The 127,819-nt window shown below is 37.0% G+C and overlaps 6 protein-coding genes, 1 long non-coding RNA gene and 1 pseudogene across 10 annotated transcripts; 2 read left to right on the top strand and 6 right to left on the bottom strand.

The window, feature by feature from the left end:
- Positions 1–1,063: 1,063 nt before the first annotated feature.
- Positions 1,064–19,969, bottom strand: adgrg11 (adhesion G protein-coupled receptor G11). Its single transcript, XM_051644316.1, has 18 exons — positions 19,846–19,969; positions 16,993–17,249; positions 16,564–16,632; positions 16,117–16,221; positions 13,749–13,883; positions 13,434–13,466; positions 12,996–13,064; positions 12,693–12,858; positions 11,516–11,675; positions 10,988–11,122; positions 9,547–9,654; positions 9,400–9,442; positions 8,682–8,782; positions 7,989–8,107; positions 5,358–5,623; positions 5,050–5,140; positions 3,713–4,008; positions 1,064–3,362 (listed from the first exon to the last, which is right to left on the bottom strand). Exons 2-18 carry the CDS (start codon positions 17,234–17,236, stop codon positions 3,214–3,216), a joined length of 2,289 nt encoding a protein of 762 aa, XP_051500276.1. The 5' UTR covers positions 17,237–17,249; positions 19,846–19,969; the 3' UTR covers positions 1,064–3,213.
- A 7,079-nt stretch (positions 19,970–27,048) lies between these two features.
- LOC127409761 (uncharacterized) lies at positions 27,049–28,453 on the top strand. Its single transcript, XR_007892036.1, has 3 exons — positions 27,049–27,130; positions 27,398–27,558; positions 27,661–28,453. It is a non-coding gene; the product is annotated as an uncharacterized LOC127409761 (long non-coding RNA).
- Positions 28,454–37,394: 8,941 nt separating this feature from the next.
- Positions 37,395–46,033, top strand: LOC127409736 (uncharacterized). Of its 2 annotated transcripts, XM_051644498.1 has the most exons (5): positions 37,395–37,530; positions 38,993–39,107; positions 39,177–39,354; positions 39,907–40,109; positions 42,720–46,033. In XM_051644498.1, exons 2-5 carry the CDS (start codon positions 39,015–39,017, stop codon positions 42,825–42,827), a joined length of 582 nt encoding a protein of 193 aa, XP_051500458.1. In that variant the 5' UTR covers positions 37,395–37,530; positions 38,993–39,014; the 3' UTR covers positions 42,828–46,033. The 2 variants fall into 2 exon arrangements, with proteins under 2 accessions (XP_051500458.1, XP_051500457.1); XM_051644497.1 differs by having other exon boundaries at positions 38,993–39,354.
- Positions 46,034–48,018: 1,985 nt separating this feature from the next.
- Positions 48,019–73,295, bottom strand: LOC127409663 (feline leukemia virus subgroup C receptor-related protein 2-like). Of its 3 annotated transcripts, XM_051644390.1 has the most exons (11): positions 72,361–73,294; positions 67,028–67,169; positions 63,262–63,402; positions 61,451–61,518; positions 57,763–57,866; positions 57,375–57,485; positions 57,108–57,213; positions 53,843–53,954; positions 52,135–52,190; positions 49,509–49,620; positions 48,019–48,755 (listed from the first exon to the last, which is right to left on the bottom strand). In XM_051644390.1, the coding sequence occupies exons 1-10, from the start codon at positions 72,910–72,912 to the stop codon at positions 49,552–49,554; spliced, it is 1,461 nt and encodes a 486-aa protein (XP_051500350.1). In that variant the 5' UTR covers positions 72,913–73,294; the 3' UTR covers positions 48,019–48,755; positions 49,509–49,551. The 3 variants fall into 3 exon arrangements, with proteins under 3 accessions (XP_051500350.1, XP_051500349.1, XP_051500351.1); XM_051644389.1 differs by having other exon boundaries at positions 48,019–49,620; positions 72,361–73,295; XM_051644391.1 differs by lacking the exon at positions 49,509–49,620 and having other exon boundaries at positions 72,361–73,295.
- A 2,953-nt stretch (positions 73,296–76,248) lies between these two features.
- On the bottom strand, positions 76,249–100,411 carry LOC127409985 (trace amine-associated receptor 8a-like; annotated as a pseudogene).
- A 918-nt stretch (positions 100,412–101,329) lies between these two features.
- LOC127409714 (trace amine-associated receptor 13c-like) lies at positions 101,330–102,325 on the bottom strand. Its single transcript, XM_051644467.1, has one exon. The coding sequence runs from the start codon at positions 102,323–102,325 to the stop codon at positions 101,330–101,332; it is 996 nt and encodes a 331-aa protein (XP_051500427.1).
- Positions 102,326–106,470: 4,145 nt separating this feature from the next.
- Positions 106,471–107,496, bottom strand: LOC127409703 (trace amine-associated receptor 13c-like). Its single transcript, XM_051644451.1, has one exon. The coding sequence runs from the start codon at positions 107,494–107,496 to the stop codon at positions 106,471–106,473; it is 1,026 nt and encodes a 341-aa protein (XP_051500411.1).
- Positions 107,497–115,783: 8,287 nt separating this feature from the next.
- Positions 115,784–116,809, bottom strand: LOC127409702 (trace amine-associated receptor 13c-like). The gene has a single exon (XM_051644450.1). The coding sequence runs from the start codon at positions 116,807–116,809 to the stop codon at positions 115,784–115,786; it is 1,026 nt and encodes a 341-aa protein (XP_051500410.1).
- Positions 116,810–127,819: the final 11,010 nt, after the last annotated feature.

The following is a 127,819-nucleotide window of genomic DNA, read 5'->3' as shown; positions in this document are numbered from 1 at the left end:
ATTTCTACTATCCAAAAGAAGATGAAGAATTTTTTATAAGTTTTATTTAATTATTCTTATTAAATTTCTGACTGAATTTCAAATCCATAAATGCAAATTCACTAATAAAAAAACCCAAATGTATGTATATTGACGATATAAGAGACTCTCTGAATTAAGAGCTAAACAGTCTTAAATATTTGTGAGCTTTAAAAAGTTTTTATTTTAATTAAATTTGTATTTTATTACCTTGATTTTGTTTTATATATTATTACCTTCCCCTGGTATTTTTCTTCTTTTCTTTTTAGTTTTTTTTTTTATAGTAATTTTATACATATCCTGCTGTATAATCTGTACTATATGCAATTATATATATATATATATATATATATATATAGATAGATAGATAGATAGATAGATAGATAGATACAGTGGGTTGGGGAGTAACGGAATACATGTAACAGGATTACGTATTTAAAATACAAAATATTAGTAACTGTATTCCACTTCAGTTTTAATCATTGGTAATTAGAATACAGTTACATTCAAAAAGAATTTTGATTACTGAAGAGATTACTTTGCATTCTATTGTCATTTGTTTCATTTAATATTTAGTCCTTTCAGATGGAAAACATTTATACATATAAATGATGTGATCCAAAGTGCATTTGAACAGCGGTGAAACACTTTCTTATGATGTGTTACATTCATATGAGCAGACAGAGAAGCAAGTTTGAAGTAAGTTTGGAGCAGAAGAAATAGAAATAAACCTTGTGTAAATTGTCAGCTTTACGCTAAGTTAAAATGCTATTTCTAGCCATTTTACATGCACATGTTACCAGACACGATCATATTTATTTATCAAGAAAATTCACATTGGATCATAATTTCTTTTTTCTAGTAAGACCTTTAATATTAGGGCAAAAATCATATTCTTGATAATATTTTTTGTATTGATTTCCTGTAAAAAGATCTAAAAATCCTTAAAACAAGATCAATTTGATTGATCTTGTTTTAGAAACAACACTGCATAAGATATTTAGGTTTTTCAGAGAATGTGTTTTAATATGTGTATTTTGTTTTACTGTACTGGCAGAGTTTTTATAGTCAAAACAAGTGAAAAAATCTACCAGTGCTGAAGAAGTAATCCAAAGTATTTAGAATATGTTACTGACCTTGAGTAATCTAACAGAATACGTTACAAATTACATTTTACAGCATGTATTCTGTAATCTGTAGTGGAATACATTTCAAAAGTAACCCTCCCAACCCTGTATATATATATATATATATGTTGTTTATTGAATTAAAAAAAAAACCTTGTTTTATTACTAGCAATATTTGTTTTTTGTTTTATGCATATTAATAAAAAACACAAAGACAAAAGTTCCAGACTTCGAGTGCTATGAACAAAATTTTATCAGATTTTAAGTTTAAAATTGTGTAAAATATGAAAAGGTGCCACTTATACAAAAATATCATATTTAGTACAGACCCTAATAGACTTTTGCTTTTACATTACAATTAACAGTGTTCTTGTGTGAGGCAGATGTTTGATTAATTTTACGCAAAGACAAACCAGCAGGACTGTGTAAAATCAGTAGCCTCAAACTAATATGAAAGGTAAAAGATCCATCAACATTTATGTACAATAATAGACTGGCAGGAGGGAAACAGCCTCCTGAACACCGAAAGCATACACGCAATACATAAAAAAACATATAAAACACACACACAAACACACACACACACACACAAAATAAAAGACTAAGGTAATATGTACTTATAAGCAAAACTATTATCTAGGCAAGCTGATTAAAAAGATCCTAACACCACTTTGACCAACATTCCTGTCCAATTATTATAATTGTGGGAATTGTGTGTTGCAGAAGTAAAAAATTTAATACATAAAATAGTTTATAATGTACAGAAAAATACATCAGTAGGACAGTATTATGCTATGTTTAATATGAAGCAGCCTTTTACATTTAACTGCAGTCAAGAATAAAAAATATATAGGTCTATACTACACAAAAGTAGATTCTGAAACGCTGTTATACAGAAGAGTTGTGTGGTATTCATAACTGAATTGAGAATTACTTTTAAACTTTATTTCAATTATTAAAACTGAACTGAATTTAAACAGGATGCACAGTTTTTAACATATGGAGTATTTCCAGATTCTTTAGATGATTTTAATAATCAATGTTTGAAATATAGAAATGTGTATTTACTTTACAGTATATCTATAATTCATTCTATTTCAAAAAATTGTCTTTTAATATATGGAAATTTCCAACTCATGAACTGAAATGGAGCCAAAAGTCTGAATTTTGTCCAACCCTCTAATACAGCACTTACTAATTTTCCTAAGTTTAGAGATAGTTACATATGCTTTAGGAAAGATTTGCATTGCCTAAAAACATTAAAGATAAAGTTATTAATTCCATAAAGTTGTTCACTGGGGGCATTAAAAAATTAAAGGTGCTGTAAACAATTTTTGTAAATGGAAAGTATGAAAAAACTCCCTGAAATATATTAATTAAATAAGTGTCGTGAGATATCTCACCTGTCTCTGTGACAGCTCTAGACTCTGTAAACAGCAAACAAATATGTGTTTGCGGGCTGCGGTCTCTGGCACTTTCTGCTTGTTAATCATTTTGCGTGTTCTAATAGTATTGTAGTTGCAGCACATTATTGAGACTTAATGCCATATTAATGCCATGCTGTTTTTAACAGTTGTCAGTGGAGGGCGCTATTTTGCTGCTGTTGTTGTTTTTGACAACTGTTTCTGCTTGATATCATTCTCATTTGTTATCTTTGGAGTGCAAGGTTTTTGCAAAAAAGGGGGTGTGGCTAATCCAAAGGCTCAGCTTGTGGAAATTCTAAAAGGGCTGACCTTATATTGACTCACAGTAATAATATAAATGAATATCAATAGTGTAAACAGATATCTACACCGTAAAATAGTGGTGAAGTGCAATTAAAAATGTCACTTTATTCTATTTCTATTTCTATTTCATCCAACAATTGCATTGCTTTGGTGTAACCTAATGTATTCAGTTGATTTTGACTTGAAAGAAACAAGTTAATTTAAATATTACCACGTGAAACAAATTTTTTTGGGTTACCTGAAAAAACATGTTTTAGTAGTGTATATTCCTATCATATAAGTAAATATCAATAGACAGATATGACATTTCAAATTTGCAGATAAAATATAAAGGTGTCTAATTAGTCACAGGACTTTGTGCTGGTTGTTGACAGTTGTTTGTCATATGGATTTTCTGTGTTGGTCTCCCCAGACATGCTGCTCTGTTCTGAAGGTTCAGCTTCTCCAATTAAGGTGCTTGATTTCAGGTAATATATGAACAAGAAGAATCCTATAAAACACACATGTGGAATCAGAAAAGACATATAGTTCTACTCAGTGATGACAAGATTTTTTAATTCTGACGTTAGATGTATATGTACAGCAGATTCTTTCCTAACTTGTTGGTTGTGACCCCGCCCAAAAAATCACTTTCATTTACTTGCATTTTTTTTCACTAATCGCATCTTTTGTCCATACAATGAAAGTGAATGGTGACTGAGATTGTCAACCCCTAACATTGTGCCTAACATCACCGACTGTGTTACATGGAAGAAAGAAAGTCATACATGAAACAACATCTGTATGTAAATGATGACAGAATTGCCCTTTAATGTTTTTGAGATGATATGATGCTCTCACCTTGAAAGGAGTTCAGAATGGTAGAGATGTAGTATGAGGGTATTTGCAGAGCTCCATAGCTGAAAAATGTGAAGCTCCAGGTGAGTCCCAGCAGACAGCAGAGCCCCATGACGGTGGTGATGTCAGAGGTGGCCGTTCCTGAGTGCTTCACTTTGTCAGTCTTGCTCCACTTGTTTACCCTCAGCATACAGAGCCACCGCAGCACCACAATGAAGATGCTGAAGGTGAAGATAAAGATGAAGCTGTAGTAACCGATGTTCACGATGTAGTGGACATTGATGTCTAAAATCCAGCACCTGCAGCGAGAACAGGGGGAACATTTTTGATAGTCTTAATCATTTACTTACACTAATGTTGTTCCAAACCCATATGTTTCTTTTTTATGGAATAGTAGATATTAGGCAGAAAGTTAGCCTTGGTCACTAGGGCTAATCATTACTAAATATTCTTGCCATTTCCTTACATTAAAGGGATAAGATTTTTAAAACAATATCTCAGCTCTGTAGGTCCATACAATGCAAGTGAATGGTGGCCAGAACTTTGAAGCCAAAAACAAACAAACACATAAACGCAGCATAAAAGTAATTCATACGACTCCAGTGGTTTAATCCATGTCTTCTGAACTGATGCAGTTTTGGGTGAGAACAGACCAAAAGGTACACATTTTTTACTGTACCTCTTGCCTTTGCAGTCTCTACGCACGATCATGATTTCAAGCTCGATTACACTTCCTAGTGCCTGACGCATACGCAGAGAGCTAGATGGCACTATAGAAAGTGTAATCGAGCTTGATATCATGATCACCAAGGAGACTGCTGATGTCAAGATTTATAGTGAAAAAGGAGTTATAGTTTGGTCTGTTCTCACCCAAAACCAACTGGACCACTTCAGAAGACATGGATTAAACCACGTGACTCTATGCTGCCTTTATGTGCTTTTTGGAGTGTCAAAGTTTTGATCATCATTCACTTGCATTGCATGGACTTACAGAGCTGAGATATTCTTCTTGAAATCTTTGTTTGTGTTCTGCAGAAGAAAGAAAGTCACATATCTGGGATGGCATGAAGGTGAATAAATGATGAGAGAATTTTCATTTTTGGGTGAACTATCCCTTTAAGCACTTATGTGACATCAGCCCGAAAAGTAAAGGTGCTTCAGAGACAGAGCTTTTGATAAAAGATTACGTTCACTGATAAATCATGCATAAAAGACTGGGAGGTGTGTATTATGAAAGTAAATCAGCTCAAATATTTTTATTTTACATTACTTTAATAGCAATGATTAGTGCTAGCACACCATAATGAAAGTTGAAGGGTAACTATAAAGGTCACACTCACATGGTTACATTATTGCCTGTGTCCGTATGTATGGTCTGTTCACCGTATTTGCCAAAGAAGAAAATGATGGTCACAACAAGACCAGGAGGAACTGAAAAATGCAAATAAAGTATGCAAAGAGTCTGAAAGACCACAACAAATATTGGTGTTTCACTTTTACATATGAAATGAATGCTCAGTTTATGGTATGTGTATGTATGAGCAATAGTAATGGTTATGTCTGCCTAAGCAAACACCACTAATGATAACACAGTAACAGTCCACATCCTTCTCTGTAAACATTTTAGGCATTTTATAACTGAACTCACCCCACCCAGCCACGGTCATCTTGATGATGTAATGTTTGATGGTGACCGAGTATTTGGACATTTGCATGCAGAGGTGAAAAGCCTCCAGACCAAACCAGGTGAAACTGGCCAGTAGGCTGTAATGCATGAATCCAGCCATGATCCGGCAGGCGGTGAGGTCCTTTGCACGTGCTACATACTCATTGGACAGGAAGGCCACGTTAAGCAGGAACAGTGCCACAAAGACATTAATCAACACGTGGACTGAGTTACTGGCTTTAGCTCTCCTGCAATTTAAAGTGCAAAATTGAAATCAATATTTTGGATCCACTGCCCAAATAAAATAAAACATCATAAAATGGAATATTCTGGGTTCAATACAAGTTAAGGTCAATCGACAGCATTTGTGGCAAATATTGATTACCACAAAAAATAACTTTGAATTGTCTGTCCTCTTCTTTAAAATAAGCAAAAACCGAAGTAACAGTGAGGCACTAGCAATGGAAGTGAATGGAGACAATTTAAAAAACAACAAATTCAAGGCAGAAATTTGAAGCTTATAATTTTATAAATGCACTTACATTAATAATTTGTAAAACAAATAATTAATTTGTTAAAACTTGTGTATTATTTGAGCAGTAAAGTTGTTTAAATCGTCGATTTAGGGTTTACAGCGTTAAGTCGTCATGTTAACACGCATATTGTTTATGTCTTGTGGCTGAGTCTTTTGACATTTAGGGACCTTTTGCTTTTATTAAAGAAGACAAAATATTTTTTTTGTATTTATAAACATTATGCCAAAAAAGCTATCGATTGAGCTTAATTTATATTTAACCCAGAATATTCCTTTAAGTGTGGATTGTAGCAATTAGGACTAAAATTAAAGGGACAGTTTGCAAAACATTTTACAATGATTTCATCATTTTATTCCCTCATTATGTTCCAAATTACTTACTTTCTTTTGTGGAAAACAAAAGAAAGTGTTAGGCAGCAAATTAGTCTCAGTCACCAATTTTTTATTGCATCTTTTCTCCATACACTCGTGTACACATGTGTGGACATTGTATTTTGGCTTCGCTACACACAACACATAATTTAAATTCATTTCAACGGACTGATCTCAGTTCAGAAGACTATGTGCTGTCAGTAAAGGGTTAAACTTCAACGAATGGAGTCATGTGACAAAACAACATGGTGCCGATCACAGTGGAGTTTGTCTTTGGGAGAAAAAACGCCAACAAAACTACATCTGGAAACAAGAAATCTCATTAAGTTTTTACATTACCTGTTTGAGTCAAAAGATTTGAGTCTCTAGTTTCATCCAATATGCCATTTTTAAATTTGACTGATTTATCGAGAAACACCATGCTGCTAAACACAATGGACACTAATATGTACTTTAGCTCATTTTTTCCTTAGAAATCCTATATTTACTGGGCATGATCACATTGAGAATCAATAGGTTCATCCAAAAGCTGAAAATTGTTGCTCTCAGGGGCTTTATATTGAGTTAGGGTGAAAATAAGGTGCATTTTAAGCTGTTCTGAGACCAGTGCAGACAGACAGCACACTGGAGGTTAAGTCAGTCACTAAATAGGGAGCAAGTGAGCATCCTATATCTCTCTATGCAGCTAAGTGCATTCACTCCTAAAATCCGACCAAAGGTTCAGTTTCAGGCTGCAGATGATGTTTGGATCACTCAACATGTTTGACAGAAATGGAACAATGATAATCAGTACATAGATTCAGAATTTATAATGTATCATTTTATTTTAACATGGTTGGCAGTGATTGGATGATGGTGGAAATTACTTCGAATCAGAATTAATTATGCTAATTTCTGATGTAACGTCTGTAACATCTCAAAAACATGACTTACCAGCACTCCTGGAAACATAATAAACAACTTGATGAAAAAAATCTGACTTTCTATAGCTTGATATTATTTCAAATTTCACAACCAAGTCCTGCTGTCCACATATGTGGACATAAATTTTTAGGAAAACTATTTGCTCTAGATTTTTTTTTCTTTTCTGCATGTTTATTAGGTGCTACTAGTTACAAATCAAAAAGGAAATGGAAAGTGCTCACAGCAGTCACGCTCGGCTTTATGAGGATACAATGCGCGTGAATGGTGACTCCAGCTGCCTAAAATCTCTTTTTGTTTTTGATGAAATAATGTTCATTTAAACATCCAAACCATTATTTTAATATTGGTTTTAATAAACATACAGTTAAATTTTAATTAGGGCTTAAAGGTGGTGTGTAATTTTTTTGGTTAAAATAGTTCCTCCTATCCCAGCAGAAACAACTATATGTAAGCAATTCGCAGACTGATTTCCCCAAAAAAGTGTAAACATTGTGAATCAGCTACATTGGCTCAACCAGTGATGTGAGTTTGGGGCGTGACTGTTTGTTTGTTTGACCAATGGAGGATGTAGGGAGTGTTTGGGAAACCTGTTTGAAAACAATCATTATTTTTGCAGTTCTGTTTGTTGATGCTATTGGTGTAGAAGTCACACACCACACCTTTAATCCTTATTGGTTCAACCCACAGTAGACAAGATTTACCACAGTGAAACCGCTATTAGTAACTCTTGTTGGTCCTTTTAAAATCATTTATAAGTTGTTGTACAGAGAATCGTGTCTCACCTCAAGAGAAAGTGCATGAAGAGCCCGATGCCCAGGAAGAACATGGACAGGCCGCAGCCGATGTAGGTGATGTATGTGAGACTGATGAGATCTTGCTGAGAAATGTCTTTAACAGGAGCCTGTATTAAAACAATGTCCATTTATACAGATCTTTCTAGATATTGGTCATCTTAATGGAATAGTTCACCGATAAACATTTATGCACACTCATGTTGTTCCAAATCTGAATGATATTCTTTATTCTGTGGAATACAAAAGGAGATGTTAGGATGAATGTAAGTCTCAGTCACCATTTACTTTAATAGTATGGTGGGGGTGGGGGGGGGATCAATAAAAAGTGAATGGTGACTGAGACTAACATTTTGCCAAATATCTCCTTTTGTGTTCCACGAAAGAAAGACAACAGAAGATGACAAATGTTTTTTATTTGGGTGAACTATCCCTTTACGTTAGGAATCAAAGCTCAGCATATTTTGTAATCAGTAAATTTCAGAGAAATGTAATTTTATCATCTGCTAGTCAAAAGTTTGGACACACTTGATTGAATTTAATGTATCCTGACCTTAAAAACCTTTTCATGTAAAGGCTTCTGCTTATTTGCTTAAAATTAGTTTTGTAGGCAAATGTAAATTGTTCATACATTTTTTATTTTATTTTATTTTATTCACATTAAGTCCGAAATAGGAAACCTACCATAAGCACAGCGAAGAAAGTCAAGTGTTCACATTTACAAGTGACCTTGTTTTTTTCAATAGTAGTATTACACCCATCAGTATTCCAGTTAGGCTTATTTCCTGATGAGAAGGAGGTACTGGTTAGTGATGAGTAAGCATATTGAGAAAATATTAACTAAAGCTGATGTAATTTCTGCAACACTTGCACCACCGAACGGCATTGCAAAAATAAAAAATGTTTCAGTACAACTTTCTGAATACACCCATTGCCTGCAGTTGTTCAAACAGTCACATAGCCCCGCCCCCAACTCACGCCATTGGTTGAGTTATGTTGCTGGGGCGGGTCTAAGCGGGTAGCTCAAAACAATCACAAGAATTCTTATAGCGCCACTGAGACACAGTGTTCCAACACATTTGTTATTCAAATACATTATGTTCACAGTTTCGATAAAACTAACTTACGAATAGCATACATATAGTTGTACCTATATATTAAGCTGGGATAGAAGAAAGTATTTTAACACAGAAAAAGTTACATACTTCAGCTTTAATGAAAATTGATTAATGAGAAATCAAAATTCTCTCAGCTTAGAATCATAAGATAAATGTATCACTGAGGAGATGATTTAGGGTCTTCATATTTTCCATATTCTTTTTAATTGTTTAAAAAACACAGACTATGACTCAGCTTTTGATAAGAAATGTAACATGTACAAAACACAAGAGTATAAACAGACCACTTCCATCCCATGCATGACAAGTAGGAGTCAATTTCTTATCCTAAAGAAGAAAATAAATCAGAAGTTCAGAAAATCAGTTTTATGTATTGTTAGAAATTTTAGAAATATACTTTCTTATGTTTCTTAATGAATACATTTGCTTACCTGTATTATTTGGAAGCTTAACTCAATGTTGTTTCTTAAATTGGAAATCTTTGTCCCCATTTCAATCGCATAAACTTGATCATTCAAAATCACACTGTTGTTTTCATCCTTTAAAAAGAGAGATTGTATAATTTGGATTCTTGAGAAACATAATCAGGTTTCTATGGAGTAACATTTGCTTTTATCAGATAATCTGGTACAAATAAGATAAATGTGATTCTAGCTATTTGGAACCACTGACATGCCCTGAACTCTATTTAAAGGGACAGTTCACCCGAAAATGAAAATTCTCTCATCATTTTCTCAACCTCATGCCATCCCAGATGTATAAGACTTTCTTTCTTCAGCTGAATACAAACAAAGATTTTTAGAAGAATATCACAGCTCTGTTGGTCCATTCAATGCAAGTGAACAGTGGCCAGAAATCACAAAAAGCACATTAAAGCAGCATAAAAGTAATCAATAAAACTCCAGTGGCTTAATCCATGTCTTTAGAAGGGATATTATAGGTGTGGATGAGAAAGAGATCAACATTTAAGCCCTTTTTTTTTTTTACTACAAATCCCCACTTTCACATTCTTCTTTTGTTTTAATTGTGCATATTGCCACCTACTGGGCAGGGAGGAGAATTTATAATAAATCTGTTTGTCACCCACACCCATCATTTCACTTCTGAAGACATGGATTTAAACAACTGGAATCATATGGATTACTTTTATGCTGTCTTTATGTGTTTTATTTTGGAGCTTCAATGTTTTGGTACCCTTTCACTTGCATTAAAAGGACCTATAGAGCTGAAGTATTCTTCTAAAAATCTTTATGTTCAGCAGAAGAAAGAAATACACATATAGAATGGCATGAGGGTGAGTAAATGATGATAGTTTAGATGAACTATTCCTTTAAGAAGAAGTCACATGTTTACATTCTGTAGTGACAAGAGCATAAATAATAATAATCAGAATTTGTTTGCCTACAAAGATGGATTATTTAAATTCATAGCCACACATTATTTTGTATTAATACATTATTATTTGTAATATTCATATTGATTATCTGTTTACATTCATGCATTTGGCAGACACATTTATCCAAAGCAGTTTACAGTGCAACTAGTAAGTGTTCCCTGGGAATCAGACCCATGACCATGGCGTTGCTAGTGCCATGTGCTACCAGTTACAGGTATTCACTATATGAGTTAGAATCTCAAAAGCATGTTAAAACCCATTATAAAAAGCTCATAGCAGATTTGCACCATAATTTCAAGATACATTTTAAAATATCTAATTCATAATTATTCACATTGAGAGTTATTAATTTGTGATAAATGCACACAAATCATAATGTTTGACACAAAATACCTGATGGAAATATTTTGTAGCACAGTTCTTACTTTAATTGTCCTGCATTACAGAAGGTAAGAAGTTCAGAAGTTTCTTTATACCTTTGTCATGTTGGGAAATTGGAACAGACCCAGAAAAGCTTTTCCTGAGCTTTGGTTGAATGCTTTCAGAGTGGCTTCTTTCGGAACAATAAATGCATTGGGATAATTTTGCAGTGCTGCAAAATCATCTATAGCCTGTAAACAGTGATGATTTCTGTGTTTCAGTTCATCATAAAGTAATAATTTTTTTGGGGTGACAAACATTTTGTTACAACATTAAACTACTGCAGACAGTCATACAAATTTAAAGCTGAAGTGCGTAACAACTGTTCCAAAACATTTTCCCGCACGCCTTCCACCGGTCAGACATAGTCCCGGCCAAACTCTAAACTGATGTTACAGTGACAGGCTGGTCGAGATGTTGAAACAAACAGCAATGTTCAAAACGCCACAGAGCCACTTTACGGAGAAATCACACACCTACACAGCGCTTAATTAAAGTTTTTCTGCATATTAATGTTGGATGTATTTTGACATAAAAATTACACACTTCAGCTTTAAATAAGACGAGTTCATCTAGTCACTCACTCTGATGCCGGTGTCTGAAGAGTAGATGAAAGCAGATGTTCTGATATCAGACTCAGCTTCAATTTTCTTTACAACTCCTTGAATGTTACCCATGGACACAGTTGCTATGGTTAAATTCCCCATCAGGAACAGCATGTTGGAGAGATTTTTCATGACCCCACTGTAGGTGATCAAATATTTGTGGTGCATACATATCATTAATGTGAAGTAATAAGAGTAAACTTATAATAAAGAAAATGGGGGTAGGAGAGCACTCAAAAAAGATGTTATCCTATTAAGATTTAAGTATTTTAATTTCATAACAAAATTAGATCAAATTGTGTGTAATGTTTAAAAAATTTAAATTAATAAAACTGAAATTATTTCGGGTTTAAAAAAAATATATATTACTCAATTCAATTTGATGGAATTTTGTTATGAAATTGAAATGCATAAATCTTAAAATTATTATTTTTTTGAGAGAGAGTTTGTTGATATATGCCATCCTCTCTAGGCAAGGATAAATCCTATTACAATATGTCATTATAAATATTTATAACTTAGGAACTTAGGGAGGAAGTTGAGCCATGTCTGGGGGTAAGTTGAACCGTTTGGGGTAAAATAAGTTTAAATTGAGTTTAAATTGAGTTTTGAGTCTTGAGTTTTTATTTATTTATTTTTGTCTCAATTGGCCTTTTCCAAGAAAAAAAAAAAAAAGAACATAATTACAAATAAATTAAATCTAGGAATAGATGAAAAATTATTTAACAATTCATATATACATACTGTGTGGTATGGACAATTCTCTTAAAAAATTTATTAACAGGGAGCCAATTCTTAAATTTTGAATTTTGCCCTATCCTGTCATGTACATGCTTTTATTGGTTGATATGATAGATCTTTTTTAATAAAAATGGCTTTGACATAAAACTCATTATACTGGTCTTAGCACAATGTTGAAAATGTTCTTTCTCCTCTCAGTTACAGACAATGTTATAAGATGGGAACTTCTTGAAATTGTATAACAAAAAATGTAGCACTTTATAAGATACAGGGTGTGGCTCAACTTACCCACTGGCACATTTTATCCCACCATCCTCATGTATTCTGGATTTATCCACTACAGTTATCTGTATAATTTATACAAGCCCTTATAAACCTTTAGAAAAAGTTATAACATGTTTGAAATTGTACTTACGCAGCTGCCACAGCATTTGTCTCTGTTTTATTAAACTGACTTGCTATTTCTGCTGGTACCGACACTGATTCCAAAACTTGAAAAGGACTTCCACACTTGAAACAAGTTCCATTTTGATTTTTGATCTTAATGGTGTTCACCTTACTCTCATCACTTGCATTAGCATCTGCATAAAATAGATTACAGAAGGAATCTAAGATGAATCAAATGATACCATGATTATAACAATAGACTATTGACAGTATGGTGGTTGAATGCGATATTGAGTCTGCTCTGAAAGTGATTACAGCAGAACTTTATTACCGCTACAGTTGTGTTCATAGTGTGCACTCTGGCATGCCTCTGTGGGATCCAGGCAGGTCATATTACATGCTAACATACACAACACACACAACAGAACAAAAGAATATTACACACAACTACATACATGCCATCTACAGTATTATAGCACATCTCAATTTAATACTTGATTCTGATTAGTCAATCACCAGCAAACACTTTTTAATAAAGAACGCTAAATTTCACAAATGTACATGGAACTTTGCGCTCTCTCTTTTCATACCATCTTTAGAATAGCTAGTTGGCAGTCAGTGTTTATTTTACAATATTGACCGACTGAATATACTGTACGTTCTGCCATACGTATGACAAGAGTGTTTGGACAGACCAATCAAGCCTTTTTCACTCTAGAATTATAGTATGTACTTAGGAATCAGGGTCGGTAATCCAGATAATACTCACTGCTGCTGGGAGTTAAGTTGGTCCAATTGCAACCTTTCACAAACAGAACAACAGAGAAATAAGTCAATTATCAATGCCTGACCTGCTAAATCTCATCAACACTGGTGTAAAATATCTTGTTTAGTGTTGCGTTTAAAACTGCACTTTCGAGTAATTGATGAATTTATCACCCCTAAGACACATTTTTGTTCTTTGTACTAGCCTACAAATGATAAACCAAAACTAGGCACATCATATTAAAAGACATAAAATAACAGTCTGTTATGTTAAAACTCATAACGTGAATATAAGTACTAAAAATGGAAAGTCTTTCACCTCTTTTAATCCAGTTTGACCAGTTGTAATATAAGCAGTTCCCAGCAAATAAACAGACAAATGTGGGTATGCTGTTTCTGTTAATGCTGATCTGATAATCACCTGATGTATTTTTTGACAAATACACACCATAGTCTGGAAAACAGTGGGTTAGAAAATAAAGTTACTCTATAGGCTAAAAACTAGGCCTATATTGTCAATGAAAAAGTAAATATAAGTTAATTAATCTCATATGTAGGCCTATGACAAATAGTCCCCAAAATATTTGCAAATAAAATAATTGAACATAATTCAAAGACATTAGGGTACAAATTCAAAACATCAACATTTCAAGGTACAGCGCATCCAGAAAGTATTCACAGCTCTTCACTTTTTCTACATTTTGTTATGTTACAGCCTTATTCCACAATGGATTAAATTCATTATTTTCCTCAATTCTACAAACAATACCCCATAATGACAACGTGAAAGAAGTCTGTTTGAGATCTTTGCAAATTTATTAAAAAAAAAAAAAAACGAAAAAAAAAAACAATATGTACATAAGTATTCACAGCCTTTGCTCAATACTTTGTTGAAGCACCTTTGGCACCAATTACAGCCTCAAGTCTTTTTGAGTATGATGTTACAAGCTTGGCACACCTATTTTTGGGCAGTTTCTCCCATTCTTCTTTGCAGGACCTCTCAAGCTCCATCAGGTTGGATGGGGAGCGTCGGTGCACAGCCATTTTCAGATCTCTCCAGAGATGTTCAATCGGGTTCAAGTCTGGGCTCTGGCTGGGCCACTCAAGGACATTCACAGAGTTGTCCCGGAGCCACTCCTTTGTTATCTTGGCTGTGTGCTTAGAGTCGCTGTCCTGTTGGAAGATGAACCTTCACCCCAGTCTGAGGTCCAGAGCACTCTGGAGCAGGTTTTCATCAAGGATGTCTCTGTACATTGCTGCATTCATCTTTCCCTTGATCCTGACTAGTCTCCCAGTTCCTGCTGCTGAAAAACATCCCCACAGCATGATGCTGCCACCACCACCATGCTTCACTGTAGGGATGGTATTGGCCAGGTGATGAGCAGTGCCTGGTTTCCTTCAGACATGATGCTTGCCATTCAGGCCAAAGAGTTCAATCTTTGTTTCTCATGGTATGAGAGTCCTTCAGGTGCCTTTTGGCAAACTCCAGGCGAGCTGTCATGTGCCTTTTACTGAGGAGTGGCTTCCGTCTGGCCACTCTACCATACAGGCCTGATTGGTGGAGTGCTGCAGAGATGGTTGTTCTTCTGGAAGGTTCTCCTCTCTCCTCAGAGAAACGCTGGAGCTCTGTCAGAGTGATCATCGGGTTCTTGGTCACCTCCCTGACTAAGGCCCTTCTCCCCCAATCGCTCAGTTTGGCCAGGCGGCCAGCTCTAGGAAGAGTCCTGGTGGTTCCAAACTTCTTCCATTTACGGATGATGGAGGCCACTGTGCTCATTGGGACCTTCAATGCTGCAGAAATTTTTCTGTACCTTCCCCAGATCTGTGCCTCGATACAATCCTGTCTCGGAGGTCTACGGACAATTCCTTGGACTTCATGGCTTGATTTGTGCTCCGACATACACTGTTAACTGTAGGACCTTATATAGACAGGTGTTTGCCTTTCCAAATCATGTCCAATCAACTGAATTTACCACAGGTGGACTCCAAGTTGTAGAAACATCTCAAGGATGATCAGTGGAAACAGGATGCACCTGAGCTCAATTTTGAGTGTCATGGCAAAGGCTGTGAATACTTATGTATGTGATTTTTTTCCCCATTTTTTTATTTTTAATAAATTTGCAACGATTTCAAACAAACTTCTTTCACGTTGTCATTATGGGGTATTGTTTGTAGAATTTTGAGGAAAATAATGAATTTAATCCATTTTGGAATAAGGCTGTAACATAACAAAATGTGGAAAAAGTGAAGCGCTGTGAATACTTTCTGGATGCACTGTATCTTCAGACCACTAAAAGCTGTTTTTGAATACAGGAACGTGTCCTGAACATCTCTTTCATCATTCTGTGCTGTCTACTCTGTGTGATTTGGTGATTTGTCAAAAACATGAAGGTGGTACTGCAAACTTGATTTGTTCTAATAGTAAATGTCCTTATTAGGCCAGGGTACATGAAATTATCATTATCATCCATTGTATTATCTTTTAAATGCAGTTTTTACATAACTCATCCCACTAGATCAACATGTGAAATTGACGGCACTAATTTTAAATAAGAATAAGTCATACATTTCTAAACTTAAATGAAATCCACAGGTTTTCATTATTGATAGTGCTGAGCTGCTCACACAAAAGCTTAGGTCTGGACAGGAATTAAAATAACCTCTCAGTCCAATACTCCAAAACTCACCACTGCAGTATGTTTTACATGATGAACTTGTACATGAAGAGATGTTAGCTGTACAGTTTTCACCGTCATCGAATGAAAAAACCGTGATATTTAATAATGTTTTGTCTATGGAAAGAGAAAAATCATTTTAAATGAATGCAGCCAACAGTAAGCAACGCTTGTTTAAAACTCAAAACAAACTGTAATGTAAAATTACACTTGTGAAACTGTATATTTCTGTTGCAATGATCTAGTAAGTGTCATTGTGCAGCTTCTGTGAAGTTTCTTTTTTATAACATTGAGAATAAAAATATTAGAAATGGGTCTAAACCTATTCTGTATTTATTTTGAGTGGAAGAAATCCCAAACAAAAACATATTTTCGAGGAACATATATAAGTAGAAATTATTTTCAAGGGCTCCAAACATTTTTTAAATAATGTTTAGGCTGAATTTGGTTTCTCCTTACCTGGTAATTCTGTAGAATCACAACCAAGTATCACATCTGATAAGTTCCAAGAACCATTAATGCAATCAACTATTAAAAAAAGAGACAAATTATAAACAATTCAACCACAAAAAAGCAGCATAATCTCATTAATTTTATTGTACATTTACATATTTCTTTCTTTCATCGGAGTAACTAAATATAGTCAGGATCGTGTCTTATTATATAATCTATTTGGCAAAATTAGTTCATTTAGATATGCAACATGAAGCACACACATTTAAGTTAAGTGAAAAACGTTTTGTACTTAGTTTAGTAAAGTCGCAAAAGACATAAAATAACAGATGTCATCCTAGTGTCAACCTAAACCAATTTATTTACCCTCTAGATTGAGAATTTAAATTAAGACATACATTCTCCCTTTCAAAGATCTTCTTTGATTTGAATCACCTGTTTTCATATATCCCATGAAACCATCTGCACCCAGTAAGAACATATCGTTGACCACAACTTCAGGATTAGAGGATCCTTGGACACCGGTAGTTAAAGGACAATCATTTTTTGTTTTTTTTCCATAATTATGTTTACATTTAGGTTTATTGGCATTATTAGAGTTAGCAGTTTTGCAGATCTCTGGTAAAATGAGCAGGAGGCCACAAATGTACCACTTCATCCCTGACAGCATTTCCAACATGAGTTTACTCGACCTGCACGGCAGTAAAGAAAAAAGTGTAAAACATTAAATACTGTGCATGTTAAAAACTTTAACAGGCTATGAGAAATTATCATCAACAGTTATTTGCATGATACAGACTGTCAATAACCAGAGGACAAAATAATATACAAGTCTCGAAAATAAGGATCTCCCGATGGCCTGTCGCCAGTGTGAGAGAATTTCGGGCCAGTTAATAAAACTGTCACTTGCCCTGTCGGGTCAATACTGCGTTGTCACAAAATCTTACATTCATTCATATACTAAAAGTGTTGTAAATGTGTCCTGGTGAGATTATTAAACTGCAAAAGCCTGCGATTTAATTAAATAAACATCCTGGGGGGAATTCACTAAGAATGAACTGCACCCGGTAAATGTGCTATTTATTAGCACATGCTCTATGCACTGGTTAAGCACCCTATTCACTAAAATAATTAAGCAGATCAGTCAACAGCGCAAGCGCACCCACAAAATGTGTGCAGAATTTCTGAGCACTATATAGTCGATGATGCAGCAGACCATTTGTCACAATGTCAATTGTGCCGGACAATTATTGTGAATGAAGCGCAATCTACAAGAAGCCTAATTTACATAGAAAGGAGGCATGTTTGCATGGAAAGGAACAACAATGACTTGTTTAAGTACTCAAGATGAGGATAATTTCATCACTGATTGCGCCTGCTAAAATAGATCGTTGGTGTTTAGTGAATAAGATGCAGGAATTTGCGCTGAAATAAAAAGGCGCAAAAGTGCCACAACTGTTTCACGTATTCACCCCCAGACTGCATGTGCTGGGTGCTTCAAACTGAATGATTAAAGTCATTAATACACCAAAAACATCATGACCATAATGCGTGCTGTTTGTTGTAGTAGATAACAGAGAGCAGAGCACTTATTCACTTTAAAGCATGCAGTACATGCAGACTTTTGTCTACATATTGTATATATATATTATATATATAATTAAATCACAGCCTTTTGTGGTCATGTAGTGAACTGCACAAACAGACACACAAATAGAAAGGGCTTCACTAACTGAATAAAATGACTATATATTATATATATATATATATATATATATATATATATATATATATATATATATATATATATATATATACAGAAATATATTACTGATGTATAGTAAAAATGCTATATTTAATGTAATAATAAGAATGATATTTATGATTATTATTATTATCATTATCATCATAATCTATCAGTAATAATTATATTTAAGGAATATCTTACAAGCAAGAGAGCAGTTTTCATCGGTATCTTTATTTACTGTATACTGTGATGATCTGGTTTTGTGCAACACATTATTTATAAAAATAATAATAATCATAAATAACTCCAATGTTGTATTTTAGATTAAACTTTGAATATATGATCAAAGTAAAACTTCTTTTGATAAAAAATAATGCAATGTTGTGTTGAAAAATAATTGTTCTATTTTCATTAGATGAATGTTTTGAGTTCATTTGATTGGTCACCTTTTTGATGATAATACTGAAAAGAAAAAGAAAACTATGGAATTAAGAAAAAATGTATTTCTGAATTTTTATATACTGTGTATACAAAATTCAGTATATATATATTGAATTTTGCTGATTTAAACTTGTCAACAAACCAACATTACCTAGCTGGCTAGCACAGATGAGTTTTTTGGAAATGGCAACAATGTTTTAGTCTTAAAAGCATCAGTAAGAATGGGTTGAAATTTACAAACCAGTCAGTAACATTTTGTATTGTTTTCCAGCAACAGTGCATGTATGAGTTTATAGATGTCATGGAGTTACATTATAACTGCATAATTTGCAGCTATTATTGCAAATTAAAAAACTATTTTTTAAATTTTTGTAAAGAAAACTTAACACAATAAAACATTTAAGTACAATTCCTGGCACATATACATACAAAATCCATTGCTAAAAATAAAATGCAGAATTTTTTGTGTTAGGGCCAGCAAAAAATTTGGCAAGGCAAGTAATAATCTGAGCTACTGGCCCAACCGGGCCAGCAGAATTTTTTTTTATTTGAATTAAAATGTATTAATATGCCCATTGAAAAACTAAATTGCAAAGGAGTATTTATAAAAAATATATATTTTAGCTGTTTCTCCTAGACAGCAATAAGATTAAAAGGAGAGCAAATGGAGACAAATGGACCCCTCTGTGTAACAGACCCCGATAATCTCACACGAGTCTCAGAAGAGATCTCAACAGTCTCAAACTGTGCTCAGATTTTCTCAAGACACCAAAGTCTGTGAAATTTCAATATGAACTAAAACATTTCTCACCAATATCTACCAAGTCCAAATTATCTGAGCTATGTAATCCGCATTCATTTCATTGCTCTATACTCTTGCTTTATGTCTTATTTGTGTCTATTCTTATTTTTCCTATGGAATTTTGAGGAACATCTGAGATAAAGCTGACACTTAAATTAAGTCTCCTGAGCTACGAAAGAGTAACCTCTGAGCATTCGAATATGTTCCTACAAGAGGTGTAAAATTCAGTCTATTGAATCTCATTGTGTTATTTTCCCAATATTCTTCCTACTGAGATCACTAAAACAAAACTTCCTACCTGGTGAAGAGATGATGACTCTATAGTCCAAATACTTGTATATGTCTTTTTCCCTCAGAAGTATACGGTACTTAATTTTGCATGTAACCTTTCTGCCATTCCTCTGTGGTTTTCTGTTTTGCTAACCACATCTCAGATGCAAACCAGCTGTCCAGAGAACAGAGGGCTATACATCAGACATTAACAATCTGAACAGTGATGTTCTTTACTGTTATAATACTCTGTCCAATAGTATTCTGCAAGAAGAGGTGTTTGTGGTCAGTGTCAAAGTCAAAAATGTTTTGAGCTGATAAACATGAGAATAAATATAATAGTAATATTCATAATACTATTATAATTATTGGGGGTGGGGGGGTCTGTAACCTTCAGACTGTCACCTGCAAACTTCAAACTTTTTAAACTTTTTAAGCTTTCAGGCAAGGCTTTGTGAAGCCAACATCAAAGTTTGTCTTGACAAACTTTACCAATCTAGTTTCACGTTTTTCACATTTTTTCAAACGGTTCTTATACTCCATAATGTTGTGGAAAAAAAAAGAAAAGAAATGGAAATTCATTAAGATTTAGTTTCATTTTCTATATGTTTGCTTTTATTGTTGCGGGATCCTATGCGCTTAATAACAATGATTAAGTATTCACAAAGTATCATATTTGTTTGTACTATTTGCAGTAATTATATGTGGATTTTCTGGCTTCAGGGAGACAGCTATGCAACTAAACAAACTAAGTTTCCATATTATGATCACAGTACAGTAAATAATATCACATCATCTGTAAAAAACAAATTAGGTGTTTTGCATCATCTGAGCAAACAAAACTTTTACAGTGATATGGACGTAAACATTCAAAAGGCTTTTAAGCTAATGCACAACACACAGTACATACATAAAATATGGTAATAATCATGTGCACTATGATCATTTGACCACTAATGGAGGCATTCAATTGACAGAGACATGCACCTTTTTTTCAAACATATTCCTTAAGCATTACTTTATTGTTGAGTCTTGTACTCTCTAGTCTGACCATTATCAGTATCAATTAAGTTTGGACAAACATGCACTGCATCAGTCAGTAATTGAAATCTGCATTATTAAAATTACAATTTTCTCATGAAATAAACATTTATTGTCTTGCTTTGTGGCATAAGGGTGTAATATGATCCCAGGGTCTCTATAGTTCACTTTTACCAGGGAAATAACCTGCAGTTCAATGGTTAAAAGTTTAAAAAGGGTGATATGGGTTTACACACAAACAGTTAAAACAGTTTGAAGTGAATTAATTGTCTTTTCACTTTGCTTTGAATGCCTTTTGTTACTTTGTGCAAAATAAACATTCAGATAATATTGTGTGATCTGTGCTAGGTGTTTTGCACATATAATTGTACAGTAACTAACCTGTCAACCTATATTGTACATGCTTGTCACTGTTCTGTTGTTCTGAACCTTGCCTGACTTTATTTTTTCATTGAGCAGAATAACAGGGGTCTATGAAACAGGTGCATTTTCCACTTTGAAAAGTGCTAATAAATTGCATTTTTCTCATTAAAGGTGCACTCAGTAACTTTTGTCTTTGTGTCATCTTGGACTTACACTGACACCTAGCGGCTTGGATGCAGCATCATTTAAAATCAATAGTTTTCAGTTTCAGATGCCATTGTAGAAATGTAGTATTCACAGTCAGCCATGATTACTTTAATCAATTAACGAAAGTGTCAAATAACAGGACGGTTACTGAGATTAAGCGAGTAGTATTCGGCTGGTCATGTGATTCTAACATGTCATAATATTGCAAAAATACAATTAATTTTTTTTTTAATGTTTTGATTTTTTTTTATTTGATCCCCTTTTCTCCGCAATTTTCTTACTAGGTCCTCGTGGTGGCGCGGTTACTCACCTCAATCCGGGTGTCGGAGGACAAGTCTCAGTTGCCTCCGCTTCTGAGATCGTCAATCCGCGCATATTATCACATGGCTCGCTGTGCATGACACCGCTGAGACTCACAGCATGTGGAGGCTCATGCTTCTCTCCGCGATCCACGCACAACTTACCACACGCCCCATTGAGAGCGAGAACCCCTAATCGCGACCACGAGGAGGTAACCCCATGTGACTTTACCGTCCCTAGTAACCAGGCCAATTTGGTTGCTTAGGAGACCTGGCTGGAGTCACTCAGCACACCCTGTATTCAAACTCATGACTACAGGGGTGGTAGTCAGCGTCGATACTCGCCCCCAGGAGCTAAACTTTTTTAATGAGGAAAAAATTACTGAGTGCACTTTTATGCACTGACAAACATGATATTACTTGTCCTTCACATTTACTTGTCCCAGTTCACATGCTGAAAGAATGACATTATGAAAAAAAAATGTTTTATGTAAGGACATCACTGGACCCTTTCTAGATCTCCTTCAATTTGTTTATCGAGCAAACAAGTCTATGGAGGATGCAGTCAACATGGGAAAGCATCATATCCTGCAACATCTGGACAGACCAGGGACATATGCAAGGATCCTTTTTGTGGAATTCAGTTCGGCTTTCAACACAATTATCCCAGCAATACTCCAGAATAAATCTGTTTTAAAAAAATCTGTTTTCTCTGTTCCCATGTCTATCTGTCAGTGGATTACCAGCTTTCTGACGGACAGGCAGAGACAAGGGAAATTCAATTCTAGCACCTGTACAATCAGCACAGGTGCCCCCCAGGGATGTGTGCTCTCCTCATTACTCTTCTCCCTCTACACAAATGACTGCACTGCCAAGGGCCTTCTGGCTGATGCTTCAGAGCTCTGAGCACCAGAACCGTCAGGCACAAGAACAGTTTTTTCCCTCAGGCTATACACCTCATGAACAGTTAAAACTGCCCCTTTGAGCAACAATTATGTGCAATTCACAGTTTAGTCTTTTTATATCTATCCAACACATCCTACCTCTTCTGCAATTACATTCCTTTGTACTGTATATAACAGAGTTGTATTTGTACTACTTATATATGTATGTGTGTGTGTATATATATATATATATATATATATACAGGTGCATCTCAATAAATTAGAATGTCGTGGAAAAGTTCATTTATTTCAGTAATTCAACTCAAATTGTGAAACTCGTGTTTTAAATAAATTCAATGCACACAGACTGAAGTAGTTTAAGTCTTTGGTTCTTTTAATTGTGATGATTTTGGCTCACATTTAACAAAAACCCACCAATTCACTATCTCAAAAAATTAGAATATTTTGACATGCCAATCAGCTAATCAACTCAAAACACCTGCAAAGGTTTCCTGAGCCTTCAAAATGGTCTCTCAGTTTGGTTCACTAGGCTACACAATCATGGGGAAGACTGCTGATCTGACAGTTGTCCAGAAGACAATCATTGACACCCTTCACAAGAAGGGTAAGCCACAAACATTCATTGCCAAAGAAGCTGGCTGTTCACAGAGTGCTGTATCCAAGCATGTTAACAGAAAGTTGAGTGGAAGGAAAAAGTGTGGAAGAAAAAGATGCACAACCAACCGAGAGAACCGCAGCCTTATGATTGTCCAGCAAAATCGATTCAAGAATTTGGGTGAACTTCACAAGGAATGGACTGAGGCTGGGGTCAAGGCATCAAGAGCCACCACACACAGATGTGTCAAGGAATTTGGCTACAGTTGTCGTATTCCTCTTGTTAAGCCACTCCTGAACCACAGACAACGTCAGAGGCGTCTTACCTGGGCTAAGGAGAAGAAGAACTGGACTGTTGCCCAGTGTTCCAAAGTCCTCTTTTCAGATGAGAGCAAGTTTTGTATTTCATTTGGAAACCAAGGTCCTAGAGTCTGGAGAAGCTCATAGCCCAAGTTGCTTGAAGTCCAGTGTTAAGTTTCCACAGTCTGTGATGATTTGGGGTGCAATGTCATCTGCTGGTGTTGGTCCATTGTGTTTTTTGAAAAGCAAAGTCACTGCACCCGTTTACCAAGACATTTTGGAGCACTTCATGCTTCCTTCTGCTGACCAGCTTTTTAAAGATGCTGATTTCATTTTCCAGCAGGATTTGGCACCTGCCCACACTGCCAAAAGCACCAAAAGTTGGTTAAATGACCATGGTGTTGGTGTGCTTGACTGGCCAGCAAACTCACCAGACCTGAACCCCATAGAGAATCTATGGGGTATTGTCAAGAGGAAAATGAGAAACAAGAGACCAAAAAATGCAGATGAGCTGAAGGCCACTGTCAAAGAAACCTGGGCTTCCATACCACCTCAGCAGTGCCACAAACTGATCACCTCCATGCCATGCCGAATTGAGGCAGTAATTAAAGCAAAAGGAGCCCCTACCAAGTATTGAGTACATATACAGTAAATGAACATACTTTCCAGAAGGCCAACAAATCACTAAAAATGTTTTTTTTATTGGTCTTATGATGTATTCTAATTTGTTGAGATAGTGAATTGGTGGGTTTTTGTTAAATGTGAGCCAAAATCATCACAATTAAAAGAACCAAAGACTTAAACTACTTCAGTCTGTGTGCATTGAATTTATTTAAAACACGAGTTTCACAATTTGAGTTGAATTACTGAAATAAATGAACTTTTCCACGACATTCTAATTTATTGAGATGCACCTGTATATATATATATTATATATATATATATATATATATATATATAGTCTTCTTGTGCATTCTATATATACTTTATTTTCTATCCAATTTGTATTCTTATTCTATTTCTATTTCTTTCTTTTTTCTTATTTTTTCTTATTATATCTCTGTCTTGTTGCTGTATTGTATTGTTGTGCACTGGAAGCTCCTATTACCAAGACAAATTCCTCGTATGTGTATGCATACCTGGCAATAAAGCTGATTTAATAATGGATAGTTATGATGTAACAGCGCTGATGCATAAACTGGGGACATAATTTCCCTAAAAGTTTTTTCAAAAATATATATTATTTCAGCCTAAATATAAAATATGTAGACCTATATACACTATATTGCCAAAAGTATTCGCTCACCTGCCTTTAGACGCATATGAACTTAAGTGACATCCCATTCTTAATCCATAGGGTTTAATATGACGTCGGCCCACCCTTTGCAGCTATAACAGCTTCAACTATTCTGGGAAGGCTTTCCACAAGGTTTAGGAGTGTGTTTATGGGAATTTTTGACCATTCTTCCAGAAGCGCATTTGTGAGGTCAGACACTGATGTTGGACGAGAAGGCCTGGCTCACAGTCTTCGCGCAAATTCATCCCAAAGGTGCTCTATCGGGTTGATGTCAGGACTCTGTGCAGGCCAGTCAAGTTCTTCCACACCAAACTCGCTTATCCATGTCTTTATGGACCTTGCTTTGTGCACTGGTGTGCAGTCATGTTGGAACAGGAAGGGGCCATCCCCAAACTGTTCCCACAAAGTTGGGAGCATGGAATTGTCCAAAATCTCTTGGTATGCTGAAGCATTCAGAGTTCCTTTCACTGGAACTAAGGGGCCAAGCCCAGCTCCTGAAAAACAACCCCACACCATAATCCCTCCTCCACCAAACTTCACAGTTGGCACAATGCAGTCAGACAAGTACCGTTCTCCTGGCAACCGCCAAACCCAGACTCGTCCATCAGATTGCCAGATGGAGAAGCGTGATTCGTCACTCCAGAGAACGCGTCTCCACTGCTCTAGAGTCCAGTGGCGGCGTGCTTTACACCACTGCATCTGACGCTTTGCATTGCACTTGGTGATGTATGGCTTGGATGCAGCTGCTCGGCCATGGAAACCCATTCCATGAAGCTCTCTACGCACTGTTCTTGAGCTAATCTGAAGGCCACATGAACTTTGGAGGTCTGTAGCGATTGACTCTGCAGAAAGTTGGTGACCTCTGCGCACTATGCGCCTCAGCATCCGCTGACCCCGCTCTGTCATTTTACGTGGCCTACCACTTCGTGGCTGAGTTTCTGTCATTCCTAATCGCTTCCACTTTGTTATAATACCACTGACAGTTGACTGTGGAATATTTAGTAGCGAGGAAATTTCACGACTGGACTTGTTGCACAGGTGGCATCAGTACCACGCTGGAATTCACTGAGCTCCTGAGAGCGGCCCATTCTTTCACAAATGTTTGTAGAAGCAGTCTGCATGCCTAGGTGCTTCATTTTATACACCTGTGGCCATGGAAGTGATTGGAACACCTGAATTCAATTATTTGGATGGGTGAGCGAATACTTTTGGCAATATAGTGTATATATATATATATATATATATATATATATATATATATATATATATATATATATTACACACACACACACACACACACACACACACAGAGCCTACTTGCTTTAATTTCTTTTTTTTTTTTTATGTTTGTTTTCAACCAAAACATGGCATTTGCTAATACAGCAAACAAAAGTTAGAAACAGAACTGGGGAAAATTTGTATTGTATTTGCTTGTTCCCCATCCCCCTTGGAATCTACACCCCTGACTGTCCTACTTTTTGTCCATATTTATTGTGTTCTGTAGCACTCAAGTGTTTACTTGCTTAATGTTTACCTAATGTCTATTATATGTCTGCACTGTAGTTACCAGAAGGAACAATATTTTGTATTTATTTTTTTTATTCACTGCCCTGCAATGTTACAAAAAAATTACAATAAACCACATTGATTCTGTACCTTGAACCAAGGAGCTCTTAAAGACTTGAACACAACATGAGCAGTGTCTCAGTATCACCAGTAGAGGGCAGCGGTGCGCATAAAATGACCTTCCGTCCAGAATTTAGCGGCCAGTCAGCAACGAATAGAGCTGTTCAGCTGTGACGTCAATTTGTAGGAGAACCAGGAAGTCTAATTCGCCATTGGATCCCTCGGGATTTTTTTAAAATGAGGTTTTTGAACTTATGAGTAAAATAAGGTCTGTGGTAAACATTACTTGACGATACTTGGACGTTTTGTTCAACAACATAAATTACACACTGTCATACCTCAAACGTAAATTTTGAAGTCGTATTGAATTGAATACTTTTTTTTTTTTTTTTTTTTTTTTAAAGCACGGCAGCTTCAAAATTCACGTTTGAGGTATGACTGTGTGTAATTTATGCTATAGAACAAAACGTCCAAGGATCGTCTAGTAATGTTTACCACATACCTTATTTTACTCACAAGTTTACTTATAAGAAAATCCCGAGGGAACCAATGGCGAATTAGACTTCCGGGTTCGCCTACAAATTGACGTCACGGCTGAACAGCTCTATTCTGTTCGAATGTAACAAAAATTATTTAACCCACACAAGAAATATATTTGAGAAGTTTGTTTAAGTTGTTCAGGTAATACTTTAATAATACTGTTCAATTGTTGCTCGATAGCCGATATAAAAATATTAGTTCGGTGTTGATTATTGCTTACTATTCGCTCAACTTGTTTTGAAATGATTGCACTTAAAATGATTTAATTAGATCTTAAATGACTTTATGGTTATAGTTTTGGCAGTAAATATGGCTGACATACCTGTAGAAAGGTGATGATAACAAAAAGTATTAGGCTACTAAATTTTATGATTTTAATGTAATACCATACATGTGTTAATCAACCAGTAGCATGGTACCAAAGTACAAGGTTTACTAGGTGGAATGTTGGTGGTACGTACTAGTACTAGTACATGCTAGAAGGGAACACTACTGTCTTGACACTGGTATGGACGCCTATGACACAACACAGGAGGAGATGAAAACAGCTTATCTCACACCTCAGGAATGTATGGGACTTTCTGTTCTATTTTTAGAGCGAAGTTAACTTTGTGGTAATAAGGTGGTGGGACTTCTGTTCTTTCAATGAACACATACATGCTGGTTTACAGGCTGCAGGTGGCTCAGCACAGGAGATCCCCGGAGACCCTATTGGATGCCAGGCTACAGTTTGCTGACATCATCTGTCACCGTCTTTCCTATGGGCCTTGGCTAAGGATGGAAGAGTTTTCTTTGATCTGGTGTGGTTGACATCATCTGTGGGATTTCCACAGTGTTGTCACATACACACACATTAGAATTTGTGCAATACAAATCATTGTATGTTGTACATAAAATGCCAGATTAGTGCAGAAAATGCAATGTCTGCTGATTCTATTTTTCCATTGCACAATGGAAAAAGATGAATGGATGACACTTGTCTTTTTTATTTTTTAAGTTGCATCAGAAACTGAGGAAATTGAGGCTTAAGTTGCTACAGCGTTTTTAATTGTATGAGAAAAGTAGAAATGAAGGAATAATAAATGGTAAGGTAATTAATTTAGCTAGATGCTAATGCTTCAAAACGGAAACAGTATGCAACAAGAACATCTGTAGTATCAAAACGCAACTTTATGTTGTGTTATCAGTAACACTTCACAATAAGTTTCTATTCATTAACATTACTTAATTAGCCATCATGAACTAACAATGAATAATACTTTTCTGCAGCATTTATTCATCTTTGTTCATGTTAACTTATGTAAATACAATTGTAAGTTGTTAGTTCATAATACATTTACTAATGTTCAGATACTTTAATTTTAAAAATGCATCTGTATATGTTGAAATTATCATTAACTAAGATTAATAAGCACTGTAAAAGTACTGTTCATTGTTTGTTCATGTAAACTATTGACTCTCTAAACTGAAGATTTTTTTGAAAGATTAAGTACTTTCTACATTGATTAAGTTAAAGCATTAACTTGAAAATATTAAGTAAATTCTACATTTGTACTTCAATTTAAACATGTAAAAATGTATGCTCTAGATTATAAGTAAATATTATTTATCATTGTTTGTAATCTTTACAATGCGTCATCATCTATCAATCCTAAAGTAGAAAACCTTGTCATATTTATTTGCTAATTTGAGTACAGTTCCTAGAGAAATAAAATAAGTAATTTCTACTTAACTGTTTGAAGCTGCAACGTGCTTGAATAATTAATGAGCCTGCACATTACGTTTGGTAACTTCTTGCATTGTGAAGTCTGAAGTTCGTTTTCTACACAAAATTACTTGTTCATGATAAAAAACAACAACTAAGTTTTGATTTTTTACCTTCATCGTGTTTTGTGCACCAAGTGTTGAGGTCTACGTGCACAGTCCTGTGTTTCATATCTGTTACCAGTAATGCAAGGTGATGTTGTCCAGTAGACTACAAAGCATGCATAAACCTTCCCCGTGGAAGTCTTCAACGTGTCATGGTTAATGATGAAACGTGTTTCTAAGGAAAGTAAAAATATTTGAAGTGTTCAGTAAATGTTATTTAATTACTGTATTAACTGAAATGTTTAAGTTAAATTTACTCACACTAGAAAAACAGTGTGCAAAAATCTTACTAGTCATTGTTTTCCATGTAGTAGGCTAATTAGTGAGTTTTAGACTCATTCTCAAATCATCTTGAAGGTGCACAGATGTCTAAAATGATCCAAACACACACTCTTTGCCTGCTATTCAACAACTTTAGCATTCCTAATATCATAATTATCCATCTGAAAATGACTTTAGCACATAAATGGTATATTCTAAATAACAGTTTGACAAATTATTCTTTGAGTTTATAAGTACTGTTTTCACAGATGCACTGCACACCTGAAGCTAACTTTAAAAATGCAGCACATGTTTCTAAGAATATGCCAAGCAGAGATTTTCTCACAATATCTTCCAAATATACAGTCTCAAATATCTGACTGAATATTTGTAGCCACAACCAATTAAAGCCAATGTGGTTTATGGATTAAAAGATTTTAAAGCAGCCTGTTGTATCAACACATTTGAAAATAATCCAGTATTTTACTCCTCATATTACTTCATCCCGTTCCCTGAAGCAGTCAGATCAGTTTCTTTGGCAGTGCCTTGGGATTCAAATTTGACACATTAACCCTTAAATGCATTGGTGTTTCGCCAAACATTATTACATACTCGGGTCTTTAGTGACACGGCACGTACACATCAGCCACAACATTAAAACCGCCTGCCTTATATTGTGTCGGTCACCCTCGTGCCGCCAAAACAGCGCTAATCCTTCTTCTCACCACAATTGTACAGAGTGGTTATCTAAGTTACCGTAGACTTTGTCAGTTCAAACCACTCTGGCCATTCTCTGTTGACCTCTCTTATCAACAAGGCGTTTCCATCTGCAGAACTGCCACTCACTGGATGTTTTTGGTTTTTGGCACCATTCGGATTAACTCTAGAGGCTGTTGTGTGTGAAAATCCCAGAAGATCAGCAGTTACAGAAATACTCAAACCTGCCTGTCTGGTACCAACAATCATGCCATGATCCAAATCACTGAGACTGAGAATTTTCCCATTCTGATGGTTGATGTGAACATTAACTGAAGCTCCTGACCTGTATCTGCATGATTTAATGCACTGCACTGCTGCCACACAAGTGGCTGATTAGATACTCTTATGGATGATTGTTGGTCCCAGATTGGCTGGTTTGAGTATTTCTGTAACTGCTGATCTCCTGGGATTTTCACACACAACAGTCTCTAGAATTTACTCCGAATGGCACCTACTGAAGGGTGCACTTCTGAATAATTTCAGTAGTACACCCAAACGACAATAGCCAAATCATACTGTTTATGTGTTACACTTGCTATAGTTTACGTCCACGTTGATTCCTCTCAAATAGAAATGGCAAATGTAAATAAAGTCAATCACCGAAACATCAGCGCCACCTTAGTAAGAAATGGCATGTATAATGATAATTCACTACTGTCACACGGAAAATCAATGTTATACGGTAGTCATCAGTATAAATATAGTACTCATTTGTCTTGTAATAAACAAAGAAATAAATATACTGTGATGGTAAACTTATATAGATATGAAATAACCAAAAAATATTATTTATTGAAGCGCAAAAAATAAAAAGCGTAATTATTACATAACTCGGGTCTTTAATGACCCTGTAAGCAGTTATAAAAACGATATATAAAGTGTAAAAAAAAAAAAGAAAAAAGAAATGTATATATATATATATATATATACTTGGAGTCAAAATGGTTGAGAACCACTGCTTTAAATTGTTGTCTTGGTCTTCTCTGAAGCATGATGTCATGCAATCTTAAAGCTACAATGTCACATCTAATTTTTCTTTGGTTGCATTCGTGTTCATCTGGGGACTTATTCTTCTTGCTAGATGAATCATTTGCACAAAACTTCATTGCTTTGATCAAAGTTTAAACATCTTATAATACAAGAGAATGACAAGTGAACATAATGCCTGAGGGATCAACTGCACCTCCTAATATATCTATATATCTATCTATATATATATATATATATATATACTATTTATTCTTAAAACTTTCAGACAGTTTCTTACTGGGATTTCAGACACAAACAAAATCCTAAGTTTATAGGTTTAATATATATATCTGGGGAAGACCAATGTGAACCACCAAATGTACATTTGGAATAAAGATGCCCAACAGAAGCACAAATTATCAGCATTGAATCTTAGTCAATACTGTTGTGTTCATATAAATATGTGAGAACAAACATTTAAAAGAACTCATGAACTTACACTTACAATACTACTCACATAAGAAGTACAAATTTACTCACATAAGAAGAGTAATTTTATAGAGGGATATTACAAGTGGAAAAAGTGTGTAATCATTAGTTAATTAATGCTTGTTTGTCATACAAAATACTTCTTACTAAGAGGGGAATGGCAGCAACAACATCATGTTTGGCCAGCATTTGGATGATTGACACAAGTCTAACCACACCCTGTTTTAGCAATTGTGGTTTGTTACTAGGAGTCCACGTTGTTGCTCAGCCAATCAGAATGAAGAGAACTTGACCTTCTGTTGTGGGTGTACCCTCCAGGGCAAGAGAGAGCAGCCACAAAACATATGAATGACTGGGTGATCGTAATGAGTAGCCAATTGGCACTGAGCAGCAGGTCTGACCAATCAGAGTAGGTTTCTGTTCTGCCAGACAGTTACCAAGTCACTGTTACTGCCAGAGTTAGCTTAGGGCTGTCTGCCATTGGCTGAAAGTGGAGAAAACTCAACGCCTCACTGGCTGAATAACCGCACACCGTTGCCAGGGGACAGCACCAATCACAGTGAGGCAGCAGTCAGCTGTTTGGTTTCTAGGCAGGATTTACATTCTGAGATGTTTTGGCGGGAGAATGGGAAGGAGGGGAGAGGGAAGGGGGGCTCTAGATTGAAGTGGAGCATGTGATGTGTTTATGTCTGTGTGTTTAGCTCTTCCTCTTGTAGGATCTTTCTGATGCAACATGCAGTTGTGAGGGAGGTGTCTCCTGGGCATGTTATGTTTTTATTTATTTTTACGGGTCTTTACAATGAAACAAGAACCAATGATGTAGCTGTTGCCACGGAGGGAGTGCCAGCATTTGTTTTGCCTGCTCTCTCATCTCCTGTACCTCCCCATCCACAGTTACCGTAGAAACAGAGTCACTTCAAGTCTATTTCCATCCTCTTCCTCTAGTCGGTGATTTGTCTGTCCCTCATCTGCTTCTGAAACCATCCCAACTCTACACTATCCAGCAAACTGAAATCCCTGCCAACACAGTGTTGGCATTAACTGACTAATGAAGTTAGGATACAGCCTGTACAGAATCAGACAGGCACATTTTTCTCGAACAAAATCAATTCTCCCTGACAACCGTCTTTGCTGCCAAAAAATAAAAAATTCCTTACTCAGTATATTTTTTCTTGTTCCTAAAGAACATTATCGAAACATCCTTGTAACAAGTTGTATTTATTTGAGAAACAAAATGACGGTAATAAGCAAGACATTAAGTCTTATTTGAGACATGTATGTTACAACAAGAAAAAAACAAAAAACAAATATATATATTTGCCAATGGGGTAAGAAAAATAACCTTAATTTAAAGGAAAAACATTTATTTTTCTTATCTCATTGGCATTTTTCTTTTCTAGTTTTTAAGCATAAACCTCACTAAATTTTGTTAGATTTCTTTGAAAACGAGACTTAATATCTTATTTCATTTTGATTCTCAATAAAAAATGTTACTGGAAAAACAAGACATGAAACGGTTTTTGCAGTACATGTGGCAATTAATTAATTGCAGTACTAGTGCACTAATTAAACTTTAAATTGGTCATTGCAATCTCACAGTTGAGAACCGCAGCAAAAGTGTTCAGGAATGCTGAGCCCAACGGCAGTCAGAAACGATGATGTCATCGTAAGCCAGTGAGAAGAGGAAGATTGTCATATTCAGTAGAATCACTGCCCATTTATAACAAGTGCACTAGAATTCTGCCTTATGCAAACACACACACACACACACAAATAAAAAATGGGTTTTTGTACATTTATCACAACAGCCCCACATATTCCCCTGTCCAGTCAATGTAACTAATAACTGTAACTGGCCAATCTTCATCATTGTATTTGTCCATTATCAAACAACAAGCTTTCCCTAGAAAGGAGTTATCGATTACTTGAAAGTTAGAATTTTGTTTAAACTTCACCCTTTGAACATGTTTTTCTTATGAAAAAATTAACACTAACATAAACAACAACATCTAGATCCAAAAATGACAAAAACCAATTGCACTTGCACATAGAAACATATTTTCCAAGTCTTCTGAAGTGATACAATCACTTTAAATAATGACAGAACGTTCTTTTTGGGGGATCTATAACAACGTCATCAAAGTCTTTCTAGCAGGTCTGTCCACTGGTGCCATTTTGGAATGCTCCTGGGAAGCAGTGCAGCTCCCATCTACATGAATGGGGAAAGACTGAAATCTCCAAAATGGTTGGTCACGATCAAAGAACATATTTTCTTTACCTCAGATTAAGCTAAAAAACTCAATTTGACCAGCTTGTATATCTAATGTGCATTCTCGAGATGACTGACGACTGGTGATGTCTGTATCTAAAAGGTAATTGGCTCTTTTAACTGTAAGGCAGGACTTCCATCTTACATTTGTTGACCGTTGGGCGCTTAGAGCTCCTTGGTTGGGCATTCCAATTTCTCCCATTAATTTTACCAGAAGTGACCCGTCTCTGCTAAATAGTCTCACAGTGCCAACCAATGCATTGAGTTGTAATGGCAAGAAGCAGATTGGCACAGCAGGCAAAGTCAAATAAAAATCAAATTGTAATATTCGAGTAGTGTTTTTACTAGTCAAATATTTAAAGCTGAACGAACGATTAATGGATTACTCATGCACATCCCTATATCAAAGTAATTAACATTTGGCTCAGGTTACCTGTTCCCTAAACAAACATCAATTTCTTTACTGTTTAGATCTACACTAAACCATTATTATCAACATTCTTTATATAAATGCTGCTATACTGAACGCATGAAGGGAGTTGTCTGATGTCTGGCTGAATGCATATATTTTTCAATACACCAATAAATCATGGAGAAATCATACTGAAATAGTATTAGCTTTTTACCAAGTAGACAGTTTGCCCGGAAAAGATCAGAGTGAAACATTAATATAGGATCCATGTAATTTCTTTGAGGATGTGTAGTTTATACATTAGGGACATGTATATTTAGTTCTTCATTTCCCAATAGAGGCTTTAGATCTAGATCTCTAATCAAACTCTGCAGTCTCTGACACAGTGGGCAGTATTGGGTCTCATTAATAGACTGTTGCACAAACTGCCTAAGAAAAGCAGAATGTGCATTTCTAGGGGAAGATGCCCACTGTTTATTTATTTATTCTTCCAGAGGGAAAGGGGCAGACCACTCTTCCTTGACTAACCTTGTGCAAGGGTTTTGCCTTGGAGTTAGAGGTCTGCAACCCGACCCCGGCCTGACGGGACCTGAGAATCCGAATGGGTTTCGGGCCAGGTTCAGGCTAGTTTTCAAATAGGACATGGGGTTCTGGTCAGGTTTGTAATTAATGGAGAAAAAAAAATAATAAAAATAAATAAAAATAAATGTTTTTTTAGCGCAGTTGTCACAAAGATTCAACATTCTGAACAAGTTCAGGCTATAAAGAGGGGACTGTTGCATTGCTTAATATTATTCCAGATTGTTCTGCACTAAGCAAATTTTCAGAGCATAAACGGTAAGTCAATGCTTTTTTCCGTTCTGCTCTAGTGTACTGAGGGGCTGTCGTGCCTTGTTAAAACTGTATGTATACTGTTTCAATACTGTTATGAATGTTGCCTATGTGCTGACATAAAATATAGCCTATTGCAACAGTACTTGATAGAAGAAGAAATTCTAAAGATAGTGACTGATTTCGGGTTCAGGCTTATAATCTGATGGTATCGTTCGGGCTGGGTAGGGTCGGGCCAAACGGTCTCGGGCACGGGTCGGGTTTCATTTTAAGGCCTGTGCAGACCTCTACTTGGATTGAGGTTCTTTCCATGTCTACCAAGACGTTGCCTCTTGACTTTGCTCACGTCTATGGCTCAGAGTCTCCGTAAAGCACCTTTGTAATAACTAAATCCTACAGAAATACAACATAACAACATTTTTTAAATTAGAAATCAAATTGGATGAGCAGTAGACTTCAACTGTGTTTTGGTCTGCTTTAATGAGGCTTCTAAGATAAATAATGACTTTGCAATTTTAAACAGATAACATCTAGTTTAGTTGCATAATGTGGCCAAAATGTGGGCAATCAGCCTTTTTAACAACATATTCAACATGTAACAGCAAAATAAAAAGTTTGAGGAAACAAATACAGTGCTGCTGCGCATGCAGTATAATAAGTTCCTCATAACATTATTGTAAATAGATGCAAGGAAATAATATACTTCACAATGTAAGTATTAAAATGATGGCACTGTTGGTTACATTCTGAATGCTGTGTACAGGTCTACTATCAATGTTATTCAAAGGGAGATTTTCAAACTTTAATCTTACATTTCTTAAAAGTATAACATTCACAGAAAACAAAAGTAGACATCACAGCAAAGGTTGAAAATGAAAGAAAGTTGGAATGGAATCTGTAAAGTAGCCAGACCGGGTTAAATTAAAAGGGCTGTATGTTTCGCTAACGGCTAACGGGATATCTCCAAATCCCGCGCTCGTGAGACATCAGCCAATACGATATCAAATGACCTACATGTGAAAGACAATGAGCGTTTCTGATTGGCTAAAATAATGAGGGGCTGCTCCCCTGCCTATTTTTGTTGTTTACATCTAAGAGCTAACAAGACAGGTTTCATCTCTTACCACACCCATTTCAGTCATATCTGAACTGTAGTTGGTACCTTTTATGCATGGCATTCAAACAAGCAACAGCAACTTTAATTGCAAAAGTTTAATAATTATGGTTAGGGATTTAGAACAGACCACAAAACAAGAATGTTCGAGGAAAATAAACTGTGCTGCGTTGCAAACACTGCCATAGAGTTCTCATAACTAATGCTAATCTACCAGACATCAAAATATGCATTCAAATCTGTTTATTTCTTTCCGATAATACGGGAAACTGCAAACAGAGCTGTTTCAATGCTTGCCTGTAATTTATTACCAAGAAAATGTTAAAATGCTCCATTCTTTAACAGAGATTGACGGGCTCAAAGCACAAACCCTAAAGTAGGGCCCGAAACTAGGGCCCGATGACCTTTGATTTGGCCCACCTTGCAATGATGCAGCTCTTTTTTTTTTTTTTGCATTACAAAAACTATAGCTTATTTGAAAAGCAGAGAATATAAGTGATTTAATTTGTAAAAATGTATATGTACGCCCCCCATCTCCCCCCCCCCCCCCCCATTTTGCCCAAGCCTAAATCAACCACTGAATTTGGCAGTCCCAATAAATGATAATACTGAGTGAAATCCAGGACAATGTGTAGCCTATGTCTATGATAAGAAATATCTTTAATATCTTCTTTGTCATAAAACAAAACAATATACTTGATAGTATTACATCATGCCATTGTATCTTCATCTCTCCAAAACTCTGCAAAACTGTACAGAACTACCATGTGCTCAGTGTGAGGAAATGCGCTGTTGCGCCGACAGTAACCATGTTTTAAGAGACGCTTACATTTAGTCGTTTAGCAGACATTTTATCCAAAGTGACTCACAAATGAGAAAGCGACACAACATATGTAAACGGTCCTACTCGATCTGCACTGAGCGGGATTTAAACCGGCATCTCCAGCATGGGAGACAGGCACGCTAACGAGGAGTTTAAAGGCAATAGCTCCTAGCATCAGTCGCTAGTGCGCCTCTTGAGGCCAGGGGAGTGAGGTTTACACACTGCACAGCTATCATGTACCAGCTGACTCTCATTACACATACATTAAATTATATTGAAATCAATTATGTGCACTGTGCAAGTATAGGGCACTTGATGATTTTAATTTTAGAGTTCTGTGTGTTTTGCAGTATTAATATTTAATTTTAAAATTATACAGTTTGATATATGCAACGTTTACTTTTGGCCCACTGCCCTCAATCAAGTTTGACTTTTGGCCCCTCATAGGAAAAAGTTTGGGCACCTCTGCCCTAAACTGAACTTTTCCCTCGGGCATCAACAACACACACAGATACCCCGCCCCTTTTGAATAAATTACCATCTCATATGATGTCACCACAGATGGGCGTGCCTATCACCGGGCTCGTGTCCAATACGAACAACTCGAGCTAAGGCGCAGAATGAAAGCGGATCGAGTCTGTGTTAGTAAATACGAGCGTGTTCAAGCGTGAAGACGGAATAAAACAACACTGACACAATAAACGGAATAAAAACAGCACTCGGCAGACACATTCGCGCGCTGGCGGTGAGTGTCTACAGTTTCTGTGACTCATTTGCGTCTTTAATTTTTTATTGTCTCTCAGTTGGGATTGATTTGTGCTTTTATACAGTAGAAATAACAAGAATCGAAATGACACTATTTCTCTGTCAGCATAGTATTAAGTTTGCTGATGATCTATCAAAGAAAGAATAAAGATTATCATCATGCACAGAAACATTCTCAGTGTCAGTTTCATCACAAACTTCAAATAAGCTATTCTGATTCACATATTTATTAAGTCTGTCTGAACTTTATGGAACTGTAATCGTAACGTACATATAAGTTGCATTCAAATGATGTATGTGTTTTTAGTGGTAGTATTACTTTATGGTATATTTTATTTAGATTTTTCTTAACATTTGCCTATATTATAATAATCAAACCCTCTTGACAGATTTACACTCCAAAAAAAAAAAAAAAAAAAAAAAAGATATATATATATATATATATATATATATATATATATATATATATATATATATATATATATAGTCATAAACTGTTAAATAGTTTTTTTTAAGTGTTAAACTGTTCATAAATAATGTTGCATATCTCAAGCACTATAAACATGTTACACGTCTATGCATGCCTGAAAAATCTTGTTCATACAATCTCTCAGTTTCACTAAATTCACCATCCTCTGTAACTGCACCATCATATGAAACCATTCTCATTGTAAAGCATCTGTGCTACTTTACATTGCAACTCTCATCAGACCAGATTATTCATAGACAGACATTGGTTTGTTTATTTTGATGGGGCTGATTTAAATTGTACCATATTTCTGGGAAATATCAGCCACCGCAGACAGAATACTTGAGCACAGGCCAGAAACTTCCCCTTATTTGTACGTGACTCCTTTGAAACATTGTCCTTTCGGTGTTGGTGGTTTAGTTTGCAACCTGCATGTTTTAGTCATCTCACCGTACTTTGATTCCAGAAGTTGCACTTTCATGCTGATCTACTGTCACATCTTACTGTAAATAGTCCCATGACACAAACAAAAATATATATAATGATTACATTTTTTTTAGATCAGCCACATTATTCATTGTTCATGTGAATGTGGGTACACTCACAAAGATACAGTGCTTGTATCAGGTCAAGTGTTCCAGGACTGAACTGATACGATGTTATGTTTTTAAGCGGGTTTGGGGCAATTTATTGTCGACATTCTGGGAATATTTTAGAACTGTGTAGAGTGAGCATAACTAGAAAAATATAGATTCACTAAGGAAACTTCCATGACTTTTTAAGATTTAATTAATTTCCATGACTTTTCCACACCTGGAAACAATTATTATTATTTTTTTTAACATTTTTTTTTTGTTGTTGGACCAAATCTAGAAAATCTGAATCTAGAAAAAAAATCATCCTAATTTTGCATCCTAATGTTTCATAATCCAGACTGATAGGACACCGCATGATGATCTGTGCTGTATTTTAGGGCTGTTTCGGTGACTCCTCTGATGGAGGATGAGGAGGACGAACACCTTCCTCACTGCTGTGAAACGCCATTAAGAAACAAGAGCCCAGAGAACAGAGACGCCTCGCGTCGAGAGGTAGGACAGTCAACTAACCGACACGGACATTTTGAAGACAGATCAACTCAAACTGCGACCTCTGTCCAGAACTCAGGGAGAGCTGGAGATATGGCACCATTCCAGAGGTCTGTAGCGGAGACATCATCAACTCCCTGTGGAAATGTGAATGCCAGGACTGCATTCAGGGCTAATTGTGGAATTGGGGGCCTTGCGTCAATTACTGCAGCCCCAGGGGCTCCGGAAGAGCCAAGAGCACTTTTTCATGGTAGGGAAATACAATGTGCATCAAATCCATGCTTGTGAGATTATAATATGGTTTCTTTGGACTGCTAAACTAAATTTAAAGGTGAAGTGCATAATTCGTGCGCCCCTAGTGTCAACAAACGGAATTGCAAAAACAATTGCTGTTTTCAAACAGGTTTCCCGAACACTCTTCCCATCTGCTATTGGTCAGACAAACAGATAGTCCCGCCCAAAACTCGTGCCATTGGTTGAGCCAATGTTGCTCTGTCGGGCTAGTCGGAATGCTCTAAAAAACAGAGCAATGTTTTGAAAGTGCCACAGGGGCAAAGTGTTTACACTTATCAAGGCAATCAACCTACGACTGGTTTATTTATAGTTGTCTGTGCATATTAAGTATTTTAACATCCCCAAAATTTTACACTTCACCTTTAAATTTGTTGCGCAACTAAATAAAAAAAACTTAACTATCACACAGGCAAACTGCCTTTAGCAATATTAGACAAATTGTTGCTTGTTGTCTAAGCAATTACAAAGTTCAAACGTTAATCATTTATAAATGTTTTCAATCTATAAGGAAATGCTGGTTTTCGCGCCCACTTCCCTGCCCTGTTCGAAACCGACCCGGATGGCGCACCAAACACAGAACGCAGAGCGGCGGACGAAATGAGGCAAGAAGAAAAAGAAGATGAAAGCGTGGAGGGAATTAGCGTGGAAATTCAGATTGGACGTAAATTACGAGAAATGGGTGATCAGTTTCAGCAGGAACATCTTCAGCTGGTAAGAGTTATTTCAGATTAGTTTACTTCCCTAATTCAAAACCAAACTCTTGGCAAGTGAATCAGATGGGGTAAAGAGGTTGGTTTACACTGCAGTGGTTATTGTCACGAAGTGAAATGACATCATCGTGTGCTGTTATTTCAACTGCACATGCAAATGCTCAGAGGGACCGATGACATCATTATTGGTTTACTCTTCTCAATGCTCTGTTTACTCACATGTTCTTTTAGATTTGTTAAGATAACTTAGCAAAAGGTAGGTGAAAATACATACGGCAGTATCTATTACAGTATATTAGACAGTTTGTTTATCCGTATAAATGATTTTACTCGCTAGATGTGTTTATAAAGCAACATGATTTATAACTAGTTTGAAACTGAAGTCACATGACTTATGAAAGCATCAGTATCTAGTTTTAATTAACGTTTGTGGACAAATTTATTTCTTTTTAAAGTGTTTATCAAGAAAATAACAAGAGTGTTTAAATAAACAATTCTGAAAAGTGGCACAATTTATTATGTAAATATGACCAGTAAAGTGATAGTTTCAGTGGGTAAAACATTTATTCATGTATCTCACCAACCTCTGCATTATTAATGGGATGGTTCACCTAAAAATTAAAGTTCTGGTATTATTTTCACACCTCTGTGTTGTTCCAAAACCATATGACTTTTTTCTTCAGTGGAACACTGGAAATATTAGGCATTTTTGGCCTCAGTCACCATTCACTTTCATTTTATGGAAAAATATATAAATAGTCACAATGAACGTGAATGGTGACTGATGCTAACATTCTGCCTAACATCTTTGGTGTTCCATGAAATAAAATAAAAAAGTCCTACTGTTTTAGAACAACATGAGGATGAGAAAATAATGACAGAATTTTCATTTTTAGGTTAACTGTCCCTTTAATTACCATAGGATTAATGTAGATCTGTCAAGGCTTTTCAAACTATGCAAGTTGAATTTCGTGTCAGCCCTGGCCGGCTGAAGTTTGTGTGTGAGAGCTGATAGAGGATGTGAAGTGTATGTTTATACTCCAGGCTAAATTTAGAGGCTGACTCAAACTCCACGTCAGCTGGCATGTGACCATGATTTCAAAGGTAGGCCAAAATAACACCGTTTGTTTCAGTAGTAGTGTAATATATGCTGAGCACGTGTAACTGCGATGGTTTCATTGATGTGCACACTTTTATAGTTTATGGAAAGTCTGCTGTCACAAGTTCAGATACAATAAAAAAATGTAAACTTCTGCTCAAGAATGAAACTGAATACTTACTTGAATAATTAAAAAACTTAGAGGATAACAATCTATTTAAGAATTGTACTGTGTTTTGGAACTGCAAGTTAATCTAAATGAATGCTTTGATGACTAATTTAAACCTCGTGTCATAAATGCCACGCTGCTAAAAGAGCAGTCGCTGATGCAATACTCTGCTATACTGAACTACAACACCTGCCCACAACCCAGCTGTCTTGACTATTGATTGGACACTTTAGCTGCCATCAGGAAGAGTTACAGGGAAGGGGAGGGGTTTTGAAGTGAAACTTGAGTGCACAGCACTATCTAGTGGCAGATACTCGCTACTAAAATAAAAGGGTTGCAAAACTGTCAACATGAAAAAACAACATAAAATGACTTTATCAATACATGTTCTTGGTCTTATTGTGCACAAATCATCAGTGCATGTTATTCCAAAGGAAAAAAAAAGTTTGTCTTCGTAATGTTTTGTCGAAATGTAATAACTTACTCGGTTTAAACAGAGACTGTTTAGCAGAAATGGGCCACTACTGTTAAAATGAATGGGAGAAATTGGAATGGCCAACGGATGTAGAAAGAAAGTCCCGCCTTACAAGTAAAATAACTAATAATCTTTTAGATACAGACATCGCCTGTCAATCAACTCGAGAATGCGCATGCGCATTAGCTCTACAAGCCGGTAAAATTTTGTTTTTGTTTAATGTAATCTGAGGGAAAGAAGCACATTTTGCGATCCCAGTGTTATCAAATTTTACTGCTGATTTGAAATATGTTCTTTGATCGTAATCTTGACTAACCGTTTTGGAGATTTCTGACTTTCCCCATTCAAGTAAATAGGATTTGCTCTTGCATGCCACTTGTTTAGCATTCCAAAGATGGCCACCAGTGGACTGACTTGCTAGAAAGACTTTAGCTTAAACGACTTTTCTTTTCAGTTGACGTCCCTTAGGCCGCACGAGCAGGGAGTAAAAGTATTGCAAAATATATATTTAGGCATTGTTTTAGGCAACTGTTGTAGGTAATACAGCCTTTTCATCCTTCCAACAGTTAATGCAGCAATTTAGTGCCTGTTATCATTAAAGTAATAAAGGCTACAGAAATAAATTCTGGTCTGTCTAAGTTCTGGTACAAAATGCCTACTTTTAATAAACTAATCAATTCCCAACAGAGAAAATCAAGTCAATCCCTACATTTTTTTTCTTGTTGCACATTTTGTCACCTTACAGAAGTAAAATGAGTTTCAAATGCTTTTAACATTGACCTTAATCTCCAAAATAAATCTAACAAGGGAGTTTTGATCAATTTGGAAATTTCACTTTATATTTACATATCTGTTTCTTTTCCTACAGTTTACTCAACACCACAGGGGCCAGTTAGGTTGGTTCCACCTAGTGACTTCACTGTACAACTTCCTATTTCCACAAGGAGGGCCCCAAAATGCAAGAGCCCAGAGATGAGGGGGCCACAGCACCGGTTCAGGACACAAATGAGTTTCACGCAGCATTGCCAGATCTAGACTTTGCACAGATATGGATTATATGGCTCAAAAACAATATAAAAAAGAAGCGAGTTGCCGCTGGCCGGAGACTTCCCGACTTTTTCAAAGAAGCCATTCTCAAAATGGAGCGTTGGAGAAAATTTGATAGATTCTGCAGGTTGCATATCAATGTTAAGATATTCAGATTTCTGCCTTATATTTCCCCAGCACATCTTCACGTATGAGCAAATCTCAGTGCAGTGGATGCCTTAATGAAACTCTCAGAAGAAAGAAGATCTGCTTTAACAGGCAATGAGCTGTGAGAATACCGAAGAGGTCCACAGTAATGTGTGTGTTTGAGTATTTGTGCTGAAATAACTACATATAATGCATTCTTGAGTTTTTTCTGCTGGTTTAGCAGGGCTCATGTTTGATTCCTGTCAACATGACGGTTATCAGTGTTATAGGGACAGAGTTGAAGCACTTTTCTCATTATCAACGGAGGCCTGTTGTCGTTACCAAGGCGTTTGTTCATCCATACGCATGCTTCGTAAAGGACTGATGCACAGAACTTAAAACAATGAAATATTTGTTGAAATAAAGATAAAAACTTGAAGATCGGGTTTTACTATATCAATATTGAGCCATTTCTTAAAGTGTTTGCATTCAAGAGAAATATGAATTTTCTGATAAAAACATGTTGGATTTGCTGCAGAAGATAATGTTTTCTTGTTAAGAAAGATTGTTCCACAAATTAGTGAATTCACAGGTGAAAAACTTTTGAAATATCAATTTGCCCTAATGAATTTCTTGTTCTCTTAAAGACCCCATGAAATCACTTGACGAGAATTTCATTCTAAGACACAGAGTCCATGAGTGCAAGATGAGTCATCAATATTTTCGCTCCATTTCCCCAGAAAAGAAATACTGTAATTTTTACGTTTAATGTGTACACCTACTGAAAGTTTATTATAAGTCAACTTTTAGGAGCACACTAGCTTATAAATGGTTTCGAAGCCATAAAATTCCAATTTCATGGGGTCTTTACTGTATTTACTGTCTCATATTACAAACCTTTGATATCAATATAAATTACATAATGAAAATTGCAAAAATGATTTCTCTCAGGCACTGAGATAATAGTTTAATCTTTTACAGTTTAACCCAAGCGATAAATGCAATCACTAATATCTGTCAAATCTGCAAATATTAAAAAGTTACTTTTTTCCTTTAATGACAACCTAAAGTTGTATATGTTTGTATATAGCAATCACTGATTATTACAAAGAGGATTTTATAACTGTAAAGGTCTTAGAGGGAAAGTGTCCTCGTACAGATGGCATAAATATGCTTATATGATGAGGATGATAATCAACTCTGATGTAGATTTCAGAGCACTCAGTGAGATGGCCCAGTGACTGGCACATGATCTGGTGTTGATGTTAATATTTTAGTTTGTATATGATTAATGATAAACTGGGAGACGATTTATTTTCCATATATATCTTTGTTAACTCATATTGTAAAGGGAACTTATTATAAATATGAGATTAATAACACTTTAAGTTATTAAAATATATATTCAATTCCTAGTTTCTTAAAGGTGAAGCGTGTAATTTCTGGGCCTCTATAGCCACCCCAAACGGAATGGCCAAAATAAGTAGATAGGTAAAATTTGTCAGACAAACGTTGATGTTTGCTTGACAAAGCCCTATCTGAAAGTTTGAAACTAGTTTTGAAATACTGAAGCTTGATGGTTATACAGACATTGCAATAGGTGAAATGGCCAGCTAGCTAGCTAGATAAGTTATCAGACAGACTGTCAACATAGATTATCAGATAAACCAATAGATAGATAGGGAACAACTTAAAGCAGATCAAAGGCCTTTTGTTACATTTGAATATTTTGACATTCCGTTGGTCTGTTTGAACATTCCGTCAATGTAAGTCTTTGGGATTTTTCCGATTTTTGATTGTCCGCTGTTTGACAGCCGTAAGTCCAATCAGTTAGAAAACACAAAGCACACTAAGTCAGAACAGTCTGAAGGTATGTACCAAGATTTGTGGATGTAGCTTGAAAGCTCTAGTTGGAGTTAGTGTTAGAAATTTTGGTTTCAGTTTAGGGATTTAAAAAAATAAAAAATAAATGCTAAACCAATTTGATAGAATAACAGTATGTTGGCTTTGTCAAGCCAACATAATGATCGACACTTCCCCTGTCTAACATTGATCAGATAAACAGATAGCCGTGCCCTAAACACACCACTGGTTGAGCCCATGTTACTTTGTCAGGCTGGTTGGGTAGATCCAGTGTTTACGCACTTCACCTTTAAATGCTTTCTTTGTGGTACAATCAAATGAGGTGCCTGTACTTTGCAGTTTACAACTTTATATAGTTTGCTTGTGCATTATCTACAAAAAGAGAAGTTTATGACATTTTAATGTTGTCTATGATTCCAGCATAAGGCGAAACCTTCAAATCATGTCTTAATTTCCTCTGCAACTATTTCAAGATCATGTTGTTTCCTGAAAACACATTCCACAGAGGTGAATTCCAGTGCTGTGACATTATTGTCCTGTTGTTCTTTTGACGGGTGTGCCTGTTATGCTTGTGTATTGGTGACATTGACACTTGCAGACAATCAAACAGCTGAAGGTGCCTTAGAACAGCAGGCCAACAAAGATTTCATATCACCATTACGCTGGGCTTCGGTCATCATGAGTACTCAAATAGATCCAAATGCTGTTAACAGTTCATAAGTCGAGGCAGACATGTATTGCAGCTGGTGTGTTAACAAATTTTGCAAATACAAAAATACCTCCAGCTAAAAAACAGGGAGCTTGAACAGACTATCAAAGATTTACGTGCCAACAGAACAGATCTATTGCAGGAAAAAAGCTGCTGCTGCCTCTTTATCTGAAATGCCCTTTCAAATGCACTTGTCTCATAAAAATGTGTCAAAGGAGTATAAACACTGAGCTGTTTTTATTTTTATTTGGAATGTGTACGGGACATTCCTGCTGGTTCTTTTTTAATCTTGCTACTTAAAATAATTTGATAAATGCACAATTCTCATAGTAAATGCTGTTAGAGAAATTAGATTTTTTTTCTTCCATAAATGCTGTTATACAAGTGCTGACACTTTTCTGCAATGTTCACTGCATTAAAATATTTATGGATACTCATTTGAGAGCTTGTCTTGATTTTTTATTTCTGATTGTTTTTTATTATTATAATAAAAATTAAATATGCAATATTTATTACTGAGAGCCATGTCTACACACACAAAAAAAGGATTTTTGCTGCTTGTTCAATTTACTTAATTAAAATGAGCTAAAGCGACACAATTCTACAACATTTTTGTCACAACTTAATTGTATTGCATATTATCCATTTAAATGTGTAAAATTGAAGTTTACTTAATCCATTGAGTTGGGACTACATGAATACTTTTTGTGGTGTTAATGTAGCATTAATGAAACTGGGCAGGGGATTCTAATTCCCAGCTTGCTTTGCACAGGACACGATAGGAAGAGTAAATGTTAAAAATAAAAGTTATTTTATGTGTTTTTGCTTTTGGGATTTTTGTGGTGAAGAGTGGAACTTGAGCTAACGATGAGGACAGGTAGATGTTACACATTAAATTGATTGCTCACTTCGTTGAGCAAATTCTGTGCTAACCATTAAATAAATACTAAACTACACTCTGTAGTGCTTCCAACCAGCATGTATTTAGCATGCTAATATTCACTTTCACTAGTTAGTACATAAAGAAATGTATTTGAGTCACATTGACACTTGTCTAATTTTGTTGGGTTTACCCAATTCAACTAGGTTCGTTCTACATAAAGTGTTTGTGTTGAGATTACTTAGTAATTTTAAGTTAGGAAAACTCATTTCAAACAAATGGAACCACTGCCCACGATTGAATCATGTTCAGCCAAAGAGCTGAACACAATTATAGAACAATTTGTCACAATTTGATTTCATTGCATTCTATCCAATTGAATTTGTAAAACTGTACGTTTACTTAATCCATTTGAGTTGGGACTACATAACTTCTTTTAGTAGCACTGATGAAACTGGGCAGGGGATTTTCATTTCCCACCATGCTTTGCTTGGGACTGGATGAGGTGAACAAATGTTGAAATTAAGTGTTATTTTATGCATTTTTGAGAAAAAGTAGAATAGGAGATTTGTTCATGTTTAATGTTCTGCTCTACTGGTATTTAAAAAGAGTGTCTGTTAGGCAGGAGCTTTGGGGGTTACCATTGTGGTGAAGATAAGCACTTGCGCTTAGGTTGAGGATGAACTTTCACGTTCAAGTGATGATTTAAGTGCTATTTAGCTCTGTAAGCAGTTGCTATCAAAGTAACAGTGCAACAGTTTCACTGTCCTAACAATTGCTCACCTAGCTTATCCAGTACTTTAAAAATCTGAGTTTTCACAATCTGCTAGTTATCTCACACACCTGTCCTACGTTTACATGATTACTTACTGAGCCTATACAAGTTCAGTCTGCTTGATCCCTTCTTTGCGAAGTATTATTTGTTGTAGACTACAGTTCTGAGCGTAGTCTTGTTCCTGCCATTGTGGATTTCTTTCTTTCTTTCTTTCTTTTTTTTTTTAACCTTTTGCATGTTTACCTCTTTTGTGCTCTTTGGATACTGTTTATTGGATTTGTTCGTCAGTTCCCTGGATACCCTGTGTATTTGATCTTCTTGCCTGTTTATTGGATTTCAATTTTGGAATTGTGCTTCATTAAAGACTTTATGCTCATGCATCTAAACCAACCTCATTTGTCCCCTTCATCACAATACTAATTATTAATAAAATAAAGTTGGACCAACAAAAAAAAAAAAAAAAATAATAATAAAATGAAACATTATTATATTGAGTTTGACAAACATAATAAAGCTGAGTTAAAACTACTATAGTGCATTGATTTGACCTAATTTAAGAAAATTATTCTGGCTCAATGAAAATGACAATCTGAATGAACGAAATAAAATTGCTTGTAAAAACTCTCAAATTCAGTTAAGTAAGTGTAACGACTATTGAGTGTACAATCATTCAGTGTTAGGCATAAGCAGGGCAGTAATCTTATACAGGGAAAGCTCTAAACATTTTACTAAAGAAAAAAAATCTCAATAAGTGAAAAGTGCTAAAATGTGTTAAAGTTTTTTTTATTTTTTTTTATTATTATTCATTCCAAATCATATCTTTAGACTTTTAAGTTGGGTCGAAGTACAAAATGAGAATAGAAAAATTTTCATGAATAGTTTCATGAATTTATATTACTGCATAGATGGAAACCAACACAGCATAATCAACTGTGTAGCTCTTGTTTCTATTCTGTTTCTATTCAGTCACAATTTCTCTTAAATATGCACAATACTGATACACATTATGTGTGGTTCTTATAGGTTTCATCAGAGGATTTGGTTTTGAAACTCTGTAAAAACTTTGTAATAAAAAAAAGAACGTTACCATAATTAATTTAAATCATCAGTTGATAGTTAAAAATGAGATGTATCCTGAGAAGATTAGTCAAGATCAGATTAATTTACAAAAATTACCATATTGTACAAACACTTAATTTTCAAAGAAACAAGTTCTGTTTACATTAAGGAGGCAATCCCTGGCTTTTATGAATGTTCAACACAGTAACAATTAACACACACACACACACACACACACACACACACACACACACACACACACACACACACACACAAACAAACAAACACAAAAGGCCAGTTACAAACTATAGAAATAAAAACTGTAAAACGAAATGCTAAATACAATCCATTCGGTATTCATATTATCTGCAAGAAAGATGTGCGTGTGTTAGAGTTTGGCTTCAGCTATAACAGAAGGTTGTGCAGTTGATCTCTCCAAAGAGTCCTAAAAACACAAAACACATAATAAATATAAAAGTGAAACAGCGTCCCCTGTCTGTCACATATTTCACACATGCACATATCAGCTGGAGGGCAGTTAGTGAGTCAAATGGATTAAAAAAAATGATGACTATGACGATAAAACTGACAATGCAGAAGTGCTACTATTGTTAATGAAAATTAAACCCAAATTAAACGTTTCATTAAATTAAATAAAAAGGCAACAGTTGGAAAAACTGATACTGAAATAAAACACTAACTAATAATGTACAAAAAATATAAATGACTAAAAATACATTTTGGTTTTTGATAAAGAGTTTTATGAAATCTAAAATGTTTACACCTTGCCTTCATTGCTTATAAAAATGCCACTATTTCGTAATAACACTGACAGACTAGAGAAAATTAACAGTGTTAAACATTTTCAAATGATATCAGTTAACACAATAACTTAGGCAGCTTTAAAATACTAAAAATAAAAATAAAAATAAATTAAAACTAACAGTCAAAGAGAAGACCCATTAAAAAGACAAATTAAAAATAACACTGCTAAGCTGAAAGCAACATGCTGTATTCAAATTGCAAAGAGCTCAAGGGTTTAGCATTTGGATAAAGAAGAAATGTCAACAAAAATCAAGTAGAACATCTTGTTTTTATCATAAAAATCAAGAAAAATACATCAAAGCATGCTTGAATCAGTTTATAAGATTAAAATGTGTCACTGAGTGTGAATCAGATTGGTGTGTGCCACCTGTACCTGAACCACCAGTAAGTGATAAAATCAAGTAGTGATTGATTGATCATATGTATGTGGGCGAGAGGAGAGACGTGTCACTGTGATCCTGAACGTCTGACCTGCCCACTGTTGCCTGCAGACACACACACACACACACAGGTCTGATCTGTGAAAATGAGCAATGTTGAACTGAGAGGAAACTAGAACAGAGATGAAAGAGGGAAAGGGAAGAGTGGAGTGAGAAAAGATGAGTGGAAAGGGGGAACGGGATGAGAAAAAAATGGAATGGGATGAGTCGAAAGGAGGGAACAGAAAATGAGATGCATGTAAAGAGGGAACAGGGTGTGGGGAAAGAGGAATTGTGATGAGTAGAAAGAAGAAATGGGCCACACGGAAAGAGGAAACGGGATGTGTGGAAAGAGGAAATGGGATTAGCAGAAAGAGGGAACGGATGAGTAGAAAGAGGAAAAGGGATGTGTGGAAAGAGGAAATGGGATGCGTGGAAAGAGGAAACGGGATGCGAGGAAAGAGGAAATGGGATTAGCAGAAAGAGGGAACGGGATGAGTAGAAAGAGGAAACAAGATGAGTGGAGACAAGAAACAGGATAAGAGGAAAGAGGAAATGGGGATGCATGAAAAGAGGAAACAATGCATGGAAAGAGAAAACAGAAAACATGGAAAGAGGAAACGGGATGCATTGAAAGGAAACGGGATGAGTGGAAAGAGGAAACGGGATGAGTGGAAAGAGGAAACGGGATGAGTGGAAAGAGGAAACGGGATGCGAGGAAAGAGGAAATGGGATGAGTGGAAAGAGGAAACAGAATGCATGGAAAGAGGAAATGGGACACGTGGAATGAGGAAACGGGACGCATGGAAAGAGGAAACGGGATGCGAGGAAAGAGGAAACGGGATGCGAGGAAAGAGGAAACGGGATGCGTGGAAAGAGGAAACAGCATTGAGTGGAAAGGGGAAATGGGATGCATGGAAAGAGGAAATGGGGTAGAATGAAATAAGGAAACGGGATGAGTGGAAAGAGGAATGTAATGCATAGAAAGAGGAAACGGGATGCGTGGAAAGAGGAAACGGGATGCGTGGAAAGAGGAAATGAAAAATATGGAAAGAGGAAACGGAAAGCATGGAAAGAGGAAACAGGATGCGTGGAAAGAGGAAATGTAAAATATGGAAAGAGGAAAAGAAAGCATGGAAAGAGGAAACAGGATACATGAAAAGAGGAAAAGGAATGCGTGGAAAGAGGAAACGGGATGTGTGGAAAGAGGAAACAGGATGCGTGGAAAGAAGAAATGGCATTGAGTGAAAAGAGGAAACGGAATGTGCAGAAAGAGGAAACGGAATGCGTGAAAAGATGAAAAGGAATGCATGGAAAGAGGAAACAGAATATATGGAAAGAGGAAACAGGGATGCGTGGAAATGGGATGCATGGAAAGAGGAAACGGGATATGTGGAAAGATTAAATGGGATGAGTGGAAAGAGAAAATGGGATGAGTGGAAACAGGATTTGGAGAGTAAGGTTGAGCACAAGTAACAGTGGAGAACAGGGTGAAGAGTGTTTATAGTGACAGTATGAATCTCTAAGCACTTCCTGTATCATCCAAATCACAGTTCTGGAATCTCAACACAATAATAGGAGCTCAGTGTCCACAAGAGATGCTGGAGACAATTAAAACATCAAAAATGCATGATGTTGAAGACCCACAAGAATCTGCAGGAACACGGTCATACTTCTGCAGTAGAATTTTTAAACGACAGCTAACAAACCAAAATTACCTGTAATCAACACATTTAATACTTTTCTGCTCTAAATGACTGGCATTTCGGTTAACACACACTGAGCCAAATAACAGAACACAGAAGCATGTGGAAGAAATGTCAGGAGACCGTTAGTCATTTTATCTAGTATCTGCAGACGTGGTAACAGCCATAACATAATAAAAACACAGTATTATTTTTGCTGCATGAAACAGACCTCTACCAAACAACAGACACACAACTGCAGACCACATGCACAACATAAACTTATTATTGTAAGATAAGTTCTGTATGACATATAGAGTGGCCCCAAAATGTATTTGGACACTTAAGCCACACTTAAAATGTATGAATGTTTTTTTATTATCAACAAAATATCAAATCAACTGGAATTTATTGTCAAGAAATATAGCACAAAATTTTTAAGCAAACACTTAAGGAAAAAAATTATGTTAGGTTTGACCACCTGTGATTGGTGCGGCCCTAGAGACATGAGTATAAAAGAGACTGCTGCAGCTCTAGAGGGAGCTCTGCTGATTTCACAAATTCCTGTTGATCCTATTGCTGTTTAAACGTTTGTGCTAAGAGTGTTAGTGTAATAAAAGTGTGAAAAATGAACATTGTAAAAATATATTTATTCAGTGTTTCAGTTTTATGTTGCGGCCTCACCCTAGATGGGGTTGTAACAATATCATGAGTACATCTCATATTTGTACTGAATATGTCTGATGCATTTTATACAGTATGAATATGCATTTTTGATCTTCTACTTGTCCATTAATATACAGAGAGTTCAGGTGTAATTCCAGGCTAATACATGCAAGTGCAGGTGCAACCGTTCTATTGGTTGCTTTGCAAGCGTGTTAGGTTTGCTACTTACAGCTGTCAGTGCTTGCTGGTTTGCCAACTGTCTGCGCAGATCTGACTTAATACAGCCTGAGATAAAAAACACAAACTCAATGAGACAAATTCACAACATTCCCAGTCACTTTTTCAGCGTTTATTTTTTAAAACTAAGATTTGATGTTATTTTCATGACAATTAAGCCAACCACCCCCTCCATTATAATACCATAATAAATAAAAACTATTAAAAAAAATTGTTGGTAACACTTTACGGTTGCATCTAAGGTTGTATATGTTAACATTTGTTAACTACAGTAGTTAACATGAACCAACAATTTACAATATTTTTGATAATTCCTAATGGATTTATTAAAGGGGTCATGACATGAGGAATCAAATTATCCTTGATCTTTTGATATATAAGAGGTCATTGTACAATAAAAACATACTATAAAAGTTTCAGAACTCAAAACCCTCCTCACTGTAAAAAGAGCATTTGCTGAAACCAAGATGCCAAAATGACTCGCTCTCTACTTCCTCCATATTGTGATGTCACACTGTGGTAGACATTTGCATCTGACCACCTCCACAACACATCAACACCTACTTTACCTTATCACTTCTGTAGCCCGCCTTGTAGTGGTGAACAGTGAGATGGCAATTAGAGAGAGTAGGTCAGTCGAGAGCAGAGGGCCAATCGTAACAGTGGGCGTTTACTGTCAAGTCTTAAAGGAGAAGCAGCACCAAAACCGAGTGTTTCTGACACAGGGTCAGACTGAGCATTGAAATTATCATGTTTTACAAATATATTACTGTTTTTTGTGCAAAAAACGTTACTTATAATATAACTGAACCTCAAGTAACATATTAAAATAATCAAAAAGGCATGTCATATCCCCTTTTACAAATACAACCTTATTGTAAAGTGTTCGCTTTTTTCCACATTACAGTAAAGAGAATGTGATTTTTAACGCATTAAAAAACTATACACTTCAGCTTTAAATGATCAATTACAAAAGTGAAATAACTGTGTGATCCATGTCATTTAAACCAACTCAGAGAGAGAACGTCTCTGTGACTTTTATTCTTCATTCAGTCACTTGCATGTCACTAACTGGAGGTCACAGCAGAGTTCTTGAGAACAAATCTTGCTCTGTGTTTGTACCCTGAAGGGAACATTGTCTTTAACCGCTCCTAAATAATGCTGCTTTCTCCATTTCAACAATCCAGTGTTTTTCCATGCATTTAATAGCTCATACACTAACTGAAACACTGGAAAACAGAGCAGCTTTCAAAATGTCGTTCATGCAGCATGAATTTTAATATAGTTTGTTTAATTTAATTTGTTTATAGTCAGTTCAGTTCACATCTATTAATAATTCACCCATGAGTTTGAATTCTGTCATCATTTACTCACTTTCATGTCCCATATGACCCATATGACTTCTTAAGTGGAACACAGAAAGAGATATTTTTTTTTTTCATACAATGAAAGCATATTTTGACCAGTGGCTGACCAAAAGTACAAAAGGATAATTTTTCATTGAATGGAAAATAGCAGCATCAACATTCTCTTTTTGTGTTTTATGGAAAAAATAAAGGTCACACAGGTTTGGAATAAAATGAGTTTGAGTAAATGATTTTTTTATTAAGAGGGAAATTTCATCAGAATTTTCATTTTTGGGTGAACTACCCCTTTAAGAGCCAGTGATGCAAATAAAGGGACACACAAGTTGTCCTTACCTGTTATGATGGTTCCTATCAAAAGGAAGACACACAGGAAGAGATTTCCAGCCAGAGTGTTAAACGAGTCCATAATTTTCCCCTGACAGATGGTGAATATGATCCCAAATACCTGCAGTAAGAAAGAAAGACAGACAGACAGACAGAGTGACACAATGAATACAAAATCTACAGATCTGAAGAGGTTTTAGTTGCAGTGATGTGTCATGTTCATTAGGTGCTGCATTTTTAGTATTTCGGAATTGTTTGCTATCTCCATAAAAGTGATCTAATGAGATTCTGAACAAAAGACACAATTGGAGCCTCTAAAAAATAATAATAATGTTGTCCACATAGATGCTTATCTTTGGCATGTCTATATATCATCAACATACACTATATTGCCAAAAGTATTCGCTCACCCATCCAAATAATTGAATTCAGGTGTTCCAATCACTTCCATGGCCACAGGTGTATAAAATGAAGCACCTAGGCATGCAGACTGCTTCTACAAACATTTGTGAAAGAATGGGCCGCTCTCAGGAGCTCAGTGAATTCCAGCGTGGTACTGTGATAGGATGCCACCTGTGCAACAAGTCCAGTCATGAATTTTCCTCGCTACTAAATATTCCACACTCAACTGTCAGTGGTATTATAACAAAGTGGAAGCGATTGGGAATGACAGCAACTCAGCCACGAAGTGGTAGGCCACGTAAAATGACAGAGCGGGGTCAGCGGATGCTGAGGCGCATAGTGCGCAGAGGTCGCCAACTTTCTGCAGAGTCAATCGCTACAGACCTCCAAAGTTCATGTGGCCTTCAGATTAGCTCAAGAACACTGCGTAGAGAGCTTCATGGAATGGGTTTCCTTAGCAGAGCAGCTGCATCCAAGCCATACATCACCAAGTGGAATGCAAAGCGTCGGATGCAGTGGTGTAAAGCATGCCGCCACTGGACTCTAGAGCAGTGGAGATGCGTTCTCTGGAGTGACGAATCACACTTCTCCATCTGGCAATCTGATGGACGAGTCTGGGTTTGGCGGTTGCCAGGAGAACGGTACTTGTCTGACTGCATTGTGCCAACTGTGAAGTTTGGTGGAGGGGGGATTATGGTAGAGGTTGTTTTTCAGGAGCTGGGCGTGGCCGCTTAGTTCCAGTGAAAGGAACTCTGAATGCTTCAGCATACCAAGAGATTTTGGACAATTCCATGCTCCCAACTTTGTGGGAACAGTTTGGGGATGGCCCCTTCCTGTTCCAACATGACTGCGCACCAGTGCACAAAGCAAGGTCCATAAAGACATGGATGAGCGAGTTTGGTGTGGAAGAACTTGACTGGCCTGCACAGAGTCCTAACCTCAATCCGATAGAGCACCTTTGGGATGAATTAGAGCGAAGACTGCGAGCCAGGCCTTCTCGTCCAACATCAGTGTCTGACCTCACAAATGCGCTTCTGGAAGAATGGTCAAAAATTCCCATAAACACACTCCTAAACCTTGTGGAAAGCCTTCCCAGAAGAGTTGAAGCTGTTATAGCTGCAAAGGGTGGGCCGACGTCATATTAAACCCTATGGATTAAGAATGGGATGTCACTTAAGTTCATATGCGTCTAAAGGCAGATGAGCGAATACTTTTGGCAATATAGTGTATCTAGCAAATTAAACATTTCAGAGCAGAGGAAAAAGAATAATATATACAATATATTATTTTTATTCAGCTTTTATTCAGGTTTGCAAGTGTGAATAGTTCTGATTAGGGATGCACCAATATGAAAATTTTTGGCCGATAAAGATTTTAACAAAAGCTTATAGGCCGATATTTTGCCACTTACCTTATTTTGTCATAAGATCACTGTTTACTTAGGAATTATGCTTAAAAAATGTACAAAGAGCTATAAAAGCTTTTTTTTACTGTTCTAATAATAAATAATTTTCATTGAACATAGACTGGATCTGTTCAACACATGGCCAAAATTAGAAAGAATGCCACAATGAATTATACATAAAAAATAAAAATAAAAGATCCAAAGAAATATCTACATTTGATAACATGATGATTGATATGAAAAAAGGTTATTATGTACTTCTAAAACATTTATGCACTCTTGTTTTTGCAGTTCATAACAACAGATCTCACAATTTACATATCTGTACTGTATATGATTGAACATCACAAATTCATACTATGCATATTTTGGGCAATTCCACGGAAATGTCAGTCACATCAAGGACAAATAAAAAGTTTTAACCAAAGGAAAATAAAACCTTTTAAATTCTGTATTATAGTAGTAAAATGGATACTGCCATCCAGACCGCTAGAGGGCGCCGCTTGCTCACACAGCACTGAATGCAGACTGTATTTTCAAATGCAGCCTTTTAAGGTTTAGTAATCGTGCCAGGCCATATTGCGTTTTCAATCTTAATTCAATCAATCGTGCAGCATTAATGGATATCATACTGATGTCTCAGAAGTCAAAGTCTGCTGGTTTCAAAGCATTTTGGATGGTTACCCTCTTCATGTAGCCAATAGTTAAGTGCCGCTTTCACAACTGTTTTTTTTCTCATTAAAGGTGCACTCAGTAACTTTTGTCTTTGTGTCATCTTGGACTTACACTGACACCTAGTGGCTTGGATGCAGCATCATTTAAAATCAGTAGTTTTCAGTTTCAGATACCATCGTAGAAATATAGTATTCACAGTCAGCCATGATTACTTTAATTAGTGAGTGAAAAAGTCAAATAACAGGGCGGTTACTGAGATTAAGCGAGTAGTATTCGGCTGGTCATATGATTCTAGCATGGCAGCCCCCATGTGCGGACCCTCTCCATGTAGATTTAAGCAGCTTTTATAAGGTTACTGATATGACTGGAGTCTTCACTTTAATGTGAGTGCTCATGATTTCCTTCATATATTGCAAAATTACAATTCATGTCTTTAGGAGTTAAACTTTTTTAATGAGGAAAAAATTACTGAGTGCACCTTTAATGTGAGAATGAGCAAGACTAAATATGACATGTTCTTAGGAGTGCTAACTCTTCTACATATTGGGTTTTTACAAAGTGTGTTACTAATTAATTATAAATAAATCATAGTTTTTTCATTTTTCATGCTTATAACTGGTATGTCAATGGTTTTATTTTGCTCAAAAATTGGCCGATAAATATCAGCAACCAATACATCGGTGCATCCCTAGTTCTGATGCAAACTTTCGCCAGTGACTGTTGATTCGTGTTGCTTTATGCATTGTTGATTTTATGGTATATGACACTGAAACAGACCACACACACACAGACCTGTGCGGAACAGTTCAAAAGACCTGATGATGTTCCCTCAGACTCTGGGTAAGTGAGTTCCACAGCAAACTCAAAGCCGAGAGGCAGATAACCGGTCATGAAGAATCTACAGTAGAATACACAAATAAAACCTCTACCACAGATGCTTTTGCCCAAAACATACAACAATTTTAATAACTCTGGACACAGGAATATTATTAATTTGATCATTTAGGAGGGAACAAAACTTAGCAATGACATTTTGTGAGTGTTTTGTGAGTCTCTTACCCCAGGGTTCCTGCTGTGATGAAAACCACCCACAGGTGCCCCAGATCCAAAGTAAAAGCAAAAAGCAACAGACCCAGAAGGGACATCAGATACACGGCTAGAGTTGTCTGTCTGTGGAGAGATCAGACCCACAGCCAGAGTCAGAAATACACTTAAAACAAAAGGTCATGGGTTCAGTGAGGTCAAGGTTCATGGGTCAAAGAGGCAAACACCTTGACAAACACATTAAACTAAATCATACGAACAGACTCATAGGAGGGCGAACACAATAACAAACTTTCCTTTGAGAAAGAATCCGCTAGTATTAAGACTAATGTTTATTGAGTGTTGTCGTTGTCTAAAGGCCATTTCAAAAGACATTTGTTGGGATTAATATCAAGCTTCTTACTTGTATGTTTTGGATCGGTCTAACCAGATTCCACAGATGAGAGAACCCACCATGCCAGCGATCACGATGGTGAGGCCGATCCTGCCCGCGTTCACCTCCTCTCCCTGCCAAACCAGAATAAACTTTCACATACATTCTCTCTTTCAGTGTTGTCAACTGGTTTTGGTTCAGGATCTTTGTCCAGATTTTACTGTGGACATCAAGGGCAACCCAACACAGTGCCAAAATTGTTTATTGTCCAAAAGCAAACAGAAATATTTGTAAAATCAAACAAAAATGTATTAATTTTACCACCATGAATTGTATAGGCACAACAAAATGGAAACTGAATGTTATAGGCCGAATATGTTTTTATACAGTTGGAGTGTTTGGTTTCTAAATGTCCATTGCTTTGAAATTTGGGTTTTATGCTTTTGGCAGCCAATAATTCACTCACCAAAAAACAAAACAAAAACAAAAAAACACCATGTTATTTTTCACTGTAAGTGAACCCATATTTAAATGCAGTCTTGTTTAAGCTCTGAAGGCATTTTTAAAGATTTCCTGTTTCAGTGTCATTCCAAAAATTGAAGACTTGAAGAAAAAAATAAAATAAAAAAATAAAAAAATAAAGAGGGTCAATTGATTGGTATCATTTTAAAGAAACCTTTTCAAATTTTTTAAAGATATAGATTGACAAAATTATGACACTCTCATCCTAAGAAACTGCTGGAAAAAAAATAAAAAAATTCAGCCAAAAATTGACTTTTTTTCTTATTTTTCTTCCTTGACATTATCCTTTATATCTCTTGTTGTAAATAAGGTAGCTCAGAAAAACTGCTTTTATTTCCCAGTCATGCCAACTGTAACTGAGTAAAATGTTGTGTTGATACGACAAAGCAATCAAAAGTTATAGCACTACAACATTAATTTATCCTAGTGTCCAAAAATATTTCCAAACAAATAAAACATAATAATTGTACATAAAAACTAATTAAACATGCAAATACAACAATGACTGCTCTCCCTGTATGCTCTCCCTCCAAAGCATGCAGGCATAAGTAATGAGTTCTCATTCAGTTCCATTCTATGCCATTTGAGCCATCATTGAGCCTGTGTCATGTACTTGGCGCCATCTCCTGTGGCCATATGTAACTAGATTAAACAAAAAAAAAATCTTCTCTGCCCATATTTGGATGACTTCCACCTCTGGTTGCAGCAATCTGAATCCTAATATGACTGGTTCAGGGTTCCATGACACTGGACAATGTACTACATCATTTCCGATGAAATCATCTGATCCAGGAAAGCTTAGGTGTTTTTAACAAGATAGCACATTATGTGCTATGTGGACATTGTGCTTCGTGTGGATTATATAATGATCTATGCATCCGATTATGCTGTGTGTGGGCTCATTTGAATGGGAATCCCCTCCTCCTATGTCATAATGGTATGACATTTTATGTTCTGTTTGTGTGTAGTGAAGTTACAGTGCATCCGGAAAGTATTCACAGCGCTTCACTTTTTCCACATTTTGTTATGTTACAGCCTTATTCCAAAATGAATTAAATTAATTATTTTCCTCAAAATGCTACAAACAATACCCCATAATGACAATGTGACAGAAATTTTTTTAAATCTTTGCAAATTTATTAAAAATTAAAAAGGAAAAAAAAAAAAAAAAAAATCACATGTACATAAGTATTCACAGCCTTTGCCATGACACTCAAAATTGAGCTCAGGTGCATCCTGTTTCCACTGATCATCCTTGAGATGTTTCTACAACTTGACTGGAGTCCACCTGTGGTAAATTCAGTTGATTGTGCATGATTTGGAAAGGCACACACCTGTCTATATAAGGTCCCACAGTTAACAGTGTATGTCGGAGCACAAACCAAGCCATGAAGTCCAAGGAATTGTAAGTAGACCTCCGAGACAGGATTGTATCGAGGCACAGATCTGGGGAAGGGTACAGAAAAATGTCTGCAGTATTGAAGGCTCCAATGAGCACAGTGGCCTCCATCATCCGTAAATGGAAGAAGTTTGGAACCACCAGGACTCTTCCTAGAGCTGGCCGCCCGGCCAAACTGAGCGATCGGGGGAGAAGGGCCTTAGTCAGGGAGGTGACCAAGAACCTGATGGTCACTCTGACAGAGCTCCAGCATTTCTCTGTGGAGAGAGGAGAACCTTCCAGAAGAACAACCATCTCTGCAGCACTCCACCAATCAGGCCTGTATGGTAGAGTGGCCAGACGGAAGCCACTCCTCAGTAAAAGGCACATGACAGCCCACCTGGAGTTTGCCAAAAGGCACCTGAAGGACTCTCAGACCATAAGAAACAAAATTCTCTGCTCTGATGAAACAAAGATTGAACTCCTTGGCCTGAATGGCAAGCGTCATGTCTGAAGGAAACCAGGCACCGCTCATCACCTGGCCAATACCATCCCTACAGTGAAGCATGGTGGTGGCAGCATCATGCTGTGGGGATGTTTTTCAGCGGCAGGAACTGGGAGACTAGTCAGGATCAAGGGAAAGATGAATGCAGCAATGTTCAGAGACATCCTTGATGAAAACCTGCTCCAGAGTGCTCTGGACCTCAGACTGGGGTGAAGGTTCATCTTCCAACAGGACAACGACCCTAAGCACACAGCCAAGATAACAAAGGAGTGGCTACGGGACAACTCTTGAATGTGAATGTCCTTGAGTGGCCCAGTCAGAGCCCAGACTTGAACCCGATTGAACATCTCTGGAGAGATCTGAAAATGGCTGTGCACCGATGCTCCCCATCCAACCTGATGGAGCTTGAGAGGTGCTGCAAAGAAGAATGGGAGAAACTGCCCAAAAATAGGTGTGCCAAGCTTGTAGCATCATACTAAAATAGGCTGTAATTGGTGCCAAAGGTGCTTCAACAAAGTATTGAGCAAAGGCTGTGAATACTTATGAACGTGATTTCTTTTTATTTTTTATATTTTTAATAAATTTGCAAAGATTTCAAACAAACTTCTTTCACGTTGTCATTATGGGGTATTATTTGTAGAATTTTGAGGAAAATAATGAATTTAATCAATTTTGGAATAAGGCTGTAACATAACAAAATGTGGAAAAAGTGAAGCGCTGTGAATACTTTCCAGATGCACTGTATAAGCGAAAACACGGCTTATAAGCAACACCTGTTTACATGTAACATGTATGTCCAAGACATGTACTTAGCTATTACTCCCTATATTTTTGTCTGTGAGTAAAACAAATAGGCTGGTGGTATTCTAATCTTTGAGATCTTTCCAAGGACATATGACACATGGCTATCTGATCAGTTTTATGTTTTTACCGATTACAATAATACATAGAATGCAAAATTATTTATAAATTTTCAAAACGGAACACTTCTGATTTGTCTGCAAATTTCAAAGCAATTGTTCAGTTTTGGTCATAATACCTACATGCATTGTAATGTAAGGCTTCTAAGCTTTAGAACAATACCTATTTTGTATTGGTTAAGACTAGTTATTAATATTTTGATTATTATTTTTTTCTCGGCAGGCTGCTCCAAGTTTAAAGGGTTAACATTGCATAATTTTGTTCATGGTTTGAGAATTTATGTGCCAAAATTTAGGGATTAGGTGTTTGTTCAAAGTTATTTTAGTGTGAATTGAGTGTTGGTCAGGGGCTCTCATGATTGGCTGGACAGCAGGTGAGTGGGAGGGACTTACGGGATAGTGTTCGACGATCATTCGGTTAAGAAGTGTACCGACAGCATAGAAACAACCAACATTCAGTCCTGTGGAAAGACAGAGAGGTTAAAGAGCCAGTCAGAAACAGGGTTGGAAAATGAAGGGTGCGTTAAAAAATATGTTTAGAGTACAGTGTAGGGGTTTAGAGATTTTAACACACCCCTAAACCAAAGTATTAAACTTTGGCATGTAAAGAGAGTCCAATTTTACATCCATCAAATGTCCAAAAAGTCATCATTTACTCACCCACATGTGTTCCATACCTGTATGACTTTTTTTTTTCTCTTATGTGGAGCACAAAAGGAGATGTTAGACAGACTGTTTGCCTCAGTCACCATTCACTTTCATTGTATAATAATAATAAAATAGATGCAATGAAAGTGAATGGTGACTAATGCTAACATTTTGCCGAACAGCTCCTTTTGTGTTCCACATAAAAAAGTAACTCGTACAGTTTTGGAACAACATGAGGGTGAGTAAATGATGACAGAATTTGTTTTCATTTTTTTGGTTGAATTTAGCCTTTAACAGAACGTTTTACAACATCTTGTCTCAGACTACTTAAAGTATTTTGTGGAACCTTTCAAATCAATCCGGTAGGATTTAAACTGTCTTTACAGTTCTGTAGCAGCTTTAAAGTTATAAAGGAGGTCATGCATTCCTCTGGGTTTATTTCTGTAAATTGTTAGCCAAGTTAAATGCAGCTACAATCTTCCCGTGCCATTGTTACACATGTGTCTGTGTGCACAGCAAGATCATAAATTCAGTGTGTTAATGTCATTCTGCAGTGATACCAAACAACATGCTCCCCGTGAAAACAAAGCAAAAAGGGGCAATAAAACTACTTCTGTTTGGATCTAGCTTGAACTATGATCGCTTAAACCAATTTCGATACCATAACAAAAACTAATACTAATTTTTTTAATTAAGTAAACATTGTTTCTCAAGTAATTATTAAATACAAGTAAACAGTCAGTAATAAAACAAGAACAAAGAAACAAATTACTAGCAATAGAAACAAATTAAAAACAACAGAACAAAGAAATACACATTTAGAAAACGGTGCTTTAAGTTATTGACAGTAGTATCAAGTATTCAAGTAAATTCAGAAAGAACTGTAGTGAAATGTGACATAAAACTATCTGTAATAATTACAGATCTGTAATTATTCAAAATCTGTATAATTATAACAGATTAATACTTTTTAAAGCTAATAAATTAATCTAGCCAAGAGCAGTGAGTATTTTTCTTGTTTTTTTGTTGTTTGCACTTGTGTAAGCAGACACTAAACAATCTAGCAGTCTAAACTGAATTATACATGCAGACACTCAAAGGAGAAGTTTTCAACCACTGACTTTTCATTCAGTTGCATATAGCTTCAAATTTTATTATTGAATATGAAAAATGTACAGAAATAGCTGAGTTACAGCCATGGGTGCAAAGGTGTTCTGGGTGGTTGCTTACTAGGTCAAAAGAGCCCATCCCCAAGTCTCTGTGATGATATTCAGGTCTCTAGATATGGCTAGTGTGCCTTATTATAAGTCTAAGGGCTTGTCTCCCCCCCGATCTGCTTTCCCAGGGAGATTTTAGATGCGTGTATCTGTTAAAAGTTAATTTAGTCAACTTTTAGGAGTACAGCATTTAGTTGATCTCAAAGCAAATAGACATTTAACAACTACAAAAACTCAGTTTTTTATTTAATGGAGTCTTTGAATGCCAAAAAGCATAATTACTCCCAGTCTCAGGTTCTGAATGGGGATGTTATAAAGTATAAAGTGAGAAACATTCACCATAAGTGATAACGAGGAGGATGAAAGCCTTGTTGCGGAGCAGTCTGAGGATGGAGGCTGTGCATGAGTAACTTTCCGGAGAGATCTGACGAGCAGCGGCCTGAGCATGAGTGGGAGGGTCATCTGGACGCTCTTGAAACACTAACAATTAAAAAACACAAACATATCCAATCACCTGCTGGATACTTCACAGAGAACTCATAATAAGGATGATAGATGAATGGATGGAAGTTTAAAAAAAATAAAATAAAAAAAGGTCGAAAGAGAAAAGAAAAAACATTTGAAAGTTAGAAAGAAAGAAATGTCACAGAATTTGACATATTTGTGTTAAAAATGTATGTATGAATACATAATTAAATCAAGTTAAAATCGTACTTTGTCCTTGTGTGATGATTAAACCACAAAAGGCTGAGGAATATACAGTCTACATGTACTGTGCGCTTCAAAGTGATTTGTAAAGCCGGTCACTCATACACTGAACAAACCTCATCATCACGTGTGTTCTGTGTGTAGCAGATGACAGAGAGCAGAGCACTCATTACCCTTAAAGCGTACAGCACATGCAGACTATTTATATATGTATATAACTAAAACGCATCTTTTGTGGTTTAATAAGCACACTAAGCCATTTACTGCAGAAATTGAAGTAACTGCGACAAAAATGTATTACCACTGTATAGTAAAATGTAATATTCAATGTATTATTAATAAATAATAATTACATATAGCAATATCTCACAAGCAAAAGTGCTTTTGTTCTAAATAAATGTTTTCATCAATAATTTCATTCATGCTTTCACTGTATTTAGCAAAAAAAAAAAAAATAACTCCAATGTTGTGTTTTGGATTATGCTGTGTAGATCTGTATAGAGGCACTTTATTTGATAAAAATAAAGCAATGTTATATTGAAAAGTATTTATTCTGTTTTTATTTGATTAAAACTATGAATTAATTTGACTAGACAGTCTTTTATGATAAAAGAAAGGAGAAAGCAAGATAGAAAGACAGAAAAAAGGAGACAGAAAGAAAGGTGAAAGACAGACAGAAAGAATAAAAAAAGACAGACAGACAGAAAGAAAGAGAGGAGAAAGAAAGGAGAAAAAAGAAGGGAGACAGAAAGAAAGGAGACAGAAAGAGAGACAAAAATAAAGAAAGAAAGAAAGAAAGAAAAGAGAGAGGCAGAAAGAAAGAGAGGAGAAAGAAATACAGAAATAATGAAAGTAAGAAAGAAAGGATAAAGAAAGACAGAATGAAAGACAGAAAGAAAGAAAAAAGAGGAAGAAAGACAGAAAGGAGACAGAAAGAGACAGACAGACAGAAAGAAAGAGAAAGACAGACAGACAGACAAAGACAGACAGACAGAGAAAGACAGACAGAAATAAAGGAAAAGAGAAAAAAGGAGAAAGACAGAAAGAGAAGACAGACAGGAAGAAAGGAGACAGAAAGAGAAAGACAGACAGAAAGGAGACAGAAAGAGAAAGACAGACAGAAAGAATGAAAAAAAAGACAGACAGACAGGAAGAAAGAGGAGAAAGAAAGGAGAAAAAAGGGAGAAAGAAAAGAGACAGAAAGAGAAAGACAGAAATAAAGAAAGAAAAGAGAGAGGCAGAAAGAAAGAGAGGAGAAAGAAGGAAAGACAGAAAGGCAGAAAGAAAGAAAAAAGAAAGGAGAAAAAAGAAAGAAAGAGAAAGGAGACAGAAAGAGAAAGAGAGACAGAAAGAAAGTCACAGAAACAATTTTTTTCAGTGTGTTGTCAGACAATAATTTGGATTTAAATGTGCTTGAATTCATCATGTTCTGACACGTTCTGGGACTGTTTGTTGAGTAAAAATTTAGACTGCTGTCCTCAAAACTGCAGGTGACTGAACCCTTGATATTTGCTTTATCCTGCATGGGCTAGATATTAAAAAACTCTGCAACAGGATTTGAGCTGTTGGAGATAACTATTGCAGTGTTTCCCCTAGGATATTTTCAACAGCAGTGCTGTTATGCACGCGTCCATAAGTCCGCAACGCCGAACCCGTATTAACATTCATCGGTGGAGGAAGAGCTTAAAACAGGGTTGTCAAACTCAAATTTAGCCTGGGCCACATCAGGATGGAAAATGTGGCACCAGCACCTGCTTTGGTAGCACTAATGCGATTATCAGTAATATTGCATATTTCGTGCATTGAAATGCACATTTGACAGTATAGCGTTGATTTTGAGGTTGGGATGCGGATGTAAATTATAATATTAACAACATAGAACTATTAGCCAGAAAAACATGTTTTATCATTTATTACATGAGGAAGCAGCAAAACGATGATAATTCATGGGAAGTCAAAACTACTCAATAATAGAGTAGTGCACATTTCGCTTGTGAAACAGCACTGTCTGAAATCACATGAGTGTTTCTCAGAAACGTGACCTAGTTCTTGCATGAGGTTTTGTGGCATTGCCAAGATAAAAAAATGACAGCTTAGCATTTAAACAGCTGAAATAAAAAAAAATTGAGTAAAAGAGGGTCAATGGGAAAGAAAAAATAATTTCCTGTTGTGAGATTTGTGCAAAAGGTTGGTTTATTATCCACACTAACGTCTCCATTTACTCGTAAAGCTTACAAAGAGAAAAACCAACACAAAATCCTCAACATGCAACAATGACAGCTTTGCAGATCCTTGGCATTCTAGCTGTCAGTTTGTCCAGATACTCAGGTGACATTTCACCCCACACTTCCTGTAGCACTTGCCATAGATGTGGCTGTCTTGTCGGGCACTTCTCACGCACCTTACAGTCTAGCTGATCCCACAAAAGCTCAATGGGGTTAAGATCCATAACACTCTTTTCCAATAATCTGTTGTCCAATGTCTGTGTTTCTTTGCCCACTCTAACCTTTTCTTTTTGTTTTTCTGTTTCAAAAGTGGATTTTTCTTTGCAGTTCTTTCCATAAGTCCTGCACCCCTGAGTCTTCTCTTTACTGTTGTACATGAAACTGGTGTTGAGCGGGTAGAATTCAATGAAGCTGTCAGCTGAGGACATGTGAGGCGTCTATTTCTCAAACTAGAGACTCTGATGTACTTATCCTCTTGTTTAGTTGTACATCTGGTCTTCCACATCTCTTTCTGTCCTTGTTAGAGCCAGTTGTCCTTTGTCTTTGAAGACTGTTGTGTACACCTTTGTATGAAATCTTCAGTTTTTTGGCAATTTCAAGCATTGTATAGCCTTCATTCCTCAAAACAATGATTGACTGATGAGTTTCTAGATAAAACTGTTTCTTTTTTGCCATTGCTAATACTGACCTTAAGACAGTCTATTGCATACTGTGGCAACTCAAAAACAAACACAAAGACAATGTTAAGCTTCATTTAACAAACAAAATAGCTTTCAGCTGTGTTTGATATAATGGCAAGTGATTTTCTAGTACCAAATTAGCAATTTAGCATGATTACTCCAGGATAAGGTGTTGGAGTGATGGTTGCTGTCTAGATTTTATCAAAAATGACTTTTTCCAAATAGTGATGGTGCTGTTTTTTTACATCAGTAATGTCCTGATTATACTTTGTGATCAGTTGAATGCCACTTTGATGAATTAAAGTACCAGTTTCCTTCTGAAACAGCTAAATCTGTACATTATTCCAAACTTTTGGCTGCCAGTGTATGTGATTTTGTAAAAACAAGAACAAGACTCAAAAAAAGGAAGAGAGACACACTAACAGACAGTGGAATATCAAGCTTGACCTGAGACATACTCTGACAATCAGCATGATTGACATTTGCTCTTACCAATGACAACCAAGACAAACAGGAAGGTAGCCACACCCGCTGTGATGTAGAACATGACTCTGATGTGACCTGCCAACTCGTCCAGATCGTCCACATTTGGAACAAGGATTGGTGGGACGAGAAAGCCAATGGCGATCCCTAACTAAAAGGAAAACAAATATTTCTAAGGTCAAAAACAAAGCAGGACTTCTGACCCATACACTCTACACAAGTAAATAAAAGCAAACGCTTTAGCAATACAATCTTGATTTTAAATGTCACTGCATTCCCAAATGTGTCAGAATGCAATTCATAACAGCACAAGTATGGGTTACATTCTTAAGTGTTGCCATGGGAGGCGCTATAGTGGGCATTAGCGAAGATTTCTTTTTAATTTTTTCAGTTTTCTACAGTCAGTTATCTCTTTCAGGTCAACTATGGTCATGGTGGAACAGAATTTTGAAGAGGATCCTGCTGAGCAATGTTAGTTAAACTGTGTGCAACCCTGCGCACACATGCGTGGACACTGTATTTTGGTTTCACTATATGCAACGCATAATTTTATTTCATTTAAACTGACTGATCTCAGTTCAGGAGACTCTGGGCTGTCAGTAAAGGGTTAAACATTCGATATTTGGAGTCATGTGACAAAGCAACATGGCGCCGATCACAGCAGAGTTTATCTTTGGGAGATACACCAACAGAACTACATCTGGTAAGAAACCTAATTAAGTTTTTACATTGAAACCTGTTTCAGTCAAAAGATTGGAGTATAGTTTCATTCGATATGCCATTTTTTTATTTTTGCGATTTTTTTGTGAAACGCCACATTGCTAAACACAGTGTACACTAATGTGTACAATAGTACAAGGTTTTCATTAGAAATCCTATAATGACTGCATTTTCACATTGAGAAACATTTTTTTGCTCAGAGGCTTTACATGGAGCAAGGATGAAAATATGGTGCTTTTCAAACTGTTCTGAGACCAGCGCAAAGAGAGAACATTTAGATTTTGCTTCCAAATGTTACATCGCAGGATGTATTTTTGTTTTATTTTGTATTACATCTGTCAATGTATTCTCTTTGTTATTTGCCACTGTTTTGGTGTATACTGTTTTCTGTTTTCCACCTTTCCTGTTGCTCCTTCCACTTTCAGGTACTGATGATTGACACCTGTTTCTCATTGCCATCTTGGAACCCTTACCTGCTGTGATTGGCCAGTGGGAGGAGGGTGCCAGGTTAAAGGTCCAACAAACCTCATCCTCGAGTAGAGAGACCAAGAGAGATTTGCCTTAAAAGGAGTGTTTCCTTTCTCCGGCCCCAGATGGTGTTGTTGTGGATTGAATGGTGTGACTGTGTGCCATTGTGCATCACCTGGATTGTCGTTTGCTGTGTGCTGTCAGTGTTGTGCTGTGTGCCTCATTGAATTGACCCTTGTAAGTTATAAGTTATGTGGGAATATTCGTAGGGAGGTGGGTGCCAGTTTTGTTTGTGTATAAGTTTTTCTCTTGTTTTTGGACAAAGAGAGGTAGGGAAGTTTTCTGTTGTTGTTTTGTTTGTTTTTTGTTCTTTTACATGTAATTTACTTCCCCCTCAAGAGAAGACTCTCTTTATTTGTTATTTTGGCCTAGTCCTCTCCTGAAGACTTTTTCTATTACTCCCACTTTGTTATACAATAAAATCAATTTTTCTTTAATTGATGAATTGTGGTCTTTCTAGTGCTGGAGCTGGAAATGGGAAACCACCTGATCTCTCCACTTTTAACCATTTTGTTACTCCACCCCAACCCTAGACTGCGGAGGATGTAACAATTGGGGGCTCGTCCGGGATTTGAACCCGGGATCTCTCGCACCCCAAGCGAGAATCATACCCCTAGACCCTACTAGAAAAAAAACATTGTAACATAAGTAAAATCAAGTCAAATCATTTTTTGTATCGTTTTTTATTTGTGCTTTTCCAAATACACATTGTTCCAAAGCAGCTTCGTAAAAAAATCAGCTGTAATGTCTGTAACGTCTCAAAAACATGAATAACCAACACTCCTGGAAACATAATAAACAATTTAATAAAATGTTTTAGACTTTCTATAGCTTGGTATTATATAAAATTTCACAATTAGTCCTGCTGTCTACATATGTGGACATCAATTTTTGCTATAGAATATCTTTTTTTTTTTTGCATGTTTATTAGGTGCTACTAGTTACAAATCAAAAAGGGAAATGGAAAATGCACACATCAGTCACGCTCAGGTCTAGCTAGCTACTTAAATCATATTGTATATTATAATGTATATTTATCCTTTTAATGGATCCTTTTTGTTTTTGAGATGAGCCACCACTATTTGATTCATATGTAATCATGAAACAACAATGGAAGTTCAGGGGCCCCTTGTGCTCTACTAGAGGAATGGTTGGGACTTGGTGATGGGTAACCTCTATTACATATTGGGTTCCAGTAAATGTAGATACATGAAACAAACATGGGCCCTTGTGTTGTTCCAGAGGGATGATCTGTACTGGGGGATGGGGATACGGTTGTGTGGCGACAAATAAAGATTAATCTAATGCCCTGCACAGTTCACAAGCCTCAATTCAAGGGCATAGCCAGTTAAATTCCACATTATGTTTTCACTGCACAATGAACTCTTATTTTTATATAATTTCTCATTATATGACATTTAATCCTAATGAAGTGTCTTCACTTATGTGTTTAAATTTTTTAAGTGCTCACAGAAGAGGTGTGCCTTCAGATATTTTTTAAAAGTTGTAATGGTAAATGGTAAGTAATTTTGTTATTAGGCTTAGCGAATTTGCTAAATTCTTAGAAGCTCAAGTAGCAAGAGGTATATAAGCTTAAACCGGCTCGGAGCAGGTTTATTTACCATGAACAGGATTAGACTGCAGCTTTAAAAATGGCAGTGATACCCTAAGTCTACACTATAAATGACGTGCACATCCACTGTTGTTGTTTCCACCTTCGTCTCCTAGTATTCAATGGTGTTGTGCTAAAATCTGATACTAGGGAGTCAAAATTCGGCACTACACCAGTGCTTATATTGTCTTTTCGCACTACTTCAAGCAATGGCCCAACGGTAAGCGTTGCCACAATGTGGACCCACTAATTCATGCAAACAATTCCAAGCACATGCGCAGACTATGCATACAGAGACAAACGGCTAGAAAAATTGCTCAGGTACCAGAACCCTTCTACATAGGGGAGCCTACAAGCTTAGCATAAAATAGCATTACGCGGTGGTCCCATAGACCTTCTATGGGCGGTACACTGTTGAGGAGACAAGAAGCCGTTTTTTTTTTTAAGAGATGTCTAAGGAGGAGATGCTTTAGTACAAGGAATAAACTGCTTTTGTGAAGAAAAAGCTTATTACTTAATGAACTGACCGCCTGTCTGCTAATCTTCAACATGTTTTACACTAAATCTTTTTGGAATGAACTATGTGTGGAATTTACTACGATAAAATAGCTATTTTATAAGAGAATACACGGATCATTTTGCAACAGGTAGGTGTCAGCTTATGGCTCTCCCCATTCATTTGTATGGTATCCGGAAACAGTGACTAACTATCCTAACATGCTAATTAACTGTTAAGCCAAAAATATACTTCGGTCAGATGCGAATGCTGAGAATCCATGTACAGGACGTGTCACGCAAATCTCGTCATCAGCAGAGTGCTTGAGCACTGAACGCTTGCAGCTTGATTTTTCAAACTGCGTGTCTTTTAATGTGCAAAATGCATATATGCCCTAGATACTTCCAATTTGACACGAATGCTCAGCGTCTGCGTATAGTCAAATGCGAGCCTGTCAAAGTATGCTTCATATAACTGTGTGCACACACAGATGGTTGGTGCATGCGTGCTACGACTGCTAAGAGACACCAGACTTTCTCTTCAGGAGTTTAGACCCATAAAGTGGTCTTTATATTCCTTCAGATTCGAGTTGCAGGTATCTCCAGATCCCCTCACACACGCACTCTTGACTTGCACATCCACTGTTGTTGTTTTTACCTTCACCTCTTGATGTTTAGCGGTGATTACATCTTCTTCTAGCGCTTCTTCATGACAGCAATGGCTCAACTGTGAGTGTTGCCACCTTGTGGACCCACTAATTAGTGCAAATAACTCCAGGATATAAAATCGGGCTTTGCACTTTCAGCGCAGAAGTTGTTATTTCAGTAAATAATAGAATCTCTGTCGCATACTATGCTGATGACGGAATTTACGTCACTCGCCCTCTACGTGTAAAAAGCGACGTATACTGGAGGCCTGGGTAGCTCAGCAAGTACTGACACTGACTAGCACCCCTGGAGTTGCGAGTTTGAATCCAGGGCATGTTGAGTGACTCCAGCCAGGTCTCCTAAGCAACCAAATTGGCCCGGTTGCTAGGGAGGATAGAGTCACATGGGGTAACCTCCTCGTGGTTGCAATAATGTGGTTCTCGCTCTCGGTGGGGCGCGTGGCGAGTTGTGTGTGGATGCTGCGGAGAATAGTGTGGGCCTCCACATGCACTACGTCTCTGCGGTAACGCGCTCAACAAGCCACGTGATAAGATGTGCGGATTGACGGTCTCAGACGCGGAGGCAACTGAGATTCGTCCTCCGCCACCCGGAGTGAGGCGAGTCACTACGTCACCACGAGTGAACTTTAGGACTTAGAGCGCATTGGGAATTGGGCATTCCAAACTGGGGAGAAAAGGGGAGAAAATCAAAAAAAGAAAATAAAAGTATACTTTGGGAGAGAGATAGAGATAGAGAGAGAGAGAGAGAGAGTAGAAAATGGTCATGAAAAACCAAATTATGACTGTTTTTGGTGCAAGAACCCTTAACTAACATTATAAGCAAACTTCAAGGAAAGAAGTCAAATGAAATGTAGAATATGGCACCTTTTAAAAAATGATATCTTAAAACTGAAGAGTGAATACAGCTCAGCCACTTAAACATGGATCATTTCAGCCACAGGTTTGCTATCTGTTTATAATTTTTGTAAACTATACTTATAAAGAAATTTAAGATTGAAGTTTCAAGCGTTCAGCATTTAAATCAGTATCCATTTTTGATATTTGCATACTATAGTCTGCATTACAATTGTGCTGCTCATACTAATTCCGCCATAGACACATATGGCAGAAGTAGTAAGAATAGTATGGTTAAGTATGGTCTTCTTTCTTACGTAAGAAGTATTTGCATACTGAATTGTGATTGGTCGTGTCATCTTGCATATAATTAACTTAATGGGAACGGGAAAGTTGCGGAATTTTATTCATATAAATCGAAGATCGAAGCTTACCCAAAAACTTAAACAAACCTAAAATAATAATTGCAACAAAAATGAACCCACCTGATTTCCGAAGACCCCGATGGAACACGCGGTGGACACCTCATCCGAACCGAACCACACCGACGCGATGCGCGAGGGCATCCCAAGGATGAACACCTGGGCCACGGAGCAAATGAACTGACCCAGAAATGTCACGGGAAACAGGTCCGGTCTCGCACTGGCCACCTTGATCCACGTGCCTGCGCAGTTCAGAGCCGCGGCAACGAGCGCGATGACCCGTAGACCTTTTTTATCCAAGAGCCACGAGACGGGGAAAATGAGCGGAATGTACGTTAACATGTAAATCATGGACATCCAGTCAATGGTGAAAGAGTCCACGCTGTAAAAGCGCATGAAAATGTTGTTGATGATCCCGTATTGAATCCACTGATAGGAGTTACACAGAGAATATGAGCTGAATAAACATACTATGATCCATCTCTTCTTATATAAACGAGTTACCGGCGGCGCGGTGTGATGTTCAATACACACATCAGCATCATTCACGGCTGTTTTGGAAATATAATCATTATCATTCACCTCCCAATTCACTGACTTTGACTCATCGCACATTTTCACTCGATTAAAATGCCCTCAGAACCCCGTAACCTGGGAACGAGTTCATTTACCTCTTTGAATCCTAAACTATGTCACTCATTTTGAGTAATGTTAAAAAGACGCCGATCAAACTACTGTAAATACTGCCGCTATATAACCTGTCAAACTAACTCGTTTAAATACTTACTTCCATACAGATACATTATATAACACATGAGATTAAATTCTAGCAGATAAACTCCCCATATCGCGAATTATATTCGTCGTTGCTCGGGTTTAATAAACTCTTCAGTTCGCGCAACGGAAACTCATCAAACATTCGCTCAGAAGTTTCGACACAGTGATGAAGCGTTGAACCAGAGAGTATTTAGCAGAGACCGGCCACTTCTATTTAAATGTATGAGAGAAATCGAACGCCCAACGGATGTACAAAGGAAGTCCCGATTTACGGGTAACAGAGCCAATCACCTTTTAGACACAGACGTCGTCTGTCAATCAACTCGTTAACGCGCGTGCGCATTAGCTATACAAGCCGGGAAATGTTCGTGTTTTGGCGTAAATTGAGGCAAAGAAGCACAATTTATGATTACAACATAATCAAATGTTATTGCTGATTTTGAAATATGTTTTTTGATCGTAATCTCGACCATTGTTTTTTGATAGTTCGGTCTTTCCCCATTCATTAGTTAGGAGCTGCACTGGCATGACTGGAAATAGCATCCCGAGAGCGTTCCAAAGATGGCCGACAAGTGGACTGACTTTCTAGACAGACTTTGGCTTAACATAGAATCGAGCAGAAGTGAAATGTAAAGAAACAAACTGTACGAAATGGGCGGCGCTTAAACGGCATGGATGTTGCTCAGGCATGTGACGGTGGACATGAGGCGTTTTATGACCTTATGTGAAGAATTGTCACTACAGCACAAAATGGGGGTTTCCTAATCAGTGGGCATTTTTAAACCGGGATGGGCGGTTTTCAACCGCTTTACACGATTTGCCAACTACATTGAAATTCCCTGCCTTCATTGGAGAGTTAAGAAACGCCCATCCTGGTTTAGAAACGCCCACTAATTGCTACACTGAAATTCCCTACTTTCATTGGATAGTTGAAAAACGCCCATCCCGGTTCGAAAACGCATTTGCTTCCATATTTGAGAGACTACAGAGAGAACTCGTACTTTTAAAATGTAAATATTTTTTATTTAAAAAATTTCACACAATTTAAGTGAACAATAAGTTACAGCCAGGTCACAGCACCAAAAATATTCACTTTCCAGAAATAAGATATGATCAACACAATCAAGGGGTATCTATGTACATTTGCTACAGTATTTTTATTATGTTCATTAAGTCTTTTCAAATGTTTATATTATATTATATTATATTATATTATATTATGTTGTACAGTGTATATTGTTATTATTATTTTATTACCGTCACATGGCACCTTATTTTAATTATATTTTTATTGTTAATTTCTTGTCATTACTCGTTGTGTGTATTGATGCAGGTATAAATACAACCATGCCAATAAGTTACTTAGAAAAATGCCCTTAACATAAACCTTACTGTGGTCTTTAGGAGTTGGCCCGACCCCCTTCTGGAGCAACCCCGCCCCTTCTTGAGTTACTCCGCCCTCTTTTGGAGTTCACGTCCCGTTTGGAGATCTCCGCGCTGCACCATCGATTATAGTCATTTTTGAACAATGGCTAAGGCATATTGTGAATTGTTTTACAGAGATGGCTGGGGCTGATTTTAATTTTTATGCCAGCTACTAATGCTTAAAATTAATTGATTGAAACTATTATACTTTTGGTGCACACACGTCACCAATAAAAAAAAAAAAACACATCCTGAGATTTGAATGCGTCTCTATAGAGGATTCAGCTTTCTGAGCCGCCAAGCGCCCCCTGGAGGAGAACATATTTATTACACAGGAGACCGTTATTAGCTGAAAAAAATCCAACTCACGCAGTCGAAGTCTCGCGAGAGTCTCATTCGCTGTTATTAAAGTTAGGGATAGGGTTCAATTTAGTGGTAGGGTTGAGGTTAGGACTATGTTTAGGAGTAGGTGTAGAGCTCTGTATGACTCCAAAGAAACATAATTAACACAGTTTGTGTACGTTGCCTGCGGCTCTCGCGAGACTTTAGGTAACCGGGTGGTTACCTTCTAGGGCCATTTCCACTACATGAACTAAGGCCCGTTTAGAGTTGGTGAAGTCTCAAACAGCACGCCCACGTACCGCCCACTATCCGTACTCTAACCATTTTACAACGCGGACACAGAAACGGCGCCCTCTGCTGGAGTTACTGGTGAAGTTTTGTTGGGTTTGTTGACGTGGGTCGATAGGTTTTGCCTGCTCAGTTCTGCCCCAAGTATTATTTAGAAAAATGTTATTCACATTTAGATTTCTATTTATCATTTCTATTATATGCTTTTATCACATTATGTTATAATTGTATTATAATGCTATTATAAGTACATGGAGTTGTAATTAAAATAATCCTTAAAAAGTATTCCCACTAACATATAGACCACATTACCTAGTATCTGATTATTTAAATGTCATATCATTTCTAGAACATCTTACACTCTCATACTCTTGCCTGTTGTTTAAAGTAACCCAACACCAGCTACTTCTGGGCAAATATCTAATCAGAAAGTCAATGACTTTGTCAAAGACTGAAGAAAATTGTCAAGAGACCAGAATTGTGAGCACACTACAAAAACACAGGAACATGTCAGGGGTCAGGGGTCAAACGGTCAAGTATAGATCAAAGCATATTTATATTATGAAAGAATGTGTATAATGAAATGTATTGTGTGTTATAGGCTAGATTATTATATTATTATACACAATAAATAATATGATATATCTTGAGTATTCTTCAGTGATCTTTTTATTCTTCATATTGTTAACGATATATGTTTAATTGGATTTAAAATATTGTCCTTTAGGAAAGCACAGGTCAACTTCAGGCTTTATTCTATATATAAAATATGTATATGTATACATATTTCCTCACAGTTTTAACAGATTAAAGGGATAGTTCACCCAAAAATGAAAATTCAGTCATTGTTTACTCATTCCTGTGTTGTTATAACCCTATATGACTTTCTTTTTATTGTGAAAAAATGTTGTGCTCAGTGATATCATACAATGGCAGGTTATGGTGACCACCTCTTCAAGCTTCAAAAGGACACAAAAGTATAATTCAGACATCAAATTAATTACTCAAAGAGACTCATTATTGTTATGAAAGCATACGATAAGGTTTGGTGCGAAAAACACAAAATCGAATGTATTGTTTAGTGAAAATGTTCATTGACTGTTATTCTCCTGTGCGTGTTCACGAGTCTGCACAAGAGCAACAGCAGTTATGCAGCACGTGCAAGATGGGGTGTTCAAAACTTGTTTTGTTTTGCTTCAACAGGACCACCAGCAATATTAACAACAGAAAACACAATATCGCTGCACACAAACCAGAGAACAGAACTTACAAACATGTCTAAAGAGTCTGTAGTGGAAGAATAGATGCATTTCAATGGAGTCCTCCATCAAACAGAGAGATGGGGCTGAAGTCACACCATGTCCTGCTCAGATGCAAAACGACATGCATTAAAAGTTATGTTTTCTACGTTAATCAGAGTCTTTTGTGCTAAGCAGCTGCGATGAGCAATGGGACATTCTGTTGAATGGTTGGTTTCTATATTTGCCTTCGCACCTGGTAACCCCGTCCGCTATGAACTGGCACTGGTACAAAATGCGATGCGTGGCGCGAGTGTGAGGCAATCGTCAATGTTCCGCGACTGCTTTTGGGTCCTTGAATAAGGTATAACGTGCAACAGCGGGTGGAGTTTCTGGTAACCCCCTCAGGTAAGATGGTGGCAGACTGTGTAATACGCGAATAGGGTTGAAGTGAAACAAAACGAGATTTTTGCTTGAACGCCCCATCTCGCGCTTGCTACTGCTGTTGCTCTCATGCAAAGAGCTCTAAGCTTGTGTAGACTCGTGAACACGCACAGGAGAATAACGGTCAGTGAACATTTTTACTAAACATTTTTAGCAAAAAAAACCTTATCGTATGCTTTCATAACAATCGTGAGTCTCATGGAATAATTTATTAGAATGTGAATTTTCACAGAGCATCTTGCGAAAGTGCTTTAATGAAAGAAAACCAGTCCTTTTGTACAAAATGATTAACAGTTAATGTTACAGATTTGCTTATTTGATTATCAGGGCTCAACGCTAAGGATTTTTTCTACTGTGCTTCAGATTTTTACTGGCCCTGCCAAAATTTTCACAGGCCCCAACACAAAAATGACAAATAGCTGTTTTTACCATCATGGCTTTAAAAAATGTGTCTGAAGATAAATATTTTTTACATAGTACTGTTCAATCACTTATTAAGAAGTGGAAAATTCGGGGATCTCTTGATACCAAGCCAAGGTCAGGTAGACCAAAAAAGATTTCAGCCACAACTGCCAGAAGAATTGTTCGGAACACAAAGAAAAACCCACAGGTAACCTCAGGAGAAATACAGGCTGCTCTGGAAAAAGACGGTGTGGTTGTTTCAAGGAGCACAATATGACGATACTTGAACAAAAATGAGCTGCATGGTCGAGTTGCCAGAAAGAAGCCTTTACAATGCCACAAAGCCCGGTTACAATATGCCTGACAACACCTTGACACGCCTCACAGCTTCTGGCACACTGTAATTTGGAGTGACGAGACCAAAATAGAGCTTTATGGTCACAACCATAAGCGCTATGTTTGAAGAGGGGTCAACAAGGCCTATAGTTAAAAGAATACCATCCCCACTGTGAAGCATGGTGGTGGCTCACTGATGTTTTGGGGGTGTGTGAGCTCTAAAGTCATGGGGAATCTTGTGAAAATTTATGGCAAGATGAATGCAGCATGTTATCAGAAAATAACGGCAGACAATTTGCATTCTTCTGCACGAAAGCTGCGCATAGGACGCTCTTGGACTTTCCAGCACGACAATGACCCTAAGCACAAGGCCAAGTTGACCCTCCAGTGGTTACAGCAGAAAAAGGTGAAGGTTCTGGAGTGGCCATCACAGTCTCCTGACCTTAATATCATCGAGCCACTCTGGGGAGATCTCAAACGTGCGGTTCATGCAAGACGACCAAAGACTTTGCATGACCTGGAGGCATTTTGCCAAGATGAATGGGCAGCTATACCACCTGCAAGAATTTGTGGCCTCATAGACAACTATTACAAAAGACTGCATGCTGTCATTGATGCTAAAGGGGGCAATACACAGTATTAAGAACTAAGGGTATGCAGACTTTTGAACAGGGGTCATTTCATTTTTTTTTTCATTGTTGCCATGTTTTGTTTTATGATTGTGCGATTCTGTTATAACCTACAGTTGAATATGAATCCCATAAGAAATAAAAGAAATGTGTTTTGCCTGCTCACTCATGTTTTCTTTTAAAATGGTACATATATTACCAATTCTCCAAGGGAATGCAAACTTTTGAGCACAACTGTATAAAATTATAATAAGCGTACATAGTATAAGAAACACAAACAGGAGATCAATGAGCAACAACACCTCATCTATGACATAAAGACATTCTCCTGGACAGATGTAACCAGTGAAGTTTCCATTAATAAAAAGAATAGTGAAGTTATAAAGGACTGAAGACATCCAGTTAAACAAAGCTGCTACGTAGATCACAATGGGTGACATTTTCTCTGAGTAAACAAAAGGATAATTTAAAGCAAAAAAAAAAAAAAAATCTATCAACTGCTATTAGAGCCACAGTGTGAACAGACACACATCACCTGAAAAGTCACAAAACTGATTATAGAGCAGAAAAGTGGTCCAGAGATCCAACATGACTCGATCAACCAAATCAAATGAAATGGCATCACAAAAACTCCTACAAGGAAATCAGACACATCCAAAGAGAGGATGAGGATATTAGCAGGTGTGTGGAGCTGCTTGAAGTGACTAACAGAGATGATGTTAGATGACCAGCAGGTTTCCACACACTGTCAGAAGAACCACAGCTGCTGCAGCCACATAGAGAAACACACAGAGTGTAAAAGAAACAGATCTCTCTGGACAGGAATATTCCAGACAGTCATCAGTTTGGTTCACTGCTGTAAAATTTATGTTATTTTGGAGAGACATGCAAGCAAAGTCTTCCTTCTCATGTTGTACACACTGCAGATTTATACACAAAGCCAATAGATTTAAATGTTATATTGTCATTTCCAACAGAGTGAGTCCATTTTAATTTGATCCTCAGTGTAAGCAGTTTTCATTGTGCCCAGAAGATTCTGTAAAAGAGGATAAAACTAACTTGTCTTGCTGATTTATTATAAGCCAACCCTCTCCCCTTGACAATACAAATACATTATATTTTAATGATGTCTTTCTGCTGGGAGTTCATGTTGTTTCCATTCTTTGCATAGTACTTGGTCACTTGTTTTAAGTTTTAATTACGACTGTCGATTTAACGCGTAAATTCAATGCGATTAATTCTATAAAAAAATAATGTGTTTAAGATTTTTTTTTTACGAATGCATTAATAATTTCCCCAGACTGTAATAAGGAATTTTCCAACAGTTACAGTACCATCACAGCAATTCAAGCTTGAAGTGCCAATTGAATGTTTTTACAAGTCTCAGTCAGCAGAGGTCAGTAAGCACAACTCCAGCTCTACAGGCAACAAACTACAGCAGACAGCTCAAGATGAAGACACATTTTTTGCATTCAAACACAGCTAGATGGAGTGCATTGCCGAATTCAGGGGTCTCGAGATGTGATTGACAGCCCTAATTATTATGTTTAATCCTAAATTTGAACAAATCCTTAACTAACCCTAAGTATTAAACTTTGTGTAACTCATCATGCACCATTTATGCTACAGAAATGAACACTGTAAACCCTAATGGTTTCAAAACATCAAAAATCAAGTTATCTTTGTTAATCATTACTTGAAATGTCAAGTTTTAGGCTATTTTTCTTAAAAATCCATTGACTTATGATTTTAAGGGTTAATAACTACAGAGTACAAAATTGAGGCTATGGGGAATACCACAATCCCTTGTGGTTGAATTATTTAATTATGTTTCCTTGGTCAAAGTGAAGTTATGGAGGCATTTAAAGTTATTATTAGGAATTCATTGAGTTTTTTCATAGAGTAGTACTATTAGTTATTTTGTTGCAAATAGTTGTTTAGTGTGATATCACCATTCAAATGATCAGTGTCCCCTTTAGTCAAGTTCGACCCTGTTAACTCTATAATGTCTCCTTGTGCATGTGCAACTGAAGTACAGGCATTTAGAGTCTGCATCTGTGAAGAATTAAGTTTTTGATTAACCCAGAATCAGTTATAATCTTCTTTATTTGAGCTGTGTAATTGTAGGATCTAAATTTGAGTCAATTCAATTAAAATTATTAAGTAGATATTTAAATAGCAAATCTGAGTTTAGTCTACTTGTATTTAGTTACATTAACTTAAATAGTTAAGTTAATTCTATATGAACACCAAGCTAAGTGAACTTAATTACATATAACATACATTTACATTAAGTCATTTAGCAGATGCTTTTATCCAAAGTGACAAATGAGGAACATAGCAAGCAATTTGTCATACAAAGTTCAACAACTTCTACAGTGTTGTACTGCCAAGCTCTCAGAGGTGGCTGGAGTCGTATAGGTGATAGCACAGAAAAAAAAGACAGAAAGAGACAGAAGTATATACAGTATATATATATATATATATATATATATATATACACACACACACACACACACACACACACACACATATATAATTGTATGTATATATATATATATATATATATATATATATATATATATATATATATATATATATATATATATTTTTTTTTTTTTGTGTAAAGTAGTGCAAGTTAAGTTCAATAGTGAGTGCAATTAGTGTGGATTGTTTAAGTGCTTGCGGAACAGATGTGTTTTCAGCTAGTTCTTAAACGTTGAGATGCTATCAGAAGATCGTGTGGATGTTGGAAGCTCATTCCACCACAGTGGAACAGAGAAAGTGAAAGATTGTGAAATAGACTTTGAGCCTCTTTGTGATGGGACCACCTGGTGCTGCTCGTTTATGATCACAGAGAGCCAGTTGGAGTATAGACCTGGAGAAGTAAATTTAAGTAAGAGGGTGCGGTTCCATTGGCTGTCCTGAAGGCCAGAGGCAAAGGCTTGAATTTAATGCGGGCAGCTACAGGTAACCAGTGAAGTGAAATCAAGAGTGGGGTGACATAAACCCTTTTTGGCTGATTGAAGACAAGACATGCTGCTGCATTCTGGACCATCTGCAGTGGCTTAACTGTGTTAGCTGGGAGGCCGGCCAACAAAGCATTACTGTAGTCCAGTCTTGAATTACACAAGTTTTGAAAATGCCATTACTCAATTCAACTGAAGGAACAAAAGTAAACTTTTAGGATTTTCAGGGAACAATACCTCAAATTGTGCAGCTTGAAAAACGTTTGCCTGATGGATGTAAGAGCAGGCAGCAACTAATCCCTTAGACTCCGTGATCCGATCACATGTGGTCAGGTGAGACACATCACTGTTTACACCTAGTCACTTAAATGCATCTCCTGTGACCACTTGTGTTAGGATTTGGATGCGAGTGTCTCTGTTTCATGATAACATACATTAATCACTATGTCAATGTGTTACTACATGATATTAAAGCACAACAATGTCAGAAAAGACAGCGCAAAAAAAAAAAAAAAAAAAAAAAAAAATTGGCTGCTGTTTCTCCCAGAAGCAGTTGAAATGTAATCTTGCACAAACGCAACATGTCAAGCAGAATTATCCATTATTTTAGTGTATTACCTGTATTAAAGGAGCTTCAGGTGTCCATGCTTGTCATCTGTGTTAATATCAGGCACACTAAAGAAGATCAGTGAAACTCTTGTGATTGTGTATTTATCTGCTTCTTTAAATTTTATGATCGGATGGTAATTTCCTTTTAAAGTGGCTCTTAACCGGCAAAGTTTAAACTCTTGTTTTAGCGCAGCTGTTGATTGACAGATATGGAGTGGCGCTTCACTGCTACTGGGACTCATACAGGATGGATTAGTGTTTACACCTCAAATGTGATGTGGACACATGCGTTTTTGACCACATTCGTATTTGGTTTTTGTGATCCGATCACAAAACGTTTTAGACCCCGTTTTGACCTGTATTTAAGGATGAACAAATGTGATCGGATCACCCGAAACACATCTTAATACCAGGTGTAAACAGAGTCTTAGACTTACATTGAAGGAGAGACATGATCCATCTATAGGGACCAGGGCCCAGTTGTAAGAAACCCATTAAAGTAAATAATGACAGATTTTTTGACGAATTATCCTTTTTACACATTACAAATAAATACACAGAAACCTTTATCATTTATCAACCACATTTTAAAACTGTATTTGACATAATTTCCCCCATAAAGTAGCCAAAGACTACTTAAAAAAAGAGGTCATTATGCATTAGTTACAGAATTTCAATTTTATAACTAACAAAATGTGTAAAAAAAAAAAAAAAAAAACCATGAAAGTAAAATGCTTTTTCAAATATAAAAAATAAAAAATATTGAAATACAATAATATTTTAACAATACATAATTAGGCATCTCTTTATCAAGCATTTAACATACTCATTATACAAAGACATCAAAGTGAGTAGGTTAAAGATGAACTGCCTGTCCTTGTTACCACTGGAGTTAATTCATATTTAAAAATGTTTCCACCTAGCGGTTATTTTTTATAACATGTGTTGTAAAGTAACCCTGTAGGCAACTAACCACAGATCTCTTTAAAGTCCCCACTGTGACTTTTTGTTCTTATTCTTGAACTCTTTCAATGTATTCATTTAGGTTAAATAACATATGTAGTTGTAGGTCACCAGACACTCAATAATATAACAGAGATGGATACATTGCACTGAAACCTGGAGATGTGGCTTGAATGTAAAAATTTCTTTCACTTAATAATAACAGTTATAAGACACACACAAAGGATAATTTAACCCTCCTGTGGTATTCTGTCATTTTTGACCGAAATATATTTTCCTAATTTAATAAAAATGGTTTCCTTTATCAGAGCAGTACAACACTTGGTGACTTTTGCTCCATTTGCCATCTGAACATAAAACATTTTTCTTTTTTTTTAATTAAAAAAAATAAATTGGGCTTGATAAGTCTCAGAGATCATAAAAAAATAAAAAAGCAACACCTTTGGTATTCGCGGTCAAAATTGATCGACCATTGAAAATGAATGGGAAAGACCAAAAGACAGAGCAATTTTGTTTTTTTTTCTGTCAAATACAATCAATAAATCAGCCACAATGCAGAAAACAGAAAGAAATTACAGGGCGAGACTTTAAAAAAATCCTCAGTGCAAAACATACACACCCACTCACACACAAACACACTTACACACCAGATGAACTGGTGAGACTATAGCAGAGTTTTTTTTTTTTTTACATTTGTCAAAAAAATAAAATAAATCAGTCATAATGATAAACACACACACTCAGAAATCAAGGGGTGAGATGATAACACACTCACAATGCAGGACACACACACACACACACAGACACACACACACGTGTGAAATCAATTTTTACTATAGAAAGTTTGAAATTGCAAAATGTTTATTCTGATTCTTTTTTATTTTTCAGAATTTTGCAGTTCATTTCTGTTTCTTGATTCTCATTTTCTTGATATTATTATGCATATACTTTGAGTTATTACATTTTTATGTTTGAAATAAATTACTGGTAGAAAACTGTTTATTCTTTGTCTTCTTTTTGCAACACCATAGTCAGGTTTGATTGCAAGCCACAACATTAAAACCACCTGCCTAATATTGTGTGGGTCCACCTTGTGCCGCCAAAACAGCGCCAACCCACATCTCAGAATAGCATTCTGAGGTTATATTCTTCTCAACACAATTGTACAGAGTGGTTATCTGAGTTACCATAGACTTTGTCAGTTCAAACCAGTCTGGCCATTTTCTGTTGACCTCTCACATCAACAAGGCATTTCCGTCCGCAGAACTGCCCCTCACTGGATGTGTTTTGTTTTTGGCACCATTCGGAGTAAATTCTAGAGACTGCTGTGTGTGAAAATCCCAAGAGATCAGCAGTTACAGAAATACTCAAACCAGCCCATCTGGCACCAACAATCATTCATGCAATTATCTAATCAGACAATTGTATGGCAGCAGTGCAGTGCATAAAATCATTCAGATTCTGGTCAGGAGCTTAAGTTAATGTTCACATCAACCATCAGAATGGGGAACAAAAATTTGATCTCAGTGATTTGGACTGTGGCATGATTGTTGGTGCCAGATGAACTGGTTTGAGTATTTCTATAGCTGATGATCTCCACACGCACAACAGTCTCTAGAATTTACTCCGAATGGTGCCAAAAACAAAACACATCCAGTGAGCGGCAGTTCTGTGGATGGAAATGCCTTGTTGATGAGAGAGGTCAACAGAGAATGGCCAGACTGGTTCAAACTGACAAAGTCTATGGTAACTCAGATAACCACTCTGTACAATTGTGGTGAGAAGAATATAATCTCAGAATGCTATTCTGAGATGCGGGTTGGCGCTGTTTTGGCGGCACGAGGGGGACCTACACAATATTAGGCAGGTGGTTTTAATGTTGTGGCTGATCGGTGTATATATCCAAATGCATATCTTGTGATCAAATATAAAATGAAGTTACAACAAGCCATTAGACCACACAGTGGGTGGCTACAGCTGTCTACTGGCTGTTACTGGCATGACATATTTTTCAAGTCATGTTATTTATATTTTGTTCACCAGATGGCAGCAATCTGCTTCCAATTTATGTCACATTCTCAAATTTTCTTCATGTTTCAACTTGTAGAATCTGACATTTTTATTCAAATGTGCTTATTTGTATATACAAATTAATAAATGTAAATAAGATCAACATAGCATAATTTCATTGTTCTTGCTTCAGGTCAGAAGAAATTGTATCACTGACATCATAAATAAAGGGTTACACATCTGACCATTCCGGACAAAAATGACAATGAATACCAAAGGGAGGTGCCATTTTTCAATACCATAGGAGGGTTAATAAAGACTTCCCGTGATTTTCAGTGTTCTGTTTTGTGATTCTGATTGATATATATATATATATATGTAAAATCCCACTAACTCAGTTTACAGTACTGTGCAAAAGTCTTAGGCACATAAGATGATTCACAAAAACATTTGTTTTAAGATGGTTATTTATATCTTCAGCTTTAGTGTGTCAATAGGAAATATACATTTTATACTCCCAAACATTCCTTTTGCAAATAGAATAGAATAGAAGAACAGGGAGCCCTGCAACAGATGGCATGGTCCCCACAGAGCCCCCCATTGAATATTGAGTAAGTCTGAGAGTACAAGAAGAGAGAGAAGCAATTGAGACAGCTAGAATTGAGATAGAAGAACTGTGGTGAATTCTCCAAGAAGCTTGGAACATCTTATCTGCCAACAACCAAGATAAACTGTGTCCAGTTGTACCTAGGAGAATTGGTGCTGTTTTAAAGGCAAAGGTGGCCACACCAAATATTGATTTAGCTTTTTTATGTTTACTAGACTTTGTATGAATTTAATTGATAAATGAAAACTATTTATGGCATTATTTTTGAAGACATCCTCAATATGCAACATGTTTCATAAGTGCCTGAAACTTTTGCACAGTACTGTACATCAGTAAAAGTTAGATTTAAAAATCAACAGTTTCTTCTGCAATACAGAAAAATAGTGCATTATAACTGATTTTTTATATTTACACAGTGAACCTGAGTGAAGATAAAAAATTCCCAGGGTGTTTCTTCAAATACATTGTTTGAAATGTGTTCTTATTGAAGCAGTTTAAAAGTCAGGCGCCCTTACACACCTTTATAGCAGCAACTTCATTCTGTCAGAAATAAAAAACAATAATTTGTGCTATTTTCAACAGATTATCATATATATATATATATATTTTACTAGCTGTTACGATGATACATTTAAAAAAAGACTACAAACTTTAAAGGAATGTTCTGGGTTATATACGAAAGAATTTGTGGCCAGTGGCATGCTGTAACTTTCAATGTGATTATCGAACAATAGTTAATTTCACGATCAATCAAATAATCACAAATAATTGCATATATATATTTTTGCTGAGAAAGCCCCCACATGGAGATAATTCAAATGACATTATTGTGGCAGAGGAGACTAGTAAAGCACTGAATAAACATTATAAAAAGTTGCTTTTGCAGTCAATATATTGTTTGTTTTATTACCTTTTCATTGGACATAACCCTATCACTGGCCATAATTCATTGTAGTAAATTAATCTGTTAAATTGACAGCCATAGTAATTTTGTTTGTTTTTACGAACTGATGGATGGGTAGAAATTGTTGTCTGTGGACAATCGAGCTTAACTCGTATTGAACCTGGAACATTCCTTTAATGGCAATATCTTAAATGCATTTAGAAAGCAACTCAGCAGTTTCACTTGGTAAAAATCCCTCCACAACTCATTAAAAACAATGCTGTACAAACACTCTGGGAGGTTAGATGAAGAAGATGCTTATCAGTTGATGGCAGTCCAGATAATCAAACCAATAATGACAGCCAGCACGACCAGAACAGAGATAAGGATGCAAATCTTCTTGCGGGACGACATCTACAGTGATTAGAACTAAACGAGTCATCAGTTCATGAGAATCGGCAAGAATTAGTTCAAAAAGTTAAAATATACTAATTCTCATGTCTGTTGAACTTAGTCATCATTCACTGAAAATCTACCCCTCCACTGTAGACGTCAAATTGTTTGCATTCAAACATGGCGCCTCAAGATGTGTTGCAGTAGTTTCGACATCAGTGATTTTAAACATCATTGATTCTCGAATGATTCCAACAAGATTTAAAGGCTACGGCAGCAAATGACAACTTAAATTTTGGTCTATTCATCACACAAAGATATCGTATGGCTTCAGAAGACGTGTAATAAAGTTTACAAATCGTGTAGCCTCCTTTCAAATATCTTTTATGGTGCTTTAATGTCCTTTTTTGAGCTTGACCTTATAAATCACCATCCCCTTTAATTGTAAGGACAATCCAGCTCAGACATTCTGCAAAACCTCACATTTTGTGTTCCCCAGAAGAAAGAAAGCTCTATGGGTTTGGAATGACATGAGGGTGAATAAATTATTACAGAACTGTATTTAATTCAGTAAAACATAGTTCAGAATGAAGATTAGTGCTGCATTCAAAATTGCGTAATGTCAGGGTATGTACCGCATTTGATGAAGACAGTACTTCTCGACCAGTAAAAAGTAAATTCGTTAGGTATGCAGGTGGCTAGTATGAATACATTCTCAGACATACTTCATCCAGGAACTTGGAATTGTCCTGTGATGCAAATATATGACAAAGTACTATTGTTTTTGGCATACAAATATAGTAAAGAATCTTAGATGTCAGTTTTTACCATCTGTAAGTTATTATTCATTATTAATAAGTGAAAGCTGTACCTGGGAGTCTGCAGCTCTGGACAGCTGCTGTGTGGCCGACTGCACATTGATCTTTATGTTTTCTACATTGGCCTCTATACTGTCTGCAAATGAGACAGATATAAACAGAGAAAAAAAACTTTTTTTTTCAACTATGCAAAAATACTTAATCAAAAACATTAACAACTCATTGTTTAAAATGGAAATGCATGGTAATATTGAAAAATATTTTGTTTCCTCAGCAACCTCACATCATTCACTTATATGTCTAACTTTCAAAGTTTTGATGGACAGCACACGACAATGATGTAAACTCATGTAATTTGTAGGAAATAGTAACACCTACATAAACAACACAAGTTTGTGTTTGCTAATAGCTGATGTCTTGACATTAAAAGTGTAGCCTATGAACAAATAATCCCACTGAGGTTTTGTGTGTGAAACCTCACAGGTCTTCATTATCACTGTTTGCTTTTGCCTTTTATACCTTTAATTGCACTTCTCTGTCTAAGGGTTTCATCACTAAATACACACTAAAAACTGAAACTCCCTCAGACACCAGTCTAAACTTTTAACAAATCTTTATGAACATTTCATTTTATTTTAGCTGCTATACACTGTGTGTATACAGTGTGTTCTGGATTATACACTACGGGCACTATTTCAAGAGCACTAAGCTCAATCACCTACGCAAAGTCAATAAGCATGGTCATGAAGTAAAAAAAAAAGCAATTTTACGTTATATTATTGAATGCTGCCAGGAGACGTCGCAGAACAAGTGCAAAAGCTCACATATTGAGGGCTCAAATCGCTATTCCCATTCACCGACAGCCTCCATATACCTGGAGAGCCCATGCTCAAAACAGTTCTGGTGGACTGTGAGGACCCACTTTAACAATGATCTGTGGGTGAAGCACATTCGACTAACCAGGGCTACATTTGAAGAATTGTGTGCCATGGTCAGGCCTTTCGCTGAGCCAGTCACATCAAGCTCTCGCACACCTATAGCCTACCATCCGACAAGCGCATTGCCATCGCACTTTACGTATGGTCGTGACACATCATTGTTCATGCGATTAAGCCATTTCCATCACTTTAATGCACATTTTAACTAATGCAAAACTCTAGAAAATCCACCTCCTCCTAGCTCATTACATTTTATGCGGATTTTGAGAGTTTATTAACATAACAAGAGTTTCCACTAGGTGGGTCCAACTATTTTTATGCGCATTTTGAAATTGTGCATAAGAAATCCTAAATGGAACGCTTGATTTGTGAATAAACTTTCTAAATTCAATTAAAATTGAATGCGCTAGGAGGTGGTGGATTTTCTAAAGTTTCGCATTAGTTAAAATGCACATTAAGGTGATGGAAATGGTTTATTTGCAAAGCGATGACGTGTTTTGACCATTTGCGCATGTGTTATGAGTGTGCGATAGCTTGATGTGACTAGCCCACCGGAAGGTCCGACCTTGGCACACAATTCTTTGAACATAGCGCTTATCATTTGGAAGTGTTTAACCCACAGCTAGTCGATGAAGTGGGTCCTCACAATCCGCCAGAACAGTTTTGAGAGCGGGCGCTCCCAGGTATGTGAAGACTGGCGGTGTGTGGGCATCGCAGCTATTTCAGCCCACATTATATCAGATATTACACTTATTCTGCGGTGTCTCGTGGATACATTTAATAAAATAAGATACTTGCTCCCAACTGTCCCCAAAGCAGGAAGACGCCATTCCAGATAAGGCAGATCCCTCATGATAATGTGCATTACGTAGTGAATGGAAATGCGCAACAATTCGTATTTTTTGAGTCAAATTTTTAGAAATGCACTTAAAAAAATGCTAAACATTCTGGATGGAAACCCAGCAACTCAGGATTTATTATACGCATTTTCAAAAATTGTTGGATGGAAACGCAGCTTGTGTGTGACTGTAGGCTATGTGTATGTGTGTGTGAATTTTTGTAAACAAGATACAATCCCAGTGAGAGATAAAAAAGTGTGTGAGAGAGTATGAGAAAGAGATTTAATGTAAGTGAAGTGTTTATAAGAAAAAAATCATAGATGTACAAAATCAAAAATCTACATAATATCATGTGTAAAGTCACAATTGATGCCTGGGTCAAAATTGACCTGTGCATGCAAAAGATGTAACAATTTTTTTTTTTTTTTTTTTAATGTTTTTAATGGTTATATGTCTTAAACAATTTTGTTCAAAAATCTGACAAAACTTTATTATTTGTATTTTGATAGTCTTGACAAAGTCACAAAGTTTGGTTCCCGTACTAAAAACTATGTGGTATTTAAAAATTATTATCTACCTCTCCCACGTAAAAAATGACCCAAATGCAACAGAAGGGTTAAATAAAATTAAATCACTCTATAATGTTTTAAACATTTTTAAGAAAATATATTTGAATTTGTCAATTGCCTGAAAAATCCTTGTCCCCATCAGCTGGAACACCACATCTATGATATTTACAGTTATGTATTTACAGTTATGTGTTTACAGTTATGTGTTTACAGTTATGTGTTTTTACTCACTTTTTTTCTCAGGTCAAGCATTAGTGCAAGGCCTAACAAGTGTGCAAAAAAACTAAACAAAAGAAGAAATTAATAATTTAAACAATTTCATGTCACTGGTGTTATCAATGTTAAAAACTTAAAAGTTTAAAAATACAAAATGTTGTGGAAAAAAACTTCCAAGGTCAAAGTTCAGAAGAAGAAGAAACTGCTCAAATAAGCATATAGTTATTTTCCCACCATGTTGAAAAAGTAAATGTACATTTTAACTGTAATTTATTTAACATGTCATCGGTGTTACATTGTTTAATGTTCATGTGAAAGATTTGTATAAAAAAAATACGTATTTAATGGTAGAATTTATTGATTCTAGTCTAATCATTTGTGTATGTTTTATGATGTTATTGACACCACTTTTAAGAGTATTTGTCACTGGTGTTATCGTCACTGGTGTAACAACCCTTGCTTTATTCGTTAAACAAAATTAAATAATACAAATAAAGAACAACATTCAAGTTGTCCTTTATGAATAAAAATTATGTCAAAATGTTTTTATGGGTGAAAACTGAATTGAACTGAATAAACAATTTCAATATTATGCAAGTCAGACAATCTATATATATTTTTAAATGACCCAAATTCACAATTAAATTATATATTTTCATACTTTTTTTTACTGCAATTATATATATATATATATATATATATATATATATATATATATATATATATATATATATATATATATATATATATATAACACAACATGCTCAGAAATTACACCCATTAAAAATACTCTGCTTACAAGTGATATTTACATTGAATTTTCTTTGTTTTCTTAAAACATAACTGGTCTCATATTTTACCTCAAGCATGCTCTTCACTGACACTTTTGTCCACTTGATAAACAAGTACACCAATTTTAGAAAAAATTATAATAATTATAGTAGCAAAAATTGTTTCGTGTTGTTGGAGATGTGGGACAGTTTAATTTTTGAAAAACTGATAGAAATCACTTTTAGAAAATAAACATTGAAATGATTTGTGTTTACTTCACTTTTTGTCTAGATTATCTTAGTTTCAAATATGTAATAATTTGTATTTTTATAATGGATTTCCATAGTCTGGGTCTGGGACAAGGCTAAAGCAGTAAATGTGTTATTTTTAATAAAAATTATCCCCTGTAACATGAAAGTGTCCAAAGTTGAAGAAACACCCATTAATACCCAGAGGCTGTTGGGTTTCAAATGAACTCACTTGTATAGCATGTAAAGGTGCTGCATTAACACTAAAATGTCTAACCTTGCTAAGGGTGAAGTGATTCCTCCAACGCCATCATCTGTAGTGTCACCCTGTGGACGGAAAGAGTTTTTAACTATTAGTGTAACCAGAACACACTTGATGTGTGAACATGCCAGTCAAACTGTAAGCAAAGCATCATCTGCAGTCTGGAAAATTACTGCAAGAAATGAAACTACATCTGACATGCATACCTGAAATGCAATAGCACATAAAACCTGAATTGGTCAAAAACTGAGGAATACAGTACGTCTACAAACGAGTCACCGAAATGTGTTCACGCTCTTGCATTTTAATGGGTTTCAACCACAGCATCCTTACATACCTTATCAATGTTAAGTCACAAAGATACAAACAGGCAGAGCGGACACAGACAGACCGTCAAACACATTCATTTAAATGGGAAATGTCAACTTCAAACTATTTTCCACTTGTGTAAGAGACATTTGGCCTTTTAGTATTTATTGTTGGTCTTTCTGTCATATTTATGTTGAAACCTCTCTACAATACAGTTGAAACCTCTCTACAATAACGGCAATAATCTAAAATTTGCTATGGTGTTTGAGCCCCGCCTGTTTTGGCGCGAAACTGTCCGCTATAAAAACAGGTCCACAAACACCATTTCCTCAGAATTTCTGACTGAGAACAAGGAGTGCATCGCTCGTGCCTTAAGAACTCTGAGTCTTGTAGTGTTCGCAATGTCTCGTTCCCTTCATCTCAGGGATCTGAGGTTACGTCCGTAACCGAGATGCTCCCTTACGACTCGGTACACTTGACATTGCGTTTATTAATGCATATGGGAACAGAATACCATCATGTCACACTACATAACCTCCCAGAAAAGAAGCATGATGCCGCAGTCTCATGGGATGGCGACCGACATGAGCATGCTGCAGTGAGTGACCCTCACCCTCACCTGCCGCCGCCATAAATCCCACTGCTTTTTTAAATAACTTCAGTGGAAGTGTTCTCCTCAGATTGAACTGAAACATACACTGTAGAATGGCCTGAACGCGCTCGCTCGTGAGGTACGTGCGCCCTCTTGTGGAGTTGAGGCGGACTCCCAAAAAGGAGATTTGTTGGCTAGGGGAGAGCGTGCTCTTCACACAGTTCACATTGAGGCCCAAGCTGTTTAGATGTTGAAGCAGTAAGTCTCTGTGCTGGCATAACAGAGCCTCTGATTTTGCCAGTAACAGCCAGTCATCCCAGGTAGTTCAAGATGCGTATGCCGCTCAGTTTCAGAGGGGCGAGAACTGCATCGATGCACTTTGTGAACATGCGAGGAGCCAGAGAGAGTCCGACGGGCAGGACTTTGAATTGATACGCTGTTCCCTCGAATGCAAATCTAAAAAAAAATCCTGTGATGTCATACAATTTGGATATGAAAGTACACATCCTTCAAATCAGTCAATGCAAACCAGTCATGCGGGTGTACATGCGATAAGATCAGTTTCTGAGTAATCATTTTGAATGGGCGCTTTGTGAATGTGCAATTCAAATGTCTCAGTTCCAGGATCGGCCAAAACCCGTCGTCTTTCTTTGGGACAAGAAAATAATGGCTGTAAAACCCTTTTTGGGCTTGAAAATGTGGCACAAACTCTATCGCGCTTTTCACGAGGAGATTGTGTATTTCAGTTTAAAACACTGGCGCGTCTTCGGACGAAACCCCGGAAAACAGAACGCCGTTGGGGTGGACGGTGTGCAAATTGGATCGTATAACCATGTTCGATCGTTTTTTGCATCCATTCTGAAATACCCATTAGAGCTCGCCACATGTCCACATAACGGGACAGAGGGCAATTTGGTTTGCTCACCGTATGATATAATGCATCACTCACCATAGGGAAACGTTGTGCATAATGTGTGTGCATTGAAAAGGAAAAGGGCTCTTTATTGAAAATGTGTAAGCATCTCGTGCATTTGCAATGAGTGCTGTATTCTTTTTTGCATTCATTGCATGTTTTATTGCATTTATTTGAGTGCAAGACACAGAAACAACATTTTGAACAATATTGTGAACAACAATATTCCTTTCCCGAAAAAGAGCACTGGGGAGATGGGGAACAGTGTTTTGTGTCTCCATTCGAGCCTTCTTTGGAGCAGACCCAGAGGGAACCGCAGGCTCTGCTTTCCGCTTCAAAGGGCTGTTCCCATCCGGAGTGCTTTTGCTGCACGGGGGGGTTTATACCGCTGGCGCGAGGCGGGCGCTGATCCGGCTGCTTCTGTTTGGGCCACGGCTTGCATGGACTCACCGGTGGCTCGGTGGTGGCAGGTGCTAGCGCTGAGGCAGCAGGTATGGGGCTTTTAGTCAGGCACTGGCTTGAAACAGAGCGAGGGCGAACTGGCTGTGATGTACTCCATTTGGGCATAAAGTGTCTCATAGCCTGTGACTGCTGCTGAGTCGTGATGTAACACTCAGCAAACTTATTCACAGAGCCACCAAAGAGGCCGGCTGGAGACACTGGAGCATCCAACAGAGTGGCTTTTTCCCTATCACTCATTTCTGTGAGGGTCAGCCATATACACTACTTGTCAAAAGTTTTGAAACACCTGACTGAAATGTTTCTCATGATCTTAAAAATCTTTTGATCTGAAGGCGTAAGCTTAAATGTTTGAAATTAGTTTTGTTGACAAAAATATAATGTGCCACCATATAAATATATTTCATTATAAAACTAAAATTTAATTAAAAAGAAGTTTTTGAAATTGATGAATTGGACCAAATAATAAAGAAAAGCAGCCAATAAGTGCCCAACATAGATGGGAACTCCTTCAATACTGTTTAAAAAGCATCCCAGGGTGATCCCTCAAGAAGTTGGTTGAGAAAATGTCAAGAGTACATATCTGCAAATTCTAGGCAAAGGGTGACTACTCTGAAGATGCTAAAATATAACACAGTTTTTATTTATTTTGGATTTTGTTTAGTCACAACATAATTCCCATAGTTCCATTTATGTTATTCCATAGTTTTGATGACTTTACTATTATTGTAAAATGTAAAAAAATAAAATAAATTATAATAAAGAATGAGTAAGTGTTTCAAAACTTTTGACCGGTAGTGTATGTCAGTCCAGAACTGCCAGGTTGCCCCATGGACTTGCCAATGGCCTGCGCAGTGACTTTCGTGGCGCGCAGCACTAAGTCTGTAGTGGTGCGGAGCTCTTTGAATGTCTCTGGATCGAAGCCTTGCTCGTCCATTTGCTTGGGGCTAGTTGGGCATAACCGTCTTCTTCCCCTTAATGCACATTAGAGAAGATGCTGTCACTGCATGAGCATGCTGAGAAGGGCACACGCCAGGACTTTGTTATGAATTTCGTGGAAGAATGGGGCAGATTTGCGGCCACTTGACGGCGTCTGGACTGCAGGAACCATTTATTGAGGTGAGACTGTTCAGGTTCCTCTGGAGGAGACCACTCAAGGTTAAGCTCTTCGACCACCCTTGTAAGGACGCTCCCTGTCAGTGGCGCATGCACGCTCCCCGCCCTCGCTGGGGGGAGTGGCAGCAGCATCATCCACTGACCATTTGTCTGATGCAGCGAGAGACATGACATCGTCATTATCACCCCAGCTTCAGAACCGCTGAACGAGACGAGGCCACGCACTCTTTAAGAGGGCTGGAGCTTGTCTCACACATAGCGTATTGAAAACATGCGTGTGACGAGGAGGAGGGCAGGGCCGGGCCGTGAGTGTACACGGCCGGCCCAAATCAGGGTAATCAGCTGAAGAGAGGGATACAGCTGAGCCAGATGCAGCAGTTCGGGAGAGAGAGAGCCACACGCAGCTGCCGTGTGTGTGTGTGTGTTTATATTTGTGCCAGTTTTCATTAAATATTACATTGTTGCTTCGTCCGGTTCCTGCCTCCTCCTTGCCCATCCTTTATACTGTTTCATTGGTCCCCAAATGCGGGAAGGAGGAGGGATACGATGTTGTGGAGTCCTCACCACTGCCGTCCGCAGCCGCGTCCATCCACCAGGGGGTGGAGGAGTTGCTGCTGGCCGCCTGGACGCGGAGGAACGGCCGCAGTCCATGAGGGGAGGAGGGGCTCGCTGTCAGCCATCTGGAGTGGTGGAGCCGCTGCCAAGGGCGGAGGGGATCGCCACGGGCTGCCAGAACGCAGAGGGGCATTCCATCCGCCAGGGGTCAGAGGACTTGCTGCTGTCCGCCTAGGGAGGAGCGGCTGTCGTCCGTCAGTGGGTGGAGGAGTGGTCGAGGACCAGGCGACGGCATGTCTGGGAACCGGAGAGCAATTTTTTTTCTCTCTTTCCTCTCTCTCTCTCACTCTCGCTCTGCCTTGCACTTTCCCTCTCCTCTTTTTCCTACCCTTGTCTCCCTCCCAGGTCTCGAAAGGCAGGGAAAGCCTGCCGGCAGCGGCCAGAAGGGCAATGCCCCCCCCCCCCCAGAAAGGGAAATTCTAAGGAAATGGTGTTTTTATAGCGGACAGTTTCATGCCAAAACAGGCAGGGCTCAAACACCATAGCCAATATTAGAATATTGCTGTTATTGTATAGAGAGGTTTCAAAGACTGGGACAGGGCAGTAAAAGGTGCCTCCCATGATCTTGTCAGCTCCTCATGCACTTCTGGGAAGAAAGGAACGGGGGTGGGGCGTGGCCGTGGGCGGTGCCCCGAGCTCAGGAACCAATCGTCAAGCCGGGATCAGGGGAAAGTGGAGGGTTCCACTCTAGCCCAACACTTGCGGCCGCCCAGGAGAGCATGTCCATCATTTCTGCGTCGGCCTGGGACTGGGCAACCATTCCCGAATGAGGAAGCCCAGTTGAAGCCTCTGCATCCGACTGGACGAGCCCGCTCTTCGATGCTGTGCTCGTCTTCTTCCCGGGCTCCGAACGAGAGGTCGAACTCGCCCTGAGACGAGCCGGCGATCTCGTCCGAGTGCCCGACTGGGGTAAGCGAGCATGCTGTGGAATGGGAGGTCCGTGGGGGGATACCCGGCAGAGGTGGTCCCATTGAGGTCCCCAAATCGCCCCCAGTGCTAACCGGCACGGCCTCATACGTAGAAGGACCAAGGCGGGGAGCCACTGGGGTGGCTTGCTTTCTTACGAAAATTCGGGGATCTCTTGTTACCAAGCCAAGGTCAGGTAGACCAAGAAATATTTCAGCCACAACTTCTAGAAGAATTGTTCGGGATACAAAGAAAAACCCACAGGTAACCTCAGGAGAAATACAGGCTGCTCTGGAAAAAGACGGTGTGGTTGTTTCAAGGAGCACAATATGACGATACTTGAACAAAAATGAGCTGCATGGTCGAGTTGCCAGAAAGAAGCCTTTACTGCGGCAATGCCACAAATAAACACCTTGACACGCCTCACAGCTTCTGGCACACTGTAATTTGGAGTGACGAGACCAAAATAGAGCTTTATGGTCACAGCCATAAGCGCTATGTTTGGAGAGGGGTCAACAAGGCCTATAGTGAAAAGAATACCTTCCCCACTGTGAAGCATGGTGGTGGCTCACTGATGTTTTGGGGGTGTGTGAGCTCTAAAGGCACGCGGAATCTTGTGAAAATTTATGGCAAGGTGAATGCAGCATGTTATTAGAAAATACTGGCAGACAATTTGCATTCTTCTGCACGAAAGCTGTGCCTGGGACGCTCTTGCACTTTCCAGTACAACAATGACCCTAAGCACAAGGCCAAGTTGACCCTCCAGTGGTTACAGCAGAAAAAGTTGAAGGTTCTGGAGTGGCCATCACAGTCTCCTGACCTTAATATCATCGAGCCACTCTGGGGAGATCTCAAACGTGTGGTTCATGCAAGACGACCAAAGACTTTGCATGACCTGGAGGCATTTTGCCAAGACGAATGGGCAGCTATACCACCTGCAAGAATTTGTGGCCTCATAGACAACTATTACAAAAGACTGCATGCTGTCATTGATGCTAAAGGGGGCAATACACAGTATTAAGAACTAAGGGTATGCAGACTTTTGAACAGGGGTCATTTCATTTTTTCTTTGTTGCCATGTTTTTTTTTATGATTGTGCCATTCTGTTATAACCTACAGTTGAATATGAATCCCATAAGAAATAAAAGAAATGTGTTTTGCCTGCTCACTCATGTTTTCTTTAAAAATGGTACATATATTACCAATTCTCCAAGGGTATGAAAACTTCTGAGCACAACTGTATATTTGTGTCTACAACTAATGTCAAGCTTTAGATGCTAAAAAATACTTTTAAGATAATTAAATAAATGCAGTCAAGTGTGTCCAAACTTATTTAGTTATGCTTATATTAACATCTTTTTGCAGTTGAACATGGCAGAACTTTAAAATCTCTCCTAATACCCTGATAGAATGCGTACATCACTCAGACGTCTATTTGATGTGTGTGATTACATCTTGAAAACATAGTTTTTGCGTTGTTTAATTATCTACAAGACGTACACTCACTTAACACTTTATTAAGAACACCTGTACACCTACTTATTCATGCGTTTATCTAATCAGCCAATCATGTGGCAGCAGTGCAATGCATAAAATCACACAGATACAGGTCAGGAGCTTCAGTTAATGTTCTCATCAACCATCAGAATGGAGAAACATTTTTATCTCAGTGATTTTGACCATGGCATGATTTTTGTTGCCAGTTGGGCTGGTTTGAGTATTTCTGTAACTGCTGATCTCCTGGAATTTTCATGCACAACAGTCTCTAGAGTTTACTAAGAATGGTGCCAAAAAAACAAAAAAAAAAAACATCTAGCGAGTGGCAGTTCTGCAGACAGAAATTACTTGTTGATAAGAAAGGTCAACAGAGACAGACTGGTTCGATCTGACCGAAAGGCTACGGTATCTCAGATAACCACTCTGTACAACTGTAGTGAGCAGAATAGCAACTTAGAATGCACAACACATCAAACCTTGAGGTGGATGGGCAACAACAGCAGAAGACCACGTGGGGCACTTTATTAGGACCATGGAGTATAAAGTGCTCAGTGAGTGTATGTAAATAGTTATGTCTTGGATGTCAATAAGACATTCAGATGTTTATGATTTAGAATGTTAGTAAATCTGATGTTTTTAAGATGTTTAGCAGATGTTAAATAGATTAAGATGCTTTCAGATGAAAAGATCTAAAACAGACATCTCGGAGATGTACATGTGTTATCTGGGTAGTTCACTGAAAACAACTAAAATGCATTAGTCTTTGCTCAATAGTTAGTACACTAGCTTTCATAGACTAGTTTAATTGTTAGTAGACTATCATTCATAGACTAGTTCATTAGTTAGTACACTAGCTTTCTTAGACTAGTTAAATTTACTAGAATTACTTTTGTAGACTAGTTCAATAGTTAGTAGACTAGCTTTCATAAACTAGTTCATTAGTTAGTACACTAGGTTTCCTAGAATAGTTTGTAGTTAGTAAGATAGCTTTTGTAGACTGGTTTAATTGTTAGTAGACTAGCATTCATAGAATAGTTCATTAGTTAGTAGTTCAGTAGTTAGTAGACTAGCTTTCATAGACTAGTTAAGCTGGTCAAGCTGGTTTTAGGAAGATGGTAGCTGGTCGACCAGATTATGACCAGATTGGACCGGCTCATGACCAGCTTGGACAAGCTAATGACCAGCTTTGACCGGCTAATGACCAGCTTCGACCAGCTTATGACCAGCTTAAACCAGCTACCATGTTCCAAAACACAGCTACCAGCTTAAGCTGGTTTTTCCACTACACTAGGTTTCCTAGACTAGTTTGTAGTTAGTAAACTAGCTTTCATGGACTAGTTCAATGTATTAGACTTGCTTTTGTAGACTAGTTCAATAGTTAGTAGTCCAGTTTTTGTAGACTAGTTTGTAGTACCCAGATAGCACATGTACATCTCCGAGATGTCTGTTTGGGATGTTTTCATCTGGAATGAGAATATATATATATATATATATATATATCAGTTTTACAAACATTCTAAATCATAAAAGTCTCAAAGACATAGCAGATGAAAGTTCTTTGTGAAACTAGTGTTTTTCTATCATAATTATCATGTGTTTCAAGAATGTGACCTCTCAAAGCCTATAACACAGATTTTTTAGGTAAACTGTTGACTCCAGAACTCAAAAATGGTTAATAGACAAAAACAGAACTGTGAAAAAATTCACAAATCATCAAGGTCTTTTTGAGCCTACCGTAACCTGTGAAGGTTGTCAGTTTTAAAAATTATAAGCTGATTTCCTTTATGAAAGGCAAGGGGGGTAGAGCAGTGAGATGCAATCAAACGCGACCAAATGTGATTGTGAAAGTTTTCACAAATCAGGCTCTGTCTAAAAAAAGAAAATATGCATGAACCCAGAACTGCGCTTATTTGTCACCATCCCAAATCTTAGACTTAAAAATTGTTGACAGGAAAACATACTGCTGTGAAAAAATTCACAAATCAGACTGGTCAAGATGAGAGTGGTTTTCTAGGTGTTCAACATTTGGAACTATTTGCATTAGAAAATGAAGAGTCGTAAAATTTAAACAACCAACTGCAGAGCAGAGGTTGTCATCTGAATTCACAAATCATGAAGAATAACATTCAACATTATTTACATGTCTACGACAGTGCATAGAGGGTTTATAGCCAATCAAATTTTGAATTTCAAATGAATATCTTTCTGCGGTTGTCTTTGCTTTTTGTAGACTAGTTTGTAGTTAGTACTGTAAACTAGCTTTCATAGACAAGTTCAATTTAGTGGTCTAGCATTCGTAGACTAGTGCGTTAGTTAGTAAGCTAGATGTTTCTCAACAGACTAAAAATGTTGACCGATCAGCAGTTCTCACACACCTGCTGAGACAATGACCAACATATTCAATAATGAGATCACAGTGTTTATTTTACAAAACACCCAGGGAAGATTATAAATAAGAATCTGAGTGTTTGTGTCAAATTAATGGACTCATCATGGGGCTGTCAAAGAATCTTTGACAGTGAATGAACTTCAGAATCAGCAGTGTGTGCATGCATTTCACCGCTGGCTTCCACAATAAACTATTATTATAAGCTAATACACTTTCACTGTGAAATAATGACATGGGGGTCTGTATTTCACTTTGATATGGACTTTTGTTATTTTGTTTACCTGGATTTTCCGCTGATTTCTTTACTCCAGAGCTACGTGATTTTCCTTCAATCTTCCGCATTTTCATGGCTCTAGAAACACTGGCGACCCACTTTTTGACAGATATATATGTATTACAGATATTTGTATTCATTAAGTAGGCTATTACTAAATGTTTTAGTTTGAAATATTGACCATTGTCTCTAAATAATATAAGAGATCTTAGTGGTAAACTGTAAATGCCGGTAGAAAGAAAGAGCAGACTGTAATGATGCACCCTTTATATTGCACTTCTTAGCAGCATACATTAGTTGTTTTTATGTGCTCTATGAACATTAAGCTCATAAGGGTCAAACAGAAAAAATATTCCAACCTCAAGAGGAGTATCAGTATCACCCTGAAGAAACATCAGGGTGTAAAAGAGGGAAAACTCACAAGTCTTTCAACATTTATCCATAATTAACCATTTAAAACATATTTACTAATCGTTAAATTCTAAAACAAATGATGCAGTATTTCTAATAGTAATATGACACTTTTTGAACATTACAGAGTATGGTAGGCCTATCAGACTTTTGCATGACAGTCAAACATTGAAACAATCATATTTTGCTGCTGTGGTTTGTTGAAGCAATGAAGTCTGTGAAAATTGTATTTATTTGAAAGCTTGTTAGCGAATGGCTGTTTTAGAAATCCAATAAAAGTAGACATCACATGTAAGACATACAGGCCCTACAAGAAATACACAAATCACACACAGACTTGTGTAATAAATATTATTTACACATGGGACAATTATTATAAACACAGTTACAATACCCTGCACATTATACAGTAATGACCCCTTTTTGTCTGCCTTTCTGTGGATTGTCATTCTAAAAGCTAAAAGAACCAGGCAGGTAAAGGTTTTAGAGCATTTATTTCTCTTTATCAAAAAGCAAACATCAGATTACCCACATGCACATGTACATTTACTAACAATACGCATATTGTCATATCATCAGTCTTCAGGAAATAAGTTAAATTGCTTACTTGCTGCCTGAAATATTTTTAGTGTAAGCACAAGCTTTGCTGACTTTTTGAACCATGGGTATGATACTGCATATATAAAAGGGTTGATGCATGAATTAGTGTAAAATAAGCACAGTAAAGCAGAGAAAGTTTCATAAGAATTTTGAAAATGTTGTATATTAATTGTCATTATATACCAGGGAATCCAGCAAATTAAATAAACGAACACAATAGTGCCCAGTGTTTTTGTTGCTTTCATTTCTGATTTCCTGGATGACTTTTGATTTATCTGAGATGCTCCTTTCTTTGTAGAATTGGAAATTGCTTTAGCTTGTCTCAAGGCCACTTTGAGGATTTTTATGTACAGAATTACCATCACTATACATGGAGCTAAAAAGCTGACTATCAAATCAATTGGACCCCGTGAGTTGCTCACAGGCACTGCACACTCCCTCATACAAATCAAAGTTGTTCCTGGCTGGTTTGAATAGTCAAAGCCTATTATTACTAGATTATATAAGATGGACATAGTCCACCCAAAACCTATATAGCTGAGTGTTTTTCTAATGGTCATTTTTGACATATACTGGAGTGGATTACACACAGCAAAATATCGATCAATAGCTACAAACACAATATTCATGAGTGACACAGACCCAATAATGGACACGATGACATTAAAGATAAGACATTGGGACTTGCCCATATAAAAACAAGAGTTAATGCTTCTAATGCTTTCAACTGGCATCACACACATTCCCACCAGGAAGTCAGACACGGCCAGGGAAAGAACGATGAGGTTGGTGGGGGTGTGAAGCTGTTTGAAAACAGCAATAGACACAATGACAAGTAGATTTCCACACACCGTGAGCATACAGATTACAGATATATACAAGAACAACAAGACATTGAAATAATTAAAATGAAAGTTTAGAGAACAGCTTGTATTCCTGAATGGAAAGCAATGATAGTCAGCTGATTCCATGAGGAAGTCTTCACAGCTTTAAAGTTCAACATCCATGTTTATGATAAGAATAAAGAATCCTAAAGCAGAGCTCCACTGCCAGTGAGCAGGAGTTGATCTTTCTCCTCAGCTTTAAAAGAAAATGACACGCATCTCTTTTCGTTGATGGGAGTGGACAGGAATTACATCAGCAGCAGCTAGAATTAGCCATGGGACCACAAACATTTTTACCCTGTTTAATGAGCCTGTTGTTGCATCAAACCAAGAATGTATTTCATGTCAGATATTTTGAATTCTTACATCTCAAATAATATCTAATCGTGATGCTACAAAATGTGCATGCAAATATACTGATATCCGATTATTTAGCACAGCATCTGCCAATACCGATAGTTTGGTGATTCTGCTTTTTATGCTACCTTGTTTCAAATCACTGATGCTGTAATTAATCACACAACTTTTGAAATACATAACTTTATTCTCTATGTCTCTACATGTCTTCTGTGTTTCAGAGTAACTGGTCTCAGTTATAAACAAAACACTGAATCATAATGCACATTAACTCACATTAACATTCTTAAAGGAAGGGGAGCCTGGGTAGCTCATTGGTAAAACACGCTGGCTACCACCCCTGGAGTTCGCTAGTTTGCTAGTTCTAATCCCAGGGCATGCTGAGTGACTCCAGCTAGGTCTCCTAAGCAACCAAACTGGTCCGGTTGCTAGGGAGGGTAGAGCCACATGGGGTAACCTCCTCGTGGTCGCTATAATGTGGTTCGCTCTCGGTGGGGCGCGTGGTGGATTGAGCATGGATGCCGCGGTAGATGGCGTGAAGCCTCCACACGCGCTATGTCTCCATGGCAACACACTCAACAAGCCATGTGATAAGACGTGCGGGTTGACGGTCTCAGACACAGAGGCAACTGGGATTCATCCTCCGCCACCCAGACTGAGGTAAATCACTACATGACCGTGAGGACTTAGAGCGCATTGGGAACTGGACATTCCAAATTGGGAGAAAAAGGGGAAAAATCCAAAAATAAAATAAAAAATACATTCTTAAAGGAATATTCAGGTGGAAAACAAGTTAAGCTCAATCGACAGCATTTGTGGCATAATATTGATAACCACAAAAATTAAGTTTGACTTGCCCCTCCTTTTCTTTAAAAAAATCACCAATTTGGGTTACAGTAAGACACTTACAATGGAAGTGAAAGGGGCCAACCGTAAATGTTAAAATACTTACTGTTTCAAAAGTATTGCCATAAAACATAAACAATATGCATGATAACATGATTTAAGTGTGATAAAATCACTTACTAACCTTTTCTGTGTAAAGTTAAAGCCAATTTTACAACTTCATTTCCATGACATTGTAATGTCAACAAACCCCCAAAGCCTAAAATGACAGTAAAATGACGATTTAAACGACTTTACAGCTCAAATAACACATGCGTTTTAACAGAAGAATTAATGTAAGTGCTTTTATAAAATTAACTTAATATTTCTGCCTTTAAGCCCTCCAAAAATTGGCCCCATTCACTTCCATTGTATGTGACTCACTGTAACCCAGATTTGTGCTTTTTTTATTTTTTTTTTTAAAGAAAAGGACGGATAAATCGAAATTATTTTTTGTGGTAATCAACATTGTCACAAATGCTGTAGATTGAGTTTAAGTTGTATTGAACCCGTAATATTCTTTTAATTTACATAAACTCAATTCTGAATAGCCTCCTGTCAGGCTCAAATTAAAAACCTGAAATTATATGTGCATAAACCCTCAAAATTCATTTTGCATAAATCAGAATGCACATTAAGGTGTTGGATTACATTAGGATTATGCATTAGGATGATGTGTTTTCTCACAACTAAGACATATTTGGACATATTCCCTGACATTTGGAAGTGTTTAACCCACAGCTAGTTGTTAAAGTGGATCAATCCTCCAGGGCCTCAACACCTAAGTAGATAGTAGAATCCATCGTACGGTTTATCTTAGTTTTGTGGCCCGTTTCCAAAAGCCAGCGTAATTTAAGTAGTATTGCGTAATCGAAAAAACACTAAGAGCATATATTACGTCATACAATTTAAACTGGCAGTGTTGTGATGCTTAGCTACACTTTCTGCAGAAACTTTAATATCAGGATATCTATGTCTAATTTATTTTATTTTTATTGACAAGGCTAAAATAATAATAAAGGCATAAAATAGATAAATAGATAATTAAGTAGTAATCAAATAAAGCATGATTGTTAATCATGCATGATTGTTACAGACAAGAATACAAATTTAAATGATAGGGAGTGAAGAAAAAATGTCATTGACAATTACCAATTTTGGGAGGAAAGAGCAGACCTCCTTTTAAACGGTGAATGTCCCTAAAGTACAGCTTCCACACATCTCCTTATTTTGCATTATGCAATAGGCCTACTGGTAACACAGTGAACCTCCATAACCATTGGCAGGATCATTTACAGGGCCTCAGTGGATAACCGCAGTATTCACTGACCCCGGAAGCTTGCACCTTGGCCAGTAGTGGAATTTGTGGAAAAACAAAGTTACAAATGCACTGATGAACTAAGCAGTGATTGTGCAAAAGCAGCCTAATAGATAGTCCTAATAGATTTTAAAGTAGTTAATTAAGTAGTTAATTCATTCGAGTATTACAGTAAAAAAAAAAAAAAAAAACTTTAAACATTTCCTAGCAAGGTAAATTGTATTTACATAGCTACACACAAATATATAATGAAGTTACAATGACGAGTGACACTAAACGGTCACATCAGCACATCACAAATGGACAGCAACTCTCTTAAGTAGCACTGTCCTCTTAAGTGCGTCCTCGCAAGTTCATGTTAATACAAGAACATTCATAAAATCGCTCACAGACTCTTTCCAACTAAGATCAATTGTTATTGTGAAACGAGGACCAACAGTTTTGAGGGCGGTCACTGCCAGGTATACGGAGGTGGGAGTTTTGGACTTTTCAGGTGGTCCCTTACCCACCGTAGGCAAAATTTACAATGATCTTGAACAATTTAGCCATGACGCCATCGGACCAGCTTAAATACTGGACAAATCGCATTACGTATTGATTTGATGGACGCATCTTTTCATCTTTAGATATAGGATGATCTCGTATTTTACGGAAGGGTGGCAACCCTAAGCCATCTAATAATTGCTTTTATTGGCAGATACCGATGTTTGGCTGAAATAAATCAAAAGTAAAATGTTAAATATAAGTCTTAAGTGGAATAGGAGGGAGCAGGACTAGTTGTCATGTTGTTGTCATAAGGGGGATATCTCAGTAACTAATGATTTTGAGTCATAAGTCCAATTACACAAATGTGAGTTTTTTTACTAGCAGCAGTTTTTTATGTTGGTTTCAAACACCTACTTCAAAAATGTCTTAAATTGGAATTTTTGTTTCTGTCCTACAAATGAAATTCCAATGTAATCATCGCTCTCGAGTAAACAAGTGAACACAATAAAACCACACATACTGTAGCATACATTTAGGCAAGGGTCATATACTGAAAGTATATTTTTAACCAAAAGGTTTAAATGTGTTTTCAGGACAAAGCCAAGGCAAGGCAAGTTTATTTATAAAGCACATTTCATACATAATAGCAATTCAAAGTGCTTTACATAAAAATGATAAAGAAAATACAATGGCATTTTTATAAATTAAAGGTTTTGTGACAAATATATTGGGAAAAGTTGTCACATGAAATTTAAATGTTATTGTATACAGTTGGCTAAAACAATAGTTTGATATTTCATATGTTACCTTTTACATATTTGCTGTTTCATGTATTGTATTGCGATACACTTTTTTTTTTTTTTTTTTTGGCTGAAAAGCCTACAATAGCCTGTTTATAAGATGATTCAAATGAAAAGTGTTAACAATGGCTTTCTTTTATTTGTCTCTGCATAGTAAGATTGGAAAAAAAGTACTTTAACATCAAAAGCATTACACAAATCACCTTTAAATTGTGTATGGTAAAAGATGTGTCACAGTGTTACAAGATCATTACAGTAGTCTTTATTTATGTGATTCGTGCACTTTATTGTAAGTCATGTAAGTAAGGAAACAACATGATGACCCATATGCTGCAAAGTGAGGTCAGATCGAAATAAAAAAAAGAAAGAAGGAAACCGATAATGAGTCAGACAGTGAAAACATTGATGTCAGAAGAGTTAGGTTCAAATATTCGCATTGTTATAATAAGGGAAAGGGTTTTTCTAAACCATGGGTAGAAAAGGCCATATATGATGGGGTTTAAGGTGGAATTCAAGTACCCAAACCAGAGAAACACTTCAAAGAGTGCAGCTGGGGTGGAAAAGTTCATGTAGGGGTCAACCAAAGAGTTAACAAAAAATGGCAACCAGCAGATGATAAAGGCACCCACAACCACACCAAGAGTTTTTGCCGCTTTGCACTCAGATCGTCGAGAATTCTGAAACATACTCTCATTTTCATGCTGGTTTGCCTCACCAATTTTTCTTACATGCTTTTTTGCAATTAAGAAAATTCTGGCATACAGTCCGACCATAACAGAACAAGGCAGGAAGAACGTCATTAATGTATCTAGAGCCCCCCACAATGCATTGAAAAGGAGGATACAACTTCCCATACAATATATCGATTCTATGTATTCATCCAGCCCTTTCACATTAGCCTTTGAGTATAGTAAGCCATAAGAATACACTGCAACTACAGTCCAAATTAACAGCACCATGACCCATGCAACAGGTATGGTTATTCTTGTAGAGTACTGAAGCGGATAACACACAGCTTGGTATCGATCAATAGCAATAAACATGAGATGAAAAATAGACACAGATGTGAGGAACAAATCAAAACTGGAGTGAAGCAAACAGATGGCATCTCCATAGAACCAGCAGCCAATCACTGAACGAATAATACTGAAAGGCATGACTACTAATCCAAGCAACAGGTCTGCTAGAGCCAGAGACATCACCAGGATGTTGGTCGGTGTTTGGAGCTGTTTGAAGTGCGCTATGGAGATGATGACCACAGTATTTCCAAGAATAGTCACGACCATCGCCGAAACCAAAATGAGATACAACACTGTCTGTGAGGTTACACTGTGTATGCCTTGAACGCAAGAGTTGTTCGCAGCAGGATAACAGAATTGTGTTGAATCGTATTCTTGCAGTGATATATCCATCCTGTCTGCCTTGTTGTCTTTTTCTCTGCTCAGAAAACAAGAATCTATAAAATGCTGTCTTAGTTGAGACAGGTTAATATTGTGTCACACCGACATACTGTAAAAAGTAAGTGAAGAAGCCCTTAAATACTCTTCATTGTCTTCTCCAGCCCTCCCACATGACAAGACAGCAAATAAGAAATTCCAGACTGGAATTACATTATTTAAATTTTCTGGTTTGTCCATGGCTAATTTATCTTGTAATCTTGATGCATATAAATGTATAGTTGAACAAAATTTTATAAATGACAGTAAATGCAAGCGAAGTCATTTGTATCATAGAGGATAGATTCTTGTACTACATTAAATCACTAAACGGTGTACAATGTCTGTCTTGATATGTTCCTGCAAATTTGAACCTGATCTCATGAAAAAAAATTTGACATGGTATCTTACACGTATAGTGGCTGATCTGAGGTGAAATGTCCACTGAGTAACAAGTTAAAATTTCACCCAAACAAAGGAGTTTTTTAAGGTTAATGCTCAATTGGGTTTTAAATCAACAAAATGTCTCTGGTTACACATGAAACCTTGGTTCCCTGAGATGACAGGAACGAGACATTGCGGTAACACTATGGAGAATTCCTTCTCTGACGACTAGTATAATAGCCCTTGTATAATAACACCAATCCTGTGATTGGCAATGGTGTTTGAGTCCAGCCCCTTTAGGCACGCAGTTGGCCTATATAAGCGGGTGCGAAATAACCATTTCTTCAGAATTTTCTGACTAAGAGACAAGAGCGCATCGCTCGTACCTCGAAACTCTGAAGTAGCAGTGAGGCCAGTTTTTGCAATGTCTTGTTCCCTTTATCTGAGGGAACCGAGGTTACATGTGTAACCGGAGATGTTCCCTTTCGATTACTGTTCACTCGACATTGCGTTAACACTATAGGGAACAGAGTCCCTTCACACTGCACAATATGACGTCATACCCCCAGAGGGACCTACCAGAGGTATAAACACTTGAAAAAGAATATGTATATGAAGTCACAGGTCTACAGGATGGTGACTTATTACAGACATGTGTTGGGCCTCATGTATTCATATAGAAGACAAAGGCAGGCCTAACACAGTCGTAAAACCTAACTCAGGCCCACATAAGTCATAAATCTTACTGATAAAAACTGCACCAAAATCAAACAAAGGGAGTCCAAAACAGACTACAAATCCCATGAAGCCTTGCTCACTAAAGGATCGAACTCTCAACTCCTATTGGATGAGGCACACAACAGAAAGCACCTCAACCATGACATCATCAGGAGTAGAAATACCTCTGAAAAGCTTCCAGGATTTGCTTCCAGCAACTTTGCCCACCGTGCGTAGATGCAGCTCATCACTGCTCTCAGGTGTAGCCTCGTGGCACAAGGAAGTAACGTCCGACTTGAAACTGTGGCCTTACAATCTCCATCTCGCTGGATGAGTTGAGATTACTCTGTGTTCCACTGAACACTCTAACGGATCCGAAGGAGACCGCCGAGCAATCCGCATCTTCATCCGTTTGCCTGCAGAAGTGAAGAGATAAAAGATTTCTCTTCCATCTTCAATCAAGTTGACATCGCTGATTTCTCCGCCAGCCCGCAGAGAATCAGCAGCCGTACTGCCCGCCGGCAGAGCGAGGAAACGGCCTCCCGTCATCATCCGAGCCTCGAGGAACCGAGTCAGAGTTAAAGGACGGATGAACACACATTCTATGTCCTCATGCGATTCAAGTAAGAGGTTTACGTCTGGGCAGAGATAGAATATTATAGTGTGTTATTCTTGTGTATCAACGTTATTGCTTGTACAGTTTACGGACTGCCGTGTCTGCTCATTGCGATTAATACTCAGGGTATTTGATTATCATGAATGAGGTTTGCTGTATTGTAGTCCAACCACATTGGACTGTTGTGCATTTCTGCCATCGCGGGTGAGACCGGCAAACTGAGTTTATCCATTAAAGAATCAAAGACCACGGGACAGTTTACAGGCCGTCCACCGCGTCTCTGAGTGATAAACTAACAGCTGCTTTCTCTCCCACGATCGCGAAACCGGCTTTGGGGCCGTCACTTAATTCTCTCTCTCTCTCTCTCGTACTAACCACACACACACACGCGACCCCTCACAAACATTCTCGCACACATTTTTGGCTAGTAGATAGCTTTGTGATAAAGCTCAGTTTTGTCCCTAAGCTATCGTACAAGCGGATACACGCGGTAACTGGTAGACGCCATTGACTGGTTTCTCTCCAGCCACTTTCGCGGCCATATTCTCTGGTCGGAAGTCTCGCGTGACATACTCTCCATGAGAGTCACGTCTGCCATTTTGTGCGCGTCCCTCCTTACACACACACACACACACACACACACACACACCACACACACACACACACACACACTAACTGTATTAATTATTAATTTATATTACTGCATAAATAAACTTTGTTATATTACAAAGAGAAGTGTTTTGGTTTGTTTTGCATACACCTGTGTCATGCTGACGGGATGTCAGTGCTCGGATTCAAGCCTTCATTCATTGTTTTTTTCCCCCGAAAATCGATATTCTTCGGATGTCGATTTTCCTAAGAAAACAATCTAATACTGAGAATGTTACACTATCTGGTTATTAGTCCCTGATTCCAGGGTGGTGCCCCGTCAATATTAATCCTTATTAACATTCTATTGATTTTTGATAATTGTTAATTATCTTTGATGATTGTTGAATTTGAATGATCAATAAGCTAGTGTTCATTTTAATTAAAATTTCATCAATGTTAATGACTGGTGATTATCTTTGATAATTGTTGATTTAAAAATCTAAACAACCAGTAAAGCCCTACACATGCCTTCAAGTGTATAGATTAATGAATAACCCCACATGGTGAAAACCATCCAGAATCCCCATTAGCTCCGGAAACCAGGACAGATTGGGCCTCTCGTACTTTGCAGATGACAGAATGAAGGAGGCGTCCCAGGGGAGATGCATACTTGCGTTTTGCTGGCCATTTGTGGGCCATGGCTTCCTCCCCCAGCGGGGCTTGGGACATGGAGTACCAGAGGGGACAGTGGGCATTCTCCGCGGAGTCAAATAGGTTGAATTCCGCTTTGCCGAATACTTCCCAAATCCTTAGGACCATCTGAGGATGAAGTCTCCATTCCCCCGGCAATGCTCCTTGGCGTGACAGCAGATCCGCTCCACAGTTCAGACGGCCTGGGATATATGTTGCTCGCAGGGAGAGGAGGTGGCACCCGCTACACAGGAGAAGGCGCTGTGTTGGCTGGGAGAAAGTGTGCTTTTTGCCCACTTGACATTGAGACCTAGGCTGTTCAAATGGCAAAGTAGTAAGTCTCTTTGCTTGGTGCAAGCACCGCATTAATACATTTTGTGAGCGTACAGGGATACTACTACGTACTATGGTCTTGTTACAAATACCACTGATAATAAATACATTTAAATTTTCATAAGGGCAAATGCAAAATACACTATTTATTTATTTATTTTTTTAGATGAAATAGAAATGTGTAAATCCTAATAAATAGCCTAAAATATTTGTGTAAGAAAATATAACTGATTTTGTTTGTCTCCAGAAATTCCAAGAGATGACTCATTTGACCTGATGAAAGGAGATCCAACTCAGTCACACTGTTAGAATAATTTAGTCACATAAATTAGGTGTTAACTTTTAACTTTTTATAGATGTTATATATAACCTTACTGTTGTTGATACCAGTAAATTTACATCTACATCCAACTTAAAATCAATGCTGTAATGTAGAATGAGCATTTCAGTGGGACAAAATATGCAATATTATTGGTCTTTTCACTTATTTATGAAATATAATAACAATACCACTTTTATTATTAGTTTCTGTCTTTCCATTTTCATTTTATGGGCCCCAGATATAGCCCTCCACCTGCTTAAATTTAAGAAACGCAAGGTTTGGTCTCACATTCATGACACGTAATCCTGCTGAATTTATTAAAAAAACTTTAAAATTATGCAATGCATCGAAGTTGCATCGAGCAAATTAAGAAAATAATACAAATACTGAGTTTTGTGTTTTATGTTTTTTTTCTTTTTTTTTGGTAACAGTGTCTCGGCTTTCAAATTATTTTACATAATTTTTTTTTGTGTGGGGGGTGGGGCTGGGGTAAGGGAATGAAGTAGGGGGGCGTTCATCAAAAAAAGGTTGAGAACCACTGTGAAACGCAGTTGACCTCGAACGCGAATCTCAAGAACAGCCTGTGATGCAGTGCAATTTGTACATGAAAGTATGCGTCTTTCAGATCTATTGATGCAAACCAGATGTGCAATAAGATCTGTTTCTTAGTTATCATTTTTAATGGACGCTTTAAAATTTTTTAATCATTTTAAGCGCACGATACAAGCATCTCAAATCTAAAATGAGCCGAAACCTGCCATCTTTTTTCGGTATTTCGGAACAATCTCTATAGCTTTCTTTGTGAGAAGAAGGTTTTTTCAGTTGGTGCAGGGATCGCGCTGAGGTGGACAAGGTTTTCGCTTGGGCCATGGTTTATGTGGCTTCACTGAAGTCTCAGTGGCAGCCCTTGGCGGTGCTGGAGTGGCAGGAGTGGGTTTCTTTGATGGGCATTGACCCAAAGTAGAGCAGAAGGGTGCCGGGTGAGAGGAAGAACTGCCTCTCTTCGGTAGGAAGTGCTTCATTGCTTGAGATTGCTTTTGCGGCATGATGAAGCGCTCCATAAAGCCTTCCAAGGCGTTGCCAAACAGACCAGCTAGGAGGTCGGCTTTCTCCACATCATGCATCTCTCTGAGAGTCAGACAAACATGTCAGTCCAGAATCACCAGGTTGCTCATTCTCTTTCCGATTGCCTGAGCTGTGACTTTTGTGGCAAGTCTGAAGTGGTGCAGAGCTCTTTAAACAGATCTGGATCTGTGGTCTTGCTCGTCCATTTGTTTGAGGAGCCTGGCTTGCAGAAACCTAGAGCACCACCATACTGTGGAGTGCTGAACCAGCCTGGCCCACCACCATATAAGCTGTTCCTGCCAGTGTGGACATCAGTAGACATGACTTAGAGGGATGGCCGGGGTGGGTCTTCCAACCCATGACGGAAGAGTTGGGCTGCAACCGCCTCTTGGAGTGGACCACCTCGGTGAGAACGGCAGCCCCTCTGATCTGGACGCGTGACGAGTAGGGTGCGTGCTAGGTCTTTGTGAGCTCCATGTGGACTGCTTGGAAGAATGGTGCAGCTTTTCTGACCGTGGTCTGCTGACGACAGCCGTTCTGCAGAAACAACTCATCCAGGTGAGATTTTACTGGCTCTTCTGGAGGGGACCACTCGAGACCAAGTTCCTCAACCGCCCGTGTGAAGACTTGAAGGAAGAAAATTCTAAAGAAATGTTGATTTCGCACCCGCTTATATATACCAACTGCGTGCCTAAATGGGCGGGTCTCAAACACCATTGCCAATCACAGGATTGCCGTTATTGTACAAGGGCTTCAACTAGTCGTCGGAGAAGGAATTCCCCATAACGTTACCGCAATGTTTAGTGAACCGTAATTGAAAGGGAACCTTCCTCCCTACCCTAAACCTCAATTTTATCTCCTTTTTTAAATAGAAAAACACTAAACACTATACACTCTATAAACATTTTATTTTCAATTAATTTTCATTTAGTTTGTTTAAAAACATTTTTTATCAAGGTACGGGTAAAGGCTTAGACACTGGTGCTTGACCTTAAAAATATTTACAATATTACACTGTGAATAAACATTTCTAAACACGTCATGGGTTGTTTGTTAACCATATTATCTAATTATCATCACAATGACGCAACTCCACGTTTACTCTGAGTGACTGGCAGGTGTGTTCGCATTGGTAGGGATTAGCGCAAGGTGTGAGTCCTTTGCAGTTTAATGAGGAAAGGTGTGAATGTACCCATAAACAGCAGCACATCTTGTCATTAGTTGTCATTTCCATTACAGGATTACTCTCGAGGTAGAACTGACATATGCAGTGGCGAATTCTCAGGGCCAGCAAAGCCTTCTCTGCTGGCCTAACATGCCAAAGAAATAAATATTTTTCATCCTTTCATTCTCAATCACCTTTTTGCCTATGTATTTTTAATTGCTTTCCACTCTTAATTAATCTACAAACAAATAGAGAAAAAACGAAAAGTTAATCCAGTCAGAATTTATTCCTTGATGCTTACAAGCAAGTGACAACTGTTTCACAAATCATACAAATCACACGAGCCAAGCTTGTTAGCAGAGGCGGCGCATGAGTTTGAGCTCCACCCCCTCAGGCCTTCAGAATTTCCACAGAATCCCTCAACATTGCAAATGAATGAGCAACTAAAGTCAGATTGTCAGATTCATCAGCCAATCAGATTGATTTATTTGTTCTTGTTGGGTGTGATCTTTAGGATATGTCCCAGTCGAGGCCTTCTAGCTGACCTTGAGTGAAGCAATCACGCTTTAAGTGATGTACGTAATTTGAAAGCGAAGAGCGCGAGATTGTCATCACTGCCACGAGAAAGAGATCCTTATGGATTTAAAAACACGAGATGTTCTGCATGACTGTGTGATTGCTTAATTTATTAATCATGAAAGGAGGACTGATTTTCACCTCAAGTAAATTGGTAAGTGCTTTTTGCATTGTTATAGCAACATCAGGAGTTTTCTAAGTGTAAATAAGGCTGCTGGAGCATTCAGTGTCAGATCAAGTTTTGAAAAGTAGTGCTGCGTTCCATTCAACTCGGAAAGTCGGATTTTACAACTTCCTACTAGGAAAAGTGCAATGGAATGCATCTTGAAGTCAGAATTACAACTTGTAGGCTCGTGCATAAATTCTCAACTCCGATTTCGCCGAGATGCAGGTGCATGATGTCACACAAACATGTCGACATTCAGGGAGATATACAAAGTAAGTGATAAACATTCACTTTATTGAGTAATATCGATAAATGAGTTCGTTTCCACATATATTGTGGATACTAAAGTTTGTTTAACAAGCAGAAACAGGTATATAAAACATTATAATCTCTTTTGATAATCGTACACCTGTAGCACCAATGCTTGCGCTGCAGCATTCTTTATCAGTTGGGTTGCTAGGAGACATCTCTAATGAGAGTCAACCCCCTGCTAAGCGAACGGGAGCGTTGCAGTTCTGAATATCGGGGAATGGAATGCATTTATGGTCGTAGATATCATGTAGGAATATCCCACATCCAACTTGAATGGAATGCAGCATAACCGTGTACCCTGATGAAACGAAATGTATTGCAAGCGACATTTAAATCGCAAATATTATTAGATAGATTTTTCCAGGTATTATAGACCTCCTTGGTAGATTCATATGAAAAATTATGATTTTTGAATGTCTGTTCAGGAGACGTTCATTTAACAAACAGTCAAGCTACAGTTAAAATTAGGTTTGCTTGAGCATTAAGTGTCGTTTCAAGTTCTGGCTTTCGTGCGTGGACGTGTTTTTAAAATGTCAGTTGGTATTATTAGTTGACTGCCACATAATGTATGATGATGTAGTCATTGTGAAACTGTGTTTTCTTAATGGCATGAATGGCACTGAAGGCCTAGACTTAAAATGCACGGCCTGTGGCTGAACATATGTATTAAGACATTGTTTATCTGGGATGGAAGGATTTTGATTTTTGATCTTATTTAGAATTTAAATTTAAATGTAAAATATTTAATGGATGCTACACTGAATATATCAGGCACCAGTAACATGGGCATGTGTGACCACAGTTCTGCAAATATCTGTCAAAATAATAAAAGCATGAAAAGTTCATTGCTATCCAAATAGTATAGTATAGTGTTAATACAACATTTGCCAAAATGTTACAACAGAGGACACTGCACAGAATACAGAATTCACAGAATGCAAATAACTTGACCTTCCAAATACAGTTACTGGCCCAAAAGACAGTTATACACAAATGCAAAATAACTTTTTTATATTTCTGAGAAGGTAACAGGAAGTCACTCACATGCAACATGATAAGGTCATGTACTTAATATTTTGTGGAAAAATATACAATGTACATTCTGTATGATGTATTAAGCACATTGTATGCTGCACAGTATTCCTTTAAATAGTGTATGGTAAAAGATATGTCACAGTGTTACAATGATCTTTACAGTATTCTTTATTTACTTGATTCATGCACTTTATTGTAAGTCATGTAAATAAGGAAACAACATGTTGAACCATATGCTGCAAAGTGAGGTCAGATCAAAATTAAAAAAGAAAGAATGAAACCGAAAATGAGTCAAACAGTGAAAACATTGATGTCAGAAGAGTTAGGTTCAAATATTCGCATTGTTATAATGAGGGAAAGGGTTTTTCTAAACCATGGGTAGAAAAGGCCATATATGATGGGGTTTAAGGTGGAATTCAAGTACCCAAACCAGAGAAACACTTCAAAGAGTGCAGCTGGGGTAGAAAAGTTAATGTAGGGGTCAACCAAAGAGTTAACAAAAAATGGCAACCAGCAGATGATAAAGGCACCCACAACCACACCAAGAGTTTTTGCCGCTTTGCACTCAGATCGTCGAGAATTCTGAAACATACTCTCATTTTCATGCTGGTTTGCCTCACCAATTTTTCTTACATGCTTTTTTGCAGTTAAGAAAATTCTGGCATACAGTCCAACCATAACAGAACAAGGCAGGAAGAACGTCATTAATGTATCTAGAGCCCCCCACAATGCATTGAAAAGGAGGATACAACTTCCCATACAGTATATCGATTCTATGTATTCATCCAGCCCTTTCACATTAGCCTTTGAGTATAGTAAGCCATAAGAATACACTGCAACTACAGTCCAAATTAACAGCACCATGACCCATGCAACAGGTATGGTTATTCTTGTAGAGTACTGAAGCGGATAACACACAGCCTGGTATCGATCAATAGCAATGAACATTAGATGAAAAAGAGACACAGTTGAGAGGAACATATCAAAACTGGAGTGAAGCAAACAGATGGCATCTCCATAGAACCAGCAGCCAGTCACCGAACGAATAATACTGAAAGGCATGACTACTAATCCAAGCAACAGGTCTGCTAGAGCCAGAGACATCACCAGGATGTTGGTCGGTGTTTGGAGCTGTTTGAAGTGCGCTATGGAGATGATGACCACAGTATTTCCAAGAATAGTCACGACCATCGCCGAAACCAAAATGAGATACAACACTGTCTGTGAGGTTACACTGTGTGTGGCTTTAACGCAAGAGTTGTTCGCTTCAGGATAACAGAATTGTGTTGAATCATGTTCTTGCAGTGATAAATCCATCTTGTCTGTTGTGTTTTCTTTTTCTCTGCTCAGAAAACAAGAATCTATAAAATGCTGTCTTAGTTGAGACAGGTTAATTTTATGTCACACTGATATACTGTAAAGAGTAAGTGAAGAAGCCCTTAAATACTCTTCATTGTCTTCTCCAGCCCACCCACATGACAAGACAGCAAATAACAAATAACTCATTAAAAACATTTACATGTTTACATTTTCTGGTTTGGCCATGGCTAATTTATCTTGTAATATCGATGCATATAAATATATAGTTGAATGAAATTGTATAAATGACAGTAAATGAGAGCAAAGTCATTTGTATCATGGCGGATAGATTCTTGTACTTCTAAATGGTGTACAATGTCTGTCTTGATATGTTTCTGCAAATTTGAGCCTGATCTCATGACAAAAAGATGAAAAAAGATTTTTAAGGTTAATGCTCAATCGAGTTTTTAATCAACAAAACCTACCTCCCTATCCTAAATTTTCAAACTAAACCTAACCGATAGTGTCATAAAAGCAAATGTGAGATGAAAAATGCAAATGCTGAAGCAACCATATCATTTTGTGGTGCTTCTATGTCACTTTTTTTGTGTCATCAAGACTTTTTATGTTTAAAATATTGAAAATATTTTTTTGTCAATGTATCTTCATAGGAAGCAGAAAAAAACCACTACTAAGTTGTGTCAGTGCAAAAGATTTACATCAGAAAAATTTACTTTTTTAGGGCAACAAATTTTCATACATTTTTTTAAGTTAAATTGACTTGTCCAGGAATAAAGTATGTCGACTTCTGGGCTCTTCAGAGCTCGTACCCCGGGTCTTTGGATCGCAAGTGCAAAGCTCTATCAGTTGAGCTCCTATGCAATTTTACTGCATTCAAACAACCTTATAAATGTACATCCTGTAGCACTTGCCATAGATGTGCATACAAATGCTCAATGTGTTTAAGATCCATAACACTCTTTTCCAATTATCTGTTGTCCAATGTCTGTGTTTCTTTGCCCACTCTAACCTTTTCTTTTTGTTTTTCTGTTACAAAAGTGGCTTTTTCTTTGCAATTCTCCCCATAAGGCCTGCACCCCTGAGTCTTCTCTTTACTGTTGTACATGAAACTGGTGTTGAGCGGGTAGAATTCAATGAAGCTGTCAGCTGAGGACATGTGAGGCGTCTATTTCTCAAACTAGAGACTCTGATGTACTTATCCTCTTGTTTAGTTGTACATCTGGTCTTCCACATCTCTTTCTGTCCTTGTTAGAGCCAGTTGTCCTTTGTCTTTGAAGACTGTAGTGTACACCTTTGTATGAAATCTTCAGTTTTTTGGCAATTTAAAGCATTGTATAGTCTTCATTCCTCAAAACAATGATTGACTGACGAGTTTCTAGAGAAAGCTGCTTCTTTTTTGCCATTTTTGACCTAATATTGACCTTAAGACATGCCAGTCTATTGTATACTGTAGCAACTCAAAAACAAACACAAAGACAATGTTAAGCTTCATTTAACAAACCAAATAACTTTCATCTGTGTTTGATATAATGGCAAGTGATTTTCTAGTACCAAATTAGCAACTTAGCATGATTACTCAAGCATAAGGTGTTGGAGTGATGGCCGCTGGAAATGGGGCCTGTCTAGATTTTTTAAAATAGTGATGGTGCTGTTTTTTACAGCAAAATCTGTACATTATTCCAAACTTTTGGCCGCCATTGTAAATGTTTTAAGAATTTAACTGCATATGCTGAGCCTTAACCATAAGGGATGTCGTGGGACCATTTTTACCCTGCTTTTTAAATAAAAAAACACTAAACATTAAACACTCTATATTATATTCATTTTGTTTAACATATTTTTTTTATCAAAGTAAGGGTAAAGGTTTAGACTGGTGCTTGACCTTGAAAATATTCACAATATTACACTGTAAATAAACTTTTCTAAACCACACGTCATCAGTTGTTTGTTGACAATGATGAAACGCCACATATACTCTTAATGACTGTATAGGGATCAATCAGTAAAAGGTGTGAGTCCTTTTCAGTTTAATGAGGAAAGGTGTGAATGTGTTCATATACGGCAGCACATCTGCTGAGAATATTAGTTGTAATTTCCATAACAAGATTTCTCTAGAGACAGAAACTGACATGTATTATGACATTGTTTAACTGGGATGGCTTAAAGAACGTTTAAGATTTTGGTTTTTGATAATATTTCAGATGATCATTGTTAACTTAAGTTTTAATTAGCATTTATATAATGTAAATTTCAAACAAAACTCATTAATACTGATTACCAGTAACCCCGAACAGACCACTTAAAATATATTCTCCAAACACACAGTTCCAAAGACCAATCAACAACCATTCCTTTCGTTCCAAGGAAAAGGCCTGTGCCTCTATTTCCACAATGATTTTACCATCAAATGATTGTCTTTTCCATTTTTAAAAATAGTATTTATAAAAATAATTGAAGTCCTTTTAACATTAAGACAAATGTACATTTAGGTCATGTACAAAGGAATATTCTGGGTTCATCACAATTTAAGGCCCAAGTATACATCATTTTTGCGTGTTCCTGATGGAATCGCGCCCGGCCACCTGCGTTGCCTTTCTGAGTATATTTTTCTGACCATGAAGGAATAGGAACGCGTTCAACGCATGCCCACTACAACTGCTATGTGACACTCTTTTAGTACACTCTTTTACGCACAGACGAGGACCGCATCCGCTGATCAAGAAAAATTGGGGTGGTGCGTGGTCAAGCCGCATTGCTGTGCTGTTGACAAAATTTGCATCACACATACCATGCATGGAGCGAACCACAAAGCGGACACATGAAGTATACTTTGGCCTTTAAGCTCAGTCGACAATATTTGTGGCTACTGATTATCACAGAAACTTGCCCCTCCTTTTCTTTAAAAATAAAATACAAAATCTGGGTTCTAGTGAGGCACTTACAACGGAAGTGAATGGGGCCAATCAATAAACGTTAAAATACTCACTGTTTCAAAAGTATAGCCACAAAATGTAAACAAATATGTATGTTAACATGATTTTGGTGGGATAAAATAATTGACTAACCTTTTCTGTGTAAAGTTATAGCCAGTTTTACAACTACGTTGCCATGATGATATAATGTCAACAAACCCTAAAACCCTAAAATGACTATAAAAATTACAATTTAAACAGCTTTACAGCTCAAACAATAAATTAGTTTTAACAGATGAATTTATGTAAGTGCTTTTATAAAATTATAAGCTTCACATTTCTGCCTTTAACCCCTCCAAGAACTGGATGAGTCTAAATAATTTTTTGTGGTCAATATTATGCCACAAATGCTGTTGAATGAGCTTAACTTGTATTGAACCTGAATATTCAGGGTTACTTTTCAAAATACTTTGGATTACTTCTTCAGCACAGATGTGTTTTTACTATAAACAAGTTAATAACAAGTAAACAAAAAATCTGCCCATACAGTAAGAAAAAAAGACACATTAATAATACATTCACTGAAAAAAGCCAAAATATCTTATGCAATATTGCTCCTAAAACAGGATAAAATAAATGTATCTTGCTTTGAGGATTTCTTTTTAGATATTGTTACAGGAAAATAATAAAAAAATAAATAATCAAGAATAAGATATAAGATAATAAGAAGTAATTTTTTTGCCCTAATTTTGAAGATCTTACTTGAGAAAACAAATTATCTAATGTGGATTTTCTTGATAGAAAACAAAATATAATCATACCTGATGACTGTTCATGTAAAAATGTGAGAAACAGCATGTTAGTTTAGCATAAAGCTAAATGTTTACATGACGAGATATGCTATTTCTGCTGCTCCAAACTTGCTTCAAAACCCCACAGAGAGTACACAACAACATCTTTTTCTGTTTGTATGTAAATTCTTACTATAGAGTGCAACAGTGCCTATCCACTTTTTCTTTGCCTCCACATCGTGTATTAACATTGTTTAACGCACACCTAGCAGTTGGCTATCCCTTACATAAACAATATATTTTAAGTTTACTGCAAAATATTCCAATATATGCAATTATGTAGTTTGAGGGTGTAGGGAGACTGACTCGATTTCATTTACAATGCATCATGGAAGTGGTTGGTTGCTGCTGGACTTGTTTGGCGGCCTTTGTTGGCTGCGGTTCACTGATTTGTGGATCTTTCTCTGCTGGACCTTGGGTAATGTAGTAGTTTACCAGGAATTCCACAATTAAACATGATTTAAAAAAAAAAAAGTTAAAATAATGCTGACTGATGACTTCAACAAAGGCATATACCATCGATGAACAACATTGGAGCTTATGGTAGGTCTGTCTTTAAAGGTTTATACGTTTTTGTTGAAAATCAATTTGTCTTTGGAAAAAATTAATGGGATTTTTATTTCTGGACCGGAACCAGTCTGTTGCTCTCTATTTAAAGCAACTGCCCACTTCCATGACACAATGTGAATTACGCAATCAAATCGCGTCTCCCTATACCCTTAAACTACATATATATTTGTATATATCAGAATTTTTGGTAACACTTTATAATAACAGTACATGAATAATCATGAATACCTGAATTAATAGTTACTTCTGCATAAATTAATGATGAGTCAAGGAATGGACTAATCAGGAACTAATGAAGAGCTAACATTAACTACAACATGACTCATATGAATTCATGCTTCAATAATAGCCACCTTAATTACATGTTAGTATATGTTTGCTAGTTAATGCATTAATTAACATTAGGGAATAAACTAAATCAAACAGCCTTTATAAGAAAGAATGTGAAGTACTTTAACCTTGAATCAAACATTCATATTTAATATTGTCATAATTAAAATATTTTATACTTTTAGCTGTCTGCAGTTTTCCCACAAACGCCATTTAATGACGCAGTATAATTCCGCCATTTTTTAAATGGACATAAAAAACGTAGAAAAACACAAATAATAATGATCAACAATAATTTGATCTCAACCCGTTTTATGTTATTCTCCAACCCTTCTATTTCATACTCACCCTACCACTCAATTCGCTCGTCATCCGGACCATAGAAATAGGAAAGGTTGTCTTTATGTTGCTGAATCAATATTTGTTTTTGTTATATATATTTCACAATATTTTTCTTGGTTACTTTGTGAGTTTCATCAGTTTTTTGCATCAGTGATTGGATCAACATCATCATCTTCATCAACAACATCATTGTTAATAACTAGTTATGTTTTTTTTCAGTTATACTGTCTTGCCTGTGATGCCACTGTACAGCACTTTGGTCAACCATAGATGTTTTTAAATGTGCTATATAAATAAATATGATTTGATTTGATTTGATTTGATCGTTGTTAATAATAGTAATTTGTTTTGTTCATTTTTCTATGGACATTTGTGCATGTAAACATTCAATCATTTATTGTGTGAACGTCATCCATTTCAAGTGCAGATAGCTCGCTACATTTCTGCCCTGAACTACAGTATGTGGAGAGTTTGCTTCTGTTGGGGCACTTATAATTGGCGCTCACTTGATGATGGCTGGCTGCTTGCCACTATTACCTATGGTAATGTTGACATTTTTAATCTAAAATTATTGGTTGTTTTGTTGGACTGAATTAAGGATTGAATACAGAGATTTCATAATATCAACTTTGACAACGTTATGGGCAGTATTTGAATTACATTTGCTATTTGAATTGAACGTATTAAATGATAACATTAGCATTTTTAGCATTTCTGATTTGACATCAGGAGATATTGAGAGAGAAAAAACACCTTATAAATAATTTTAAAGTATGTCTTAACATGCATGTTTGGATTTTCTTTTGAGTCTGTATATGTTTCAAAAGAGATTTAATTCATTTAAAGCATACTGATGGACAATTGACACTTGTCTTTCAGTATTGTTGTTTTCTTCACATTAAAGGTGTTTTTCCCTTTAAATGTTGTGTTTTTAATGTCATATATGCTGGTGAATTTGTATTTTTTTAAAAGCAGATCCTAAAAAAAAAAAAAAAACTATTTCACTGGCTTAGAATGGTAAGTATCACCTTAGTGCATGTGTATCATTACAAACTCATTATTAACTAGCCATGAATCCATGACTTGTTAATGCATCATCATGTCATGACTTTATTTGGTGGGGCACATAATTATTAACTCATCGTTAACTACTCATGAACTATCATCAACTAATGACTTGTTAATGTATCATCATGTCATAACTTAGTAAATAACTTAGTGGGGCACATCATTATAAACTTACTATCAACTACACATGTACTACACTAGTATTCATCCCAGTTAAATCACATATTATTTAGCATAATTTGGTTTGACATGAGGTAAAAGCTGAGATGCAGACATGGCCTGCGTATGGATGACGAGTGAACTGAGTGGTAGGACAGACAGTGGAAGGGCGAGTATGAAGGGAAAGGAATGGAGAATCACACAGAATGGGTTGAGATCAATATTATTTTAATAATAGTAATTGGTGGCAATCAATAAAGGAAAAGTTCACCCAAAATTGAAAATTCTCTTATCGTTTTCTCACCCTCTTTCCATTCCAGATGCAAATGACTCTCTTTTCTTCTGCAGAACAAAAACAAAGATTTTTATAAGAATATCTCAGCGCTGTAGGTCCATAAAATGGTGAACAAAATGTTTAAGCTCCAAAAAGCACATAAATGCAGCATAAAAGTAGGCTAATCCATATGATTTCAGTGGTTTAATCCATATCTTCTAAAATTGTCCAATCGGTTTTCGATTAGATCAGACCAAAATATAACTCCTTTTTCACAATAAATTTCCTTGGCCATCATGATTTCAAATTCGATTACACTTCCTTGCACCATCTAGCTCTGTGTATGCATCAAGCATTATAAAGTGTAATTGAGCTTGAAATCAAGATTGTGCCTAGAGACTGCAATGGCAAGATGTACAGTGAAAACTGAGTTAGATTATTTTTATGCTGTTTTATGTGCTTTTTGGAACTTCAAAAATGTGGTCCCCATTCACTTTCATCATGGATTGTATGGGCCTACAGAGCTGAGATATTCTTCTAAAAATCTTAATTTGTGTTCTGCAGACGAAAAGTCATACACATCTGGAATGGCATGAGGGTGAGTAAAAGATGGGAGAACTATTCATTTAATGTGTTCAACCAGTGGCAATTTTTCAGGGCCAGCAAAGCCTTCTCTGCTGGCCTAACATTCCAAATAAATAAATAAATATTTTTCATCCTTTCATTCTCAGTCACCTTTTTGCCTATGTATTTTCCACTTTCCACTCTTAATTAATCTACAAACAAATAGAGAAAAACGAAAAGTTTACCCAGTCAGAATTTATTCCTTGATGCTTACAAGCAAAGTGTGACAACTGTTTCACAAATTGCATGCCCGAAGCAGCACGTGAGTCTGAGCTCCACCCCCTCAGGCCTTCAGAATTTCTTCAGAATCCCTCAACAGTGCAAGTGAATAGGCATCTAAAGTCAGATTGTCAGATTCATCAGCCAATCAGATTGATTTATTTGTTCTTGGTGGGTGTGATCTTTAGGATATATCCCAGTCGAGGCCTTCTAGCTGGCCTTGAGTGACGCAATCACGCTTTAAGTGATGTACATAATTCAAGAGCAAAAAATCAAGCTGTCTGATGAGTTGGCTGTCATCACCATTGAGAAAGAGATCCTTATGGATTTAAAAACACAAGATGTTCTGCATGACCATGTTATTGCTTAATTAATTAAACAGGAAAGGAGGACTGATTTTCACCTCAAGTAAATTGGTAAGTGCTTTTTGTATTGTTATAGCAACATCAGGAGTTTTCTAAGTGTAAATTAGGCTGCTGGAGCATTCAGTGTCAGATCAAGTTTTGAAAAGTAGTGCTGTGTTCCATTCAACTCGGAATGTCAGATTTTACAACTTCTTACTAGGAAAAGTGCAATGGAATGCATCTTTAAGTCAGAATTGCAACTTGTAGGCTCGTGCAGAAAATCTCATCTCCGATTTCACCGAGATGCAGGGGCATGATGTCACACAAACATGTCGACACTCAGGGAGAAATACAAAGTGATAAACATTCACTTTATTAAGTAATATCGATAAATGAGTTCGTTTTCACATTACATGATATTAAAGCTTGTTTAACAAACGCCTGCAGAAACAGGTGTATAAAACAATATAATCTCTTTTGATAATCGTACACCTGAAGCACAAATACTAGCGCTGCAGCATTGTTTATCAGTTGGGTTGCTAGGAGACATCTCTAATGAGAGTCAAACCCTTGCTAAGCGAACGGGAGTGTTGTAGTTCCGAATATCGGGGAATGGAATGCATTTATGGATGGAATATCGGAATACAAGTTGGAATATCCCACATCCAACTTGAATGGAATGCAGCATAACCGTGTACCCTGACGAAACAAAATTTATTGCAAGCAACATTTAAATTGCAAATATTATTAGATAGAGTTTTCCAGGTATTATAGACCTCCTTGGTAGATTCATATGAAAGATTTTTGAATGTCTGTTCGGGAGACGTTCATTTCACAAAACAGTCATGCTGCAGTTAAAATTAGGCTTGCTTGAGCATTAAGTGTCGTTTCAAGTTCTGGCTTTCATGCGTGGACGTGTTTTTAAAATGTCAATTGTTATTACTAGTTAGCTGTGACATAATGTATAATGCCCAAAGGCATAGGGTGTCTTATTCATTGTGAAACTGTTTTTTTATAATGGCATGAATCATACTGAAGGCCTAGACTTTAAAAGCACGGCCCGCAATTGTGTTCAACATTTGATAAGGATGATCCATGTAAATTATGCAGAATAATCCTGTGATGTTTGTAACCTGAATACATCAAAAGTTATAATTTTTAAAAATTATGACCATTTTAAATTATGCACATTTAATTCAAGGTTGAAGTACTTCACATTCTATCTGATAAAGCCTGTTTGATTTAGTTTATTTCCTAATGTTAATTAATACATTAACTATCAAACATGTACTAACATGTAATTAAGGTGACCGTTATTAATGCATGAATTCATATGTCATGTTGTAGTTAATGTTAGCTCTTCATTAGTTCCTGATTTGTCCATTCCTTAACTCATCCTTAATTTATGCAGAAGTAACTATTAATTCAGGTATTAAATCATGATTATTCATGTACTGTTATTATAAATTGTTACCGAATATTTTGCAGTAAACTTTCTTTACTTATAATCAACAACCTAAGATCAGTAGTTTTATATATTTCCATTGTTTTTATTTGATTGCATTATTTGCTATGCTTCATGGGATTTTACGTCCCTTTGGATCGTATTATTTATTTTGATAAATGTTTTTCAACTGACTAGACTACGGATTAAATTTAAAAAATTACAATAATATGCAAAGTAATCTCTTACTTATATTTACAAAATATATAGGCCGTCAGAACTTGTTTTGTCCATGTGCTCTCACTCACAGATACGCGCAAACTGATGAGTTAGGGGCCGTTCACACCAAACTTGTTTTTGTGTGCGTTTGCTCTGTTTTCCTATGTAAACGCGCTGGATGAACGTCCTTGACTGCTGCACCGTGTCTCAGTGATTCTTCAGTGTCTCACGCAGGACCGGCACATTTTTAGACACCTTATGAAGTTAATAAGAACTTCAGGATTCAAAAACGCATGTCGAGACATCTGCGTTCCGTTTCATTTGTTGCGCTAAGCCTAGATTGTTTTAGTGCAGGTGTCACAAAGATTTAACATTCTGAATAATTTCAGGTTGCAAAGAGGTGACTGTTACAATGTTAAACATTATTCCAGATTGTTCTGCACCAAGCAAAGTTTTAGCGCTTGATAAACAGCAATGTTTTTTTCCCTCTTTTCTGCTGTAGTGTGCTGAGGGGCCACCGTGCCTTGTATGTTACTGTTATAATACTGTTATGAATGTTGCCTACGATGTTTACAATACAGCCTTTTGCAACATGGTGAACAATACACTGCAGCGTCAGAATATAAGCTCCAGGTGAAAGTAAATAAGACAGGAATATATTACTATTGTATACAACAAATCCTCAAAGTAATAATAATAATAATACCTACTGTATCATATTATAATGACAAACTGGACAACAACAAATAATTGTTGGATTATAATATTAATAAATAACTGAAATGTTACTGGGTGAAGTAGTAGGTTTTCTACACCCTGTTCACTCAAAAAGAAAAAAAAATATCTGTAGGTAAATATTGCTTTTTGTAACATTTTGTAACAACTGGAAAACATGCATTAATTATCTGTAAGTAGATTTTTATTTCATTACACATTTTGAATGTACTTGGCTATAATGGCTCATAGGATGAATTTAAAATTATGATGATTTAAAATAATTCTATGTAATTTTTTTATAAAAATGTGTTCGAAATGGGTCCCCGGGTTGGTCGGTTGCTCGGGCCTCAGAAATCGTAAACCTACCCCTTTTCCAAGCTACGCCACTGGTGAGACCACAATTTATAACACCAGATACTGTTTAGCCCAAGTCTTACCACTTGTATTAAAATAAATGGGAGAAATTGGAATGTCCAATATGGTGGGTGTAGAAAAGAATGTCCAACCTTAAAGAGTCAATCACTAAATTCACTAAAGATCACTAAAGAGCTGAAATGTGCATATAAAAATCTTCAGTTCTGCTGAAGAAGGAAATTCAGACATCTGGGATGGCTTAAAGATGAGTCAATTATGAGAGAATTTTCATTTTTGGGTGTACTATTCCTTTAAGTGAACTTCTCAACTTAAAAGGCACTATTTATATGACTATTTATGTCAGATTTTACTGTAGATTTGAAATATGTGATTTGATAATAATCATGACCAACCGTTTTGGAGATTTCGGTCTTTCCCCATTCAAGTTAGGAGCTATACCTGTATGAAAATAGCCGATCGGGAACTTTCCCAAGATGACCGCTGTGGTCTGACTTGCCTGGAAAGGGACTTTGATAACACAGAGAGTATGCGTTGCATTCTCAACATCGCCGCAATGGGT

Source organism: Myxocyprinus asiaticus, chromosome 19 (assembly GCF_019703515.2).
Source record: "Myxocyprinus asiaticus isolate MX2 ecotype Aquarium Trade chromosome 19, UBuf_Myxa_2, whole genome shotgun sequence".
Lineage (NCBI taxonomy): Eukaryota > Metazoa > Chordata > Actinopteri > Cypriniformes > Catostomidae > Myxocyprinus > Myxocyprinus asiaticus.
Note: the sequence above shows the minus strand (reverse complement) of the source record. Positions and strands in the feature narration are given on the sequence as shown.

Excerpts from the sequence above, each read along its gene's own strand:
- adgrg11 (XM_051644316.1), bottom strand. The coding sequence starts at position 17,236 with ATGTTGGAAATGCTGTCAGGGATGAAGTGGTACATTTGTGGCCTCCTG. Across the intron at positions 13,467-13,748 it reads GTCAAACTGGATTAAAAGAG|GTTGCAATTGGACCAACTTA; the intron begins GTGAAAGACTTT and ends TGTTTGTGAAAG. Across the intron at positions 9,655-10,987 it reads AATTTCCCAACATGACAAAG|GATGAAAACAACAGTGTGAT; the intron begins GTATAAAGAAAC and ends CTCTTTTTAAAG.
- LOC127409736 (XM_051644497.1), top strand. The coding sequence starts at position 39,015 with ATGGAGGATGAGGAGGACGAACACCTTCCTCACTGCTGTGAAACGCCA. Across the intron at positions 39,355-39,906 it reads GCCAAGAGCACTTTTTCATG|GAAATGCTGGTTTTCGCGCC; the intron begins GTAGGGAAATAC and ends TCAATCTATAAG. Across the intron at positions 40,110-42,719 it reads AGCAGGAACATCTTCAGCTG|TTTACTCAACACCACAGGGG; the intron begins GTAAGAGTTATT and ends CTTTTCCTACAG.
- LOC127409663 (XM_051644389.1), bottom strand. The coding sequence starts at position 72,912 with ATGTGCGATGAGTCAAAGTCAGTGAATTGGGAGGTGAATGATAATGAT. Across the intron at positions 67,170-72,360 it reads TCGGGGTCTTCGGAAATCAG|TTAGGGATCGCCATTGGCTT; the intron begins GTGGGTTCATTT and ends TTTTCCTTTTAG. Across the intron at positions 63,403-67,027 it reads GTTTGTCTTGGTTGTCATTG|TGTTTCAAGAGCGTCCAGAT; the intron begins GTAAGAGCAAAT and ends TTTAATTGTTAG.
- LOC127409714 (XM_051644467.1), bottom strand. The coding sequence starts at position 102,325 with ATGGAATCAGCTGACTATCATTGCTTTCCATTCAGGAATACAAGCTGT.
- LOC127409703 (XM_051644451.1), bottom strand. The coding sequence starts at position 107,496 with ATGGATATATCACTGCAAGAATACGATTCAACACAATTCTGTTATCCT.
- LOC127409702 (XM_051644450.1), bottom strand. The coding sequence starts at position 116,809 with ATGGATTTATCACTGCAAGAACATGATTCAACACAATTCTGTTATCCT.